Source organism: Odocoileus virginianus, chromosome 29 (genome assembly GCF_023699985.2).
Source record: "Odocoileus virginianus isolate 20LAN1187 ecotype Illinois chromosome 29, Ovbor_1.2, whole genome shotgun sequence".
NCBI lineage: Eukaryota > Metazoa > Chordata > Mammalia > Artiodactyla > Cervidae > Odocoileus > Odocoileus virginianus.
In genome coordinates, this window is record NC_069702.1 from 29,795,574 (window position 1) to 29,939,752 (window position 144,179).

At 37.6% G+C, this 144,179-nt stretch overlaps 3 protein-coding genes and 1 long non-coding RNA gene across 5 annotated transcripts; 1 reads left to right on the top strand and 3 right to left on the bottom strand.

Annotated features, from left to right (window-relative positions):
* Positions 1-2,246: 2,246 nt before the first annotated feature.
* Positions 2,247-12,931, bottom strand: LOC110124840 (mucin-2-like). Its single transcript, XM_070458013.1, has 3 exons — positions 12,896-12,931; positions 3,048-11,457; positions 2,247-2,965 (listed from the first exon to the last, which is right to left on the bottom strand). The coding sequence occupies exons 1-3, from the start codon at positions 12,929-12,931 to the stop codon at positions 2,247-2,249; spliced, it is 9,165 nt and encodes a 3,054-aa protein (XP_070314114.1).
* A 19,131-nt stretch (positions 12,932-32,062) lies between these two features.
* Positions 32,063-111,131, top strand: LOC139031996 (uncharacterized). 2 transcript variants are annotated; one of them, XR_011484531.1, is made up of 5 exons: positions 32,063-32,311; positions 61,040-61,138; positions 75,768-75,929; positions 76,049-76,131; positions 110,908-111,131. It is a non-coding gene; the product is annotated as an uncharacterized lncRNA (long non-coding RNA). The 2 variants fall into 2 exon arrangements; XR_011484530.1 differs by lacking the exon at positions 32,063-32,311 and adding an exon at positions 32,319-32,383.
* On the bottom strand, positions 39,236-45,947 carry SMR3A (submaxillary gland androgen regulated protein 3A). The gene is made up of 3 exons (XM_020873519.2): positions 45,851-45,947; positions 44,530-44,597; positions 39,236-40,194 (listed from the first exon to the last, which is right to left on the bottom strand). Exons 2-3 carry the CDS (start codon positions 44,581-44,583, stop codon positions 39,337-39,339), a joined length of 912 nt encoding a protein of 303 aa, XP_020729178.2. The 5' UTR covers positions 44,584-44,597; positions 45,851-45,947; the 3' UTR covers positions 39,236-39,336.
* On the bottom strand, positions 71,531-73,685 carry CABS1 (calcium binding protein, spermatid associated 1). The gene is made up of 2 exons (XM_020873523.2): positions 72,324-73,685; positions 71,531-71,679 (listed from the first exon to the last, which is right to left on the bottom strand). The coding sequence occupies exon 1, from the start codon at positions 73,623-73,625 to the stop codon at positions 72,444-72,446; it is 1,182 nt and encodes a 393-aa protein (XP_020729182.1). The 5' UTR covers positions 73,626-73,685; the 3' UTR covers positions 71,531-71,679; positions 72,324-72,443.
* Positions 111,132-144,179: the final 33,048 nt, after the last annotated feature.

Below are 144,179 nucleotides of genomic sequence, written 5' to 3' on the forward strand. Positions count from 1 at the left end.
ATCTTTTATTAAATGCTTTTTTCCCCTTCATAAAGTGTGTCTGTTTCTTTCTCTGAAACTCATTTTATTTGCTGTATGTAGGTAATAAAAATAGGAAAGGTGATAGTCATCAAGACAGCAATAAGTGCATATAATTGCTTGAACACTTTATTTGCTTTGGTTAGAACAAGATTGGTTCCATTGAAATAATTGAAGTTCATTTCACCTAAGATCTCAGAGCAGTTTAGAAAATAATTTTTCACATCTCCAAACAAGAAATTAAAGGAATTTATTCCCAGAGCTCTTTTTTTAAAAAAATTTTTTCAATGTTCAGTTTTTTTTTCTTCCATTTATTTTTATTAGTTGGAGGCTAATTACTTTACAATTTTGTAGTGGTTTTTGCCATACATTGACATGAATCAGCCATGGATTTACATGTATTTCCCATCCCGATTCCCCTTCCCACCTCCCTCTCCACCCGATCCCTCTGGGTCTTCCCAGTGCATCAGCCCCGAGCACTTGTCTCATGCATCCAACCTGGGCTGGTGATCTGTTTCACCCTAGATAATATACATGTTTCGATGCTGTTCTCTCGAAACATCCCACCCTCGCCTTCTCCCACAAAGTCCAAAAGTCTGTTCTGTACATCTGTGTCTCTTTTTCTGTTTTGCATATAGGGTTATTGTTACCATCTTTCTAAATTCCATATATATGTGTTAGTATACTGTATTGGTCTTTATCTTTCTGGCTTACTTCACTCTGTATAATGGGCTCCAATTTCATCCATCTCATTAGAACTGATTCAAGTGAATTCTTTTTAATGGCTGGGTAATATCCGATTGTGTATATGTACCACGGCTTCCTTATCCATTCATCTGCTGATGGACATCTAGGTTGCTTCCATGTCCTGGCTATTATAAACAGTGCTGCGATGAACATTGGGGTGCATGTGTCTCTTTCAGATCTGGTTTCCTTGGTGTGTATGCCCAGGAGTGGAGTTGCTGGGTTGTATGGCAGTTCTGTTTCCAGTTTTTTAAGGAATCTCCACACTGTTCTCCATAGTGGCTGTACTAGTTTGCATTCCCACCAACAGTGTAAGAGGGTTCCCTTTTCTCCACACCCTCTCCAGCATTTATTGTTTGTAGACCTCCAGAACTCTTTAAATTTATACAGGTGGATGTAGTTTGAGAGTTGTAAACACAGACATTTGTATTGGGCAATATGGTGGAGGGAGGGTTGATTATAATTTGAGTAGTAACTTTGGTAGGAACTGTGGAGGTAATTTCTGCTGATATTGTGTTGGTGGGCTCTTTTGCTGAAGACATGGGTACTGTTGAAGAGGTGGTGAGTTCTGTTGTGATAGTGGGTTCTGTGAAAATGCTGAAAGTGGTTGCTGTGGTAGTGGAGTTTGTCAAAATACTTGTGGTGATTGTTATTGTGATGGGTTTTGTACTAGTGTTGATAATTGCTGGAGTGGGAAATTCTGTATAAATAGTGGTAGTTGCTGAGGAGGTGGATTCTGTAGAAGCAATAGTTGCTGCTGTGGTGGAAGTGATGATGGCTGCAGTAGTGGGGAATTTTGTGGAACTTGTGGTAATTGGTATAGTAGTGGGTTCTGTGGAAATGCTGGTGGTTGCTATTGTGATGGGTTATGTGCAAAGAATGATGGTTGCAGTTGTGGTGGGTGGTTCAGCAGAAGTGGTGGGTTCTGTAGTAGTGATGATGGTTGCTGTGTCGGGGAATTTTGTGGAAGATGTGATGGTTACTGTAGAGGTGGGCTCTGTAATGACTGCTGTGATGATGGGTTCAGCAGAAATAGTGGTGGTGGTGATTGTGGCTGGTTCAGTAGAAGTGATGTTTGTTGCTGCAGTGGGGGTTTCTGTAGAAGTAGTGGTGGTTGCTATTGAAGTGGATTCTTTGGAAGTAGGATAGAGCTCAGTGGAAATAGTGGTGGTTGCTGTGGTGGTGGTGCCTTTATTAGAAGTTGTGGCAGTTGCTGTGGTTGTGGGTTCTGTGAAAGTGGTAATGGGTCCTGTTATGGTGGTCTCTTCTGTGGAAATAGTGGTGGTTCCTCTGGTGGTAGTAAGTTCGGTGGAATTGGTGGTGGTTGCTGTGGTGTTAGAGATTAGAAATAGTAGCAGAAGTGCTGCAGGGTTCAGTTAAAGCAGTCATGGTTGATATGGTGATAGATTCTGTAAAACTGATTGTTTTTCTTGTAGTGGGTTCTTTGGAGGTTGTGGAAGTTCCAGTTGTGGTGATAGGTTCAGTTAAAGTGTGGTGATTTTTTTGGTGGTGAGTTTGGTAGTAGTGATTATTGTTGCTGTGGTGTGGGATTCTGTGGAAGTGGTTGCCATAGTGGTGGGCTCTATGGAAGTAATGATGGTTGCTGTGGTAGAGTCAATGGTAGTGGTATTGGGTTCTGTGGGAGAGGTAATGGTTGCTGTTCTGGTGGTAGATTTTATGGGAGTGGTTGTTGCTGCTGTGGCAGTGAGTTGGGTTGAAGGGGTGGTGATTTCTGTTCCAGTGGTTTCTGTAGTATTGATACTGTTTGCTGTGGTGGAGGGTTCTGGTGAAGTACTGATGGCTGCAGCAGTGGGTGCTATGGAACTGATGGGTGCTGATGAGATGGTAGGCTCTGTCAAAGTGGTAGTGGCTGCTTTTGTGGTGGTAAGTTCAGTTGCAGTAATGGTGGTTGCTGTGGTGGTAGAGTCTGTAGAAGTGGCTATTGCTTCTCTTGTGGTTGATTCTGTGGAAGTTGTGGTGGTTCCTGTTGTGGGGAGAGGTTCATTTGAAGTGGTGATGGTTGCTGTGGTTATGTGTTCAGTGGGAGCAGGAGTGGTGGCTGTTGTGGTGAGTTCTGTAGTACTGATGATGGTTGCTGTGTTGGGGAATTCTGTGGAGGTAGTGATGGCTACTGTAGTGGCAGGCTCTGTGGGAATGATGGGTGCCGTTGTGGTAGTAGATTCTCTGGTAGTGGCATAGTGGTCTGTGGAAGTGGTTATAGTTGCTATTTTGGTGCTAGGTTCAGTGGGATTGGTGGTTGCTGCTCTGGTTCTGGGTTCACTTACAGTGGTTGTGGTTGACTCTAGAAGTGAAGAGATTTGCTCTGGTGGTGGGTTCTCTGGATGAGGTTGTGGTTCCTGTTGTGGTGGTAGGTTCAGTTGAAGTAGTGATTATTTCTTTGCTGGTGAGTTCTATGGTAGAGATGAGTTTTTCATTGTTGCGGGATTCTGCAGATGTAGTGGTGGTTGCTGTGGTGGTGGGCTCTATGGAATTAATGGTGTTTGCTGTGGTAGACTCAGTGGAAATGGTGCAGGGTTCTGTGGAAGTGGCGGTGGTTGCTGTTCTGGTGGTGGATTTTATGGAAGTGTTTATTGTTGCTGTGGTGGTGGGTTCAGTGGAAGCAGTGGTGATTGCTGTTCTGCTGGGTTCTGTAGTGGTGATACTGTTTGCTGTGGTGGAGAGTTCTGGTAATATACTGATGGTTGCTATAGAACTGGGTGCTGTGAAACTGATGGGTGCTGACGTGATCATGGTAGGTTCTGTCAAATTGGCAGTGGCTGCTGGTGTCGTGGTAAGTTCTGTTGGAGTAATGGTGGTTGCTATGGTGGTAGATTCTGTAGAAGTGGTTGTTTCTCTTGTGGTTGTTTCACTGGAAGTTGTGGTGGTTCCTGTTGTGGGAAGAGGTTCATCTGAAGTGGTAATTGTTGCTGTGTTTATGTGTTCAGTGGAAGCAGGAGTGGTTGCTGTTGTGGTGGATTCTGTAGTACTGATGATGGTTGCTGTGTTGGGGAATTCTGTGGAGGTAGTGATGGCTACTGTAGTGGCAGGCTCTGTGGAAGTGATGGTTGCTGTTGTGGCAATGGGTTCTCTGGAAATAGCTATGCTTGCTATTGTGGCAGGTTCTGTGTAAGTGATAGCTGCTGTGGTGGAGGTGGAATCTGTGGAAATGGGGATAGTTGCTATTGTGGTAAATTCAGTGGGATTGGTGGTTGCTGTGGTAGTGGGTTCAGTTACAGTGGTTGTGGTTGTGGTGGCAGAGGATTCTCTAGATGAAAAGATTGTTGCTCGGGTGGTGGGTTCTGTGGGGGTGGTGATGGTTCCTGCTGTGGTGGTAGGTTCAGTTGAAGTGATTTTGGTTGCTGGGGATATGAATTCAGTGGGAGCAGGGGTGGTGGCTGATGTGATGGGTACTGTAGTACTGATGAAGGTTGCTGTGTTGGGGAATTCTGTGGAAGTAGTGATGTCTACTGTAGTGGCAGGCTCTGTGGGAGTGATGGGTGCTGTTGTGGTAGTGGATTCTCTGTTAGTGGCATAGGGTTCTGTGGAAGTGGTGATAGTTGCTATTTTGGTGCTAGGTTCAGTGGGATTGGTGGTTGCTGTGGTGGTGGGTTCACTTACAGTGATTGTGTCTGATGTGGTAGAGGATTCTCTAGAAGTGAAGATATTTTCTCTGGTGGTGGGTTCTGTGGAGGTGGTGGTGGTTCCTATTGCAGTGGTAGGTTCAGTTGAAGTGGTGGTTATTCCTTTGCTGATGAGTTCTATAGTAGTGATGAGTTTTGCCCTGTTGTGGGATTCTTCAGATGTAGTGGTGGTTGCTGTGGTGGTGGGCTCTATGGAAGTAATGGTGTTTGCTGTGGTAGACTCTGTGGAAGTGATGTAGGGTTCTGTGGAAGTGGTAGTGGTTGCTGTTCTGGTGGTGGATTTTATGGAAGTGGTTATTGCTGGTGTGGTAGTAGGTTCAGTAGAGGGGGTAGTGATTGCTGGCGTGGTTGGTTCTTTAGTAGTAAATCTGGTTGGTGTGGTAGCGAATTCTGGTAAAGTAGTGAATGTTGCTGTAGCAGTGGGTGCTATGAAACTGATGGGTGCTGATGTGATGGTGGATTTTGTGAAAGTGGTGATGGTTGATGTTGTGGTGGTAGGTTCAGTTGAAGTGATTGGGGTTGCTGTGGTGGTGGGTTCTGTAGAATCAATGATGACTGCTCCTGTGGTTTGCTCTGTGGCCATTGTGGTGATTCCTGTAGTGGTGAGAGATTCAGTTGAAGTAGTGATTGCTGTGGAAGTGAGATTGGTGAAACCTGTGTTGGTTGTTGCTATGGTAGGTTCTATAGTAGTGATGGTTGTGGTGGGGGATTCTGTGGATATACTTGTGGTTGCTATAGTGGTAGGCTCTGTGGCAGTGATGGTGGGATAAATGGAAGTGTTAGTGGTTGCTATTTTGGTGGATCCTGTGGAAGTAGCATAGGCTTCCATGGAAGTGGTGAAGCTTTCTGTTGTGGTGGTTGGTTCAGATGAAGTGGTAGTTGCTGTAGTGGGCTCTGTGGAAGTAATTGTTCCCATTTTGGTGGTAAATGATGTAGAAGTCATGGTGTTTGCTATTGTGGTGGGTTCTGTAGAGGTAAATATGGTTGCTGTGGTGGATTCTATGGATGTGGAATAAGGTTCTCTGGAAGTGTTACTGGTTACCAATGTGGTGGTGGGCTCTGTGGAAGTGGTGGTGGTGGGCACAGTGGAAGCAGTGACTGCTCTTGTAGTGAGTTCTGTATTAGTATTGATAATATCTGTGGCTGGAATTTCTGTGGAAGTGCTGGTGGTTGCTATGGAGGTGGATTCTGTAGGAGTGAATATTGCTGGTGTGGTGGTGGACTCTGTGGAAGTAATCATGGAAACTGTGGTGGTGGGTTCTGGGGAAATGTTGTTCATTGCTACTGTGGTGGGTTCTGTGGAGGTAATGATGGCTTTTGTGGTTAATTCTGTGGAAGCTGTATAGGGTTCTGTAGAAGTGAAGGTTGCTGATGTGGTGGGAGGTTTATTTGAAGTGGTGCTGTTTTCAGTGGAAGCAGTGGTGCTTGTTGTTGTGGGTTCTGTAGTGGTGATGATGGCTGCTGTATTGGGCAATTCTGTGGAAGTAGTGGTAGTTACTACAGTGGTAGGTTCTGTAGAAGTGATCATTGCTGTTTTGATGATGGGTTCTGTGGAAATAATGGTGGTTGCCAATGTGGAAGTTTCTGTAGATGTGACTATTGTTGCTGTGGTGGGGGTCTCTGTGGAAGTAGTAGTGCTTTCTGTGGTGGTAGAATCTGTGGTAGTGATGGATGCTGTTGAAGGGGTGGGTCCTGTGGAATTGGTGGTGGTTGCTATCATGGTAAATTCCATGGGAGCAGTGTAGGGTCCTGTGGAAGTGATGATGTTTGCTGTTTTGTTGGTATGCTCAGTTAAAGTGGTGGCGATTGGTGTTTTGGTTGAATCTTTGGAAGTGATAGTTGTTTCTTTGGTAGTAGGTCCTATGGAAGTGGTGGTGATTTGTATTGTGGTGGCAGGTTCAGATGAAGTGGTGGATATTGCTGTAGTGTTGGGCTCTGTGGAATTAATTGTTGCCATTGTGGTGGTGGGTGATATGGAAGTTGCAGTGGTTGCTATTGTGGATTCTGTGGAAGTAAATATGGTTGCTGTGGTGGATGGTTCAGAAGTGATATAGGGTTCTATGAAAGTGGTGTTGGACTCTATAGAACTGATATTTGTTCCTATGGTGTTGGTAATATCTGTGGAAGTTGTGATTGACCCTGTTGTGGTGGCAGATTCAGTTGCAGTGGTGTTGATTGCTGTAGTGGTGGATTCTGTGGAAGTAATGATTGTTGCTGTGCTGGTGGTATCTCTAGAAGTTGTGGTTCCTGTTGTAGTAGGTTCAGTTGAAGTGATAATTCTTTCTATGGTGATTTGTTCAGTGGAAACAGTGGTGGTTTCTGTTGTGGCAGGTTCTGTAGTAGTTATGATGGTTGCTATGGTGGGAGATTCTGTGGAAGTAGCAGTGGTTACAGCAGTGGAAGGCTCTGTGGACGTGATGGTTGCTGTTGTGGTGATGGGTTCTGTGGAAATGGTGGTAGTTGCTATGGTAGTGGAATCTGTGGAAGTGATGACTGCTGTGGTGGTGGTGGTAGGTTTTTTGGAAGTGGGATAGGGTTCTGTGGTAATGGTTGCTGTTGTGGTGGTAGGTCCAGTTGAATTGGTGGTGGTTACTGTGGTGGTTGGCTCTTTAATGATGGCTGGTATAGTAGATTCTGTGGTAGTTGCATAATGTTCTGTGGAAGTGGAAATGGTAGCTGTCTTGTTGGTGGTTTCTATGGAAGTGGTAGTAGTTTCTCTGGTGTTGGGCTCAGTAGAAGTGGTGGTTCCTGTGGTGATGGATTCTTCAGAAGTGTTGATTATTGCTGTGGCTGTGGGTTGTATGGAAGTTGTAGTGGTTCCTGTTGTGGTAGTAGATTCAGTTAGAGAGGTAGGGGTTGCTGTAGTATTGAGATCAGTGGAAGTGGTGCGGGTTGCTAATGTGGTAGATTCTGTAGTAGTGATGCTGGTTGATGTGGTGGGAGATTCTTTGGACATGGTGATGGTTGCTGTAGTGGTAGGCTTTGTGATTTTGTTTGCTACTGTGGCTGATTCAGTGGAAGTAATGATGGTGGCTGCTATGGATTCTGTGGAAGTGGTATAAAGTTCATTGTTTGTGTTGATGGTGGCCATTGTGGTTGATTCAGTGGAAGTGGTTGTGGTTGGTATGTTGGTGGATTCTCTAGAAGTGAAGATTGTAGCTGTGGCACTAGGTTCAGTAGAAGTTGTAGTGGTTCTGTTTGAGGTGATAGGTACAGTCAAAGTGATGGTGGTTTTCTTGATAGTTGGTTCTGAAGTAATAATGGTTGCTGTGGTGGGGGGTTCTGTGGAAGTGATGGTTGCTGTTGTGGTTCTAGGTTTAGTTAAAGTAGCTGTGGTTGTTGGATTAGTGGGCTTGGTGGAAGTGATAGTTGATGTTATGGTGGGTTCAGTGGTGGTAGATTCCATAGACGTGATTGTTGCATGCGTAATAATGTCTGTGGAAGTTGTGGTAGTTCCTGTTGTTGTGGTAGGTTCAGCCAAAGTGATAGTGATTGCTTGGGTGGTGGGTTTTGTAGTAGTGATGATTGTTGCTGTGGTATGGGATTCTGCAGAAATATTGGTGATTGCTGTAATGGTGGGCTCTGTGGAAGTAATGGTAGTTACTGTGGTAGATTCTGTGGAAGTGGTATAGGGTTCTGTGGAAATGGTAATGGTTGGTGTTCTGATGGTTGATACTATGGAGCTGGGGATGTTTGCTGTGGTGAGGGTTTCAGTGGAAGCTGTGATGGTTGCTCTTGTGGTGGGTTTTATAATTGTCATGATGTTCGTTATGTTGGGGGATTCCAAGGAAGTAGTGGTTACTGCTGTAGTGGTGGGCTCTGTAGAAGTGATGGTTGTTGTTATGGAGGTGGGTTCTACAGAGGTGTTGATTGTTGCTTTGGTTGTAGGTTCCATGGAAGCTGTAGTGGTTGCTGTGGTGGTTGATTCTGCAGAGGTGTTGATTGTTGCTTGGGTTGTGGGACCTGTGGAAGTTATGGTTGTTGAAAATGTGGTAGGTTCTGAGGAAGTGACAATGGTTGCTGTGGTGGGTGATTCTGTGGAAGAAGTGTTTACTATGGTGGTGGGCTCTATGAAAGTGGTGGTGGTTGCTATTGTAGTGGGTTCTGTAGAAATAGTAATGGTGGCTGTGGTATATTCTGTGGAACTTGTATAAGGTTCAGTGGACATGGTGATGGTTGCTGCTGTGGTGGGAGGTTCAGTGGAAGCAGTGTTGGTTGCTGTGATGGTGGGCTCTACGTAAGTGATGGTTGCTGGTGTTGGGGTAGGTTCAGTTGAAGTTACAGTGGCTACTGTGTTGGTCAGTTCTGTAGAAGTGGTGGTGTTTGCTATGGTGGTGTGCTCTGAAGAAGTGATGTTTATTGCTGTCATGGCAGGTTCCTTGGAAGTTATAATGTTTCCTGTTGTGGTAGTTTCAGTTGAAGTGGTGGTAGTTGCTATGGTGGTTGGCACTGTGAAAATGATGGTTACAGGTTTAGCAGAAGGTTCAGTTGAAATGGTCATGGTTCCTGGGTTGGTGGACTCTGTGGAAGTAGTTGTCACTGTTGTGGTAGGTTCTGTGGAAGTAATGATAGTTGCTGTGGTGGATTCTGTGGAAATGGTAGTAGATTCTGTAGAAGTTATGGTTTTTCCTATTGAGGTGTTAGGTTGAGTTGAAGTGGTGGTAATTGCTGTTGTGGTGTGCTCTGTGGGAAGTTTGGCTGCTATTGTCTTTGTAGGTTCAGTTGAAATGGTGGTGGGCTCTGTGGAAGTGATGGTTGCTATTGTGATAGGTTCAGATGAACTGGTAGTGGTTTCTGTGGTGGGCTCTGTGGTAGGAATGGTTGGTGTTTTATCAATGGGTTCTGTGGAAGTGGTGGTTTCTATTGCAGCAGGCTCCATGGAAGTAATGTTGCTTGCTGTGGAGTATTTTGTGACAGTAGTATATGGTTCAGTGGAAGTGATGGTGGTTGCTATTGTGGTGGCTGGTTCAGTTGAACTTGTGGTTGCTGTGGTGGTTGGTTCTCTAGAAGAAATAGTGGTTGTGTGTTCTGGAGTAGTAGCAATGATGGTTGCTGTGCTGAGCAATTCTGTGGGTTGTATAGTGGTAGCTGTAATAGTGTGTTCTGTAGAAGTGATGGTGGTTGCTGTGGTGAAGGGATAAGTGGGAGTAGTGGTGGTTGCTATTTTGTTGGGTTCTGTGGAAATAATAATGGCAGCTTCGGTAGAGTCTGTGGAAGTTGTATTGTTTCCTGTTGTGGTGATAGGTTCAGCTGAAGTGGTTGCTGTGGTGGTGGGTTCAATGGAAACAGTATTGGTTACTATTGTGGTAGGTTCTGTAGTAGTGATGATGGTTGCTGTGGTGGAGGATTCTGTGGAAGTGGTGATGGTTGCTGTTATGGTGGCAGATTCATTTGAAGTGATGGTGGTTGCTCTTTTGGGCTCTGTGGTAGGGATGGTTGCTGTTTTATTGGTGAGTTTTGAGGAAGTGGTGGTAGTTTCTATTGTGATAGGCTCTGTGTAAGTAATGAAGGTTGCCATGGAGGATTCTGTGGAAGTAGTGGTGGTTGCTGTGGTTGCAGACTCTGTGGAAAGAGTGGTGGTTTCTCTTATGGTGGGCTCTGTGGATGCAGTGGTAGTTTCTGTCATGGATTCTGTAGAGGTGATGTAGGATTCAGTGGTTATGGTTGGTGTGGTGGTAGTAGATTGAGTAGTAGTGATAGTTGCTGTGGAGGCAGATTCTGTATCAGTGATTGTTGTTGCTATGGTGGTGGGTTCTGTGGAAGTGGTGGTAGTTGTGTTGGTCGGTTCAGAGGAAGTGATGGTGATTGCTATAGTGGTGGGCTCTGTAGAAGTGATGGTTGCTGTGGTGGTGGGTTCTGAGATGGTAGTGGGTTTTGTAATGTTAGTAGTAGTGGGTGTGGTTGTGGTTGTTTTAGTTGAGTGTGGAAAGTGCCCTTTTGTAACAGGAGGAAGTGGAAGGCACCCTTTTGTAACTGGAAGGGGAAGACGCCCTTTTGTGCCAGAAGGAAGAGGGGGAGGAGGAAGGCGCCTTTTTGTGCCAATTGGGGGAGGGGGAGGATGCCCTTTAGTGCCAGGAGAGGGAGGTGGGGGGAGACACACTTTAGTGCCAGGAAGGGGAGAGGGCGGGCGCCCTTTTGTGCCAGGAGGGGGAAGGCGCCCTTTTGTGCCAGGAGGGGGAAGGCGCCCTTTTGTGCCAGGAGGGGGAAGGCGCCCTTTTGTGCCAGGGGGAGGAGGGGGAAGACGGCCTCTTGTGCCAGGAGAGTGAGGGGGAAAACGCCCTTTTGTGCCTGGAGAGGGAGGGGGGAAATGCCCTTTTGCCCCAGGACGGGGAAGGCGCCCTTTTGTGCCAGGAGAGTGAGGGGGAAGACGCCCTTTTGTGCCAGAGGGAGGAGGGGGAAGACGCCTTTTAGGACCAGGAGGGGGAGGGGGAAGACGGCCTTTAGTGCCAGGAAGGGTAAGGCGCCCTCTTGTGCCAGGAGGGGAAGGGGGAAGGTGCCCTTTAGTGCCAGGGGGAGGAGGGGGAATGCGCCCTTTTTTAGCAAGAGGGGGAAGACGCCCTTTTGTGCTAGGAGAGGGAGGGGAAAGGCGCCCCTTTTTAGCAGGAGAGGGAAGGCGCCCTTTTGTCCCAGGAGCAGGAGGGGGAATGCGCCCTTTTTTAGCAGGAGGGGGCAGACGCCTTTTTGTGCCAGAAGAAGGAGGGGAAAGGCGCCCTTTTTTAGCAGGAACAGAACGGGGAAGGAGCCCTTTAGTGTCAGGTGGAGAAGATGGAAGTTGCCTTTCTGTACCAGGAGCAGGAGGAGGTGCACGGTTCCCTTTTGCGCCAGAAGGAGGACGTGGAGCCAGGCGACCCGTGGTCCCAAGAGGAGTAGGTGGTGCATCTTGCCCGTTTCTAAAAAGAGGGGGAGATAGCACAGGCCCTTGTGGCGAAATAAGTCCTAGGCCATTGGCAGGAGCGAGTGGAGGAACATCTCTGCTTGGTTTATAAGATGCAACCGATGAAAATCGCTCTCTGGATGGATACAGTCCCTTGGGGATGCTTTGACTCTCACCGAGCTGTGGGGATAAAAACCAACAAAAAGCAAAATGATTTCCAAGTCTTATCATTTAAAGTTCAAACACTGATACATGTACTTTTAAAAATAATGCAGTCATATAGTTCACTGAGAAAATAAGTTAGATAAAAGAAGTAGAGAATTTCCCCATCTCTTCTGGAAGTCTGGGCACTTGACGAAATCTAGAATAGCAATAAATGCAAAAAACAAAACAGAAATAAACTTACTCTCTCACCTACAGATTTCAGAGGAGGCCAAATCACCTTGATTGCATAATAAAAGAGACCATCTTTGGGCTTTCCTGGTGGCTCACCAGTAAAGAATCTGCCTGCCAGTGCAGGAGACCTAGGTTTGACCCCTGGGTTGGAAAGATCCCCTGGAGAAGGAAATGGCAGCCTACTCCAGTAATCTTGCCTGAGAAATTCCACGGGCAGAGGAACCTGGTGGGCTACAGTCCATGAGGTGGTGAGAGTTGGACGTAGCTTAGCGACTGAACAGCAATCTTTGAAAATAGCTTTAGTTGGAAGGAAATGCTCCAATGAAACTACCTGGAAAATTCCTGTTACTCTTCATTCCAAGGATTCAGTGAGATTCCAGTCTCTGAGCCATTAATTAATTGTGTAACTATTTGTTGAGAACTGTTTATATGCAACACACATTTTTAGGGGTTAAGGGAAAGAAATTTAAGACCTGAATCCTTTCTTACAGAAGTCTGAAATCTATAAGTTTTACAATATAAGATTTACAATATTACGATCCTAATTTACAATATGAGACAATACAATAAAAAGCCTGTGGGGAGTTGTGTAGTGTGTTGGTTAAGAAAAAGACACTGGAGTCTGATTGCTAGAGCTATTCCTTCTGTTGCATGCTAGCTGAGATGCTTATACTGTCTCTGCCTCTGCTTCTTCATTTCTAAAATGGTTCTAGGAAAAATTCGTGACTTATATACTGTTGATATAACTATATATAACCAATGGAAAGTACTTAGACATGGTGAAGTGTGGTAAGGACTCAATATTAATGTTAGCTATTATTTGTTGCCTTTTTTTTTCTTTTGAACTTTTTATTTTGTATTGAGGTATAGCTGATTAACAATGTTGTGATAGTTTCAGGATGAACAGTGAAGGGACTCAGCCATACATATACATGTATCCATTCTCCCCCAACCTCCCCTCCCATCCAGGCTGCCACATACCACTGAGCAGAGTTCCATGTGGTATACAATAGGTTCATGTTGGTTATCTGTTTTAAGTATAGCAGTGTATACATGACCTTCCCAAAGTTTCTAACTACCCCTTCCTCTATAAAACCATAAGTTCATTTTCTAAGTCTGTGAGTCTCTCTCTTTTGTAAGCTCATTAGTATCATTTCTTTTTAGATTCCACAAATAAGGGGTATCTTAAAATATTGCTCCTTCTCTGTCTGACTTCACTTACTGTGACACAAATGTCACATGTTGCTGCAAATGGCATTATCTAACTTTTTAAATGTCTAATATCCCATTGTATATCTGTACCACATCTTTATCCCTTCATCTGTTGATGGACATTTAGGTTGTTTCCATGTCTTGGCTATTGTAAACAGTGCTGCAATGAACATCGGGGTGCATGTATCCTTTTGGATATTTTTCTCCAGATACATGTCCAGGAGGGGGATTGCAGCATCATATGGTAGCTCTATTTTTAGTTTTTTAAGGAACTTCCATACTGTTTTCCATGGTGGCTGTACCAATTTACATTCCCATCAACAGTGCAGGAGGGTTCGCTTCTGTCTACACCCTCTCCAGCATTTATTATTTGTGGATTTTTTGATGATAGCCATTATGGCTGGTATGAGGTGATATCTCATTGTAGTTTTGATTTGCATTTCTCTAATAATTAGTGATATTGAACATCTTTTCATGTGCCTATTGGTCAACCATATGTCTTTTTTGGAGAAATGTCTGTTTAGGTCTTCTGCCCATTTTTTTTGTGTGTGAGTTGTTTGTTTTGATGCTGTTAATCTGTTTGTAAATTTTGGAGACTAATCCCTTATTGGTCACATCGTTTGCAAATATTTTCTCCCAATCTGTGGGTTTTAAAAAAATTTATTGTTTCCTTTGCTGTGAAAAAACTTTTGAGTTTAAGTAGGTCCCCTTTGTTAATTCTTGTTTTTACTTCCATTATTTTGAGAGATGGATCAAAAAAGATGTTGTGATTTATGTCAGAGAGAGTTCTGTCTATGTTTCCCTCTAGGAGTAACATAGTGTCCAGTCTCAATGCAAGCTATTTTGTCTTCTGTGAATACCAGCTGCAGTGATTTGTGGGCCTGATAGCAGGTCAAGAAATAGTTGATAAATAGTGCAAAAAATTCTGATGCAATAACAATTTTAAGGCAAAGTTTAATTTTGGTTAAAAAGAGAACTAAGGATTGCCTTGTAGAAAGATAACATTTAAAATGAAGCTTAAACAATAAAGTTGAAATGAGGAAGATGAATTCAAGTTAACTGAATGTTGTAAGCAAATAAACAGGGTCAGGAAATAGAAGTCCTAGTCTAGGGATAGTCAGAAGACCAGTTGGCCTGCAATAGAAGTTTCAGGAAGGTGCAGGACTCTAGTCACTCACTTGTCACTTTCAGTGACTTGCTCTTGTGTCTTTTTGCCATATTGACCTAGGAAACATCAAATACTTGGATCAACTCTGTACAAACTATTTCTATTGCCAGATGGGTGAACATTGCTGGAGAATGCCACAAATCACCAAATATTAGATTTATAGTGTCCATCCTCATCTAGCACCCCAGCAATGCTAATCCATTCTCCCCTATTTTCCCCCAAATGCTGTCTTCCAAGCATCTACACCTCTTTTCGTCTCCTCTTGCCTCTTATCCCTAAAAGAAGATGATCGTGTCTTCTGTTTCACAAAATTGATGCTATTGCATGGAGAACTTTGCTTTTCTGCCCACATGCCTATAAAATTCCCCTATCTCCAGCTGTTTCCTCTTCCTGTTTACAGTCAACTTTTTCATCTGTATCCTATAACTATCTTCTCTCCCTTCCCAGGGCTTTTTCTCTTTTAATTATCACTTTTCACTTTTCATAGAAACCTCTTTTTAATCCTTTGCCGTATTCTCCCAGTCCATAATTATCAACTTACATCTCATGTATTAAAGAATCCCATTCTCAACCAGAGTACCTCTGATTGTTAACCTCCACAGTACCTCTGTAGCTGTTATCACAAGCTTATCTTGTTTCATTCCTAGTCATATGATGAGGAAGGTTAGACTAGATTTTATGTTCCTACCTCTTAATTTCTATTTCCTATTTATCCTGATGTCTATTACTAACACACAGCTGAATCCCTTTTACACATCACTTAAAAATTCTAAGTCATTTCACAGGGAGGGGAAGGAGAGGGTGGCATGAATTGAGAGTAGCATTGAAACATATATATTACCATATGTAAAATTAGATAGCTGGTGGAAAATTGCTGTATGATGCAGGGAGCTCAATTCTGGTGCTCTGTGACAGCTTAGAGGGATGGGATGGAGGGGGTGGTTGGAGGGAGGTTCAAGAGGGAGGGACATACATATACCTATGGCTGAATCATGTTGATATATGGCAGAAACCAACACAATATTGTAAAGCAATTCTCCTCCAATTAAAAAGAAATAAACTTAAAAAATTCTGTCAAACAGTTCATCCAATCAAAACATGGGCAGATGACCAAAATATACATTTCTTCCAAAGAGGCATACAGATGACCAGTGGGCACATGAAAAGACTCTCAACATAGCTAATTATTAGAGAAATGCAAATCAAAACCTCATACTGATCAGAATGGCTATCATAAAAAAGTCTACAAACAATAAATGCTGGAGAGGGTGTGGAGAAAAGGGAACCCTCCTGCACTGTTGATGGGAATGTAGATTGGTGCACTCACTATGAAGAACAGGATGGGGGTTTATTAAAAATCTAAAAGCAGAGTTACCAGAAATGATCCAGAAATCCCACTCCTGGGCGTATATCTATAAAAGACAAAAATTCTAATTTGAAAAGACACATGCCTGTACCTCAATGTTCATAGCTGCACTGTTGATATTACCCAGGACACATAAGTAAACTAAATGTTCATTAAAAGGTGAATAAAGAAAATGTGATACACACACACACACACACACACACACACACACATGCATACATATGTATGTATATATATTATACAATGGAATATTATTTAGTCATATAAAAGAATGAAATATTGCCATTTGCAGCAACATGATAAACTTAGAGATTATCATACTGAGTAAAGTAAGTCAGACAGAGAAAGACAAGTGATATATGATATCACTCATATGTGGATCTAAAAAATAATACAAATGAATGTATTTGCAAAACAGGAACAGGCCCACAGACATACAAAACAAACTTATGGTTACCAAAAAGGAAGGCCAGGAAAGGGATAGATGAGGAGTATGGGATTAACAGGTATACACCACTACACATAAAATACACAAGCAAAAAGGATTTACTATATAGCACAGGGAGCTATATTCAATACCTCATAATAACCTCTAATGGAAAGGAATCTGAAAAAAAAATATAACTGAATCACTTTGCTGTACAGCTGAAACTAACACTATTGTAAATCAATTATGCTTCAATACAAAAAAAAATTTTAAGTCATTTCAGAAAGATCCACAGCCATGTTTTTTTTTCACATGACTGATTTTTCTCTGGCTACCTTTATTTGAATTATTTCTGGATTATAGACCAAAGATCTTCCAGAGTGCTTGCCATCCAGGATACTTTGACTTATGGTCAGATGAAGGAAAATAAACCACATTTACAAAATTCTTTCTTTCTCTGTAACTTGAAATAGAAAATACTAAAATTGCCTGATGAAACAACCCAAAACCTATGGGACACTGTAAAAGCAGTGCTAAGGGGAAGGTTCATAGCAATACAAGCTTACCTCAAGAAACAAGAAAAAAGTCAAATAAATAACCTAACTCTACACCTAAAGCAACTAGAGAAGGAAGAAATGAAGAGCTCCCGTGTTAGTAGAAGGAAAGAAGTCTTAAAAATTAGGGCAGAAATAAATGCAAAAGAAACAAAAGAGACCATAGCAAATATCAACAAAGCTAAAAGCTGGTTTTTTGAAAAGATAAACACAATTGACAAACTGTTAGCCAGACTCATTAAGAAACAAAGGGAGAAGAACCAAATCAACAAAATTAGAAATGAAAATAGAGAGATCACAACAGACAACACTGAAATACAAAGGATCATAAGAAACTACTACCAGCAGCTCTATGCCAATAAAATGGACAACTTGGAAGAAATGGACAAATTCTTAGAAACTTATAACTTTCCAAAACTGAACCAGGAAGAAATAGAGGATCTTAACAGACCCATCCCAAGCATGGAAATTGAAGATGTAATCAGAAATCTTCCAGCAAACAAAAGCCCAGGACCAGATGGCTTCACAGCTGAATTCTACCAAAAATTTAGAGAAGAGCTAACACTTATCTTACTCAAACTCTTCCAGAAAATTGCAGAAGAAGGTAAACTTCCAAACTCATTCTATGAGGCCACCACCACCCTAATTCCAAAACCAGACAAAGATGCCACAAAAAAAGAAAACTACAGGCCAATATCACTGATGAACATAGATGAAAAGATCCTTAACAAAATTCTAGCAAACAGAATCCAACAACACATTAAAAAAATCATACATCATGACCAAGTGGGCTTTATCCCAGGAATGCAAGGACTCTAATATCCGCAAATCAATCAATGTAATGCACCACATTAACAAATTAAAAGATAAAAACCATATGATTATCTCAATAGATGCAGAAAAAGCCTTTAACAAAATTCAATATCCATTTATGATAAAAAAAACTCTCCAGAAAGCAGGAATAGAAGGAACATACCTCAGCATAATAAAAGCTATATATGACAAACCCACAGCAAACATTATCCTTAATGGTGAAAAATTGAAAGCATTTCCCCTGAAATCAGGAATAAGACAAGGGTGCCCACTCTCACCAGTACTATTCAACATAGTTTTGGAAGTTTTGGCCACGCAATCAGAGCAGAAAAAGAAATAAAAGGAATCCAGATAGGAAAAGAAGTGAAACTCTGTTTGCAGATGACATGATCCTCTACATAGAAAACCCTAAAGACTCTAGCAGAAAATTACTAGAGCTAATTAATGAATATAGTAAAGTTGCAGGATATAAAATTAACACCCAGAAATCCCTTGCATTCCTATACACTAACAATGAGAAAACAGAAAGAGAAAATAAAGAAACAATACCATTCACCATTGCAACAAAAAGAATAAAATACTTAGGAGTATATACACCAAAGGAAACAAAAGACCTATACATAGAAAACTATAAAACACTGATGAAAGAGAGCAAAGATGACACAAATAGATGGAGAAATATACCCTGTTCATGGATTGGAAGAATCAATATTGTGAAAATGAGTATACTATCCAAAGCAATCTATAGATTCAATGCAATCCCTATCAAGCTACCAATGGTATTCTTCACAGAACTAGAACAAATAATTTCACAATTTGTATGGAAATACAAAAAACCTCGAATAGCCAAAGCAAGCTTGAGAAAGAAGAATGGAACTGGAGGAATCAACATGCCTAACTTCAGACTATACTACAAAGCCACAGTCATCAAGACAGTATGGTACTGGCACAAAGACAGAAATATAGATCAATGGAACAAAATAGAAAGCCCAGAGATAAATCCATGTACCTATGGACACCTTATCTTCGACAAAGGAGGCAAGAATATACAATTGAAAAAAGACAACCCCTTTAACAAGTGGTGCTGGGAAAACTGGTCAACCACCTGTAAAAGAATGAAACTAGAACACTTTCTAACACCATACACAAAAATAAACTCAAAATGGATTAAAGATCTAAATGTAAGACCAGAAACTATAAAATTCCTAGAGGAGAACATAGGCAAAACACTCTCCGACATAAATCACAGCAAGATCCTCTATGACCCACATCCCAGAATATTGGAAATAAAAGCCAAAATAAACAAATGGGACCTAATTAAACTTAAAGGCTTTTGCACAACAAAGGAAACTATAAGCAAGGTGAAAAGACAGCCTTCAGAATGGGAGAAAATAATAGCAAATGAAGAAACAGACAAAAGATTAATCTCAAAAATATACAAGCAACTCCTGCAGCTCAATTCCAGAAAAATAAATAACCCAATCAAAAAATGGGTCAAAGATCTAAACAGACATTTCTCCAAAAGAAGACATACAGATAGCTAACAAACACATGAAAAGATGCTCAACATCACACTTTATCAGAGAAATGCAAATCAAAACCACAATGAGGTACCACTGTATGCCAGTCAGAATGACTGCTATCCAAAAGTCTACAAACAATAAATGCTGGAGAGGCTGTGGAGAAAAGGGAACCCTCTCACACTGTTGGTGGGAATGCAAACTAGTACAGCCACTATGGAAAACAGTGTGAACATTTCTTAAAAAACTGGAAATAGAACTGCCATATGACCCAGCAATCCCACGTCTGGGCATACACACAAAGGCAATCAGAACTGAAAGAGACACGTGCGCCCCAATGTTCATTGCAGCACTGTTTATAATAGCCAGGACATGGAAGCAACCTAGATGCCCATCAGCAGATGAATGGATAAAAAAGCTGTGGTACATATACACAGTGGAATATTACTCAGCCCTTAAAAAGAATTCATTTGAATCAGTTCTAATGAGATGGATGAAACTGGAGCCCATTATACAGAGTGAAGTAAGCCAGAAAGATAAAGACCAATACAGTATACTAACGCATATATATGGAATTGAGAAAGATAGTAATGATAACCCTATATGCAAGACAGAAAAAGAGACAGAGGTGTATAGAACAGACTTTTGGACTCTATGGGAGAAGGTGAGGGTGGGATGATCTGAGACAACAGCATCGAAACATGTATATTATCAAGTGTGAAACAGATCTCCAGTCCAGGTTGGATGCATGAGACAAGTGCTCGGGGCTGTGCACTGGGATGACTCAGAGGGATGGGATGGGGAGGAACGTGGAAGGGGGGTTCAGGATGGGGAACACATGTAAATCCATGGCTGATTCATGTCAATGTATGGCAAAAACCACTACAATATTGTAAAGTAATTAGCCCCCAACTAATAAAAATAAATGAAAAAAAAATAAATAAAATTGCCTAATAAATGGGAACTAAAATATGAATATTGGGAGTTAAAATGAGCTAGATAAAGACTGGAGCTTTAATAAAAGTCACGTGTAAACTAAATTATGGGGACGCAGAAACTATGAGTAAAGAGAACACATCTCTCCTGAGAGAGAGAACAGTGCAAGGATAAGGAGGTATGCCATGAGATAGGGACTGTTTTTTAGGGATGCCTGAATTTGTTGTTCCAGTTCTAATTTACATTTATTTCTTGCATTGACCTATCTTTTCTTGAGTTATCCATAGTGGATCCCTGTCCTTTGCAACCTACACGATAGCCTGTTATACCATCTAAGTTCATCTCTTGTCATTCCCTTTTTCATCCTTGCTTTAACCATATAGAACTAGTGCTTGCTTTGATTGTACAGACCATATAGAACTATGAACACAAGGAGATGTTTCTTGCCCTTGTGCCTTTGTACAGGCTCTTTTTCTAGCTAAGACTTCTTTTCTCCCCCCCAAATGTCCATCCACTTGGGTGGCCATTGCCTTCCTTCAACATGTTTAAGTATCTTTATGCACCCTCAACACATTAATTTGAAAATTAAAAAATTGTTTAGCAGATATCTTTATATAATATATAATCAACCAAATTTTTACTTTTGTGAAGCCTTCACTGGAGTTCAAATTAAGCATCATTACTTTGTTCTTAGAGTGATAGAAACAATTTGGTTTGATATTTCTCTTTTAATATCATAAGCTGTTTTATTGTTGCTGAAGAAAAAGTTGGTATCTTCCTCAGTTTTGTATCTCTAGCATCTCAGTCAGAATCCAACATCTTTGAGGGAGTGAGGAGGAATTAAGTTCGGTGTCCTTGGCCTTTTTGTTGCTTTAACACTTTTATTATAATACTTGTAATCCCTTACCATTTTGCATAGTAATTGCTTGCCTGTGTGCTAAGTCACTTCAGTAATGTCTGGCTCTTTGTGACCCTATAGACTGCAGCCTGCCAAACTCCTCTGCCCATGGGATTCTCCAGGCAAGAATACTGGAGTAGGTTGCCACTTCCTCCTCCAGGGGGTCTTCCTGACCCAAGGATGGAACCCTCGTCTCTTACCTCTCCTGCATTGGCAGTTGGGTTCTTTAACACCACCTTTAGCTTCTCTCTTTTCCCCCAGTAACCCCCAAAACAATGTTTCTATTTTGTTCATCTTTCTATCTTCAGTTCCAGCACCTTTCAGATTCTCAGTAAATGTTTTTGAATGAATGAATAAAGACTCAGATAAAATTCTCAGATCTTAAGTCATGGTCCCTGTCATTAATGAAGACAAACATGCCAAGAGGGAAAGGGGTCGATTAAGTTTTAGTCATTTTGAGTTTGAAAAGGCATGAAGCTTTGTAAATGCAGATTGAAATCTCAGAGCTGAGGTTCTATAATCTTTTAAACTAGAAGGAATTTAAGTTGTGTTAGTTTCACAGTGCAGGCATCTTGAGTAAAAATTTGCCTTTAATTCATTATACTCTTCAAGATTGGTGATTTGTATTAGGTTCCTCAGAAGTTCCATATTCTCAGTGTGAAACAGATGGTTAAAGAAGGGGACCAAAGACAGCATTTTCTCTGTTATTTTCTCTGAAAAATGCTGTAGTAAACCAAGTTGTAATTAATTGTATTCGACTTCCCTAAATCATTTATCCAGGGAGCTTCCCTTATCTTCAAACTATTTACATTTCCAGGGAAATCACATTTATCACAAAGTTTGGGGAAATGTTCCAAAAAAGGGGTTTTGTTATAGCATGATAAATTTGATAGTTAATTATATCATTGACTTAAGACTTTTTCATTTTATTATGTATTGATTTCAGTTACATTTGTCTTAAAAATTCTCTTTATATACCTCATGTAACTATAACAGAATAGCTTGAGAAGTTAATTTCAGTAAAATCTATTTGCGTAATCTCAAACTTTAGCATGCATAAGAATTCCCTGGATTGCAGATGTTCAGACCTCAAAGTCAGATGTTCTTTTTTCTTCTCAGACCTGGGCCAGGGTCTGTAAATATACAGTCTTAAGAGTTGGATCAGGTGTTCCTGATACAGATAGCCCACGGAATGAAACATTTTTTCAATTTCATATTGTAGATAAGAATCTGAGCTAGGTGAAAATAAACCATTTGTCTAAGAATATTTACATAACATCATGAATATATCAAAATAATAATTCTACTTTATCTCCTTATATTATTGTTAGACACTATCAACATATATTTGCTCACTGTGTAGTATAGATTGTTTTCTATATAGTTTATCTTAGGTAAGTATAAGAAACGAGAACTTGATCCATGAGGATCTCAATTTCAAATTCAGCATCAGTGCTTTTTGTACCATCCAGCACTGGACTCAGGCCACAGTGGATTGTCAGTAATTATTAAGGAATGAAACATATTTTGAGCTTTCTTTCTTCTTTCTAACTCCCACCTCAGTACCAAAGTACACTAGCATAACTATTCTTTCTCTGGAGTTCAAATTAACCTATTGATGCTTATGGCTATGGAATTTATCACTTGTTTCTTTGCATTATATATATTTTGACTCTTCTATACAGCTTAACCAATGCTTTTCAAAAGTTTGAATTAACATAAATGTTTTTTGAGTGAATGACGTTTCTTTTTGTTTCAAGTAAAAAGTAGAACTTATTTCCTAGTCAATTAATAGAAACATTTTAGCCCTAATCAATGTGTTTTAAGACATAAGAAAATTTTTCTAATTTTAAAGTCTTTACAATGCATTTACAAATTTTAGAAAATTTATCTTTGAGACACACTTTCTGTTTTCCTATTTCCTGCAGTCTTAAAGCACTTAGTAAACTTACATTATGTATTTCTGACAATTTGATTGTAATGCTTTTGAAAAAGAAAAAAAAAGGAAGATATGCTTCTGGATAAGACAAAACTCTTCCAGATTCTCTCTGGCCTCTGTTCCTTCAAACCCTTGACCAGTGCCCAGATGAGTGATCAAATGTAAAAGAGAAAGAAAAAGAAAATAAGAACAAGTCTATAATGATTGACATTTGGACACTATCCTGTTATATGAAATAGGATGACATCATAGATATCAGAATTTTGTTTGAAGTTATAATTAGTAAGAAACATATGAAGAATAAGACTGAGGGAACTTACCATAAGATGTTTGACAAGAGCCAACAGGCTGAAGAGGAAAGTTAAGTTTTTCATTCTTTAAAGTTGCCCCTGAAAGCAGACCAATGATTGTCCATGGTTAGTCAATTGATCAGTTATTATTTTCAAAATTTAAAATAAAAATTTAGTAAGGACTCTAGTATATGTTATATGGTATAACAAAGAAATAGTGCTGCAGCCTTTCAGAGGCGTGCTTGACATTTTGGGGAAAGGAAGCAGCATGTGTGCACAGCAATATTGTTGTTTGTGATATTTTATAACAAAATGATGGGAATTGTATTTAATGAAAGGCAATTCCCAGATAGTTATTCAAATACATTTTGAAAATAAAAGTATTTTTGGAAAATCCTTGATACAGTGGTGACTACTTTTAAGAGACATAACTTATTTGGGTGTACTTTTGATAGTAGTAATAACTGATAGATTTCTGTAGATTCATGACCTGAATAATGTCAATGTGGCCAGACTGTTGTAAAAAAATAAATTCTTAGTAAAATTAGTTTTTTGAAAAACAAAAAAGTAATCCCTCTTAGTTAGATTTATCTGAAGAGAAAATATTGTGCAATGTGTATCTTCCTTTTAACAACACTACAAGATATTATTGCCATATTTTTTTCCCGCAAATGATTCCTAAAAGCCAATTATTGTCCATCAGAGCCTGAATTAGGAAAAGGAGACTTTGTCCTTAATTTGGTTACAGTTTTCAGTAATATATCACAAGTACATGGCAACTTGTGTTCTGGGAAGGCAAATTCAATCACCACCATAATGACAGATTGCCTTGGGATCAGAATGGTATCCATCATCTGTACTAGCCTTGAAAATGACCTAGGACAAGAGGTCCACAGATTCTACAGTTGTAGGTTGGTGAGGCCACCCCTTTAAAATTACCTTTCTAATATGTTCTCTTAAAAGGCAGTTTCAAAATGCATTAAAAACTCAACTCAAACAAAAACAACAGAAATGTAAATATATCTTTGAGTTTAAGACTCTTCTATTCATGGTTAACTTTAGAGACCATTAAAATATGTCAGCAGAAAAGAGTCAATAGTTTATGAAGTTCGATGTAAATTGTGCAACCAGTCAACATGAATGTTCTTCTTGACACACTCTTTCAGAAATTTTAGACTTAATGAGCTTTACCACTGACAATACTTTTTTCTTCAAATACATCTGAGTTTTTTAGGTAACATGACTATTTAAATTTTTGAGCTTTATTGAGATGTAATTGACAAATATAACATAAACTGTGTAACATTATTATTTGATATGTATACATTGTGAAAGGATTCCCCTCACTGGATTAATTAATGTGTCTATCACCTCACCTATTTATTTATTTATTTTTTAATGAGAACATTTAAGTTCTACTCATCAAATTTCAGTTATACAATATAATATTGTCAACTATAGTCACCGTGTTATACATTAGATCCTGAGACTTTATCTTACAAGTGAAAATTTGTTCCCTTTACTAACCTCTCCCCATTTCACTCTCTACCCCCTTCCCTGTTTCTATGGGTTTGGCTTAAAAATTTTTTTTACATATAAGTGATAGCATGCAGTATTTGTATTTTTCTCTTTGGTTTATTTCATGTTGTATAATACTCTAGGTACATCTGTATTGTTGCAAATGACAGTATTTCCTTCTTTTTTTTTTTAGGTTGAATACTATTCCCATATATATAATATTACTGTGTATGTATCACACCATGGAAATGATATGATTGAGAGTATGAGTAAAGGTTAGAATTCCAAAGTCAAAATCCTTACATCTATTTTCTAAGTACCTACCTTGGCAGGAGGTTCTTCTTTGGAATAAGCAAACTGTTGGTTAATAATTTTTTTGTCAGATACTCAGCTTAGATAGCCACAATTTGAAAACACAAGAAGAAAAATAACTTCCACAGAAAAATCTCTCTCCTTAAATACCTCTCTCCGGATTTCTCTTGGAGTTAAGAGAAGGCTTGAGGGAAGGTAATATTTGTTGATTTTCTTTATGTAAACAAAGCAATGACAGTTGCAGTTACCAGTTTGGCAGCTTCATCCGTAGAACTGTGATTCAGTCATCACCTAGCAAGCCTTGAGGAAGTATGCTGAATGCTCTAATACAGTAGTTTTGAAACTTGACTGCACATGAAAATTACCTGGGGAACTTTAACAGTATTCTCAATTTTCAGACCTTATCCAAGAACAATTTATCAGAATCTATGGAGTAAGAGGACACACAAAATTATTTTTAAAACTTCCTTGAAATTATTGCAAAGTGAAAACTTGTGAATCACTTCTTTAAAATGGTATGGATTCTGCAGTTTGCACATGTCTAGATTTACATGTCAGAACTAACGTGTATATAGTAAGCACTGACTTATTTGGGAAGAAGCATTTTGAAGAACAGGAAAAGAAGGCAGTTGAAATAAATGCCTTGTTTCAATTTTGGAAGTAAGAGGAAAGATCTTGTGGTGAGAAATAAAGAATTAGGAAACAGATTTTATAGTTTCTTTTCTAAAAAATTTATTTATTTATTGAAGTATAGTTGACTTACAACATTGTGTTAGTTTCAGGTGTATAGCAAAGTGATTCAGTTATATATATATATTATATATATAAATATATATAATATATATACACTCATTTATACATACATTTATATTCTTTTACAGTTACCTTAATTTTATATTTCCTCCCTAGATGTGTACTTTTATCTATAGGTATTTATTGCGTACAGGTATTTGAGCTACTTAAAATATTAAATATATGGAAATTGCTTAATATATTTTTCCTATACTAAAGAATAATTGGATTACTTAAAGAGTAAGAAAATACTCCAAAATATATTGGGTTCATATGAAATGGATATGATATACACTAGCCTAGCAAAGATGGTAGGAATGGGAAAATTACTAATCTATTTTTAATTGAATATAGTAAATCAGATAATTTTATGTTTATGATGAATCCAGGTACTGAGAGATTTATCCATATGAGATAATGTTTATAAGTTGAGAAAGAAATTATCCTATCCTGGAAGATGTTATTCTTTATTCTCTAATAGCTATGGTGTGTTGGGTTTTTGCCACTTCCTGGACTGTGTGCTAATCACTTAATGTGGATTAGATCATTTAATCCTCACAATAATCCTTTGAAATATATGTTAATACTGCTAGATTGAAGGGCCCCTGGTGGCTCAGCTGGTAAAGCGTCTGCCTGTAATTCAGGAGACCTGGGTTCGATCCCTGGGTTGGGAAGATCCCCTGGAGAAGGAAATGGCAACCCACTCCAGTACTCTTGCCTGGAGAATTCCATGGACGGAGGAGCCCGGTAGGCTACAGTCCACGTGGTCACAAAGTGTCAGACACGACTGAGTGACTTCACTTTGACTTTCACTGCCAGATTACTCACTAGGAAAGAAATCATAAGAGAAATAAAAAAGCTAGTTGAAGTTTGCATGAATATTTAAGATAGGAATTGAACTTAAATTTGACACATTTCAAAGATTGAATCTTTTCTACTGTGCTATTTTGTTTTCCAAATCCAACTGGTTTCCAGTCACCTAACTAACATACTTCAAAACAATGGCAGCACTTCTTGAAGTGTGGATGCAACCCATTATAATCTGTGATATCAATTTGTAGAACAGGAAACAATTTAAAACATGGATAGAGCAGAGTAGAGAAAAAATATCAGGTTGCATTATGTGTAAGTATATTTTCAGGAAACATTTTATGGTTATACAGGTGGATATACATTGGGTTACTTCATAAATGTGTTTGAGTTGCAGTGAGAAAAATGTGAGTCTTTTGTTATACAGCAGTTTAGAGGTGTGTGTGGGATAAAGTCAGGTAGCCTGATTGAAATCCCAGCTCCTCTCTTGTATATAGCTGTGTGTTGTATGGCCAGCGACCTAATCACTGTGTCTCACCACTGTCATCTACAAAATAAAATGGTACTAATCTGCTTTATAGAATTTGTTCTGTAGATTAAATAAAATTGGGCATATAAAAATCTGGCCCATGTGACAAATAAATGTTTGTCTTTCAATAGCAATTTCTTCTTTACTTCATTCAAATTTTAAAATCCTGGTATGATAAGGCTATAGTAATTGAAGGGTGTGTACATGCATGCTAAGTCGCTTCAGTTGTGTCCGACTCTGTGCGACCCTACGGACTGTAGCCCACCAGTCTCCTCTGTGCATGGGATTCTCCAGGCAAGAATACTGGAGTGGGTTGCCCTACCCTCCTCCAGGAGATCTTCCTGACCCAGGGATAGAACCTGCGTCTCTCCTGTCTCCTGCAATTACTGGGAAGCCCAGTAATTGAGGAATATTGTGTATTTAATTTGTAAAAGTGATTTGAAAGCTTTTAGTGGTGAAGGGGAAATTGAATTGAAGTTATCTTAAACTAGCAAGTTTTCTTTGCTTTATCTTTGCTAATGATTTCATGTACCTGACAACTAGAACTCATGCACAGTTTATTAGTTTGCTAATTATTTTTGACACAGTTCTGTTGCTATACATTTATATGAGCCAGTAAATCATCTAAGCTAATGCTGAATACTTCATGAATTGTTACCCATTGTTACCTTTTCCAGCCAGATACAAGGGCTTCCCAGACGGCTCAGTTGGTAAAGAATCCGCCTGCAACGCAGAGAGGCCGTCTTGATGCCTGGGTCAGGAAGATCCCCTGGAGGAGGAACTGGCAGGCCACTGCAGTATTCTTGTCTGGAGAATCCCATGGACAGAGGAGCCTGGCGGGCTGTACATGGGGTCCCAAAGAGTCAGGACACAACTGAGCGACTTAGCACGCCAGCTAGTCACATACTCAGTTTATGGAAAAGCTAACTTTTCTTTCTCCTTGGTGCTATAGTTTGTTTTGATGCCAAGACACATTTTCAGTTAAGTGTTTTAAATACAAGGTTTACTTTATAGTTCTAATGGAACACTGGCTGTGAAGGATTTAGGAAGAACACTATCAAAACTGAAACAATTTCTGCATGGGTTGTAGCCAACAAAGGATTCGAGTGTCTGAAGCAAGCGAAAGCACACTTTTAAAAACAAAAACTTACTCAAGCGCAATTTTAATTAAAACCTGACTTTAAAAGATTTTGACTCGCTGCTTTCTAGAACAGTACCTAAAGTAGCAATCATCTTTTGTCACAGGGAATTCAAATTGCAGGTGGAGACTGTTGGTGAATAAAGTTATTTGACAGATTAAAATTTTTTCTAAAGAGATCTGTATCTAAAATAATTAAATTCAGTGATATATGTTTGCCGCACTGTTATAAGAGCCCATTTTATCCTTTAGTTCTATCAGTTCTTGTACTGTATACCTAGAGGCTATGTCTTAAATTTAAAATGGTTAGTTTATTTGAATTCATTCTTTTGTGTTAGGAAATCTGCTTTCTTATCTCTAGTAATACTTGTCTTTAAATCTGCCTGCTATTAGTATAACTACACCAGGTTACTTTTGAATAGTGCTTTTGGCACAATATACATTTTTCCATTCCCCCTCAAACATTTGGTGTTGTCGTGTTTAAAGAGAATCTTTTGTAGTCAATATATAATTTTTAAAAATTAGGTCTATCTTTGTCTTTTAATTAGATAGTCTATTTGCTTACCTTAAATGTTAAGTACTGATATCTTTGTGTTTAAATTTATCATTTTACTGTTTGTTTTCTGTCTCTTTATATGTTATATTTTCTTTCTTTGTGTTTGAGATTTATTAGCTTTATTTTTCTTATTTCCCTTCTATTCATCTGTTAGCAATATATTCTTTTATTATTATTTCAGTTATTATCCTAGAGATTAAAGTATGCCTCCTTGGTTTATTAAAATTTATCTTAATACTTTTATTACTTCCCAGGCAGTGAGAGACTCTTACAGCAATTTAATTCAATTTACTTTCAACTTTTATGCTGTTATTTTAATGAATTCTAGTTCTGCACATACATATATTAAACTGAAAAGGACATCATTAATATTTTGAAATGGCTATTTAGATATATTCATATGATTATTCTTTATAGTTCTTATTTCTTTCTTCCTGTATTTCATATTTCCATCTGAGATCATACTCCTTTAGTTTGATTAACTGTCTTTAGAATTTCTCTATTGTGAGTCAACTGGTGACCCATTTTCTCAGATTTTTATCATCTTCAAATCTCTTTGTTTCATTTTTGAAAGATATTTTTGCAAGGTTAAGAAAAGATATTCTTACAATGTAGAATCCTAGGTTTCTAGCTACTTTTAGCACTTTAAAAATGTCAATACAAGAAAAGAATGTTATATTTATTAACATATATGCACCCAATATAGGAGCATCTAAATACATAAAACAAATACTAACAGACATAAGGAGAAATTGACTGGAATACAATAATATTAGGAGACTTTAACGTCCAACAGACATCAATGGACAGATCTTCCAGACAGAGAATCAATAAGGCAATAGAAATCCTAAATGACACAATAGAACCCTTAGACTTCATTGATACTTTGAAGACATTATAATCCAGAAAACCCAGAATAAACATTCTTTTCAAGTGCACTTGAAGCATCTTTTGTTGTTTGTTGTTGTTGTTCAGTCATTAAGTTTTGTCCAACTCCTTGTGATTCTGTGGACTGTAGCATGCCAGATTCATCCTGGGTTACTATTAACTTAATACATTCCACATCTAAATCATTCATTCAGATATCTCAGTTGGTGGGGGAGGGCCACAACCACCCTCTTTCAAGTTTTCATGCTCAACTATTCCCACTGGCATCTCACTTGGAACACCAGTCCATTGACCTTTTGGCTTCCTCGATATCCAACAACTCTTTGTCATTTCCCTTTTTATTCAGTACAGAGTTAAAGGCAAAATATTAAGGGAATATTCTTTCTGATATATTGAATCAGTATTTAAAAATTTAAATTAAGCATAGCAGTTTTTATGCATGGTACATAGAAATACATTGAACACTATGGCCCAATATGCATACGTGGGCACATATGTAATAGAACAAGGAGTTATGAAGTGCAGTGTACTCTGTTCCGGAGAAGGAAATGGCAGCCCACTCCAGCACTCTTGCCTGGAAAATCCCATGGACGGAGGAGCCTGGTAGGCTACAGTCCATGGGGTCGCAAAGAGTTGGACACGACTGAGCGACTTCACTTTCACTTTTCACTTTCATGCATTGGAGAAGGAAATGGCAACCCACTCCAGTGTTCTTTCCTGGAGAATCCAGGGACGATGGAGTCTTGTGGGCTGCCGCCTATGGGGTCACATAGGATCGGACATGACTGAAGTGACTTAGCAGCAGCAGCAGTACTCTGTTCCATTCCATTCCATTTCATCTTATTACATTTTATTCTAGACTATCTTGTGTGATTATATTTCATCATAAATACTACCTATCCAGGATGGAGAATATATTCCCTGGTATAAGATAAAAGTGAGACCTCATCATAATCTGTTGCAGTGGTCAAAGTAATATTAAAAAAATTATCATTATTATTATTATTTTTTCCATTTATTTTTATTAGTTGGAGGCTAATTACTTTACAATATTGTGGTGGTTTTTGCCATACATTGATATGAATCAGCCATGGATTTACATGTGTTCTCCATGTGAACCCCCCTCCCACCTCCCTCCCCATCCTATCCCTCTGGGTCATTCCAGTGAACCAGCTCCAAGCACTTGTCTCATGCATCCAACCTGGACTGGAGATCTGTTTCACACTTGATAATATACATGTTTCGATGCTGTTCTCTCAGATCATCCCACCCTCGCCTTCTCCCATAGAGTCCAAAAGTCTGTTCTATACATCTCTGTCTCTTTTTCTGTCATGCATATAGGGTTATCGTTACCATCTTTCTAAATTCCATATATATGCGTTAGTATACTGTATTGGTCTTTATCTTTCTGGCTTACTTCACTCTGTATAATGTGCTCCAGTTTCATCCATCTCATTAGAACTGATTCAAATGAATTCTTTTTAAGGGCTGAGTAATATTCCATGGTGTATATGTACCACAGCTTCCTTATCCATTCGTCTGCTGATGGACATCTAGGTTGCTTCCATGTCCTGGCTATTATAAACAGGGCTGCAATGAACATTGGGGTACATGTGTCTTTTTCAGATCTGGTTTCCTTGGTGTGTATGCCCAGGAATGGGATTGCTGGGTCATATGGCAGTTCTATTTCCAGTTAAAAAAAAAAATCATTATTATATATTCAGTTATGACTATCTACAAAACACCTAAGAGGATTCAGAAAATAATATAGGTATTTCAGAATCTATTTACATACCTATCTAGAAACTTTCAATTAGGATAAGATTATAAAAAAACTTCAAAATATAAGAAAAACATATTTAAAGTTCAAGTAATCTGGCACCCATATAAATGTTGTAAAGGAGGTGGGAAAGTGAAGACTAGCTTTTTTCACCCACTGCCCTAGAATTACAGGCTCAGTGGGCACATTGATGGCTTATCTCCCAAGTTATTGCAAAGGTTAGTTTTACCTTACTTTTTACTGCCTTATATGCTCTCATTCTTTTTATTCTCTTTTATGTCTTAACCATGAACCACTTGATTAGAGCCCTCTCATTCTTCTTTCTCAGTATAGTCCCCCACTTCAAAATAGGATACTGATTTCTTTGTTAGAGTAGCAAAAGGTACAAGAATATATACCAAAACCATAGTAACTTAGAACAAGGGAACTTAATTTCTTGCTTATACAATGTTTTATTGACATCATAGGTCGTCAGGGTTAAAACTGGGAAGGCTTGTTTGCAGGCAGCTATTTAGAGAACAAGAATGATGGCAGCTCTGCTATCGTCAACATGTGATTATAAAGGTTTCCCTGGGGGTCAGCATTCCAGTAGCAGGAAGGGGAAATCCTGAAGGAACACACAGGAGGAATTCATGGCTGTGTTTAGATGTGACCTTGTCCATTTCTGTTCTCACTCATTGGCTGAAATTCAGACACATTGCCATGTCTGAATGCAAGGAAGCCTGGGAAATATAATCTAGTTGAGAATTCAAAAGTGGGTAAGAAGAGGAAAATGGCTTCTTCTCTGACACTTTAGTGTTCCTGCTATAGTCTGAATTGTTTTGACAATTAAGCTTCTTTCCTTATTTTATGGATTGTCCTACAGGTTTGGCATTCCTTTGAAATGACACTTTAGAATAAATATTTTTATAAAGGACTCTTTCATTTCTATTCATGCAGGATTTTCTGGGTATTTGTGGATTTCTTAAACCCCAAATTTTAATCATATGATTCTTCAATTGGGCTCATTCTGAAGCTTCATTCATCTTGGTATTGCTACAGCCATACTGTTTGTAATTGACAGAAATGGATGACATCACAATAGAGCATTATCCATGTGGAGGGGCACCCACAGAAAGCTGGCATTATGAAGTGAACATTACACCACAGTACTGTCAATATATGAAAACAGGAGTAACTATCAGCAACCAAGGTGAGATCATTTTTCATCTTTGTGAGCAGATTCATCAAGGTCCTGTGTACTCAACTGGGATAAAAGGAATAGGTATATACTAGGTGTCTTCTTTATATTGTCATTTTATCTTAGCTTAAGGTGTAATTTTATTTTCATTGACAAGACACTTGAGATTTGAATTTGCATATTTATAAGGATGAGTGGTCTCTACTTGCTCTTAGGTTGCTCACCATGTAGGAGAGGAAGTAGATAAAATAGACTATTTACAGTAGTGGTAGGAACGTGTAGCCTATTCAGACAGCATAGACTGGTTATCTCTCTCAGCAGTGTTCATTGACCTATTAGTGGGAACAGAGAAAGTAGACAGTGGGAGTTGCTCACAACATAAAAATCAAAATAAGAATGTTAGAAATGGTAAGCATTTGTGTACAGAATATAGATGTGGATTTGGATCTGCTTGAGTTGAATCCTGTCTCTGTCAATGAGATGCTTGTTCTTAGCCAAGTTACTTTACTTCTCTGAGTCTCATCTGAATAAGGAAAATGTGAATACATTTTTTTGTAGAACTGATATGTATATAATGTATATCTATCATTCTATGTTTCTAGTGACCTAGCTGCCTATCAACTATCCAGGTATGTCAGTACCTAGATATGTACATAGATAAACCCAGTAGTGGAGATATATATATATATATATATATATATATATATATATACACACACACACACATATTCTACATCTATCTTTCTCTCTCTCTACTACCTAGGTGTAGTGGATTACTTTTCAATATCTGTAATTTGCATACTGATTTTCAAGCATTTTGTAGGTTTATAATACTCAATGTGGTTATTGTCATTAAGTGTTATAGTGAATTTATTGTTAGCTTGAAAATATTTGCTGAATAGTATGTATAACTGTATGCTATTTTTCAATATGAGAAGCCAGGCAGAAAATGTAAACAAGTGAAATTCAAATGTTCATCATATACTTAGAAGTCAGGATGACCTAAGGAACCTAGTGAAATTGCAGAGGATATTCAATAAAGGAAGAAAAAAATGCAATTTAGAATACAGAAAGTGGCTAGAGAGGAGGGTTCTAGAATACCAGCGTTGGGATGGAGGAAATTAATGAGTTATCTATATATTGGAATGGTTTTTCTGGGGATTGGCTTAAGTGATGTTGGTGGGCCAACAAAATGGGCCATGAAAAATGATGTGGTCAGAAGCTAGGAAACTAGAAATCAATTGGCATGAAACCAGGCAGACTAACATGGTGCAGAAAGCGACAGGGCAGAGCAGGAGGAAAAATGCAGCAAGCTCTAAAACTCAGAAAGATGGGTGAACAGTCTGGTGGTTGGTTTATGGCTTTTATGAGGATATGGAACTAATCCATGGCTTTCATTTTATTTATTTGACATTATTTATTTATTTGACTGTGTTGGGTTTTAGTTGGGGTATGTGGAATCTTTCTGTGGTGCATGAACTCCCTAGTTGTGGTATGCATGTTCTGGAATTCAGGATTCAGTGGTGACAATGCTTGGACTTAGTTGCTCCTCTGTATGTGAAATCTGTTTCCAAACTAGAGGTCAAACCCACATCTCCTGCATTGCAAGGTGGATTCCTAACCACTGGACCACCAGGGAAGACCCTATCCATGACTTATGAGAGAAGGAATTTTTTAATGAAGGCAGCAGTCTGCTGTGACTGAGGGCATGAAGCAAAATTTCATGGAGGCATATAGTCTATAGGGAGTGGGATAAGGAGTACTTTTTTTTATTGGAATGAATGTGTATATGCTATTGTGAGGAAAGCACCAGATATACTTCATTTACAATTAAAGAGAGAACCGAAATAGAGGGATATTTGCTAATAACAGAGCAGGGACCCTTATTAGACAGTAGAAAGGGCTGATTCAATACAATATAGACCGTGCTCTGCTTCCAGCTGACCCAGTCACCTATTCCTTGTTTCCCATTCTTCTTTTGTCCTTGCCAGGATTCTATTCAAGGAAAGAAGGCATTCTTTTAAGTAGAAAGGGGATCCATAGAGATAACTGTGTGCTTACAAAGCATTAGTAAGAGGATTGAAGAAATAGACATTAGGGGACTTCCACTGTCTCTTTGTCTTGGGGTTGGATGGTTAGAGTTGTGACTCTGAAAGTATAGAACTGCCTCACACACATGAGGCAGTAGTGATGCTTCAAGCATATCTATCTGATTTTGCTTGGTGGCAGTCAAAGCAGGAAAAAGGGCTTCTGCCCTAATTTTGCCTTCTTATTCCCCTGTCACTGTGTCCTGATGGATTGAATTCAGTCACATGCAGAAATCAAGTTGTTTCTTGGAAATAGAAATTTTAATTTTATCTCCTCTTCCATATAAGAAGTTGCATATAAATTATGAGGATTTGCAGATAAATGATAACAAAGCTTGGGCTTCCCTGGTAACTCAACTGATAAAGAATCTGCCTCCAATGCAGGGGACCCTGGTTCAATTCCTGGGTGGGGAAGATCCCCTGGAGAAGAGATAGGCCACCCACTCCAGTATTCTTGGCTTCCCTGGTGGCTCAGCTGGTAAAGAATCCACCTGCAATGCAGGAGACCTGGGTTGGGAAGATTCTCTGGAGGGAGGGTATGGCTACCCACTCCAATATTCTTGCTTGGAGAATCCCCACGGATAGAGGAACCTGGCGGGCTACAATCCTTGGGGTCACAAAGAGTCAGACATGACTGAATGACTAAGAACAAGCACACAATAAAGCATATTAAATATACTTCCCCAATCCTTTTATTTATTTATTTATTTATTTATTTTTTTGTTGTTTTTGTCTATGTTTCTGTAGTTCACTCCTGTAATCTTTCCTTGTATACTGTTATCAACCAGGTCCATGCTCAGTAACCTTAGTTAAACTTGATGGCACATTAAGAAAAAACATGCAAAACAAGTTACCTACTTTGTTTAGGCTCTGCATGCTGCTGCTACTGCAGCTAAGTCACTTCAGTCATGTCTGACTCTGTGTGACCCCGTCCCTGGGATTCTCCAGGCAAGAACACTGGAGGGGGTTGCCATTTCCTTCTCCAATGCATAAAAGGGAAAAGTGAAAGTGAAGTCACTCAGTCATGTCCGACTCTTCGCGACCCCATGGACTGCAGCCTACCAGGCTCCTCCATCCATGGGATTTTCCAGGCAAGAGTACTGGAGTGGGGTGCCATTGCCTTCTCCGAGGCTCTGCATAAAATCCCTTAAAAGGCAATATAGTGAAACTTTCAGTGTGATGCATGTTTCCCCTATTTAAAGGTTCAAAGGTCAGTTCTGGGTCCTGTGATGGGGTAGACTCTTCCATGTACCCTGGCTGCTGAGACACCCCAAGCTTGTCTGTGCCCTCAGGAGGAAGAAGGGGAAGTACCAGGCAGCCCCTCTGCTCACTCACTGGCACCACGTTTTCTTGATCTCATTTCAAACACATCATTTTCTCTGCTCATTTAGATGCTTGATAATAATATGAAGTGGAAGTGTACTTATCCAAGTCTCAGTTGTTTCTAAATCCACTTTGTAAACTTTTACTTGTCTTTGTTGTATGGCTTAGCTTACATGCAACTCTCATTCCCTGAATAGCTCCTCTTCCCTACCTAGCTTTCCCCTTCTAACTTTCTCCTGGCAAAACTGGGATCCTGGCGAAACTCAAACCTCCTACTTGAGCTGCTCCTGTGTATATATCCTGCCTACTCAGAATTTCTACCTAGAAGTTGTAGTAGGCATGTTTCTAAGCATCTGCCCTTCAAGATTTCCATTCCCTCATTATTAAATCAAGCTCTCATTGATTGTGTGACATGAAATATTACTCTGAAATGAACTATTTCTGTGAAATGAAGTATTTGCTGCTATACCAGTAACAAGCCATGACATAGCCATCTAAGCCCAGGTCAAACAATGCCAGCTATTCTGCAGCCATCAGCCACTTCCTCCCCGAGATAAGTGCTGAGGACTTGGGGGGATGTGGGAAGCACAAGAAGCAATTATCCACCACATCACCAGCTCTTATGGTTATACAAGGAATTAGGATGTGAACAATAAAAAAGCAGAATTTGGCCCCAGATAGCTGAGATGCATATGAAAGAAATGATTTCAGTAAGCCTTGTGTGTCTTCCCATACATAGAAGAGCACTAAATCTCTTATGCAAGAGACCTGGTTTTCCTTAATTAACAATAATCTTTTAATATTCAGATTACCTGCCCCCTTGCTGCAAACTTGTATATAGCCTGGCTCCTTCCCATGCCTTCTCAGAAGCAGCTCTTTCCAGGTCACCTGAGATACTGTTTACTGGGCTTGGAGTCCTCATGATTCCCGCCGAATAAACCTAACTTTCAACTTTTAGGTTGCACGTATTTTTTCAGTGGACAATGGAATAATGAGGGGAAGTAAATACAACTTTTCAAAGAGTTATGCTGTCAAAGCACTTTTCAGATATTATTATGTTATGTGTGTGTGTGTGCATGTGTATGTGTGTGTGCTCAGTTGTGTCTGGCTCTTTGCAACACCATGGACTGTAGCCTACCAGGCTTCTCTGTCCGTGGTATTTTCCAGGCAAGAATACTGGAGTGGGTTGCCATTTCCTACTCCAGGGGGATCTCCTCAACCCAGGAGGAATAGAACCTAAGTCTCTTGTGTCTCCAGCATTGGCAGGCAGATTCTTCAACCTTGTGCCACCTGGAAAACCCTTTATTATGCTATAATTCTTTCAAAAGAGAAATTATCCTCAATTTTTTTTTTTATAGGACTGCTCTAACTAATTGAGCTCTTCATAGTAGATAAATTTCTCTGGCTGGAGTCAGAGGATGTAGGAGAAGAAGAGTTAGGCAAGAGAGATGTATAGAGAGATGACTGAGCCTTGACACAGGTTCACCCCAGAGCTTCTAAAAAGGATTGCAGCCTTGATGATACTTTTATTTCAATCTTGTGAGGCTCTAAGCAGACAAACTATGTGACTCGGCTACTGTGTACACTTCTGATACATAGAACTGGGAGATAAAGCATTTTTCCTATTCCAGGATGCTAAGTCTATGGTGATATGCTGTGGCAGTAATAAAAAATAGTACAGAAGTTAGAGATCTCCAACTTAATATATCCAGTTCAGAACTTAGTATATTCCAAATCCTTAAACCCTGATTCCTCTCCAGTCTTTCCTGTCACTAAAAGACATCATTTATTCATATAATCACCTGGGTCCCAAATATCAGAGTTATTTCTAGATTTTTTTTTTCTTTGAAACCCACATCCAACATTTTTCAAATACCTTTGGGTATTTCCAGCATCTCTATATCCGATCCCTTCTCCCCTGGGAGCTTGATCCCAGCCTAGTCTAAACCATCACCTCTCTCAACAGAAGTTTTGAAATGGACTTTACTCTTTTTCTTTTTTTTCCTAAATGGAATCGTATTCACAGGAGAGTCACAGAAATGAAAATTTGAAAATGCCAATCAGATAATGTTATTCTTTTATTTAAAATTTTAGTTGCCTCCCATACATTTAGAATGAAATTCAAATCCTAGGTCCTTTATGATGTGGTCTGTCTGCCTCCTTGATATTCTCTTCTTTCTTACTAAGTTTGAATCAGATTAACATTCTATGGTTCTGATACATGCAGAATTCATTGCTACTTCAGGTCTTTCCATCTTTGATTCCTTCTGCCTTGAGTGTCCTTTTACTAGATATTATAATACTTTGCTCTTAACATTCTTCAAGTCTTTGCTTAGATATCATTTCATCAGAGATTCTGCCAAACAAGACAGCCAATCACCATAGTTTTTTATCACCTCACACTTCATCTTTCCCGGTGGCTCAGGTGGTAAAGAATCTCCCTGCAATGCAGGAGACCCAGGTTCAATCCCTGGGTTGGGAAGATCCCTTGGAGAAGGAAATGGCAACCCACTCCAGTATTCTTGCCTGGAAAATCCCATGGATGGAGGAACCTGGTAGGTTATACTCTGTAGGGTCACAAAGAGTCAGACACGACTAAGTGACTTCACTTCTTAGGAGAGTGCTTTTTCCTTCTTAAATTACATTTACATTTGCTTACTTTCTTTTCTTGTTATATTAGAGTATAAGCTCCATGAAAGCAGTGATTTTGACTGCCTTCATTATTACTGAGCTCTCATTTGCTATAACAGTCTCTGTTTCATGGAAGAGTCAATAAGTAGTTGTGGAATAAGGATGGCATTAAACACCAAAAAACAAGTTTAGGTTTACTTCAAATATCTTTGAGAAGTTTTGATTCATAAGTACTTGGTGGAAATGTGGGTAGTTAAGTAAGTGTACTGAAAGAAAATGCAGGTTTATACTTCAACAGTGAAAAAAATCTATGAGAGATAATAGCTCTCGTGATACAATGAAGCCATGATGGTCATAATACTTTTTTTCCCAAAATGGTCATAATACTTTTGATTAAAATCTTACCTAATGATAGGAAGCAATGGAAATTTGGAAATCTCAGCCATCTTCCTTTTATTATTGATGTCTGAAATGATCATTATTTATCAAGTCCTACTTTGGTGGAAAATGATTTTTTATATGACATTTCAAGATTTGTGCCTTGAAAGTACCTCATTTAGATATTTAGATTTGCTAGGAAGACATCTCTGCTCTGGAATTGACAGATCATGTAAAAAGCTGGAAGACTTAAGATTATTTAATTTTAGTATCTTTTAACATGCTATTTTATGTTTTGTAATTATATGATGGGTTGAGGTACCCAAGAAAGGATCCTGTTGCCTACTTTTCCAACTTCATCACCTTAAGCTACAAGTCTAGGTGTCTCATTGTATTTTTCTAATTCCCTCCTTGGTTTCATGGTACAAGGTCAGATTTCTGGTAGCACTAATTTTCAAATGAGTGGCATAAGTGTGGACAAATTGGTGGCTCTCCTGAAGACACTGGAGGCTTAGTATCATTGCTCAATTCTTTATTTTCACTTTGTTGTCATACTGTTTTCATAACTTGTGCTTTCTTTTACAATTTCTAAGATTATTTCTCCCCAAAACTCAGAGCTCATGGGCTATCTCTTCCATACCCCAAAAAGGAAAGAAATTTTTCTAAAAATCTCTTAATAAAGGAATTTTGGGTATTGGATGATGTAGTTGTGGGGTTGATGAATTTGGTGGTGGGTTCTGCTATGTTTGTAGTGGAGTCTGTAGTGTCTGTTAGGGGGACTGTTGTGATTATAATGGAGTCTGTTGTGTCACCATTGGAGACTGTTTTGTTAGTGCTGGGGACTGTTGTGTCGGTGCTGGGGACTGTTGTGTTGGCACTGGGGACTGTTGTGTTGGCACTGGGGGCTGTTGTGTTGGCACTGGGGACTGTTGTGTTGGCATTGGGGACTGTTGTGTTGACACTGGGGACTGTTGTGTTGACACTGGGGACTGTTGTGTTGGCGCTGGGGACTGTTGTGTTTGTGACGGAGTCTGTTGTGTTGGTAATGGAATCTGTTGTGTTGGTGCTGGGGACTGTTGTGTTGATAATGGAGTCTGTTGTGTTGGCACTGGGGACTGTTATGTTTGTAATGGGGTTTGTTGTGTTGGTAATGGAGATAGTAGGGGAGTCTGTTGTAGTTGCTGGTTTTGGGGGTAGAGGTGGAAAGAAGGGAGGATAAAATGGAGGATATGGAAGGAACTGTTGAGGTCTAGATGGATAAGGTCTTGGTGGATTTGGATAACCTGGGAAGAAAGGAGGGCGTGGTGGAATTCTGCCTGGACCAGAAGGTAGAAGAAGGTATGGTGGAATTCTTCCAGGACCAGAGGATAGAGAAGGGCGTTGAACAAATCCTGGGACAGAAGGAATGCGTGGTGGAGGAAGTCGAGCAGGTGGTCTAGGCACTTGTAGGCTGGGGCCTCTGTGACTCTCTCCAGACTATGGGGAAAAAAAAGAAGTAAACAGTTTTAAATTAGATATTTCAGTGTCAAGCATAAGAATGTGTATTTTCTGTGTTAGGTAGAATTCTTAGGTGGCTCCCAAGATTCCTATTCCCTGCTGGCCCAAGCTGGCCTGACTTTATCAGTTGAGCTCTTTTATTGTAAAATAGGTTCTACAGGTCAGAGAGAGAATTCAGAGAGACTTGAATGCCTTCTGCTGACTTTGAAGCAGAGTGCCACACACCATGTGTGGAGATGATGATTTGGGTGTGAGTGCCTTGGGTGGTAAGAGCTGGGATTGGTCTCTGGTTCTTAGCCAGAAAGCAAGTGGGGACTTCAGTCTTACTGACAAGGGCCTGAATTCTGTCAACATCCGTGCAAGTTGAAGGAGGACCTGGGCTCCAGAATGGACCATAGCCCTGGCTATACCTTTGCAAATTTCTAAAAGTATGAGCAAGAATCCAACCGAGCCAAGGCCAGAGTCTGACCAAATAGCAAGACAATAAATGCATTTTTAAAAACTACTAGTTTATGGCAACTTATTGTGCAGCAATGAAAAACTCTTACATGTGTCTAAAGTCTCTGTCAGAGAAAATGTGGAGTTTCTTTCTCTGAATGCCTAGTCTCTCAATGAAACCTGAGATAATACTGAGTGGAAAAGAGTTCAGTCAAATCATCTTGTTTTCTTATAAGTAGAACGTGTGCTTGCAGTCATTCCAAATGGGGAAAATGTCTCTTTATTCAGGGTTGTTCCAGGCTTTGAACACTAATAAAGTGTGAAAGATATTACTACTTTTTGGTCTACACTAACGTGGGAGAGGTAGAGACACACTCCTGCCTTTCGTGAGTCTACAAACCAAGTACCTACATACACAGCAGTTCAGAAATGGCCGAAAGGGAGGCAGAAAGCTAGTCTCTTGGAGTTTCATGCCCAGGTTTAAATTCTGCATCTGTTACTTAGAGATTGTGTGAATGTGGAGTCATTTTGGAGACTCTCTTTCCTCATTTGGAAAATGTCAGTCCTAAAAGTATCCACCTCCTAGGGCCATTGTGAGATCTGTGAAATGGTGCCTGTCATGTACTTGGACCATGCTTGGTTCAGGTACAGTGCTCAAGAAATGGTACCTGCTACTCTGAAAATACAGCTTTTAACAAATACTGCAGGAAACAAATGTTGATTAGGTTTCATTAGAGGAAAGATTAGTGATTGTCTCATTAGAAAGCCAGCCTTTGTAAAGAGGCTTAAATAATAGAAAATGGGGAGAGGGTGTGCAAGTGAAGGGAAAATATGGCAACGCTCTAGGGTAAGAAAGTACAAGTCTTCCTTTACTGAGGGTTTCTATGGACACACAAGCCTATTCCCTCTTGCTCTCCTCAGGCCCTCCACCTATTTGTTTGTCTGTTGTTTTCCCTTTGATAATTCCAAACTTTAGAATTGGACTTCCCAGATGGTGCGGTGGTAAAGAATCTGCCTGACAGTGCAGGAGACGCAAAAGATGTGGGTTTGATCCCTGGGTCAGGAAGATCCCTTGGAGAGGGAAATGGCAACCCACTCCAGTATTCTTGCCTATAAAATTCCACAGACAGAGAAGCCTGGCGGGCTACAGTCCTTGGGCTCGCAAAAAGTCGAGCATGACTGAGCACCCATAACTTGAGAATTACCTTAAATTGTCCTTGATTCCTTATCATGGGTTCTTGAACAGGGCTGGCAGATAATAAAAGCACTGTGCCACCACAGATTATGGTCCTTCAGTGCTGTCCTGCAAACCTCTCAAGTATTTGAAGTTTGCTTTTCACATTCCCTAGTGGTCTGTGATTTTCCCTAGTGGGTGCCGATTTTGTCAAGATTCTCTACCTCTTTCTGAGCCCCCATCCTCCCCACCAAGATGATGTTCCTCCCTCTTCTCCAAAATGATGCACACAATTGGAAATGAGTCACAGATTTGCCAGCCACACAACCATAAAGTCATCAATATCTAGATATTTCCTTTTCGTTCACAAGTAACATCTCAGAGTTCTGTCAATTGTCCCTTTTGCTTCCTGCACTTCATATATGTGCCTTTCAATTGGCTTGTTTTTCTCAGTAAACTATCCCTTATGTTCAGTTTACCTTTTTGAAAAAGGTCCACTTTCAACTCTTTCCTTTATAGCAATACTTTCAGAAAAGGTAGTCTAGGTTTGCTAACCCTACTTCTTTATTTCTATTGACTCTTCAGCCAGGCTTCTCCCCACAACATGTCAGTGAAATTCTTTTATTGGTGTGCTAATGAGGTAGTAAAATGCTAAAGCTCGTCTCTACATCACTACTCTTGTTTGCCCTCTCTAGCTAGTGATGGTTGACTGGAGTTTGGAGGATACTTGACTCAAGGGCTGACAAGCCAAAAACTAGTCACTGTGTTTTAAAAGCTTCAGATTTAATTTTTACTTTTCCAGAAAACAAATTTTTAGTGTAGGGAAAATATTTAACATCATTTTCATTGTTGACACAAAGAATTATGTAAAAGTAGCCTTGTCTCCTAAGGATATTCTGATATAGATCCAAAGGTTAGGTCTAATGAAAAATCTTCATAGTAAATGCCTTTTCTTTTCCTAATCTCTTAACCCAGACATACTGATTGGTTATTTTTCCACCTTGGGGTCAAGGTAGTGAACTTGGTAAAAATGATGACTATACTATGTCAGTAGAAGAACCTGTCCTCTCACTGGAATATAATTGGAGCTGATCCTTTGGACTTAAAGTTATTTGTATTTTAATAGAATTAATAGTAAACCATTTGTCTTTCTTTGAGGATTATAAGATAATGTCTGTAAATTATTTTAATTTATGTAAAATTATGTATAGTGGAATGAACACATAAAAGATTTCATGCCAAATATTACCACTTATCTTGCCCATATGTAAAAGATATTCTACTAATTGCATTTCTAAAATTCAACTGTTGTTAATGATCATTAGTCTCATATAATTAAGCTGAGAAATGACTTATTTCTATTTAGACTGCTTATATTATTGAACTCACATTTATTTTGCAAAAAAATCATTATTTATATAATCAAAACATGATCCTTTAACTTAAGAAAATGTTTTTTCTCATATTCTGAGGATATAAACATATTGAAAATCAGCTTTAAGATTAGGTCAGTAAGACATGATATGAACTTTTAAATATGTCTGTATGTTTAACTGGCTTATCAAAAAGTATATCAGAGGATACTTAATAATATAATATACTTAGTGATATAATGCATTAATATGTACTTAGGCCAATGTTGGACTCCCTGAGAGACCTATTGAATGACCTGGTCTTATTCAAGTTTCTGAGAGTAGATGGAAGCAGCATTGTTTGATGTTTCAAAATGATATAATTTTATGTTTCTTGTTTTGTGAAAGTCCTAATGATCTGAAAAAAGGTTTTCTTTTTCCAATTGGTATAAAAGATCTTACAGATCTTTGGCAGAAATTATTCTGGAATTAATCTCCTCATTCCTATGTTGGAATTCATCCATCCCTCCTTGGAGATTATCATTTCACTACTTAACAAAACCAAAAACGTGTGGGTTTTTATCCTTTGCAATTTAAGATATTTAGAAGCTTCTACAGTCTTTTCCATGAGATATGTTGGTACAAATGTTTATAGTTTCTCAAAAGTTAACATGCATAGATTCCCCTTAGTGCTTCACAAAATGTATGTCCCTAAATCCTCCTCTCTGGGCTCTCTTGTTTGTTCCGGGATGAAGTGCAGAATATATAGCATATTCTTAATAAATGAATCTGTTAACTCTGATGTAGACGATCCATGAACACTATGTATATGTGCTCAGTCCTGTCCGACTCTTGTGATCTCATGGACTGTAGCCTGCCAGACTCCTCTGTCCATGGGATTTTCCATGAACACTATTATGACCACAAATGTTCTTTTTTAAGTATCTCATTTTATAGATTAGGAAATAAAGCCCCCCAAACATTGAACAACAGTGTTAAATATCAATAATATTCAAATATTATTTTTCAGTATGTTGGATCAAAGACTTTCAATCAATTTGTTTCATCTACTTGTGAAATTGCTAATGTGTGGGACCCACATTTATACATGTCTGTATAAAGTAGCCTGATATTGTAGATCCAAACTTCCCCAAATAGCAGCCATGAGCAATGTGTTGCTTTTGAAATTAAATTAGCTTTTAAATTTAAGGCAAATTAAAACACTAGAACAGTGCTTCAACAATGATTGCTAACTACTAATATATAAAGTAGGATGATATCATTAACGCAAAAAGAAATCTGAAGTAATAGTTGTTAGAAAAATATACAGATGTGTGTAATGAGACTTACCGAGAAACATGTTATAAAAGCCAAAAGGCCAAAGGTCAAGCACAGTGGTTTCATCCTTATGGTTATTCCTGAAAGTGAGCACAGTGGCTGATCAGCATTCCTTTTTAATAGTACTATTTGGAAAACATCCCAACACTTGTATATGACTCATACAGGAATACTACTGCAGCATTTTAAGAATTTTGTCTAATATTATTTTGGGCTCACTATTAGTGTCAGTAGGCTGTAGTAACATTTAACTTCAGAATGATGAAATTAGTTTTAACTTTTGACTTGTGAATGGCAAAAAAGTTGTTCAGAAAGCATTTGTACGATAGAAACTTTTATAAGTAAGGTTTTGGATTTCAGAAGTTGCTATTTTGAAATGGACAACTTATTTGGATTTGGGTATCTTGGTGTTTTTAAATAGTGATTATAGGGCTTTGTAGATTTCTACACACTTTTATTTCAGATATTAATTTCTTAACTAGATCCTATGTTTTAAATTTAATTTCTTGGTGCAACTCAGAAATAAGGAAAGCAACAATATCACCCTACTAGATACAGTTTAAAGGAAAATTATCGCATACTATAAATCCCTTTCTAGTTTTAACAACATTCTCCTAAAGTGTTTCAGTCCGTGATGAGTGGTCACAAAAAACTTCAAAGAATCCTCACGTGGTATATTAAAGACCTGTGCATAGAAAAGGGAGGTGTCCAGGTATTTTACTCTCAGTTGGCTCGAAATTGACAATATATTTGAAGTACATGAGCTTGAGTTGTGGGAAAGCAACACCATGAACCTTTGTGCAGTATAGCTTTTGGATAGTTATCTCTGCCCATCAATTAATTATGTTGGCTGAACAATCTGGGTCTTAAAATGATCTATGGAAAAAGAATTCCTTGAATATATATGCATATGGTTATATTTTTAAGCATCATTTCTCCTATGACACATTCTTAAAATCTCTGGAAAGGAAAGCCAAGCAAATAATAAAAACTTTGTGCAATTATTCTCTCAGAGTACATCTGACAGTATTTTGGTCATTATGAAGGTCAAAAATCATTAAGGTACATCAGAGGGGAAGGTTGATTTATTGTGTAATTGGATGGTTTAATTGTCCCAGGGGCCCAAAATAAATGCTTTGTTTTTTGACATATGGAATTTCTCAAAATTTAATATGCTTAATGGTAACTAGATATTATGTAAGCCCCCTATTATTTTTTTTGTTGAAAATGAACATGCTAAAAAAAAAACCCCATAAAATTATGTCTTTGAAAGTCTGAGAAAAATTTAGATTTCAAATTAAAAATCCTTTAGTTTATATTTTTATGTACTTACCGTTGTATGAGAGGCTTCTCAGGGCTGATTATCCTGCTGGTCAAATTAGTCTTGCCAGGGACTTTTTGAAAGATGACAAATGAAGTAGAGAAAGAATAAAAAATCTCAGCTGTTATATAGATGCAAGGGATACATAGTGATAACAAGGAAAAACCTAGTTGAAAGATTTGGTTGATGTTCTTTAAACAAAGGTAGGAAATTGTCATTGCCAATTTGGCAATCTTTTCCTGCAAGTATTTTTTTTTTCATTTCTGAGGATGAGCTTTGATCCATCCAATATTTGGTGTTTCCTAAGGAAACATATATTATATAATGAGTCACAATGCCCTTTTGTTTCAACAAAATAGTCTGGAGCTTCAAGTGAACCACTGCTTCTTTATTTTAAAGAGAAGCAGAAAGTGTTGTATTTCAAGTAATTTTAATGAGTCATTTTTGATTATGCGTACTATCATGACCACTTTCCTGGTAGCTTGGGTGGTAAAGAATCTGTTCGCAATGCATCAAATCTGTCTGGTTTGATTCCTGGGTTGGGAAGATCCACTGGAGAAGGGATAGGCTACCCACTCCAGTATTCTTGGGCTTCCCTGCTGGCTCAGATGGTAAAGAATCCACCTGCAATGTGGGAGACCTGGGTTTCATACCTGGGTTGCGATGATTTCCCTGGCAAAGGGAATGGCTACCCACTCCAGTATTTCAGACTGTAGCAGCTTCCTAGGTGGCGCTAGTGGTAAAGGACCTGCCTGTCCAGGCAGGAGACATAGGGACGCAGGTTAGATCCTTGGGTCTAGAAAATTCCATGGAGGAGGGCATGGCTATCCACTCCAGTATTCTTGCCTGGAAAATCCCATGAACAGAAGAGCCTGGCAGGCTATAGTCCATAGGGCTGCAAAGAGTTGGACACAACTGGAAGGACTTAGCACACACATGCACACACTATCATTATGTTTACTATGTTATCTAAAATTTAAATACACTATGTGGGAAGTTAAAAAATAAAATTATTTTAAAATTAAACTTTATCTTGATCTAGAGAGAGTTTGGGGGAATGATCTAGAATTAAAATTAGAAGTCATTATTAAATAGATGTTGCTAAATAGCAAACACATTACCATGGCCAGTTAGATTCAGAGCATCTCCAATGTGTTTCTTGACTGTTGGAACTTGACTTTTGGACTATCTGATGTGTTTATGTTTCTGTTGTTTTTCAGTTGAAATTATGAAACTATAACTATTTTATCCTTGGGCGTTTCTACATGTTTAAATCTCTATATATTTTTTCTCATTTATGTAAAATTGGTTTAGTTGAATCAGTTTTTTTGAAAGATGAGAAAAGTGAATGCTTGGAATAGGATTTTGATCTAAGTTTTGGAAATAGCAAGAGAGAGAAATCTAGTGGTGGAAGAGGCCAGATTTGTGCAGTTGCTGAATTTGAACTCTATTTTAATTCTCTGTGCCTGTAACTACTTCATGATATTTATGTTATTTAAAAGACTTAAATGGATATTTTAAAGGAAGCTTCCTTTGATCCTTAAATAACTAAAATAGTTTTCTGAGAGAATGTTCTAAAAGGTCATGTGCTGCTCGCCGTTATTAAGTTGGGAAATCACAAGACGGGGTAGGGTGAATTGAGTTCTCTTATCATCTCTGTTTCACATGTAGGCACTACTGAACCAAAGTCTGCTCACTTCAAGGCCTGAATACTGAGTTAACAAGGATTTCATGTTGGTTCCTCAATCTACATAACCTTCATCAACTTCATGAAATTACGTCATCGTGTGCTGCAGAGATTAATCAAGTGAATTTACAGTTAGATACTTTTACCTCAATTCCCAACATCAGCCTTTATTTCTTGGCTTACACCAGACTAGCTATTTAACCTCATTTGCCTCGGTTTTTGCAGTTGAAGAATGTTGGTATTTATAATTTTCATGTCATGGAGTTTAGTTTTTCTTTTGTTCATTCATTCACTCATTCACCAGTTGTTGAATCCCTACTGGGTTTTTGACATAATGCTAATTGTTAAAGTCACAGAATATTGAAATATTTGTTCTTAAAAATATTTTGGAACTTGCAGGTGGTGTGGGGACAAAGAAACCCCATGTTGAGAGTTGATCTTAGTTTTAAATCACCGTACTTCATTTCATTTGCTTTGTCTTAATTGCCTTAAAAATTCTAATGACATAATGGAGTATATTATTTTGCTAGTTTTAGCCTCTAGTCAGCATTGAACAATAACATGCCCAAACAATGAAGATGGTTCTACTTCTAGGTTTACATGGAAAGTTCAATAAACCTCTTTTTTCTCTGACATTAATCTAGCTTGTCAGAAGATGAGTATCCTTTCTCTCTTGTTTAGATGCCAGTATATTTATTAGCCAAATGTTTCAAATCCAGGGGTGATCTATGTTGGAATGGATCACTGACTCTGAAGGACTTAGAATGAACACTGGCAAAACGGAAAGACAATTTCTGAGGGGCTGTGACTGACAAAGTATTAGAACAAGACAAGTCAAAAAGCACATGTCTGTTAAGAAATAGACTGTCACTCAAGTTAAACTTTAATCAATCATGGCTTGAAAAGTTCCTGAATGAATGGTCTCTAGAACAGTACCTAAGTGAGCTAATGTCTCTGGTCACAAGAAAGTCAAGGTGAAAGTAGTGTCACACTATTGTTACGGCAGAGAATTATTTGGACAGATGGAAACTATCTCCCTGATAGAATAGATTTAGCAGAATTACATTTGAAGTCTGTTGCCTTCCTGCAGAGCAGTAAGCTTTGTTTATTTGGAGTTAAGCAAACAGTATCAATCAATATGAATCAAAGATATCAGTTTCCCACTTGAGATCTCTCTTGGACATTATTTCTAGCTTCATCTTAATATCCAATATATATATTTTCTTTGTCAGAGTTTCACTTTATTAAGAAATCTGTGTACAAGTTTTCTCTGTAAACTAGACCCAATACTTACAAAAATTTAAACTATAAATGTGAGATTTGTTAGTGTATAAATAATGTTTTATTTTAAAATTTAATATGCAAAATAACTCTAGGACATTATCATGAAGAAATTAACATCTAGCTTTTATGATGAAGCAACTGAGTGGTAGTTAGTACTAAGATCTTACTAGGCATGTTCAACAATGATTTTTCCCTAAAAAAATTATTCATAGGCTGTTGATAAGGATGTTGCTTAAAAAATAAGAAGAACTAAAAAATTAAGTATATTAAAAAGTAATGACAGTTACATGTGTCATTGCCGGAAAACTAGTACAAATTCTTAAACAACTTTCAAATTAGGGCAAAAACGGTGTATTGTGTTTTGAAATTCAAAAGACCTTAGTTCCAGTATTGACTTTGCCATTTATGCATAATATTATCTTGAGATAAAGCTCTTTAACCTCTCAAAGCTTTCTTTGTAAAAAGATAAAATAAAATTGAATAAATCTCTATTATCCTAATTATAGGCAGATCTAGGTTTTCAGGAACCCAAAGTTTATACAAATTTGGGAGTTGATTCTAAGACAAAGAATGCAAAATTATATTTCCTAACTACCTGCTGCCACCCCAAGACCATCTTACAGGAGACTGTGAGGACACAACAGTCTGAAGCACAGAAAGAACATCATTAAATCATCTCAGAGATGCTGGTTCCAGCACCTTCCAGCACTCCACTGTATTGGACCAGGTCTTGGACTCAAAGGACTCTGTCTCTAAAACTCAGAGAAATCAGCACCAGCCAAGTTCTGCTTCTCCATAGCTTGGCATTTCATACTGCAGGATCCTTTCTGCAAGATTCTAAGTTTTAAATAATTTCAAACTTACCCTTTCTTCCCTTGACCCAAGGGAAGTCGCTATCTGCTTGGTACCTTGGTCTTCTCATTTTGCCTCTTCAGTTACACAGTAAGAATTCATAATGTCCAGTTAATGATACTTACATTAAATTCCATGAAAAATAACTGGTGTCTCCCGACAGGACTGAGTGACCTGACCAATGAGTGACTAAATGGCTGACACCTACTCTGCTTTACTAGCAGCAGTGGTCTTGGGTTGAGAATGATGGTTCAAACCTATAGGACAAAATATTCTTCAGCAAGTATCAAGTTGACTTAAAAACTATACAGAACAAGTAGCAACATAGCATATGGTAATATCATGGTGGGGATTTGGTGAAATTTTGGTTCTGCTTCCTATGTCCCAGTCATTTTGAACCTGGGAAATGTGTGATCATGAGAAAGAAGTCTGAATGTGAATGGAAAAACTTTTAGACAAGTCTTAAGACTATACCGATTTCAGAGGAATTTGTGAGTTAATGAGCTGTGGTGGGGTGTTCTGGTGGTTCAGAAATGTTTTTGTGGGAATACTATGGCCAGCCTAAACTATGGCAACGTGTCACTTGTAAATATGATCTCTCTTGTTATGCCCTCATAGCCAGAAGTCTGAGAATCAAGGCTAAAATTCATATTTGGAAAATATTAATCCTTTAGCTGGGAAAGACCCTGCTGCTGGGAAAGATTGAAGGCAGGAGGAGAAGGGGACGACAGAGGATAAGATGGTTGGATGGCATCACTGTTTCAACGGACATGAGTTTGAGTAAACTCCAGGAATTGGTGAGCCTGGCATGCTGTAGTCCATGGGGTCACAAAGAGGCAGACACAACTGAGCGACTGAACCGAATCCTTTAGCTTCTTATGTTTTATACCCTCATTTAAAGCTAATTCCATTCAGTTCCACACACTGACTTTGCTTTTTGTAGTCATTTCTTTTGTCAATGACACTGTCACATGGCTGAAGTTATCCTTGGTGACTTTACTCAATTTAGAGTCCTATCCATATAGTGTGTTACTGAAAATGCAAGTCTGTGTGCCTAATGCAGAATGAGACCAAACAACACTAAAACATTGGAGTTTGGAACAGAGAAAGGTTTATTGAGGGCCATGCAAGGAGATGGGCGACTCATTTCTTAAAACCCCAAAACTTCTCAAAAGCTTTCAGCAAAGCCTTTTTATAGTAAATGTGAGGGAGGCACATGGCTAGTTGTTGCAGACTTCTTGGTGTCAGATCTTTTGTTCTTGAAGTCAGGTCACGGTCAGGCAACAATGTTCTTATAAATCTCTACTAAACGAATGTTATTCTCTATCCTGACAAGAAAGGGCAACGTCCTAAGGCACAACTTTCACCCCCCAAGGTCCCAGTCATGGCTAAGAAGATGCAGATCTCAGTTGGCAGCTCCCTCAGGGCCAGGTTCCTAGACCCTGCCCAGCTGTCATCACTGAGGGAGCCAGGTGGCTAACCCAACCGGCCCTCAGGCTCCTAAGGCCACCCAAATGGGATAGGGAGAAAACCAAGTCCCACCGACTGCAGCCAGGCCACCTGCTACTGCTATTAGGCTTCAGAGATGGGGATGGGACAGAGGTTCAGCGCTGCCTCAAGGCCTGCTGCCAAGCTGAGTGTATGGCCCTGATGAGGGCTCTAGAGTCTTGGAGTCCATAGCCCAGTCTGTTCTCTAAGCCCTCTAGCTCACCCACTGGCCCAAGGCTGGGTGAGCTGGAGAGTCTCTGGGAGAAGGCCTGAATCTGCCTCTTACCTCACTCTCCACCTGATGTCCACACACTGCCCACCATTGGCTGAATCACTTGTCTAATGATCCCTCATTGACAGTTCATTGCTTGTGGGTGGAGCCAACTGAGATGCCAACCAATGGCTGAGCAATACCTGTTTCCTGGCAACAGGAATGGGAGTAATGATGCACAGCAATTGCAGCCTGGTAAGGGCTGTGCTCAGGGCATTCTGTTATAGTCTCTTCTTATCTCTCTGTCTTATCTCTCATTTCCAATTACCTTCCTCTTGTCTACTTCAAGTGTCACATTTAGGATTGCTATTAACCTGATGTATTCTGCTTCTAAGTCATCCATTCAGATGTCCTACTTGGCAGCGATGAACCACAAACACCCTCTTTTAACCTTTTCTACCCAAGTATTCCCACTTGTATCTCAGTTGGAATACAAGTTCAGTGAGCTTTTGTCTTTTTTGAAATCTATCAACTCTGTCCCTTCTCTTGGAAGTCAGTATAGAGTTAATGGCAGAACATAAAAGTAGTATTCTTTCAGATATGCTGTTATTGTTTTGAAAATTTATGATGGTGCATAACAGTAAGAAATACACTATTGGCCCAGTACAATATGTCCCAGTATGTACCTACACATACATATGTAACAGAATAAGGAGTTACAAAATGCAATGTTCTCAGTGTCCTATCCAGTCTATCCCATTCCATTTTATCCTAGACTATCTCATACTGTAATATATATTTTATCAAAATCCTTCTCTTTGGGATGGAGAATATATTCCCTGATGTAAAATAAAAGGTGAGAACCCTTCAGAATCTGCTGTAGTGTGAAGAAAACAATACAATAAATTGTTGATATATATAGTTCTGATTGTTTACCAAATATGAAGGGAAATTCAGAAAATAATATATATGTACATTTTAGAATTTATTTACTTACCTCCCTCCCTCCCTACATTTGTACCTGTCTAGGAACTTGAAATTTAGCAAAGTTTATAAAAACTCACAAAATACAAGAAAAATATACTTAAAGAATAAATGATCTGACACTCATTTAACTGATGCAAAGGAGTTGAGAAAGGAAGCACTAGCTTTTTTCATCCACTACCTTAGAGTTATAGGCTCAGTGGGCACATGGAAGGTTTGTCTTCCAAGTTATTGCAAATGTGTTTTACCTAATTTTTCACTGCCTCATATGCTCTCATTCTTTTTATTCTCACCTTACCAATGTTTAGTAAATCATTGCTTACCTCCTCCTCACTCTCCTTTGTTAGTGTATTACCCAAATTCAAAATAGGATACAAATTTGTTAGAATAGGCAAGGCTGAAGGAATATACCAAAACCATCATAGCTCAGAACAACAGAAGTTAATTTTTGCTTATATAATGTTTTATTGACATCATAGGTCGTCAGGGTTAAAACTGGGGAGACTTGTTTGCAGGAAGCCATTTAGAGAACAAGGATGATGTCAGCTCTGTTATCCTCAACTCGTGATTAATATAAAGGTTTGCCTGGGGATCAGTATTCTAGAACCAGGAAGGAAAATCCTGAAGGAACACACAGGAAGAATTTATGACTGTGTTTAGATATGACCTTGTCCATTTCTGTTCTCACTCATTGGCTGAAATTCAGGTACATGGCCAAATCTAAATGCAGGGAAGGCTGGGAAATGTAATCTAGTTGAGAATTCAAAAGAGGGAAAGAAGAGGGAAATGGCTTCTTCTCTGGTACCTTAGAGTTCCTACTATCATCTGAATTCTTTTCACAAATTAAACTTTTCTCTTCCCTTTATGGATTATCCTAAAGGTTGTACATTCCTTTGAAATGACACTTTAAATATTTTTGTAAAGGACTCTTTTATCTCTGTTCATGCAGAATTTTCTGGATATTTGTGAATTTCTTAAACCACAAATTTTAATCATATGATTCTTCAATGACACCTTCAGTTCATTCTGAAGCTTCGTCCGTTTTGATATTTCTATAACCATATTGTTTGTGATTGACAGTGATGGATGGCATCACAGTAGAGCATAACCCATGTGGAGGGGCACACTTAGAAGGCTGCTATTTATGAAGTGAACATTACACCACAGTATGACATCTGGTTCTATCACTTCATGGCAAATAGATGGAGAAACAATGGAAACAGTGAGAGACATTATTTTTTTTTTTGGCTCCAAAATCACTGCAGATGGTGACTGCAGCCATGAAATTAAAAGATGCTTGCTCTTGGAAGAAAAGCTATGACCAACCTAGACAGCATATTAAAAAGCAGAGACATTACTTTGCCAACAAATGTCCGTCTAGTCAAAGCTATGGTTTTTCCAGTAGTCATGTATGGATGTGAGAGTTGGACTATAAAGAAAGCTGAGCGCCAAAGAATTGATGCCTTTGAACTGCAGTGCTGGAGAAGACTCTTGAGACTCTCTTGAACTGCAAGGCAATCAAACCAGTCCATTCTAAAGGAAATCAGTCCTGAATATTCATTGGAAGGACTGATGTTGAAGCTGAAACGCCATTATTTTGGTCACCTGATGTGAAGAACTGACGCACTGGAAAAGACCCTGATTCGGGGAAAGAGTGAGAGCAGGAGAAGGGGACAATAGAGGATGAGATGGTTGGATGGCATCACCAACTTGATGTACATGAGTTTGAGCAAACTCTGGGAGCTGGTGCTGGACAGGGAGGCCTGGCATGCTACAGTCCATGAGGTCACAAAGAGTCAGATATGACTGAGTGACTGAACTGAATCATTCAATATTTGGTATTTCCTGAGGAGACATATACCTTGAGTTCAGTGTCCTTTCACTTTGGTAAATTAATCTGGAGCTTGGAGTGCACCATCATCTGTCTATTTTAAAGAAAAAATTATTTAATTTTAAATAATTAAAATGATTTCAAATAATTTTAATGAGTCATCTTTTGCTATGTGTTGCTATCATCATCATATTTCTTATTTTATCTAAAATTTAAATAAGTTATGTGGGAAATTAAAAAGTCAAATTATTTAAAATTCAAACTCTGGCCTAATCTAGACAGGATTTTGGAGAGTGATCTAGAATTAAAATTGGAAGTAATTATTAAATGCATGTGCATTTGTGTTAAGTTGCTTCAATCATGTCTGACTCTTTGCAACAACATGGACTGTAGCCTGCCAGGTTCCTCTCTCCATGGGATTCTCCAGGTAAGAATACTGGAGTGGGTAGCCTTTTCTGACTCCAGAGGACCTTCCCGACCTAGGAATTGAACCTGCATCTCTTATGTCTCCTGAATTGGCACATGGGATTTGCTCCCACCTGGTATTGAACCCCATGCTCCCTGCAGTGGAAGTGGGGAGACTTAACTGCTGCACCACCGTGGAAGCCCTTAGCCACTCTAGGCCTCATCTGTGATTTTTTAGGATCATTGAGAAATGCTACCATCCATCAGACTAGAAAGACTTGAAAGATCTCATCCATGGGTGGATGAGAGATCTAATGGAGGTTCCTGAACTTGGGTCTCTTGACAATGGCATATAATTGCCAAGATGGAAAGGACTATGCCAATGATGGTCTCAGAATGAATGGAGTGTGCAAGGAAGAAGAAAGAGGGTTTCCTGCCTGGAAAAAAAAACCCAGACCACATTTCTTCTGTGATTCACCCCAGTCAGGATCACGGGTAGAATTCAAAGGACAGCTTCCCTCATTTGGGCCCCCAACTTAGAAAATGCTCATCTCTACCAAAGACAAGCAGTAACGGCTTGGGGTGGCAGACTAACTCTCTCTTCTCATGATCTCCACATAGGCAATTAATCACCTTTTTAGAATTAAACATTCAATATCTCATTTCAACTGGATATTACTCTTGATTCACCTTTCATAATACCAAATTATGCTACTGATTGCATCATTCAAGCCATAGCCTGTCTCTTTTTGGACTTTTTAATTTAAAATCTCTTTTTTTGTTTACTAACTTTTCACCCCTGAACTATTTTATTTTTTATTATTTGAACCGTGGTGAGACTCTTATTTCCAAAATTTTGTTTGTGTGTTCCTTGTATTTCTCATATTTTTCCTTCTTTTTTCTTCTCAGAAGTGTTTAAAGCTTTCTTAAACCTTTTCCTCCCCTTGGCTTTCATGAAATGTTTCATAGTTCTCTCACCTCTGATTGCTCTCTATCTGCTTTCCTTGTTTCTCTTTCTTCTGGTCTAAGTATGGGCTTCCCTTGTGATCCTCTCCTAATCTTCCCTCCTCCTCCTCCTGCTTTTCTCTCTCAAGTCTAACCCCATAGCACCCCTCCCACCTTTGTTATTCTTCTCTCTTCACCTTTCTTACTCTTTTCTTTAAAAAAAAAAAAAAACAGTAAGGTAATAAATATACAGGAAAATTTGTTTTGAAAATGTGCTCTGAGTTATTGCTGATGATAAGGACAATATGAACTACACTGATGTGGAGTTTGTGGACTCCAGGTTGAAAGAAACTTTATCTTATAAAACTCCAGGATAAGCAGAACACAAAGAAACTTGCCCATCGCAATAGATTTTAAAGTTGTTTCTCCATGAGAGTGTGCTAGGCACTTCCAGTGGGAGAAGTGAAAGTCATGGGCTGTGTTAGCCAAGCTAGTGCCTGCTCGTTATTCACCTACCACCTTTCCTTGATTAACCCCTGTGTGCCTCTGTTTCCCCGTCTCTGTCATTAGTCTCTTAAGTCACGTTTGACTCTGTGCGACCCTCACAGACTGTAGCATGACAGGCTCCTCTGTCCTTGGGATTCTCCAGGCAAGAATACTAGAGTGGGCTGACATTTCTTTCTCCAGGTGATCTTCCTGACCCAGGGATCGAACCTGTATCTCCTGTGTCTCTTGCATTGATACTTGGGTTCTTTACCATTGAGACACCTGGGAAGCCTTCCCTGTCTCTAGAGTGTCAATAATAATGGGAATTATTTTATAAGATTATGGTGAGTATTAAGTAGTTTTACATCAAGTTCTTAGAACAGAGTTTGGCTTGTGTAAGAAATCAAATCGTTTCATTATTCATAAGGTGTATTTTCTGCAATAATCTTCTGCAGTAAAACCTTCATTGATTTTTTTCCCCTTTTCTATAGAACTAAACAAATTAATAATCCTGGTCCTTGATAATATGATTATAACTTCCTCTTCTGATATCCATTTTTCTAAGTATATCTTATGTTCATGGCTGACTTCCGGCTTGACAGTGTGGTATGCTTTTACTCCTCACAGTCCTGGGATGTTGTGTACACGTAATAAATATCTGGAGGACATGAACGTAAGTGTCATTTTCTCTCTTAAAAAAAATTTTTTTTTTAATGTGGACCATTTTTTAAAAAGTCTTTTTGACTTTGTTACAGTATTACTTTTGCTTTATGTTTTGTTTTTTTGGCCAGGAGGCGTGTGGGAGCTTAGCTCCCCAACCAGGAATCAGACCCTCACCTCTTGCATTGGAAGTCAAAGTCTCAACCACTGGACCACCAAGAAAGTCCCCCTTTTGCTCTCTTAACTCCATGAGCTTGTTGTGTTTTTATCCAGCTGTGATCCTCCTGCCTATTTTCTCCCTGTTAAAATTATTCCTTTCCTTTTCATGTCTGTCAGGAAACTTTTTTTTCTTTCATCTTCTTAGTGAAACTCTGTACTACATTCTGTGGATTACTTTTTGTGGCCTTATCATAGGGCCAAAGTTAGTTAGCTGAACTTTTCTTCCTACTGCTTCAGGAGTAGGTTGTGTCTCCATAGCTACTGAAGTCACTTTCAATCCTTTGATACCAAGATTTTTTGATAATCTGTGTTTCCTGTAATTGTTTTTCCACAAATGTTTGTGCTCCTTAAAGGGGAATAAATATCTCTTCCCCTGTTTGCTCATTACTGTTTGTGCCTTTACATACAGTATTTACTACAGATTCCTTAGGTAGTTATTTAGTTATTTGCCACTTGAATCTTTGAGGAATAGTGATTGAGTTACTTATATTTGTATTTTTATTCTTCTGTTCTCTGACTTAGATCTAGGTAAATTTTTACTAAATCAGTTGAATGATTTATCAACTAGGAATTGATTTAATATGTTATCAGATGAAATGATTCACAGAATGGTACAAAGTTTCTGTTGAACAGTCTCTGGAGAAACTGCCCCTTTGGAAGAAGTAATAATATTGGAGATTTCAGAAAAAGAATACCTGTACAGCTGGAGAAATTTAACTTGTTTATTCTTTCTATGCTTTTTGAAAATATATCCTACTGGACCATGATCTCTTAGAGGGCAGGGCTATATTTACAACTCTTCTTTGTACTTTTTATCATGGTTGTAATTTTATGTATACATATATATGTATGTATAGAATTATATTTTATGTGAATTATATATATGTAATTGGTCATGGCTAAATACACTGGTATTTTATATCAAAAGTAATTTCTCAACTTTATAATATTTTAACATAGTGTTATATGGGGTGACTTCAAATTTTTTTTTTTCTGGGCACATACTTTGGTGTTATAGAACCAACTGAAAGAGTAAAGGTGCTAGTAATACTGGTGGCGTTCTACAGAGAAGTAAAGAAGAGACCAATACACATGTGATCAAATGCATAAATCAAGTTATCTTTGATAGTTTTTATAGTATAGTAAAACTAAAGAAAAACAATAAGAACCCATATCCATATATTTTGGTATATTTTTCTATATTTTTGTTAAAGCTAAAATAGTGAGAGATGATGATGATCATAAATACAGCAGTATTCTGTTTTTCAGGATCTGTAAAAACAAAGCAATACAAAATACCACAAGCCATTAATTAAAAGCACACAAGTTCTTCAATCCTCAAGTGTTTTAAAATAGCCCATTGCTGGGTGGGACATTTGAAGCTGGGATCAGGAAGTTAAATGGATGTAATTTTGAAAACTGGTCCACCATTTATACTTGTGATCTTTGGAAAGTCACATAAATTCTCATAGCCTCAATTTCCTCAGCTTTAAAAAGGAGACAATGATAATCTTCCTTTATAGGGAGACTCTGATTATTAAATGAAATTCAGTACAAGGAGTATTTGAAGCAGTAATAGTGTCAGAATTTTTCTAAGTGTTCTACAATTGGCATTTGTCTTTGTGATTTTTATACTATATAATTGGGATAATTCTCCTTATTTATATTCAAAATTGGGAGTTCCAATATACAGAAATAGAAGTTATATATGATATTCTCTTACTTCTTTAATATTCTTTCTTAAGAATCATGTTATATCATGATGTGTGTTTCAGTTAATATTTATAGCAAGAGAGGTCTTCTATGGGTTGTGGTTTAGTTTATATTTCATCCTAAAGTTAATCACAATATTTACTAAAATATTTCATCCTTTTTGTTATTAAAGCCAGGAGGTCCTGAAAGAGTGAGAGGAGCACTCCTCTATATCAAATGCACACTTGTGGGATTTTGTAAACTTGAAAGTATACACTAACTTTTATTTACTAAGGCCCTAGTTAAAAGTGATTTTTTTTTTCCTGGAAAATAAAACATTTTAGCAATGGGGGAAGATGGTCCAAATACATACACATTTGATGAAACTTTAGTTCTTTTATTTTATAGGAATCTGCTAGCATTGGGTTATAGTTCTAACCTATCCATTCAAGGAGACCAGATTTAATTTCTGAAATAAAGAGAAATAAGAGTTTCTAATACTATGGCAGATTTTGGAATCAGATCCTTTATCCATTATGCTACATGGCTGGCTGATGCATATGGAAGATTTTGAAACTATTTATCTTTCTCTTTCATGTGGCAAACACACACACACACACACCATGCACACATGCACACAAACCTGAATCACTTATTTGGTTAGAAAATATTTTGGAAAATGTGGTTTACCTTAATTTGCCTTTGTCTTCTTGTGATTGGTACATTTGTCATCTTAGTTCTAGAATTTATGGAATCTGTTTTTGCTGGTTGTCAGCATCAGGGGGAAGGGCAGCGCCGGCATCAGGGGCAGGGGCAGTGCTAGCATCAGGGGGGGGCAGTGCCGGCATCAGGGGGAGGGGCAGAGCTGGCATCAGGGGCGGGGGCAGTGCCGGCATCAGGGGGAGGGGCAGTGCCGGCATCAGGGGCAGGGGCAGAGCCGGCATCAGGGATGGGGGCAGAGCCGGCATCAGGGGCGGGGGGCAGAGCCAGCATCAGGGACGGGGGCAGTGCCGGCATCAGGGGGAGGGGCAGTGCCGGCATCAGGGGCAGGGGCAGTGCCGGCATCAGGGGCAGGGGCAGTGCCGGCATCAGGGGCAGGGGCAGTGCCGGCATCAGGGGGAGGGGCAGTGCCGGCATCAGGGGCAGGGGCAGTGCTGGCATCAGGGGCAGGGGCAGTGCCGGCATCAGGGGCAGGGGCAGTGCCAGCTGCTGCAGCATATGTGGTGGCGTTGGGTTGGAGGGTGCTGGGAGCTGTGGTGCTGGATGCAAAGCCTGTAATTTTGCTGGTAGAGGCGGCGGAAGCCTTGGTGTTCGCTGTTGGGGGAGCAGTAGAAGTGGCTAGTGGAACTTGAGAACTGGGGTTGATAACATTCTTAGATGTTGGAGCACGTCTGGGTGATGGACCATGTGGGCGGTGAGGGAAGAGAAGATTGTGGAGGTATCTTGGGGATCCATGATGACGATGGTTACCGTGTGGATTTGCAGAAGCTTGTCCAAATTTTGCAAACTGCTTTCTTGTCTTATGAAGGTGTGTTTGTTTAGATGGTTTAAGATGCTCTTTGGAACTTTCACTAAACTTAAGAGAACACAAAACAATTATTTTTGTGGAAATGACATGCATTAACTAACTTGTAATCAAGTTTTAATATGTATCCATGTTATTACACAAATTTGTGTAAATATTCTGACTTTATTTCATAAGTAATTTGATGCGTGTACCCACCAAGAAGAGCAAATTATGAACTTTGGTGAAATGTAAACTGGATTTCTGCTATTCTCAACACCTAATAATTTTATTACAAATTTTCCCCAAATGTGTTCCACGGTAAACACTGTATTAAAAAGATTTTGGTAGTCAAATAACTATGGAACAGTAAAATACTTTTCTTTAATACAAGACTTGTTGGAATTGTTAATGTAATATGTCAATGGCTATTTAGCATATCCAAGGGATATGCCATATTTCCGAAATTTATTTCACCACGGAAATGTTGTGTGTGTGAGTATGTGTAGCATTTCTTCATTCTAGTGTTTTAGGGTTTCACGGAGAACATTTTGGGATATGCTCTTCTAATTTCCATCCTGGAAAACAGCATAGCGTATTTTACTGCTCTGAATAAAGAGAATAAAGGGAAATTATAGGAGCTTTGTGTTACTCCTATTGTAGATCCTAATATGAGATTGACAGAGCATTCCATGAATCCATATGGCTGGTATTTGCACAGAATCATAGACAGTAAAAGCTAGAAATGTCTTAGATTAGTCACTGTATATCTTCCCAGTGAAAACCTTCATTGCAGCAATGCTATGGGCAATTTTACTGGCTTTAGTTACATGGATTTTTATATGGCATTCCTTAGGATTTCAGTTTAGGCCCTTGTCTCTTATTTCATCTTCAGTGGTGGAAGTTAATCATTGATATTCTAAATATGACACTCCTCTTGCCTCTTCATGCAGGATTCATTCTTAAAGTGAATAAATTCAGAGAAATAGTCAAATACTGGACTTCAAGATGAAGAAGGAATACATTGCCCAAAATTGTCATAAACTTTCAAGGTGAGCTTGAGATTTTTTTTTCTAAATATCAGCACAGTTTGGATCACTAAACTTAGACAACATCTATCCCATAGCATTGGGAGCAGGATAACTTTTTTGTTTTAAAGGATTCATTTAGAATTCTTGTCTTCGAATGGGGAAAAGGGAGCAGGAGGATGAAATAGGATGATGTGACAAGTACTTTCAGGTAATATGCCCTATTGGGCAACCCACCTCCATTCTCATCTGGAGCAGAGATTGTGAGAATTACAAATGGCAGATCAAAACACATGGAAATAGGCAAGTTAGAGTTGCTGTGGCATAACAGGGACAGGTGGATAGACTTCCTCACTTTCCCTCTGGGTTTCTCTTCTGCTCACACAGTTTAAAGATGCTCTTTGTTAAACACTTATCAGATTACATTAAAAAAGAAATGGCAGAGAGTAAAGACAGAAATTTGTCATTTGGAAAAGTCTTTCCTTATGTTTTTGAATTTCCTTTCTTTTCCCATTGAAAATCATTGATTTTGAGAAAAGAAACTAGTTTTTGCTTTCTTTGTGGGATCATAGGAAAAAGCCATCAGTATTTATAAGGAGAAAGGCATTTACACTGACCAAACAAATGTAAATAGTTTTTGGTCCTGAAGGTTGGATAAACTTTGCTTTTCATGGGCTAAGTAGTCCTACTCTCATAGTAGATGAATACGTACCTACATGATCAGCAACTGAAAGCTAGGTTTTGCTGTTCACAGAACTACTCCCATTGGATTTCTAAATTTGGTAACTGGGTGACTCTCTCTCTCTTACTATTTTCTTGGGTTGAGAATAAAAGAAAACATGTGTACCTTATCAACTCCTCAGGCATAAGTAAACTTTTGACTATGAGTGAAAATGTAAAATGATAAACAGAAACATAAATAAAACTTACTTCTTTGCAGAGTTTTTTCTTTTGTGTACCAGCTGACTAAAATGAGATAGAGATGTAAATATAGTAAAAATTAATGAGACCTAGAGCATATATAACATTTTTAAGAATACTGATTATAATTTTTTCATGAGGGTAAAATGTGGTTGAGTTAGGGCGAATAAAATGGAATGCAATTTTAGAATTTTGGGTGCCATCATTAAACATGAGGGGCCTTCTGGAAGTTCAGAGAGTACATAGTTCATGGGAAAAGGATGATCAATTTTTTTAGAGGTCTTTAAGCAAAAGAATTCCAAAAGAATTCCTCTCATCTCATATTCTCATAATGGTGTTGCCAAACAGTCTTCAGTGTTCAGGTAGTGCTAGGTTTGGCTTTTTTTTTTTTTTTTAATCAAAAGACTATCATTAACTCAAGTGCTGAAACTGGAGACCGTTATGGAGCCAATGTCTTCATGAATTTAAAAGTGAAAGTGAAAGTCACTCACTCAGTCGTGTCCAACTCTTTGAGACCCCATGGATTCTACAGTCCATGGAATTCTCAAGGCCAGAATACTGGAGTGGGTAGCTGTTCCCTTCTCCAGGGGATCTTCCCAACCCAGGGATTGAACCCCAGTCTCCCCAATTGCAGGTGGATTCTTTACCGGCCACCAGGGAAGCCTGGGAATCCCTCATGAATTTGATGTAAAGATAAATCAGCATTTTAGCATGGGACAAGGAGGGAAGAGGCAGTTCCCATAGTTAGGAGTGCCCATAAGACCTTGATTGTTTATGATATGATACTGAATTATGTTTGTTGCAATAAGCCTAAGACAAACGGCGCATCACCTTTTAGATAATGTAACTTCGGTGCAAGCATTAGGTAAACATCTAAAAATATAAGAGGATACTAATCACATACTCTTGATGGGAATTTATATATCATGTATAGAACATCTTAATTTAGTTGATTCATGTGAAATCTCTTATACGGTTGCAGATTTATAGTTTTCCTTATAATCAGTTCTCTTCTTCACACATCTTTCTTTTTGAGGAGACAGCAAAGATTAAATGTTATCCAGGAATGATACTACAGAGGTAAATTCATAGTCAATAATTTCAAATCATGATACTACAAGGTCCTATATACACATATTGGGAATTCTAAAGACCACCAAAACATAAATGAAAAATATTGATTGTATTTCAAGGTCAACAAGAGATCACAGAGGAAAGTTAAATTAAGGTCTCAGGCAAAAATAAAATTAAAACAAGGTATGTGTAGTATAAAGTTATGTTGACATTAAACAATGAAGTGAACATATACTTTATGATTAAAAACTAAATAAGAAAATTATATGTGAAGATATTTGATATTTACCGAGAAGCAAGCAGTGAAAGTCAAGAGGATGGCAATCAAAATCAGAGCTTTCATCTTGTCCTAGGGTCTTCTAGAAGTAGGTAGCAAGAGATGCTTCATTGGTGGAAGGAAAACAAAACAAATACTGATTGTTTTTGCTAAATTTTAACAAAGAAAAAGCATTTGTGCATATTATGGTACATCCATGGCATATATTGTATTTATGGCATAAAAAGAACTTGTCAAATTTATAAGAAAAATATCGAATCCAATGGATACATGCAAAGATTAAGGGTAATGAATTCCAATAACAATGTGAGTAGTAGATAAAATTGTGGACAGAAGTCCTTGTTTTGTTGTCAAGAAAACATATAGAACTTTCTCTTTGACCTACTATTTTACAATTACTAGGGAGTTATTTTAAAAGGTTAAATCAAAATATGGTCAAGGTTGAGGTAAGGTTGACATCCTTGAATGCAGTCATTGATTCTATTACTTGAGATAAACTTTTTGAAAGCAGAATGGCAATATAAAAAAAGAAACATGAAAATGTCTATACCTTTAACTTAAAGAATCTCAGTCTTGAGGATTTTTATTGATAAATTAACCAACAGAAAAAAGTTTGAATGTTCATTCCAGCACTACTTATCATTTAAAAATATGAATACTGATATTGATGACTATAGAAATTTGAAAGATGCTTATGTTATCATGATAAGTGAAAAGTTTAAATACCATACTTCAAGTAAATTATCCAAGTAGATAAGAACTGGAAAATGTAAGCAAGAATTAAATAAAGGTGGTATGATGGTTTAATTTATATGCAGATTTTCTGTTATTAAAAACTGTGTTTTGTTGATTTTATAATTTAAACACACAAAAGAATTTAAGAAATTGCCATTAAAATGGTCTTCTGCTCTGGTTTTGACCTTTACATATTTAAGACATTAGGCAGAAAAGTTTAAATATTTACTTACTACTTAAAAATATCATTAGAAATATGAAATATTTATATTAATCTTGTCATAAGTATTATTTTATCATACATAAATAACTTTTAGAAACTTGACTTTTCTGTTAAACTTTTTCTTTCTTTTGATGTGCTTATTATTGCTAGATCCATCAAAAAAAATCAAAGAAATAAAAATCTGAATTTCTCGAATTGCAGTCCTTTGAGGTCTATTATAAAATTATCCTTTTCATAATTCTGCATTCATATACTATACTTCAGTAATGAATCAATTTGGGGGGATTCTCTATTCACTTAGCTAACTCCTCTCCCAAAGAAAAGTAGCCATGTATAGGAATTAAAGGCTAATTACTTATACTTACAAAATCTCAATGTCAAATGTGGCTTCTTTTCTCATTTTTAGGTTGCAACATTAAAAACATGATAACTACAACTTTACTGATGGAGAATTATTATCTTTTAACAATGACTTTATTCATTAGGGCATCTCCTTGTGATTTTAACAGAAAGACCACTGGATCGATAATCACAGGAGCTGAATTTCAGTTATCAAATTATGGTCACATAACTTAGCCTATCTAAGGCTTATTCTTATAATTTTAAAGTAAAATGATTAATCTATTTGATAAAATTGTCACAGCCCAATACTCCAGGTATAGAAAGCCAAAATAAAAAGTATATCTCCATCATGTAAAAAAGTCACAATCTCAAGCAAAATATAACACATTTATATATATATATATATATATATATATATATATATATCTTTTCATTTGTAATAAAAGAAATAATGAACAGAATGGAAACATTCAATTAATTTAAAAAACCAGGCCCATTGATTCCTTGTGTAATTTAGCAAAACAGCTATTTCTGCACCTGAAAACATTTTCATTTTCATAGGTGCAAAACTAAAAAAAAATTATTGGAGTATAGTTGAGTTACAATGTTGTGTTAGTTTTTTCTATACAGAAAAGTGATTCAGTTATACATATACATGTATCCATTCTTTTTTCGATTCTTTTCCCATACAGGTCATTCAATTTATGCCTAAAAAGGGCTACTTTAAAGCTATTTGGGATTCCAGAGGAAGCTATTTTCTTAATTATTATCAGGTTTACAGAAAGTATTAACATTTCACTAACAAAAGTACATAGAACTTATACATTGATAAATTTGTTAAAGCATTTCCATTTTTTGTATTTATGTTTTCTTTCAAATGCATTATCCATTTGAACTCTTTGAAAATAAGAATTTGGAATCTCATAATAATTACACTAGTTAGAAGCAGTATAAAGTCAAAGTCTAAAGAAAATTGTTTTAAGTTTTTGAAATTTAAAAAATCATACCGTAATAAAGGATTCTCTCTCTGGTCATCCAGTAATGTCAGCCTTGCCTTAGCTTCTGAGGCCTGGAAGCTCAGAGAAAGAGTATAGGTGATTCATGCCTTATAAAGGATTCTTTTTCCTTAAAGGAAAACAGAATCCTTTCTATATTGTTCCTATTGCTAAGTAAAATTTTCTTGTAATTATTATGTTAGCATTTGCTTCTAGGCTAATCCAAACTATTTCTTAAAGCAACAAAAAAAAGTGTTATAATCTTTAAACGTTAACACCTGTCCTTTTCATTTTTCCTGAGAAAACATCATGGTTAATTATCTATGGATTAGAAAAAGTGAAGGCTTATTCTTTATAATTTAAAAATAATATTGTAAGTTGATTTCTTCCCTTTATTGTGGATGGTTTGTTAAGCAACTTGACTTTTTACCAATAAGCAATAATTATTGAAACTTGACTGCAAACCCTAGGTCTAATGCACATTTTCATAACTAAAGATTGCTATTTACGATATTCACCTTGCTACTATGTGCTAATGTTGTGGAATTTGAGGTGGCAGAAAGTATTAGAAGATGATCGCTTTTTTGTTCATCTTTAACTTTTTAAGATAAAGTAACTGAAACTCCAATACTTTGGCCACCGGATGCGAAGAGCTGACTCATTTGAAAAGACTTTGATGCGGGAAAAAATTGAGGGCAGGAGGAGCAGGGGATGACAGAAGATGAGATGGTTGGATGGCATCACCGACTCAATGGACATGAGTTTGGGTGGACTCTGGGAATTGGTGATGGACAGGGAGGCCTGGCATGCTGCGGTCCATGGGGTCAGAAAGAGTCAGACATGACTGAACTAATCATCATAGCACATCCTGGCATTCATTCCCCAGTGATGACTTGAAGATCAGATGAGGACTTCCAGACTTTTAGTGCTCAAGGTCAATTTGAGGTCACTGGATGCAATTTCTCCTCAGATATTGTTTTCATTGTTGTTCATGTCTTAAATTTTTTAGGATAACTTATTGCAGTGATAACAATCTAAAATCAAGATCAAGGTGCAGCCTTAGATCTCTGTGCATTTACATAGAAAGTAACTTTGTACACGAAGAGACTCAAACTTTACAAAAGAACTAGCTCACAGATTCACATCCTAGTATTTTAACCCAGATCTGTTTATCTCTATGGGCTTCCCTGATGGCTCAGATGGCCAAGAATCTGCCTGCAATACAGGAGACCTGGGTTCAATCCCTGGGTTGGGAAAATCCCCTGGAGAAGGGAATGGAAACCCACTCCAGTATCCTTACCTGGAAAATCCTATGGACAGAGGAACCTGGCAGGCTACAGTCCATGGGGTTAGAAAGAGTTGGATAATACTGAGTGACTTCACTTCATTTTGCACCATTTTGCACCTTCCTTTGCACCAAAATATTTTTGCGTGCATGCTAAGTCACTTCAGTCCTTTCCAACTCTTTGTGACCCTATGAGAGTTGGACTGTAAGGAAAGCTGAATGCAGAAGAATTGATGCTTTTGAACTGTGGTGTTGGAGAAGACTCTTGAGAGTCCCTTGGACTGCAAGGAGATCCAACCAGTCCATCCTAAAGGAAATCAGTCCTGGGTGTTCATTGGAAGGACTGATGTTGAAGCTGAAACTCCAATAATTTGACCACCTGATGCGAAGAGCTGACTCATTGGAAAAGACCCTGATGCTGGGAAAGATTGAGGGCAGGAGGAGAAGGGGACAACAGAGGATGAGATGGTTGGATGGCATCATCAACTCGATGGACATGGGCTTGGGTGGACTCCGGGAGTTGGTGATGGACAGGGAGGCCTGGCGTGCTGCAGTTCATGGGGTCGCGAAGAGGCAAAGATGACTGAGTGACTGAACTGAACTGAGCTGAACCATAGCCTGCCAGGCTCCTCCGTCCCTGGGATTCTTCAGGCAAGAATACTGGAGTGGGTTGCCATCTCCTTCTCCAGGGGATCTTCTCGATCCAGGGATCCAACCTGAGTCTCCTGCATCTCCTGCATTGGCTGGTGGGTTCATTACCACTAGTGCCAGCTTTAAGTATGTCTAATTCCTGTTAAGAAAATTTTTTATTAATTCTTACAGTGAACAAATTGTAGTTAGACTCAGTCTCAGGCATTTTTGTGACTATCAACTAATTGATTTCCTGGAATAAATTTAGGTGATAAAGAATGCTTTTACCACATTGGTGGCTTCCCTGGTGACTCAGTTGGTAAAGAGCCCGCATGTAATGCAGTATACCGGGGCTCAATTGATGGGTCAGGAAGATCCTCTGGAGAAGGAAAGGGCAACCCACTCTAGTATTATTGCCTGGAAATTCTGTTGGACTGAGGATCCTGGTGAGTTACAGTCAATGGGGTTGCAACGGTCAGACATGACTTAGCGACTAAACCACCACCATCACACCACATTAATATATATGAATTCCCTTTTCTTTTCTGACTTTGTTGTAAGTTATATCTAATCTAAAACTCTATAGAATTAGAGAAAATGTGAGGATTCCAACTCACAAGATTTATTCGCATTATAGAGAAGCAGCCAACTTGGCTAGAACAACAAATGCCTGGGGCTGATACTGGGATGTTCAGATGTTTACATAAAATTTTCATGTCACATAGGCTATCTAGTTAAGCTTCTGCTTCTTACTAATTTAGTAGGGTAAATGGAATATACTGATAAATATTGGAATGTACTGAGTATTGGCGTATATATTCTTATTGGTCTCTGCTATAGTTTGTCTCTCTGCCTCTTGCTTCCTCTATCATTCCCAAATCTAACTTTAACTGTTTCATCAAAATAGTCTTTTGAAAACACAATTAACATATTAATCCCTTTCTTAGAACTTTAGACACCTTTCATTTTCACATCAGCATTTCTCAAAATATTACACAGAGCATTAGTTACTAGTGTAATTTACTGGGACTCTATGAAAAATATGCCTCCCTGAACCCTTCATATATTGGGGGCTTCCCAGATGGCACAATGGAAAGGAATCCACCTGCCAATGCAGGAGACGCGTGAGATGTGGGTGCAGTCCCTGGGTTAAGAAGATCCCCTAGAGGAGGAAATGGCAACCCACTCCAGTATTTTTTCCTGGAAAATCCCGCCGACAGAGGAACCTGGCAGGCTATAGTTAAGGGTGGCAAAGAATTGGACACGACTGAGCAACTGAGCATGCATGCACACATGAGCACTTCATATACCTACTCTCATTTGAAGACATATGACCCAACACTGTTAGTGCATTTTACCATGAAAAATTTTTTAGCTCCTGTGAAGAACCCTATTAATTTTGGTGACACTAACTCAGAAAATAAAAGCTGTTAGTTATATGAAATTTTAACCCTAAATAGCTATACACATAGTGTGATGCTTAATGTTATCTGTTAATTTGGTTAGATTGTGGTGCCTTGTTGTTTAGTCAAACACTAGTCTAGATGTTACTGTGAAGGTGTTTGATAGATGTGATTAACAGTAAGTTAACTTTAGATAAAACATATTTTCATAATGTGAATTAGCCTCATCTAATCAATTGAAAGCAAAGACTGAAATTTCTTAAAAAATAAGAAAATTTGCCTTAAAACTGAAACATAGAAACTGTCTTGAGTTTCTAGCCTGGGGACTTGCCCTGTGGGTTTTGGATTCAAAATGGCAATATCAACTCTTAATTTTCAGACTATTCAACCTATGCCATAGATTTCAAACTTGTCAGTCTCTACAATAATAATAATCCAATTTCTTAAAATTCTCTATCATCTATCATCATCGGTTCTGTTTCTTTGGGGAACTCTGACATATTAATGATCTGACAGTTTGATTATTTTTCCCTTTAAAAGGCTATGTCAGTCATTTGATACATCTGTTCCATTCTCTCTCAGATCCACTGTGCTTTAACTTTTCTTCAATGGTATAGAGCACACTAAGTATTTTTATGCTTCTGGATCTTTGTTCTTGCCTTTCCCTCAGTGATACCCTTTCAGTACCAGTAAACTCATATTCATCCATAAGGATCCATTTTATACCATCCTTCCTCTGAGAGCATTCATCACCTAATACATCATCATTCACTATTTAATTTAATTCATTCATTTAACAGATGTTTATTGAGGTTCTACTGTGTTCACAACTCTCAGAATTGGGCAATGGACAAGGGGGATATGATCTCTTCCCTTAGGGTGGGGCGATTAGCTCTGTTTACTTAGGAAACTCTAGTTTATGGCCCTGGTTTTGGAGTCATCATTAATAATGCCTTCTTTCAGTCTCAAAAGTGTTCTGGTATTGATGATGTATTATGTGATCATCTTAATTACCCAACGTATAAACTGGTAGGGAAGATAACATTATATCACAGGGGTTACATGTTGGATTGTGTCTTCCCTCCCACTCCCAAGTATGATGGAGTTCTAACTTCCAGAACCTGTGAATGTGACCTTATTCAGACTTGAGATCTTTGCGGATGTAACCATGATGAGGTCACGCAAGATTGAGGGGCTTAATCCAATGACCTGTGTCCATACGGGAAGGGGAAATCCAGACACGGAGACACACAAAGAAAGCATTGTGTGGTGAAGGGGTAGAGATTATAGTGACTGTCTATCAGCCAAAGAATGTAAACGATTGCTAGCAACCAACTAGGAAGGAGCAAGGAAAGACCCTCCTTCCTAAGCAAAGTTCCTGGAAGAAACTGTAGTTGGATTTTGAAAATAATGCTTTTCAGCTTGCTTCCTAGTTCAGTACTAAGGTTGATATGAGGATAAAGTGATTAAAACCTTTAATGGCTCTCAAATATATTCTGGATAAAATCCAGAATGTTCAACAAATACCATATAATTTTTCTCCTGTCTACTTTCTCATTTCAATTTGTGTCATTTTCCAACCAGTGACATGTTTCAACCACATGCTCTGTTTATTTTCTTGAATAATTTGAGGTATTTCTTGCCTCAGGGCTTTGGACAGGTTATATCCCCAATTCTCTACATTTTTCAATCTTTAGTTTAAATCTCACTTTTTCAGACACAACTTCCCTGGACCTGAATTTGTGTGATGTTGAAGCTGTAGTCTCTTATTATATTTGCTTATATATCAACACAATCTGTAGTTAGGCATTAACATTATTCTGGGCTTCCCTGGTGGCTCAGAGGTTAAAGTGTCTGCCTGCAATGCAGGAGACCCAGGTTTGATCCCTGGGTTGGGAAGATCCCCTGGAGAAGGAAATGGCAACCCACTCCAGTATTCTTGCCTGGAGAATCCCTTGGAGGGACAAGTCTGGTAGGCTACAGTCCACGGGGTCGCAAAAAGTCGGACACGACTGAGCTACTTCACTTCACTAACATTATTCTAGTCTATAGTCTGGGCTTTCTTGGTGACTCAGCCGTAAGGAATCCTCCTGTCAGTGCAGGAGACATGGGTTTGATCCCTGGGTCGGGAAGATTCCCTGGAGAAGGAACTGGCAACCCACTCTAGTATTGTTGTCTAGAAAGTCCCATGGACAGAGGAGCCTGATAGGCTACCTACAGTCCATGGGGTCACAAAAGAGATATGACTTAGCAACTAAACAACAAAGTCTATAGTCTATCTAGTGGTGTAAATTCCTATCCCTCTTCACCCACTTCCCATATAGGTACCTTTAACTTTCAACTAGTGCTTTGTTTGGCTTTGTTTTTCTTTATAAAATATAATAAAATTATAAGTCCTTATAGGATAATTCTACTTGATATCTAGAGCTAAGTTATTCTTTAAACAATGAATTTTCATTTTTTTTTCACTCATATCTCTCCTAATTTGAGAATTCTGGTCTAGCATATCAATCACACTTACACACAGTAAATCAGTTGCTGTCAAAAAGATTTATTGAAGAGAATTCAGCAAAATGAAAACAAGCCCATTTTAACAGTTGGTGTCAAAAAAGAATGAAGATGTATGTCCTTGAATTGCTAATCCAAAGCATAAGAAGAGTGCAGTATCAATGCTTAAGACCTGAAAAAAATTAAGAAAAATTCAAGAAAGAGATTTTAAAGAAAAAAATTAGATTGATTCATATGTTTACATACAATATTGTTTTTGACAGACATTTATAAAATATGTTACACATTTGTAAAATATCATTTTGCCTTAGTTTCCATCCAGCATGAGCCAGGAACCCTGTAATATTTTTTATATTTCGTACATGTGCTAAAAATTACTAAATAGCCTTATTTTTTCTATGAGTGTGGGTTTCAAATATATTTTTCAGTACCAAATCATTGGTTGCATACTAATATGATATCTGTTTAGAATAGTCATTTAAGGTCTTTTAATACTACAGTTGTTTTTGAGATATGTTGTTAATTTGATTCTCTTTGTCTCTAACTCACATTAAAATATGCTATTGAGGATTAACTAAAATGATGTATATGATTAGACACAGTGGGGAGTGAGCTTGCTTTACTGCTCTCTCTTAATATCCCTGAAGGCTGGGATTAAAGATCTTATATTAAAATAAGTAATTATTGAATAACTCAATTAAACTTTGTGATAGTAGGGGAGCTCTTGTATTGCTGACCTTTTAAAGTTTCCCAAAATATATTCTGCTGCATGACCACTATTCTTAAACCCGTGCATTTTCTAAGTTTTGTACTTGCCTTAAATGCTCACATTCTTTCATTTATTAAGATTTATTGCTTGCTGGACAAACTCCTTAGATGTTAAAACTAGCTGCCTAGGCTACTGCACAAGACTTTGTGGCATTTCTGTTGTTGCTTTCAAATCAGGAACTCATCTGGTTCTTCTTTCAGTAGTTTAAAGACACCCGTTTCAGTTGTGAAATTGTCTTCTTTATGGTTGAATGTATCTAGATCAGGAGTAGTTCCTAACAACTCGTCAGTATTCTTAGTTACAGATTCCATTCTATTATTTGCAGGCAAATCTTCTTCTGTAAGCGAACCTTCCATGAGGTTCATAGCTACTGATGCAGGGATGACGAAGTCATATCTGGATTCTACAGCAGTAAGCAAAACAGAATGGCTCTCTTCTTCATTTGCCATATCCCTCTCCATCCAAACACTGACTCCATCTGTAGACTCTTCATCAGTTAGCAGAGTATCTTCTGGGTTATCTTTGTCTGTTTCAGCAGTGGTAGTGAGTTCAAACACGGTGATAAACTTTTCCTCATCAGAATCAGTTAGTTTAGGCACAACATTGGGGTCATTTTCTGGAAGAATTAAGTCAATTTCTGTTATTTTCTCTTCTGTAAGGTCACTTATGTCTGGAATAGTGGTGAGGTTTTTTTCAGTAGCTGGAGTGATTTCAGCCTCAGGGACAGAGGACTCAGTAATATGGGCATTCCCATCAGCAGCGACTTTGAACTTAGCTGAGGAACTATAATTGCTTACATCAGATTTACCCATTGTAGTTGGAAGGATTGGGGTGTCAGCAATGCCAGCTGTGCTTTCCTTTGGTGTGCCAGAGACTTCAGAAGTTAGTGACACATCTTCATCCCCTGAGTCAATGGTATCCAAGAGAATATCTTCTTTTGCTATGTCAGTGGAAAAATCTATTAGGGAAACGGCATCTGTTGATGAGATATTAACAATTTTCACTGGCAAGAAGTTTTCAGTGATAGACTCATTAGCCACTGGGTTTTTAGTGTCCATCAGAGTGGCAAATTCTTTCTGCAGGTGGGATTCAACATCATCTTCTGATTTCAGTCTTTCCTTGGGTGGTATAAGCTTGTTGCCTGTCGTTGTTGAAAAATCAGTTTCTAGCATATAGTCGTTTACTGAAGTAATGTGGTCTCCTTCTGATGTGATAGTTGTTTCTGATTTAGGAATAGTGTTGTCAGCCCCAAAGAAGACGGTTGCCTCAGTTGCTGTCTTGGTGCTTTCTGCTGGAGGATGAGAATAAATTTTTGGCAAACCATCTTCAGCCATGGGACAAAGTGGCATCCACTCAAAGGTCTTTCCCTGGGTGCAGTGGCATCCCTAGGCAGGAGAGTGATGTTCATTATAGTGACTGAAGCATTTGTCATCATGGTGATTGTTGCATCAACCACAGGGCCAGTGGCCCTGGCTCTCCTTGGAGGCTGTTTCTGTGCTCTGATTGGGCACTGAGTTATGAGTACTGACATTAAACGAAAGAACTTCCCAGGTGGACCTAGTGGTAAGGAATCTGCCTGCCAGTGCAGCAGACAAAAGAGACCCGGGTTCGATACTTGGGTTGGGAAGATCCCTGGAGAAGGAAATGGCAACCCACTCCAGTATTCTAGCCTGGAAAAATCCCATATGGACAGAGGAGCCTGGCAGGCTGCAGTCCATGTGGTTGCAGAGTTGGACATGATTGAACACTTGTCAGCAGCACTAAATGAAGAGATAATACAGCCCTCTCTCTTTATGAAATCAGCATTAACAGCCAAATAATATAATTGCAGGGAACTTTAGATTTACCATGTCTCTTTATAAGTGCTATACCTTCCAACATGTGTCTTGTGTCACTTGAAACAGATATAGCAGAGTCTGCCATTTACTTAATCAGTTTAGTGTCAATGAGGGAAATTCCAGGAGCTATGGATTATCAGCATCAGCTTCAGGTTACCTGTTTCTCAAGCAAGTAACAGTGTCTTTGGGAAATAAAGCATCGTCTCTTCAAATTCATAGTATTTAAATGTCTAAAACAAATTAGTGACATTTTGGGCAGTGAATGTAGCTGCAGAAGGTAATTAATTAGGTAGTAGAGATTTCAGTTAATTCTGAACAGTAAAAAAAAAAAAACAGTAAAAATAAGTTACTGGTCTGTTAGGGTCTTGCTAGTTTTCTTCTTCATTGTAGTTGATTTTATTGAATTAACTTGAATAATAGTGAGATTGTCAGATCTTGTAGGTCAAATTATTTAGGAATGTTCTTCTGTAGACAGTGTTATTTCAACCCCAAACAAGACGTTATACATCAAAATTCACCCAGAAACAAGATCAGGGTGTGAATAACTTTTCAGACTTAATGATTATATCCTCAATTTCAGAGGGAGTATCTTTTTTTTTTTTTTTTTTTTAATGATGTTAGTCATCATTACTTTGTATCATCCTTAAGCTTTAGCTAGTTAGGTGAAAAGGGATTGTAGTCTAATGTTAATTTTTTCTTAATGTTGTTAAAAGAAGCAGAACTTTCAGACTCAGGCAGAACTCAATCTGAAAAAAAGGTAGTGGCATCAGCCAGCCCAGTAGTTTCCATCTCAAAGACAAATGCTTATTCTTCATTAAATATGGACTCAACCTCAAAGTTTGGGCTTCCCTGGTGGCTCAATGGTAAAGAATCTGCCTGTAATGCAGGAGATGCAGTTTTGATCCCTGATCAGGAAGATCCCCCGGAGAAGGGAATGGATACCCACTCCAGTATTCTTGCCTGGGAAATCCCATGGAAAGAGATGCCTAGCAGGCTATAGTCCATCGGGTCACAGAGTTGGGCATGACTCAGTGACTAAACATGCATCACTCAGCCTCAAAGTTTACAGTGTTTTCTCTTAGTTAATTGGTCCAGGACAAATATATTGCTACTTTCTGTTGGAAATATCAGATAGGTTTTAAGATGGACAATTTTCACTTCAAATATATAGGCAGCTTCCAGAAATGTTTTTGCTTCAGGGTGATACCATTACTATTGAGGGCTCCAATGTCTTTACTGACATAGGAAATGCTGTCAGCATCAAGGACAAAGAAGGAAGTCTTGGGTTAGTTATAGGCACATTAAAAAAAAAAAATTCTAAATAAAAATAATATAAGTGTTAGGTCTATAACTGCTAGAAATGTCATCTTAGAGTATTTGGTATTTGTTATGTTGAATAGAGTAAAAAATAAGGCACAAAATATTCATTCTTATGAGCATTTATTCCCCGGTTAGAAAGGTCAGGTAAAATGATAACAGCTTCACAAATAATAATAGTCAAATAGTCTTTCATTTGAGAGATTACTTCCATGATCACATCTACTCTTCCAGCATGAGGTGGAATCACATTGATTTTAGCATAAAAATGCTTTTCTCTCTATGGAGAATAATTTTATTGTTATATGTGTATTTTATATTGTTGATCTCAAAAAGGACACTTTGGATTGAGAGTGTGTGTCATCCATCAAAAACTAGGAAGCATATGGAGAAAGTCCTGGTGGAACTGTTGGAATGTTAGCAATCTTGAGAATGGAACTGGATTCATCTGCTACAAGAAACATAATTTATTTGACCAATGGAGCATTCCTACCAAAGGTATTATCTGACATAAGAACAGAGGATCAGACTCTGTAAGTTTCATTTTATCTGAATAGTAGGTTCTTCCATTGTTTTGACATATATCACACTAATGAGAGCATTTTGTCTTTTTCCAGTAAAATTTCAAATTTATATCTACTCACATGTCTCCTGGGGTATATATCTTCCTTATTTGGGCAGCTGCAGCAAGTTTGCTTGGGTAACATTTTTTTATGTTTCATTTGTTCATAGTGTTTGGCTTGGTGATTACGTATCCTTTAAGATAGCATTTTTTTTGAAGCCTATTTCTCTTTTTTAGTGAAAAAATAGGAACTGCTAACCAAAGGGATAGATTTTGCAGTAAATCTCCAGGAAGGTCATTTTCCACCCTTATGATTTTCAGGAATACATAACTAGGAAGAATCCTCAGGTATAGACTTTGAAAAGGCTGATGCCATAGTGATGCCCACCATTGAGACTTTCTTTGTATCAAGAATATCTTGCTATTTATCAGAAGAAATGTCATGTGAAATTTTAAAAGAATCAACTGAGGCAGAATTCTCATTTTAGAAAAAGTCTATATATCTTTAGATTTTACAAATTTACTGGAAAAAATAGAGTTCTTAACCTTAACTGACAGGATTATAATCAGAATGTAGCTACTATGGTCATAAAATCTTCATTAACAAAAGAATTCCCACCTTCAGAAACAGTGAAGGAACTGAGAGGAGCAGTTACATTTTGAGATTTGATTGTATCAGGGTCCACTTTTTTCTCTTTCCTTCAGTGATCGGAATGTTGGGTACTTGAGTAGGGAAATTGTAACTGAAGGATGTGTTGGCCTGTGGGATCACTGTTTCTCTGTCTCCTGAGAAGATGGTATGTACAGCAGGGGCAGTCATGACCCTCATATCTCCTTTGTTGCTTGTGGGTTTTTCATGGATATACATTGGGTTAATAGTTTCTATCTGTGACTGAAGAATGCCAGTCTTAAAGTATCTATTTTAGCCTCCTTGTTAGATTGTGGTAAGTAGAAATTCTTCCAAATTTAGGTAATATTTTTTTTCTATCTCAACAATAGATCCATGTGTAGTATTTCATCTTCCTTAAGTTTGAAATTTAATATCTGTTGCCTTGAGATTGGCTACATTAAATTCCAAGTGAGAATTTCCTTTTACCATGGAAATTATATATCCATGTTAAATGAAGATTCTTCATCATTAGGAATAGTGATAATTACTTCTGTGGGTAGATATGAGTTCTCATCCATGAAATGGGTTTCCTGAGGAACAGATCCATCTAGAAGTGAATCTTTGGGTATGTGAAAGCTTGAGTAAGCTGCTCCAGGGGCACTATAATAATCCTTATTGACTAGTTTATTATCAGTGATGACATTTTTATTCACAAGATAATGCCTCAGATATGCATCTTTTAGAAAGTTTGCTCCCACCTGAATAGCTGGATTATTTCCTCTTTTATTTGCATCTGTAAGGTGATTTTCATCTAATTCAGTAGCTACATCTTTTACTGCAGAAGCTTTAGTTATCTCCCTCATGGAATAGGAATTTGGTTTACTGTATTTGTTAGGCAAAAGAGTAGAAAACTTGATGGCCATTTCCTTGCGTTCTGAATTTTGATCACCAGAAGCATCAATAGCAAAAATTTTGTTCTTAGTGACGATAGTAGCAGATGTCTTTGGCTTGACATCTACCATATTGTCTGAAGAACCAGTGGCATCAGCTGGGAGAACAGCATAGAATATGTGTACAGCCTTTGGGATCCTTTGACCTTTAATACTTCGCCCTTCTGAGACAATGCCTTCATTAAAGTAAGTGGCGTCTGTAGACACAGGCTTCAATGTCTCTGATGTTAGCACTGTTGGGTGATACGAGTTTGCATCTTTTGTACGTCTGGGGGCTGAAGTTTCTTTAGTAGAAGCATTAGAAGTTAGGATGAGAGTTTCAGGTAATCCCATAGATGAAAGTCTTAGAGACATGGTACTATCTGATGATGGAAGACTATAATGGCCAACAGTGTTTTTGTTTTCAGTAGAGGTAGGGACATTTGGCATATTGGTGGAAAGCTTTTTCAAAAGATAAAAGAAATTAAGAGCTGTGTTAATTGTACTTTCTGTGTCTTCATCCACATTGGAGATGTCTCTACTAGAATTCTGAGCTAAAGGAAAATTATTAAACCTTGAATCAGGCACTGCAGCTGTACCTGTTCTACTTTCAGTAAAATCAAGTTTCCTGGATGTGGTGGTGTCTCCTCTCCTAGGTGTAGCTACCTTATAAATGGTAGGTGATAAGTTTTTCCTGAGGAAATCATCACTGTTTTTTAAAGCAGGGTTAGTATCAGTTGTGAATGTTCTGCTGTCAGTTATGGGTTTTGTGTCTAGAAGAGGGTAATCAATTATTTTATTTCCCAAGTCAGAGCCTTCAGAGAGAATTACAGGGCCATCAATACCATTTATGGTGCTTTTTTGCACAGATGATTTGTCAGAAAAACTAGAAGGAAAAGTTCTACTTGAATCAGTTAGGAAATGAGTTATGGGCTTGTTGGTATTGACATTGGCATTAGAATCTTTGAGAACAATGGGATCAAAGTTCTTGTTTTCCTGTCTAGGAATTGTAGCTTGATAATTTTCTCCAGCTTTGAACTCTGAAGATGTTGCCTTAGATAGACTGTCTAAAGCAGCAACTATGGGGTGTGGTACATGAGGCACATGTGTCTTTGGAGCATACATGGCTAAACTTGTTTTTATAAGAGAATTATTTGCTCTGTCCTCTAATTCAAAGCCATAGTTATCTGAGACATATTCAGAACCACTGTCATCAGATACAATAGTTACATAGTTCTCATTTGCTGGAGTGATTTTGCCTGCAGAAAAAATGTCCTCAATCCTTTCTGGAATGTCTTCTGTAAAATAGATGTTTTCTGTTTCAGCAGTTGTTTCTCCCTCTATAAAATCTTTGGGGTCAAATATATTCCCTTTAAAGGTACTTGCCATATCCTTTTCAGAGGTAATGGTATTAGGGAAAATGATAACTTCTTCGGATGGGATAATTATCTCATCAAATGGAATGTTATAATCAGTCTTTTTGTTGGTATATTCTCCCACAGTAGTAACAGGAACAAGTTCAGAATATTTGGAAGTTTCCAAGAATGTTGTGAAATAAGGAGGAAAAGTTGACCTATATCGTAGGCCATCTATTTCAAGTGGAGAGCTTGTGATGGCTCCTCCAGTGTCAGTGAATTTATCAGGAGAGGCAGGCCTAGATGCTTCTGGAAGAGTTAGTGTAGAATCAGCTAAAAATATCTTTTTAAAATTAGACTGTGTTTGAGGTCTGAAGGATGTAGCATCAAATTTAACAGTGAAAAGATCTTCCCTATTCTTGTTGCTCTTGGAGAGAGGATTGGCCTTGATTCCAGATGGAAGGATTTCCCCCACAGCTGGGATGAGAACTGTTGTATTTCTAAAGTGACTTAATTCAGATTTAGCAGCTGGATTTTCTTGATCAAAGAGATTAGTTATTTTCCTTCTCTCATGGACACTATTTTGAGAGTCTTCTCTGGGGGAAAAGGCTTTCATCATAGTTCTTTGAGACTTGGAATATAGTGTGTCTGTCTTAGTCTTATAATTGTCAGGAGTATCTCTATCCAGAGAGAAAAATGAATCAATTTCACCATTAGTGGGAATATCTGAAAAAATAGATGATTCAGTTAGAAGAACATTTGAGGCCAATGGATGGGAATGAATGTCCGCTTTCATGATTATGGCCTGCCCCTCTGGAACATCACTTTCATTAATGGTGTCACCATATTCAGTTGATCTCTTTAACATTTCCAACCCAGGTAGTAAAGATTCAGACAAGGAGTTATCTGTCATTAGGCCAGAACTTTCAGGATTTTCAGCTAAGGAAGTAGGAATGAATATGGCAGATGTCAATAGAGATGAGAGTCCTCTAGAATCAACTTTATCTTCTCCAGTTAATGTGGAATCATCTCCTTCATAACTATCTTCAGTGGAAAGAACAATGTAGTCAGCCACAGTGCTGGATGCCTTATTCAGAGACGAGGAAAAGGTTGAGGCTTTGTTTGCATCCTCAGTATTTTTGCTGATGAAGGGAAGGTCATCATCAGGAGTGACACTGAACTCAGCTAAAGGAACAATGTTGTTCTGTGAATGGGGCATATCTTCCAAGTTTGAGTTATGTCTATTTGCATCAAATCTGACTGATATAGAGGGTTTTGCACCATCTGGGGCAACATTATTATGCAAAACAGATGAGACGCCTTTCCTATTGAATTGGTCTGTATATTCTACAGGCTTGCTGATCACAGCAGGATCTTTGGAGTCAGCTGTGATTATTCTGTCCTTTTCCATTCTTGTCATGAGTTCTGTGTCTGAAATAAATGGGTATTCCATTATTTTGCCTTTAGAGAGAGTGATAATTGTGTAATCTCTAGTTGGAGAACTATATTCTATAACTGTTTCAACTGGAAACTTGGGTGAGGAGGTCCAATTTGAGTCAGCTGGAGAATGAATCATGGACCTGGGAGACTTTGTATTAAAATGGACAATAGAACTTTTGAGAGCAGTAAGATCATTGTCAGAATTACGAATGTCCTCTCTGGGGACCAAGTTTTGCTGTTTCCTGTCAGTTTTGATATCAACTGGATATCCTTGGGTTAAATATTCAGAGATTGCTACACTGGCAGAGGGTGCATAAGACTCAGATACACTGAAGTCATTAGTATATGTGCCCTTTCCTATAAGGGGACCGTTTCCTTCCTTCACTAGTTCAGGGATGTAGTTATTTGTAGCATATTCAAGAGCATTGTCAACAGGTATAATAGTTACTATATCATTACTATTTAGAAGATTTTGACCTGCCAAAAAGATATCATGTGTCTCTTCTGAAATGTCTTCTGTAAAAGAAGCTTCTTCCACGAAGCCTGTGTCTTTCTCCATAAAAGTCTTTTCTCCAAATTTATTGTTATCAATCATGTTTTTAGTGCCTTTTGTTGAAATAATGGTAGTGGGGGAAATATTGGCTTTAACAGAGGGGGTATTGCTTTCTCTAGATGGAATATTATTATTAGCCTTTGTTATGATGCCTTTTTTCATTTTGACAACTGGAGCAGCTTTGTAATACTTAGAAGAACTACTGAATATTGTGAGATCAGAAGGACGAGGAGTTGGTTTCCATGATGATAACCTGTATATTCCAGTGGGAGAGTTTACAATGGTCCCTTCTTCAATAGCAAATTTAGTAGAAGAACTTGGATCATTAGACCTAGATTCTTCTGGAAGAGTTAATGTGGAGCCAACTGAGGAGATTCCTTTTACATTGGAGTGTGCTTGAGGGTTAGTAGAAGAAACATCAGATTTAACAGTGAAAGAATTCTCTTTCACTGTATTTGCATCTCTTAGAAGAAAATTGCCCATTTCAGAAATACTGACTTCCTCTTCCATATTGTTGTCACTATTGGGCAGAGAATTAGACCCAGTTACTGAGGAAAGGATTTTCTCTCCAGTTGGACTGAGAACAATTGCATTTGTAATGTGACCTGCATTAAATTTAGTAGCTGGATCTTCTTGATCAGGAAAATTAGCTATTTTTCCTTCTTCATAGACTCTATTTTGAGAGACTTTTATAGGATAAGTGGCTTTTATGATTGTTCTATGAGGTTCTGAATACATTTCATCTGTTTTAATTTTAGAAATGTCAATAGTTCCTCTGTTTACTGAGGGAAGTGAATCAGAGTCCTTATATGTAAGATTGTCCACAAAAGCAGTGGAACCAATGGGAAAATTAGTGGAGGTCAAAGAGTAGGGCTTCAAATCAGTTTTATTAGTAATGGGATCATCACCATCATTAGCAGAATTAGGGTATTCCACCATTGTCTCAAACATATTTGACCATGCAGTTGAAGTAGCCAAATGGTTATTTATCACTGGGTCAAAGGTTTCAAGATTTTTAGTTGGGGCATTAGAAATGGATATGGGCTTTTCTGGAATTTGTAGAGCTAGGAATTCTTTAGACCTAATATTTTCCTCTGGAGACATGGAATCACCTCTGTCAATATTTTCAATGGAGAGAGTAGTGGTATCATCCACAGTGTAGCCTGTATTTGTAGGTGAGGAAGAGATTGATGCCTCACTGTTTAAAATTTTGATCTCTTCATTGATAAAAGAAAGTTTGCCATCAGTGATGACACTGAAATCAGCTGAAGGAATAATACTGTCCCATGAGTGTGGCATCTCTGCCATATTAGTTTTTTCTTTAATATTGGGTAGTAAAATATTTTCTGCTTTACCTTGGGAATCAGTGTTATAAGTAGCAGATGGAATGACTTTACTGTAGAATTGATTCTTATTTTCTAATGGAGAGTTGATCACCAAGGAATCAATGGGTCCATCTAGGAACTTCCTTCCATTCACCATATTGACTGTTATGTCTGGATTTGAAGCAAGGGTATAGTCCATTCTTTTGTCTTCAGGGAAGATAATGCTGGTGTCATCTTCTTTTAAAGTGACTCCTTTTAGAGGTATTTTACCTAGAAAGTTGTGAAGATTCTCACTTGTGTGAGTTGGTGGGTAAGTCATTGATCTGGGAACTTTATAATTCAAATTGTCAGTGGAGTTGAGAATATTATCAAGGACAGAACTGAAGTGTTCCTCTCTCGATATCAAATTTTGCAGCATTTTCTTAGTTTTTGATTCTGTTGGGGCTCCTTGAAATAAATGTTTGTATACATCAGCATTGGAGCAGAGTGGAAGAGACCCAACTACTTTGGGATCATAAACGAGAGCAGGTTCTTTAGTAACTGGATTGTTATTCTCCTCCTGTGGTTCAAGGACACATTTCTTTATAACATCCTCAAAAACTGTGTCATCAAACACAGTACTTATTACATCCTCATCATTTGGAAACTTTTCACCATCTGAAGTAATGTTTGAGATATTTTCTGTAATAAAAACTACTTCATTTTCAGTGTTTCTATCTTTCCCTACAAAATTTCTTTGCACAGATATGTTAGTAAAAATAATGTGTAACATGTCTTCTGTTGAAGTATTAATACTAGGGGAAATGATGTCTTTGTTAGACGGCGAATTTCTTTGCTGAAATGGAGTATTATTATTAGTCTTTGTTGTAGTATCTTGTTTCACTTTGAAAGCTGGATCAAGCTCAGAATATCTTGATGAACTCACAGCATTTGTAAAATCAAAAGGAAAAAGAGTTGATTTCCACAGTTGCTCATAGGATCCAGCAGGAGCATTATGAAGCAAACCTATAGGATCTGCACCTTCATCAGACAGAGCAGAACTTTTCTCCTTAGGCTTTAAAGTCTTTTCATGAGACAGGGTGGAATCAGCTGAAAGTATTCTTTTTAAACTGGGAGGAGCTTGAGGTCTAGCAGAAATATTAAATCTACCAATGAAAGTGTTCTTTCTCAATGTTCTTGAATCTCCTAAGATGAAACTGCCTGCTTTGGAAACAACGAGTTCCTCCTCCTTGTTACTATTGCTCTTGGAGAGAGTACTGGGCTCGGGGGCTGAGAGGAGTGTTTTCTCCAAAGTTGGAGTGAGAACTGTTGCATTTGTAATGTGACTTAAATCAAATTTAGCGTTGGTGTCTTCCTCAACAGAGAGTCTGGCCATTTTCCTTATTTCAGAAGGGAAAAAACTTATTTGTGTAGGTGAAAGGACTTCCATTGTTGTATCCAAAGGTCGAATATCTGTTTTAATTTTAGAAATGTTAACAGTCTTTCTCTCCACAGTGGATGGCAAATCAGGTCCATCATCTATGGAACTCCTGGTAAAAGTTACTGAATTAGCAGAGGGAATAACTGAGTCCAAGGAATGGGGCTGAAGGTCTGTTTGGGTTTTAATGATCTGATTTTCTGAAATATCAGTTCCATGAATAAGATCAAGGTATTTAGTCACTCTCTCTGGTACTAATGATACTATCTTTGAAGAGTCAGTCAAAGACCCATCACTTATTAGAGCAGAATCCTCAGTTAGGGCTTGAGGCATGAGAATGATACTTTCTCTTGTCTGTAGAGTTGGGAATTTAGATCTAACGTTATTTTCATTAGGTTGTGTAGACTTGCCTCCTTCATAACTGTTCTCAAGGGAAACAGCAGTGGTATCAGCCATAGTGTGAGGTGTCTTCATAGGTGAAAAATAAGGTGAAACCCTGTTTTTTTTATTCTCAGAATCTTCAACAACAAAGGAAAGTTCAGTATCAGGGTTGACACTAACTGAAGGAGCAGTGCTATCCTGTGAGTGGTGACTCTCTGCCTTGAAACCTGTGTCTTGATTATATTTCAACTTGAGCGACATACTGGGTACCCTCTGGTCATACAGTGCCGTGTGAGGGACTGTGTGGGTCTTGTGAAGCCAGTCTTTGCTCATTGTTGGATTTGTGCTCCTGGTGGGATCAGTGACTCCATCTGAGAAGGCCCTGCTTTCTTCCACAATTTCCACTGATTCTGTGTCTGGAGTAATGATAGGCTCAATCCATTTGTCTTCTGGAAGATTGATAATGATGTCATTTTCACTCTGGATGCCTCTTTCCAGAGATAAATCATCTGGAGATTCTGGAGAAAAAATTTTCTCTTCATCTGTTAGGAAGTAAGTCATGGTTCTGGGTAACTTATTTTTGAAATTGATAGTATAATCTTTGAGAAAGGGGCCAACTTTGTCAGAATCAGGGTTTCCTTTTCTGGGGGTCAACAGTTGATATTTTTTAGTTTTGAGTTCTACAGAATTTTCATTTGAAAGACTCTCAGTGACATGTGTGGGGAAAGGAGCATGAGATCCAAATTTATAGAGCCTTTGGGTGAGGGCAGGTATTTTTGTTGTGGGACTGTTTTCTTCTCCGATATAAAAGGAATTTTCCTCTGATAAGTACTCATGATCATTGTCATCAAGCCTCATGGTCATTAGATTCTTATTGTCTAGATGATCTTCTTCTGCCGGAAAAACCACATCTGACTCTGTTGAAAAGTCCTTTCTAATAGGAATTACTTCATATTGAGTTGCACTATCTTTTTCCTCAGAATTTAAATATCTTTGCCCATTTTTAATGTTCCTATTGTCATAAGTAAAGATAATGTTGTCAGGTGAAATGACTTTTTTGTCAGTTAGGACAATTCTATCATTAGATGTAATAGACTCATCAGTTATTTTTAGGTTACTCCCTCTGATAATGGGTGCAGGATCAAGTTCAGAATTATTGATTTTGATAAAATCAGCAACAAAAGCAGTAAGAGGAATAGTTGGTTTCTGGGGTAGATGATGTAACTGGCTATAAGAGGTTGTGATAGCCCTCTCTAAGTTATCATTTTCAAGAGAAGTTGAGCCCCTAGCCCTGGCCTTTGCCAGCTGTATTGTTCTTATTGTGGAAACAGGGTTAGTTTCTTTGAAAATTCCAGGCACTTTCTGTTTAGCAGAAGCGACATCCAGCTTAAGAAGGAATGGATTAACATTTGCTGAATTTACCTTTCTTAAATTCACTGGAATTTTGGCTTCAGAAATAAAGGGCTCATCCTCTACAATAGCATTATCTTTACTGAAAGATGCATTAGCCTCTGTTCCCGAAGTGGTAGTTTCTTTTTCCATGGTATCAGTTTTATCATTAAGGACCCCATTTTCAGTGCTAAGTATGTCAGTGACAACATTGATAGAATTCTCTGAAAAAGCAGTGGGATCTTTGAGAGGAGCAGAGGAGAGCATGGAGAGGGGATGAAATGCACTTTGTACCTTGGTAATCTTCCAGTTCGGGTTCTTGATAAGAAAGTGTTCACCCAATGGCTCTGATAACTCTACTGTCACAGGTTTATTTGAAAAAGAATCATCATTTTTATTAAGGGCAACTGTAGTTATAGGTCTTTTCCAGTTGGGGATTAATAGTGAATTTAATTTTATGGATAGAACACCATCTACCTCAGGCTTGATGGAGTCACCATTTTCATTGCTTTCCTTAGAGTCAAAGGTAGAGACGTTAGGTGAAATGGTGGTAGCATTTGTTGGCATTTTGGTGACATTAATGTGATTAATAGAAGCTATTGAGGCAGTTTTGATTGTGTTCTTGCTGATTTCACCACCAGAGATGTTCTCAGACTTGGAGGCAGTACCTTTAACCAAGGGATTACTGTGATCCTCTGAAGGCTTCACTTCAGCTAAGTCCATTTTATTTTCACTGATTTTAGAGTTTCCTGATGTGCGTGTGTCTTCCAACTCTGGAGCAGCTATGTTACTAACATTGGATGAAATGCCTTTCCTGTAGAAATGACTTTGACTTTTTATGGACGTGATGACTGCAGCATGATCAACGGGGAGAGTGTCAAATGTTCTTTTCTCTCCCATAGTAGCAGTTGTTTCTGTGGGTAGTAGAAAGAAATCTTTGCTTTCTGTATTTCCCAAACCAGAAACTTGAGGGAGAATGATGACATCATCATCTTCAGGCCAAGTGCCCTTTTCTGCAGATGATCTTTTTAGAGACTCAGGGGAAAAAGTCTTGCCTGCCTCAATTAGGAAGGGCACCATGGTTTTCAGATGCTGAGTGTTAAAATCTTGGGTGTAATCTTTGAAAGAAGTGGCAGCAGAATCAAAGTCAGTATTTCCTTCTTTGAGAAAAGTGACTTGGTATTTGTCTTTAGCGTCAAACTCAGGGTAAATTATTCTATATAGAAGACTCTTTGAAACCTCACCTTTAGAGGATGGTGTTTGAGATACAAATCCATTTGATCCACGTGTGTATTCACTAGGTTTGGTACTAAGGTGATTTTCTCCCTTCTCTAGTTCAGAGGCATGCTTATTTGAAATATATTCTGAATCACTTTTATCAGATTCAGTGATGATCAAGTCCATAGGATTTAGATCATTTTCCTTTGCCGCAGTAGTCCCATGCCAAAGAATAATGAACTCATCATCTCTCAATGTATTTGGATATTCCAGTGATAGGGGAGTTCCTATTCCAGACACTTGATAATAATTCCCCACATTCATATTTTTAGAGGGGACAGTAGTGGAGAAGGTCATAGGTACAATGCCTGTATGAGAATTGGTTATGCTACCTATAGCAGTTTGGTCTTTTTCTGTTCCTGAATCAGTTTGCTCATCAGTATAGGGTGTAAAATGTTTTCTAGAAGTTCCTTTTCTTAATAAGACACTGCCTTCCGGAGCAGGGGCTATATTATCTTTCATTGGAATCCTAAAACTTGGTGTTGTAACTGTAGATCTTCTTTCAGGGGGAAAAGTATATCCTTTTGGGACATTTTCTTTCAACACTAGATAACGAATATCACCACCAAAGAATTCACCATTGTCATCTCCACTATTACTATTTGCTACAATCACTTTTCCTTGAGACTCAGAAGTAAATTCTTCAAGGAGAGGTTTTGAGACTTCAGTCATATAGGTTGATGCAGGGTTCTCAAATTCAAGTTGGTCAGCTGTGGTTTGGGTTTTTCCTTTGAATCTGATGGAGCTATACACATCAGAATTAGAATAATGTTTATCTGCCAGGTCGTTGCCTGCAGGAACATTATCATCTGAAATAGGGATAACATAAATATGATCCTTCACATTATCTTCTTTCTGTGTGTTTTCTTCCTCTACTGCAATGTGTATGCCATCTGGAGGATCTGCTTCATAGTTCAGTGTTATATCTTCCTTGAAAGAGTTTTCAGGTTCATATCTTGAGATATAAAACTTGGTGTCAACACTTCCTTCGGCAGCAGTCAAAGCTGCTGAAGTAAAGTTATGAAAAGTTTTAGGTATTATAATATCTCCCAAAGAGGTCTTTTTTGAAGGGTTTGTTGCTTGAGGATGATTGAAGTGTGCAACAGACTTCATAACAGTAGAGGGATCAGCTATTAACAGAATGACATCATCTCCAGACACATTGGGATCTACTCTGGAAATGGTTAAGTCATCTCCCAGTTTAATAGGCTTATTATTAAGAGTGTTAACTTCACTCATGGTAAGAATGCCTTTCTTTATTGGTGAAGCGGCAGCTATTGAAGCCAAGTCTGTTATAACTTCAGTGTTTTTATTCACATAGGAAATATCATCAGATATGGTACTAATGCCAAGAGGAATATTAGTTGTTTGAGCCCCTGCCATTTTGCCTTTATTGGCAAGTCTCTTGGCATTGCTTGAAGTGATGGCAGCAGGGGCTTGATAGCCATCAATGTAATCAACAGTGTCTGCATTATCCAATGTGGAGAGTGGTAGTTCATGTTTCATGATGCTCTGAACAACATTTGGGTTCTCTTTGATGATAATAAGTGGATTATCACTGAGTACATCATAGTATGAATTATGGAGTATGGGTTTATCCATTCTTCCAATTTGGTGGATAGAATTGCTAGGTAGAAGGAATTCAGTGCCATCTGCTGCTTCCACATTCTGTTTCACAACTGCACTTTTACCCAGATCATTAGCTATTGTTTTGGTGGCCAGTGTCTGAAAATGCATTCTGTCATTTTCAGGTTTTATGGCATATAGAACATAATTTTCTCCTCTAGGAGGAGTAAAGTCTCTGTCACTTATTGCTACTTCAGTAGTAGGCATACTACTACTTAATGGGGAAAGAGATTTTGTGGTATCCACAGACACAAATCCATTCCTTTCAAAGCCCCTGTCTCCTGATTCAAAGTACTTTGAATTATGTGCAGGTGGAAGACTTTCTATCTGAAAACCAGAATCTTCTTCCACTACAGACTCTACTTCCACATTGGGAGTTGATTCTTCTTCATTAGCTATTTCCTCATCTATCAAACGTCCAAATCTTGTTCGTGGTGTAAGAACAGCTGTCTTTGCAGGCAGGGAGGTCGTGGCTACCGTGGGCCTTCCTTCTGGTGTGGTGGCCTTATTAATCATCAGTTCAGATCTGTTAATCACATTTGTGGCCCCTTTACTTGAATGAGCAGTGACATTGTATGCATTGTTTGGAGAACTGAAATCAACTTCCAGTGGAATGTTCAAAGGATCTATTGATAATTTATTGATTTGCCATTTTTGTGTCATGGTATCATTAGTGAGATGAGGATTTTCAGCCACAGAATCTGATATCCAAGGACTAGTCAAAAGATCATCATAAATTAGCAGGGAGTTCTGAGCTTGATTATTTTGGGCATTGGGTATTGGAGTAGATGACTCAGCTACTGACAGAAGAGTATATCTTTTGTGCACAGGAAAGTCTGTTTCAAGGTTGGGAACTGCAGCACCACCAGCTTGGTTGTAATTAGTAGGGAGATGAATGCTTTCATCCACAGAGTCAATAGATTGATCTGAAAGAGTGATGTTGACCTTTGAATCTGAGGTCATGTCAGCTACACTGTTTTCACTAAAATAAGCAGATCCAACAGTGCCAAGATGAGTGGCAGAGACCACAGGATGGATATTGCTCTGGAAATTGGCTGTTTTAACAGTAGATCTTTCAATATCTGTCTTGGCTTTGGCGTCATTTGCAGTAATTGTGATGGGAGTTCTTGGGTTAACTCTGTTGATGGGGTTTGTGCTGTCCACTGTAAAAGGCTTTATTTTATATTTGACAAGGGGGTTGACCATATCAGTGATGCCAGAAGGGAGGATGATTTTGTTTCCTGCTGTTTGGGTATAATCTATATCAGGGTTGAAAGAGTAACCTTTTCTTCTAATATATGTTGTGGAAGTGTCTGGATGAAAGAAGATGACTTCCTTTATACCTCCATCATCTTGGTCCAGATTTTCAATTCCTTGGAGCATAATAATAACATTCTCAATTCCATCAGTGCTCACAGACTTAAAATTATTTCTATCAGTTTGGAGATTTACATTGGCAAGAATATTAGAATGATACTTAATTCTTGAATTGTCTACATTAGATTCAATTGTTTTAGCAATATTATTATTGATGGGTGTTGTGATATTTTCCATCTGAACAGGTTGGTTGCCTTCTATCATACCTTCCTTTAAAGGCCAAGTTATTTTAAAGTTCATGTTGGTGTTGGTCTTTGGTTCCATTGGGATATCATTAGCATAATGCTTTGTAGAAGTGATATCATTTGTGTTGGAGGCAATTAAGTCCCCCCCAAAATGCATAGTATTTTTAGCTTCATCTAACATTGTTTTGGTATCATTCAAATTACTAATAACATTATTGATTTTCTTATATATTCTATAATTAAGAAAAGAATTTTTAGTATTAATGGGATTGATATTGGAAATGGTTTCATCAATGTCTGTGTCAGTTGTGATGGATTTGGTATCAGCATTGTCGTACTTACTCAGAATTGAAATAGATTCAAAGTCATTGCCATCATTTGCAGACAAAATGCTAGGTGTTTGAGCATTAACTGTAGATGTACCCTGATTCTTCATGTCTGTGGCATCAATTACAATAAAATCATCTTTCTGTGTAATTTTAGGATAGTTGTTCATAGTTTTGTCATATCTTTCCAGGTAGATAGCATCAATTATATTTTTGTCCTTCATGTCAGGAACATCAAGCAAAGGTATGTAATCTCCTAAAATGTCTGCAGCATAAATATTTGCTGTATTGCCTTCTTTCATAAGGGTTGTGGTACCAACAATGTATGTACTGTCTGGTCTTGCTTCTTCCAGGTGGAAGTTGTTGGCATTTGACACGACAGTGGTATTCGCATCTGCAGAGGCACTGAACTCATTCTTAGCATTTTGGATGTAGGCAGCAGGATTAGGGGCAAAGAACAGTTTCGACCTTCCAGTGGATGGGAAGAAAGGCTCAAGGCTCTGATTCATTTTGGCATCTGTCTGAAAGTAGGGAGCAACAGTGGAACTGGACTTATACTGGGGAGTGGTCATGGATACAGATACTGGGATGCTATTTTCTTCAGAAACAGTCATCCTGTTGTGTGTTATTCTGGAGTCGGATGAAAGTCTGGAAAGTGTGGTCTTGATAGCAGAAGTGTCCTGCATGGCAGCAGGTGAAGGTGAAGCAATGTTCTCTGGGGCCTTTGCCAGAGTAGAGTTGTCTACGGTATCCTCGACATGAGCAGAGTTACTTGGTGAGTCATTCCCAAATAAGGAAAGGTTATATACACTAGTTTGAAGAGTCTCTGAGTGGTTTCTCTTTGAAAGAGATCCAGAGAGCCTTGTTCCGCTATTAGTAGACTTAGAGTAGCTATTTGAATTGTATGTAGGTGGAGAATTTTCTTTTGTTCTTAGAATGGATGAGAATTGACTCGCTGAGTGATTGTCTGATGAGCACAAAGGCAGACTGGTGTACAGGTGATGATTTTTCTGATTGTTTATTTCCTGACTCCCATTATACTATAGAGAAAGAAGTACAATATTCTTGTGAGGTTTCTCTTGCAGATTATATTTTACTGAAAACCTGAAATCAATTGTCATGGCACTAAATTGTTCAAATAAAGCAACATTCTCAAGGTCTCTTCTCTTCATTCATTTAATCAATTTAGAAATATACAATGTCAATGTGAAAAGGAACAGCTAATATGCTAAGGTTATGTACCTTCTGTAAATATTAATCCAGGAATTCTAAGGCAAACTTTCAGCAACTAATCTCTTATAGTATTAAAAAGTACAGAGAAGGTCTTCAAAATCCCATGCAATCATGCATTATAACTTCTATTATCTTTGCTTCATTGTATATATGATTAATTTTAAAAGAAGAAAATTTATAAATAGAAAATAGAATACTAAAAATACAATGATGATTTGTTTAGCAAGATATTCTTTCTTGCATTAAACATATGCTGAAAATCTAAATCCATTTTTTACCACCATATAATTTTTAGTTCCATAAAAATACTGTTATCCAAAATACTGAAACTTACCAGGAAGCAGGCCACAACATTCAAGATGGTTAGTGTTGGGACTAGAATCTTCATTTTGTCTTGTTATTCTGGGCTGCTAAGGTAAAAGATTGTTCTATGTTATGTTAATTCGTTGACAATTTAAATAACAATTAAAAATAGAAATCATCATTATTATGCTTTCTAAAATGCTGACTTAATTAATAAGATGAAGACAGTGCCCAAGTTATTCTAGTGCATTATTAGAAATGATAATAGTAAGACAGACTACTCTATTTGCTAAGATCAATAGCATTTTAACTAAGTAATGACAATAGGAAGAGTTTTAGCTCTTTTCTAAAGCTTATAGAGAATCAAGGAGTAAACACTTGAATTAGTACTTACATTTGGACAGAGTACTTCAGTGAGGACTTCATCATAAAAATTCATTCTTAGTCTCTTGTTAATTGTGTATATACAATCAATTTATTACAGTTTTTGAGGACCTTTTAGACAAAAGCTAGCTTACTGAATCTATATTCAGCCAGAGTTTAAAGTATATCTTACCTTGCTAAGGAATCTTCCTTTTAGCTGCCTTCTAGTTTTAACTCTTGACCAAATGAGCCTGGTTCAGCAATGCATAAGTATGAAATCCATGTTGAAAAAGTCTAAATCTAGGAGATAATTGCAAGTTCCTCGTTCTTCCTCCTTTATTTAAGTGGGGGAGAGAAAAAGCTTCATATATAAGGGATTGCTTCTGAGCTAATCCCCAAACAAAAGAAAGGAGAAGAAATGTCTGTTGGCTTTTGTGCATGCATCTATCAGGCACAGAGTGACCTATTAGCTTATCTTCAAATTGAAAGGGGCAAGATTCCTATTTTAAATATTATGAAATCTTTAAAAATTAACTCTCTAGCTTCTTGTGCCATTCTTGTTTCCCTGCTTTCTTGTTTTTTCTTAATTGTTCCTTTCTCTTCTTACACAGCAGAATTTTGATTCACTATAACAGCATTTAATAACTTACATTGGAATTCACCTTAAAGACTGTGGTTTTCGTAAGGACAGAATTGTGTTTGGTTTTAAGTATCTGAAAATATGATTATAATATGGAAGAAAGAATTAAAAAAATCACATGTCTATGACAGTCTTTTTTCCTTTTTTTGCATGATTTACATAGATATTACGTTGATCTTTCAGACACACACTTCCTTCAGTAAACAATACTGGCTAATATTGCTGTTCAGTTTCTGAACTAATTGTCTACTTGCCTGGAATCCAGCAAAGTACATTATCCCTGTTATGTCACCTGCTGAGGTGATTCTTTGGTATATAATCTGAAACCACCATAAAAATTCTAAAATTACGTTGTTACTTTCATTTTATACTATGCAAGGCATGGTATTAGTGATACTTTTATTGAATGGTATAGACACTCAGTCTACACTTAATTCGCTTGCTTTCTCTTCTCATTTTAAGACACCTAAAATTTTGCTTAATGGTAACAATTTTTTTTTTATCCTGCATACTTCTTTCATGTCATATAACCCAGAAAATCAATAATGATTGTGACATATGTTTCTAACTAGATGGAAAGACAAAGTCAAATCTCTCGTCATTTTTTTTCCCATCAGGATTGTCAATTTTCCCTATCATCTGGCTTAATGCTTTTCTGTAGCTGATATTGTTTTATTATGTATTGGAGCAAATATTGAGTCCCCAAAGTTATGTCCAAGGCTGTCATTAGATTGTTTTTTTCAATCAGGCAGAGCGCTGATGCATTAAGCATCTACATACATAGTAATTACCTTCAGATCAAAAGCAATGTGTCATGAGTTGAACAACTATAATCTTATCACTTCAGTAGCTTGGAAATATCATTCCCAAGATACTAAACATTGCTCTTTGAGTTAAAGTAAGTGTTGGAAAGCTAGTGCAGTAATACATACTTGAAGATGAAATGTTCATTCAGTTAGAGATTATATTTGCAGGTCTTTTCGTTTCATGTAAGCTGCCAGACTCAGAATGCTTTGCTGGCACTAATTCAACTTTATAAGACCTAAGATTTTCACCTAGTGGTTTCCAAAGTTGAACCTGAGACATAAAATAAAATCTTTGTCTGTTAAGAAATGTCATCTTTGAAATTTTTTTTCCTTTGTAGTCTAAGAAGTCCTAGTCCATTGCCACCTTTCATCAAGGTGAAAAGTTCATTTATTTTTCCACATGCTTTTCAGTTTATGATCTACTTAATATTTCTGGAAGCTGTCCTCTGTAGTGTGAAAGTGGGCCAACATCAATGCTTTTTTATATGCTAAAATAATAATATTGAAGGAGGAGCTACATATTGAAAAATGGATTATTGGTGTCCACATTCTTACATGACAAAAGTGAAACCTACTGACATGGCCCTAATTGATTTTCACAGCATGCTTGTTTTGTTTTACTGAATCTTCAAGCATATTAGTACCACATATTTAATAACTGAGAATACCAACACCTACTTACTGGGTGTCCATGAAAGCTACTGGTGGAAAAAGAGAAGTAGAAGATATAATACATTCAGGAGTCTAAATAATTTATAATCCATTCTAGGAGGAAAGGAATATACATGACAACCATGTTTATTGCCATTTATTTATTCATTTATTTATTCAAGTATTGACTGAGTACCTGAAAACTTTAAGCTCCAGCTCCAGGCCCAGAGTGACACAATGGGGAAGAGATAGGTAAAACCTGCCCAATGAGTCACACAGTCAAAGGACTATCATTTGGGGGTTCAGCAGAGGAGAAATGTCTTTGGAAAGTTTCTTGGCTTTGAAGTTTAGGTAAGTTTTGAGACTGAAGTTGGGTTAGCAGAGATTTGTTAGGTGTGGGAAAAGGAATGAACAATGGCACAGAAATGAGAATTCTCAGGGTTGATTGGGTTAAGAAGAGAAAATGTCTGATCTCATACTTCTTGCATCCATAGCCTGGGACAAGAGGAGATCAGTGGAGATCTAGAGGAGCCTGAGAACTCTGAAGTGAGTAAATTCCCTTCTTTTCATGTCACTATACTCCCTGGAGTCAGGGTGGACTCTCATATACCTGTAGTAAGATTGACCCTTTTTGGATCTTCAAATTTCAATATATAGGAATGAATCCAAGGCTCCAAGACATTTAAACCCCTTTCTAGTCTGAAACTCAACACCATGAAGAAAACTAATCTTATTATGCCCTTTATTTCTCAAGATATGCAAAACATCTAAAACCTAGTTCTTCTAACCTGAAGACGTACCTGTACTGCTATAAGAAGATTTAGAAAATGAATGTATTAGAGAACTTTATTATGATTGCCATTCAGCATTAACAGGCACCTAGAAGTTGTAATCAAGTGTGGTTTTTCTCTAGGTGCAAGAACAAAGTGGATGAAGGATTATATATTTACTCCAAATTGATGTTTTTCCAAAGCAAGTACAATAGAGCAAGTGCAGGATAAGGGAGTTAATGGTGTCTAAAAGGGAGGGATGATAGTAATTGTTTATGGACTGCTAGTTGGATAAGAGGATAGTAAGGACTGAGAGAGAGGAAGGAAGAGTTAAAAGTTGATGGGATCTGTAGGTATTTTTGAGGTTAAAGAATTGTTAAAATCAGGGTAGCAGTTGGGGAGTTGGTTGTAATATTAGTATTGGTATTTTTAGTTACAGTCATGGGAATGAGTGGTTAAAACAGAGTACAAGATAAATATATAGGTAAATGGAGTCAAGGAACTGAGAGAACAAAACATTGAAGAAGTTTTCTTTATGGACACTGAAATCACCAAAATTGAAAATGGAGTGATATGAAATAAGCTATAGTGAACCAGGAGATAAAATCTGTGATGGTTAATTTTATGTGTCAGTTTGTCTGGGCCAAGGATTGCAGATTAAATAATATTTCTGGGTGTGTCCATGAGGCTTCTTTTGGATGAGATTAGCATTTAAATTCGTGAAGTCAGTAAAGCAACATCCAATCCTTTGGGAATCTGAATAGAAGAAAAAAGGTAGAGAAAGGAGGAATTTGCCCCCATTTCCTTTCTACATGCTTGAGCTTGCATATCAATTTTCTCCTGCTTTTGGACAATATACAACCTTAGCAACCCTTGTTCACAGGCCTTGAACTAGACTTTATCTGGAATTACACCACCAGTTGTCCTGGGTCCCCAGATTACAGATGTCCTATCATGAGACTTCTCAGTCTCCATAATCATGTAAACCATTTCATCATGAGAAATCTCTCCATTCATGTATATATTTATATATATATCTTTTTTTTATTAGTTGGAGACTAATTACTTTACAATATTGTAGTGGGTTTTGTCATACATTGACATGAATCAGCCATGGATTTACATGTGTTCCCCATCCCGAGCCCCCCTCCCATATATATATCTTTTTATAATAGCTTCTTCCCCTTCAAAATTATAATATCTCCTGCTCATCCTCACTCTTAGTAAGTGGCCCTATTCCTTATTTCATTAAAACAAAATGAAATCAAAAGAGGACATTCACAAGCTGGACCACCGTATTTCTTTATCCCCTATGATTTGAGTCCATACATTCTGTCTTCCCTTGCAATTACTATGGATCAGTTTTCCAAAGCTAAGCTTAAGGCCAACTCCTCCATTTTAGACTAGATCTTACCCCTCTTGCCTAGCCAAAGATTTTATTAAATTAATCCTCTCTCTCCTATATTATTATTTTCTCCCTTTGTTTGCTCATTATCAATATACAATATGTTTGTTGGCTCATTATCATCAATATACAATATACAAAGACATGATGTTTTTTATCTAAAAAAATAGTTTCCAAAAAAATTTCCTCAAGCATGCAAGGTTTTATTATAAGTAAATCCTTGCCTTTAGTGTATAGCAGAAATAACAGATTTATAGAATGAATCTTTAAATAATGTAGGACAAGTTACCCAGTGAGCTACCTTATATATGCATGCTGCTCCAGGGGATCTTCCCAAGCCAGGGATCAAACCCAGGTCTTCTGCATGGCTAGTGAGTATAGCACATTGTTTCTCACTTCCTCTTACTAGTGGTCAAAATGGTTTGAATCCACTTGAAGGATGTGGCTTTCTGATTCATGTGAAGAGACTTGGTTGGAATTATTTGTCTGGAATGGGCTCAATGTCTATTCCTTTGTCCTCATCTGGGTTTTAAAATTCAAGCTCCTAGATTAACAAGAAGAACCACATCCTTCAGGGCTGCCTCAGAGTTCAGGCACATCTTTTCCTCCCTGGATTCATTTCCATTTTGTTTTTCTATTGGGAGATTTCCCTTCGTACTGGGCTTCCCTGGTGCCTCAGATGGCAAAGAATCTGCCTGAAATGCAGGAGAAGTGGGTTTGATCCCTGAGTCAGGAAGATCACCTGGAGAAGGGAATGGCTACCTATTCTAATGTTCTTGCCTGGATAGAGACAATTTCAGGATAAAGGAGCCTGGCAGGCTACAGTCCATGGGGTTTCAGAGTTGGACACGACTGAGTGACTAACATGTTCCCTTACTGTTATTTTGTTCCAAAGTCAGCTATACATTTAGAAGCATATTTATTACATTTAATTCAGAATTTCTGTCTCAAAATGTTAATATATATTGAATATTTTCCATGGTCTTAAAAATAGGCAAAATGGCAAGGACATGTTATATTATGTTAGTGAGCATGACCCTCTGTTTTTCGCCCCTTTGATGTCTTCTTATAGAGCTTGGCTTATGGGAGTTTTAACCCACACATTATTCGTTTGTATTTCCTGTAGTCCACATATTTACCTTGAGAAAGCAAAAATTGCAGGACAAAGTTAAACAGGCAAGGGAGACTTCATTCAAGACTACTGAATAGTTGATTCTACTGAACAGAAGGTGAGAGGTTTGTAAGCACCAGGTTGAGCTAGTACTGCAGGGTGTTATGACATGCTGACCAATGGGATGTGTCAAGCACATTGTATGATTCTTGAGTCTGCAAATGTCTTCCACTGTGATTAGGCCATCTGTTTTTGCTAATTGGGGCTTGATCAAGTTAGGCTGTTACCCTCCCACAGAGACTAAGAGATAGAGGCACTGTATCCTTTGGCTTCTAGTTTCTTAAGAAGAACTTTCCTCAGTTGTAAACTTGGAGAGAGGCTTAAAAAAGATTGATATCTCAAAGGGACAGGAAAAGAATTAAAATTGAATTTTTTCTGAGGAAATGCTCTAAGACTCCAGGGATCTAGCGTCAGGAAAAAACCTGTCTAAAGTTCAGTCAAACTGAGGGTAACGTTAAGATCTCAGTCAAAGTGAAAGTGTTAGTTGCTCGGTCGTGTCCGACTCTGAGATCCCATGGACAGTAGCCCACCAGGCTCCTCTGTTCATGAAATTCTCTAGGCAAAAATACTGGCGTAGGTAGCCATTCCCTTCTCCAGAGGATCTTCCCAACCCAAGGACTGAACCTGGGTCTCCTGCATTTTGGGCAGATTCTTTGCCATCTGAGCCACCAGAAGCCCAGTCAACCTTCTATTTAAGTATTGCTCATTATTTGGAGCTTTTTAGTGAGACAAGCTGTTAGGTTTTTAATTCATATCCAGACATGTGAGAGTGATGCAAATAAAACAGGGACAAATGGTTTTCAAAATGATTTATTGAATAAAAGCTGAAGAAGTGAAAATGAATGCATTCAAGAGGAGAGAGTGTGAAAGAAGCAGAATTTCTAGAATGGTCTCATGTCTGAAGTATGATGACAATCAATTCTTGAGCCAGTATTGGTGAAAGTTAAGGTGAGAAATTTAATATTCAGGTAGAATAGGACCTAAAAAATGTTGAGAAATATAAAATTAATTCCTACTGTCCTACAAATAACATCTTGCTGTTTTGAAATTGCTATTTTCTATTTCTTATGTGAAATTAATTCCATTTAAATGACCTACCTAACCTGCCCCCAGTATCACTCTCTTATTTTCCTATCATCTCATAATTAAACCTCAGAGTAAAATATATCTAATTAGATGTTCTAAGTTTACAGTAAAGTATAGCTAGCTAGCTGCTGTGTTTAAGGCCTAATCCATCATTACTGCTACCTAGAATGTCTCAGCCACCTTAAAAAAGCCCTTATATAAATTTTAATAAATCATTATGTTCCAACCATCTTTTCTCTGAAATTATCCTAGATGTGCTTCTTCTAAAAAAAGATACAGATGCTTATTTACAAAACAGAAATATACTCACAGACATAGAAAACAAACTTGTGGTTACTTTTCTGTATACCTGAAAATAATGCAACATTGTAAATCAACTATACTTCTATTAAAAAAAAGTCTTTGGACTAATACTGAATCAAGAAAAGAAAGTTTTATATCATGGTTCTACAATCTAGATGAGTTTTTTGGTGTATTATATCTTCATGAATATAATTTTTTCTAGATTTATTTTCTCCAAGGATTTTCTTTTTTAATTATGGCATCATACCTTCATTACTAAGAACTTAATTGAGGTTTCACTCTTCCTGATTTTGGTCAAGCACAACTGCTTACAGTTTCCTGGTTGTGATACTCATTCTCATGTTTGAACATTTATACCTGCCAATTTCCCTTTCTGAAATACTGTCTGGGTGTTTTCATACCCATAACCTTATCAGACTTTATCAGAATAAAGTCCCCAAAGATTTTATTATATATATAGATAGTATTTAGAGACTTCCAGTGGTTCAGATGATAAAGGATCTGCCTGCAATGCAGGAGACCCAGGTTTGATCCCTGGGTTGGGAAGATCCCTGGAGAAGGGAATGGCAGCCCACTCCAGTATTCTTGCTTGCCTGGAGAATTCCATGGACAGAGGAGCCTGACAGGCCTACAGTCCATGGGATCAAGAAGAATTGGACACAACTGAGGGACTAACATAGTATCTATAATGGCAGAACTTAGAAATCTTTAGTTTGAAAAGATGCTAAGTGATTGTGATTCAGCTGTCTACTGAATGTGAGATCACCATTTTAGAATTCTAAGTTTTCTGACTGTTGGCTTAAATATTAAGACATTTGGATTCTAGCCTTGGCTTTACCATTGTGTGGTCTGAATGTGTCCAAATCCCAAAACTCTGTATCCTATATGTAAAATGGGAGAAGATCTACTCTTTTTCATAGGATTGCAAAAAATTGGGGCAGATCAGGTGTAACTAGCCATAATGTAAGTTATTTGGAACTACATAGAACTCTACTGAATTTCCTCATTTCATTCTTTGCATGCATTATTTACCTGTTGCTGACATGCTTGATATGTGCTGCTGCATTGCCTTTATGTTGGGGAAGAAGGGTTACTGCTGGTTATAGCTGTGTTTGCTGTGGTTGGAGTAACAGGTCGTGATTGTATGCCACTATCCACAGCGGAGGTGGTTCCAGTGGTGGCTGTATTGGCGGTGACTATAGATGTGGGACTGGAGGTTACCCCAGGGGTAGTGGAAGTTGCGCCTGGGGTAGTAGTGATGGGATTAGCTTCAGGTGTGTTGGTTGTTGCTGTGGTTGTGATGGTTGTAGGAGGTGTAGAGGTAATTATGTCGGTGGACTCTGAAGAACCCGTGGCAGGAGTGACCTCATCATCAGCGGCAGTTGTTTCCATTTCTTCGTTGGTAGAGTAGTCCAATTCAGTGGTTGTATCTTCAGATACAGCGGTAATGATGGAAATTGATGTGGTGGCAGCTTCAGCGGTAGTGTCCTCTATAGGTTCAGTAGTTTCCTTATTCTCTGGAATTGTATTCGTAGCTTCAGGGGTTGGAAAATATGTTTCTGCAGTAGAGGCAGAAGTAAGTGGGGTGGGATTCACGGTACCTAGTATACTTGTACTGGCAACAGTTGTGGCACCTGAGGCTGAGGCTGAGGGTGTGGTTGCGACACTTGTGGAGGCTGCTACTGTTGCCGTGGTGTCTGTTACGGGGACTGTGGTTGCAGCTGAAGCAGCTTTTCCTGTTGTAGCCACAGACGTGGTGCTTGCTCCTAAAGTTGTGGAGTCAGATGAAGGGGTTGTGGCCTCGGGGGGTGTAGTCGTGGCATCTTCAGTTGGACTTGTGGCATTGAGGGTTGAGTTTGTGGTTCCACTGTTGATGGTCAAGGTACTAGATTCAATAGCAGAGGTACAAATACCTTGTGTGATGATGGCAGCACTTAGCGAGGTTGTGGTGGCCTCAAGACATGTGGTGCCAGTGACTGAAGGTACAGTGCCAACACTTGGGGTGGCACCGACCCCTGGAGTTGTAGAGGCTGCTGTAGTGACAGTGGCAGGTCCTCTAGCGACTGTGGTTGTAGCTGAAACTGTTGTACTTACAGCTGGAGATGTGGCATCTACTACTGAGGATGTAGGGTTTTTAGCCGTGGGGGTTGTGGCATCTGCAGGTACTGTTGTAGCTTCAGTGGTTATGTCATCTGCTGATGGAGTGATAACTTCTTTCTCTGGAGCTGGAGCTACAGAAGCCTGGACAGTGGTTTTACCCACACTGGTCAACACACTGGGTTTAGCAGTAGAGGCTGAAGTCACAGGGGTTGAAGCGGTAGCACTTTCTACAGTTGTGCCAGCAAAAGCAGCAGTCATGCCGATGGCTGAGGTTGTGACGACACCAATGGTGGCTGTATTTACCTGTAGGTTTGAGGAGGCTGTTGCTGTTGTGATTGTTCCCACAGGTCCTGGGGTTGAGGATCCGGCTGTCGTAGCAACCGTGGATGTGAAGTCTGTTTCCAAGGTTGTGGAATCTGTTGCACCAGTTGCGACCTCATCGAGTGAAGTTGTGGCAGCTGCAGTGGTTGTGACTTTGTTATGTGGACATTTTTTCCCTGGAGCTTGAACTGATTTAGATCCTTTTGGTTTAGACGGTTTGAATCTTTTTTTGACAACTGTAGATTTCCCTTTTTTAGACTGTTTTACAGTTTCGCTGGCTAAGGGAGGTTGTCTTTTTATTCCTTGAGGGAATGTAAGCTGATTTGAAACTTTCTTAAGAGGTTTAGATGGTCTCTTTTCGGACTCCCTTGGCCTTTTCTTTGCTGTTAGAGTTGTGGGCTGTCTTTGTTTAGATGGTTTTATAGATTTACTCTTTGCAAGAACTGTTTTTGCAGTCTTTTTACCTGCTGTGGGCTGTTGCTTTGTAGTTTTTTTTTGAATTTTTTTCTTAGCTAGAGATGTTTTTGGTCCTACTTGAGCAGATTCAGACAGTTTTTGGGCAGTAAGGTTTGATTTTTTTAGATTTTTCTTCTCAGCCAGAGTTTGTTTGAGAGCTGGAGATATGCTTTCCTTTGCTTGAGTTGAATGCTTCCTGGTGGTTTTAGACAAGGAGCTTTTAGATGTATTTGGTCTTTTCTTTGAGGCTGATTGTGTTTTTAGTGCCAATTTAAGTGCTTTAGGCTGATTCACTTGTTTCTTGGCAGGCGAGGTACAGGGTTTTTCGGCTATAGAGGTTTTCCTTTTTGTTGCAACTTCTTTTGGTTGATTGAGCTTTTTCTTGGCAGATGTAGATGCTGCCTTTTTTAATTTAGTCAGATTTTTCTTTTTGGTTTCAGAAGCTGCTCTTATTCCTGTTGTCTTAGTTGGTCTTTTTTTGACCAGAGTTGACAGTTTGGTATCTTGTTTCTTTAGAGTTTTCTTTTTGGCTACACTTTTTGGGGGAGTGGTTTTAATTGCTTTTGCTTGCTTCTGGTTTTTTTTGGTGCGTGAAGACAGAGCTCTGTGAGATTTAGCTGGTGTGTTCTGGGGAGTTGATGAAGTTTTGGGGGAAGATTTTATTGCTGTGGAGTTAGATGATTGTTTTTTGGATAATATAGACAAGGCTTTAGATTTCTTCTTAAGTAGAGATGTTTTTGGAGCTGTACCTATTGTGGTTTTTTTAAACTGTCTCTTAGCAGGTGTAGACTGGATTTTCTTGGACTTTTGTGAACTCTTTTTAGCTGAAGTTCTTTCTGAAGCTGCTTTAGCCACTCTTGGCAAATTCAACAGCTTCTTGCTAGAGGAGGTCAGGGGCTTTTTGGATACATTTAGATTGTTCTTTATAGTCAAAGATGATTTTGGTGCTGCTGAAGTCCTTTTTGACTGTTTCTTGCCAGTGGTCTTTTGACCTTTTTTAGGCTGTTCCAGAGTTTTGCTTGACCTCAGTAGAATATTTTGTTCTGTTAGACCAGAGTAGTAGGTAGTCAGCCCTTTCTTGGCAGAGGCCAACGTGCTTTTTTTAGGCTTGCTCTGGTTTTGTCTTTGTGATGGCTTTTTCTTTGTACTTAGTGTCTTCAGATTTGAAGATGATTGACTGGCTGCTTTGTTAATCAGTGGAGGTAGGACAGAGGCACGAGAAGGCGCTTGAGGTTTCCTAACGACCTGGGTGGATGAAGGTCTGCTCCTGGATGACCTGGGGAAACTTTGCCCGGGTTGACTGTTGTCTGTCTTTCCTGTTGCCTGGTGCCGTGGTTGCTGACTCTCACTGAACTACGTGGGGAGACAATAGAAGACATCTCCAAATGAAACAGTCAGTTAATTGTTGCTTTATATCCTCCCTTCCATTTTAGAAACTGGTCTGCTGTTTCAGTTAGGAGGTACTTTGATTTTGCGTGTCAGACAAATTTAGAATAAATTGTATTATAACCTTAAAATGCATGCACACTCTGACTCTGCAACTCAATGGACTGTAACCTGCCAGGCTTCTCTGTCCTTGATTCTCCAGGCAAGAATACTGGAATGGGTTGCCATTTCCTTCTCCAGGGGATCTTTCCCACCCAGGGTTTGAACATGAGTCTCCTGCATTGCAGGTGAATTTTGTACCACTGAGCCACCAGGGAAACCCTGTAACTTTAAAATACCAAGGCACATTATGTAGATGATTAGAGAAAGCACCTGGGTATTACTTTCAGTGCTAGTGTATTTACTTGGAAAATTGAACAAAATAGAGAAATGTAATTTGGAGGAAATCCAATTAGTTGGTTTTGTAAAATACTACCACTAAATCTATGAAAATTTGTCTTTCCCTTAAAAACTGCTGAGTAAAAATCATCATCATGTCCTTTAGGAATGAATGAAAGAACCACATAGGCAGCTATGTTACATGAATCTCAATGAAAGTATTACAGCTAAATTCCAGTTTTGAAATTATATAAGGTATTTGATGTTGAACTAAAAGAATTGGATATTAAAAAATGCAGTAAAAACCTGTTTTTCTTGCCTGCCAAAGCTTTGTCTAAGGCACTGAATGTTGTGGGAAGAATTTTACATGGAAATAATAATGATAACAGAAAAGGAAAGACTCCCTGGAATGAAGTGTGGTTGGTTAAATAAAATTGGACATTGAAGATCACATGCAATTCTAAAAATAGTGGATTCTTCCCTGGTGGCTCAGAGGTTAAAGCGTCTGCCTGCAGTGCAGGAGACCTGGGTTCGATCCCTGAGTTGGGAAGATCCCCTGGAGAAGGAAATGGCAATCCACTCCAGTATTCTTGCCTGGAGAATCCCATGGAGGGAGGAGCCTGGTAGGCTACAGTCCAAATTTGCAAATAGTCGGACACCACTGAGCGACTTCACTTCACTTCACTTCACTTCATACTCTCTGATCAAAGAGAGATATGAGAAACTAGTGAACAACATGTAATTGAACCAGAAGAGCAGAAGTTTGCTTTTTTTCCCTCTCTCTCTGCAAGAGATATAAAAGGGAAAATCTAAAGCCATACAGTTCAAGAGAACCAGGCTCTTATAAATAAGAAATACATTTGCACAGTCATGGATAATACAAGTCAAATATGTGAAATTTACTTGTTTATTTTAGATGTCAGTAGGAGACCATCTTACCCTCTTCTTTTTCACTGTAGTTATTTCTTAAATGGAGGAACATTTTACAACTTTTGATCATGAGAATATAATAATAGACCCAGAGAATTACTGAAGAACAAACTTGAGAGATGGGAAACTCCTTAAAAGGGAAGTGGTGGGTGGATGTAGACACTAAAGACAAGTGGGAGTCTTGCTGATTTATTTGCCAGTCGAGTTCTATTCCTTCAAATTTATTTGGAGATTTTCTCATCCTTCACCCTCTTCAACAAATAGCCATTCCTTCCTCTGCTCTTTCCCCCTCTTTTTCTCTATTTCCTTTCTACTTTTCCTTCTGTTTTGCTCCTTCTCCTCAGATTCCAAGTGATTTTGAATTGATCTATTTCCAAAGATGTTAGAAGTAGAAGGTAATTTCCTGTTTCTTTCCATCTCATGTGACCCTGTTCTGTTTTTAAAAATACTCTCACTCTGACCCCCATCTTAGTATTATATAACTTTCAATTTTAGGTGGTTATTTTAGTTTTCAAGTATATAAAATCTTACCGGGAAACAAACGGCAAAGACCAGGATGAGTCCAGTCAGGGTTAAAGTCTTCATCTTTTCCTTTTAACCCCTGTAAGTAGAGAAATAAGAGAAAAGATTTGTTATGTGCTTGAAAATGAAGAAATGATTACTAAACTGCTCAGCAATAAAAAATTAAAGTTTTATTAGTAGCAATTTTAAGAATAAAAAATTCCTTTCCTAAAATTAAACTTAAAATGTGAATATAAATTTAAAATATGTATGTATATATATACACATATATATTGAAGACACTCATTATTTTGTTTTTTTTTTTCTTTTTTTCCATTTATTTTTATTAGTTGGAGGCTAATTACTTTACATCATTGCAGTGGTTTTTGTCATACATTGAAATGAATTAGCCATGGATTTACATGTATTCCCCATCCCGGTCCCCCCTCCCACCTCCTTCTCCACCCGATTCCTCTGGGTCTTCCCAGTGCACCAGGCCCGAGCACTTGTCTCATGCACCCAACCTGGGCTGGTGATCCGTCCCACCCTAGATATACATGTTTTGATGCTGTTCTCTTGAAACATTCCTACCCTCGCCTTCTCCCAGAGTCCACAAGTCTGTTCTATACATCTGAGTCTCTTTTTCTGTTTTGCATATAGGGTTATCGTTACCATCTTTCTAAATTCCATATATATGTGTTAGTATACTGTAGTGGTCTTTATCTTTCTGGCTTACTTTGCTCTGTATAATGGGCTCCAGTTTCATCCATCTCATTAGAACTGATTCAAATGAATTCTTTTTAATGGCTGAGTAATATTCCATGGTGTATATGTACCACAGCTTCCTCATCCATTCGTCTGCTGATGGGCATCTAGGCTGCTTCCATGTCCTGGCTATTATAAACAGTGCTGTGATGAAGATTGGGGTGCACATGTCTCTTTCAGATCTGGTTTCCTCGGTGTGTATTGCCAGAAGTGGGATTGCTGGGTCATATGGCAGTTCTATTTCCAGCTTTTTAAGAAATCTCCACACTGTTTTCCATAGTGGCTGTACTAATTTGCATTCCCACCAACGACACTCATTATTTTGAAACCACTGAGAAACTAGTTTTTTTCTACTTGATTTGCCAATGAGACTGCTATTTTAAAAATTCGCACTTATAAGAGGAGCTTCATTTTCTATCAAGAATTATACAAAATAAATTCTTCACCTACTCATTTTTCAGTCACTGTGTGTGCACTCACATATGAGCATGCATGCACACACACACAAAAGCATCCTACTTCCCCTACCTTCCTAATTCCCATAATCATTTAGGAAAATTATGTGAGCTGTGGCATAAAAAGAGTTCTAGGAAAGTACATGGAGAGCTATTAAGTTGAGAGATAAACATTATGGAACTCAGTTTCTGTACATCTGATGGGTGATGTGGTGCTCTATGCATACTGTGTTTCAAGGACAGGTTCCAGGAAATCCTGAGAGTCTATAAAGCTATTTGACTTTTGTTCTCCTCTCTCTGATACACGTGTGTGTGTATATATATATATGTATATATATATATTTAGTCTACAGAGTTTTATACCTGTTCTGAAATTATTTTGTAAAATGTTATATACTTTCCCTGTTAATAAATGATTTTCAGATGAGGTACACTTGACAGTTAAAGTTATTGAATAATGAAATCCAGTTCTGACCTACATTACTCTAACTGTAAAGGATATTATGTTGTTCTTCCTAATATAGACAGTTGTGTGGTTAGAGCGTGTACCATGTGTCCACTATTCTAGATTATTAAGATGAATATACAGAAAAACAGACTTCTGATAGCAGAATTTTGTGAAAGGAAATGGAAAAGACAGCCTGTACATATCTTAGGCATTACCTTAGGGAAACTCAGTATAAATGAACCAGTCTAGTAGCATGTGGTCTTTGAGAATGATAGTGGGCTTCTCAGCTTTATTAGCCATTAAGCCAACAGATCAACTTCTAGAATTACCTTCAAATTCTGAAACCATTTGGTGTTTCAGTCTGAGTCTGAACTGAATCAGTTGGAATCATTGTCTTTCCCAGTGGAACAGTCTCATCCAATTGTTCACCATTTCAGTAAATTATGCGTTATCACCCAGAAGTTAATATAAGCCAGAAGCCTGAGTTAGTTTGAACTTGCCCTCTCATTCTCTCATGCCCATCAGTCACTAAATTCTCTCTATATTTCACTTCATAGACAATGTTTTGAATAAGCTCACCTCTCTTCATCTTCACCAACAGCATCCTATCCAAGTTAGCATCACATCTTACTTGGGCCTCACCTTGACTCAGCACAGGGTTACTGACTTCTCATTTGGTAGTATGCACTGTTCTAGGAGATGGAGACATAGGGAAGAGCAGTACAATGTTTCCTGACCTGTTGGAATTTTCATGATCTCCAAGACAGTCTGTTAACTAGCCCATTGCCCTGCTTTTAGTTAAGTACAGTTATCATAATATTTTTTGTAAAATACAGGTCTAATCACCCTAGTTCCCTGGTTAAAACTTTTCACTGGGTTCTCATTGCTCTTTATCCTAAAGACAAAAAAAAAAAAAAAATCTTCAAGTGGCTTACAAGGTCCTTTGCAACCCCACCTGTTACTGTTCTTCAGTCACATCTCTGTGAGTCTCACTCATATTGTGTGTGTGTGTGTATTATGATATTCCTTTCTTCCTCAAAGGCCTTTATATATTCTTTAACACAATCCACTGCAGTCAGTCTTTTTATTCTATCTAGAAATTGGAACACTGCCAGTCAAGTTAGTTAATGATGTGTTCATTTCAGTGTAATTCTTATCTTACAAGATGGAATTCTATCTAATGTTTGACATGAGTCTTTCCTTCTTCTCTTGGTTTTTATGAAACCACCCTACCCTGGCTTTCTTCATACCTCTCTGAAGTTCTTTTTAAGAGGTTTGTTCATGGATCTTCTTTCTTCTCTACCCAAATATGGGTTCTGGCATCAATCTTATTTTTTCCTTGCTTGATAGCAATGGCCCTGTAGGAGTTCCTGCAGGTACTTGGAAATAGCATCTGTTAATATCTGTAGACTGACTTCTAAGTTTGTTGAGAGAACCTTGTGCGTACAACTCCTTCATGAACATCTCCATTTGGTAGTACCACTGCGCCTTTAACACAGCCTGCCCAAAACTGAACTAACCCATCAGTGCCCCCAGCCTCTTTCTGATTAAGAAACTAGGCTTTAGTTAATGCAGAAGAGAAGACTCTGGAGAAGAGTACCCTGGGAGCATTGGTATTATCCACACAGTTACCTTGAGAGGGGTGTCTCTTTTGGATCTTGGTCAGAATTTGCTTCTTATTGATCCAGTCAATGCTTCCAAGACTTGAAACCTTCAGATGTTAAAAGAACTAATTGAATGGTTCTTCCATCTAATAAGGTAACCATTCTTTCCCTTTGTACCTCCTACTTTTTGCCTATTGGCTGTGGTAGAGTGGGGGCTAGGAAAAAATTTGCATACGTGGTATCATTTCAGTTTAATCTTGAAACACTTGCCCTTTGGAATTTTTGTCCTAGGAACAATGAGAACTCTATTTTATCTTTTTCTTGGAAGGGGTAACAATAAAATCTGATATTTGACAAAATTTACAAATTAACACTATGGCTTTTATGTATATCACTCATTCTAAGAAAACTATGCTTCAGTTTCTTACTTGAAATTATAAAATTATTTGTATATTGCCAGTGTTCCCAAATTTTTGGAAGTTGATAAACTTCATTTTTGCAATTTGCTTTAATATTTAAACTTTAATAGACATGAAGAGATAATGTCTGAAAGCCTATAATGAGAGGATATAAATAACCTTTATTCCATTGAGTTAGAACATATTTATGCACACAAGCTCAAAGGGCCCACATTAGGGAGATTTGTGAAATACCTCCCCCACATTGCACCTCCACTTCATTCCTTTGAAACCTCTGTGACTTAGAATCCCTCAGTTTTTAAGAGAGCACATTAAATTAGATAGTAATCTGATTTCTGAATACTTTTTCAATTGCTGTGATCATGCAGTGAGAAATGTAGATAATTGTCATTTAGCATGCTAATAAAAATTAATTTTATACTGATTAATTTACCATTTTTATGTATCAGCCACATACCATAAAGTCAAATAAACTGCTTCAAAACAAATATAGCTATGAGAAATCACCAGTGTATTTGAGAAAAAGTATGCAAAAATCTTCTAAAGGCAATTCTACAGTAGTAGAGAACACTGAACCTGAAATCAAAAAGGCTAGATTTAATACCTAGTTACTATTTGACCTTGATAAACTTATTTGTAAATGCCATTTTCTCATCTATTAGATGAGAATCATCCCTGGTTTATTCACTTGAATGAGTAGATATTAGAATTAAATTAGAATATTCATTTACTTTGTGAACTCTATAGTACTATATGACAATATTGTTTATAATTCAACTTATTTGTGTATTGAATTTTTTATAACATTAACTATAGATATAGTTGATATAACTAAATCTCAGCATTACTGAGTATGAAATGACAATTTTGATTTAATTGATTTAACTCAACATATATTTATTGGACATTATTATTGGATGTGATAGGAGCAAGATAGTCTCACTCAGTTCCTGTCTTGAAGGGCCAAGGATTTATTGGAAAGGTTGTAACACAAACAGAAAAAAGTGGCTTTGATCCACTAGCATCAGTTTAACAGAGCAATTGTGATTCCATTCAGCTGTTTCCTTTGGATAAACTTTCTCCATTCACCTTTTCATCCAAAAACCTCGTGAAGATCAGGGGTCAGGGTTTGGCCATACTTGAATGACTGGGTACCTGCATGAAAATCAGTATCATAATAAGGACTGTGCAATAAAAACACACAGTATTGTCTTTTCTAAGACTTGAAATCATCACTTTAAATTTAATAAAAAAGTATATACATTGATTTGACTCATAATAAGGTTTATCTCCTCTTTTATGTTTGTCCTTTGGAACACTAATCAAAACACTCTTGTTTATAAGATTAATATTATTTTAGGCATTACTTTTATGGTTTTCATTTTTGTTGAATATTGGAAAGGACTTTGGAAGCTAATGACTTTGATCTGTATATCCCCTAAATTTGAGTTTATACTTAATTTTGTAAGTAAAGTTCTTATACAGAAATTTTATTATATAACATTATAAGCTCTATGATTATGTAAAAATTAATCATGCCTTCTCTAATGAGAACTAAAGAGTATTTAGGAAGTTTTAGAAAAATAGACCAAGCTCTTTGTGATTATCAGTATGATGCATTACACTGTTATTAATATGTTATTGATATAAAGGAAAAAGATTACAAATCCTTTAACATTTAAACACTAGTCAAAATTAAATAAAATAATAAATACCTGGCCAAATTCCTGTCAAATTATTGGGTGTTAACATGGCCTCAGACATATTTCTATTAGGTAGTTTTGAAAAAAGTGGGAGAATAATTGCTGACATGTATGTCTTTCACATTCAATAATTAGAGAAGGGAGTTTCAGATCAGTTTGGGCATCTGTCCTCATATATAATGTATAGAAGATCAAGGCATTGTAAATGATTGCTTGGTAGAAGATTTGAAAGAAAAGGAAATACATCATATATTTTTGAAGAAAGGATAAGAATGGTTGGATAAATATTAATAGAGACTGTCATCTTAGATTAACTTCAAGTATTGCAAAGCAATGCAGAAACAGGAGAGAATTTGTAGTTATAGTGTCATCTGAGGAATAATGAAATGTATGAAGATGAAGATATATCTTCATTCTGATATATATGTGCACATACAAATTACAGAAAAATATAATTTTATTTCAGTTAATTTCTATGTAATTTTTTTGTATCTTTTGGATTTGTAATTCTCTTTTCTTTACTCAGAACTTCAACACAATATTATCACCAAGATCAAACTCAAAATTATGAATGGCTTGTTCAAGACAGTTGATCAAACATGATTTCCTCCAAGTTTGTAAGTTAAGTAAGTAAATGTTGAATGAGTAAATAAGTCAAAATTCAAACATGTACAATTTAACTCTCAGTATGATCTTTTTCTGAAATACTAAAACATTATATTTCCAGTCACATATGTTTTGGAACTATTTGTGCTTTTACTTCAACAGTGTTGAGGTAAATTTACTTAAGGTAAAATTTGCTTGTAGAAAAATTAAAAAACCCACTATTTCCCCCAAAATCTCTATTATCTTATAATGTGGCCAATGAAAAGAATAGTATAGAGATATCTTTAAGACCTCCTTTAAGAAATCTTTGGAGTGCATTTTTTGGTGTTAATTCCTGTATGGTCGTATTTCTCTTGACAGAAGAGTTGTATAGCTTCCACTGGTTCTATATTAATGTGTTTTTTCAACTAATAGTCTTTTCTTACCTGCCCTCTAAAGCTAGGTATTCAACCAAACATCTATTCTTATTTCAACCTGAAACTGGTGAGATAATCAGGGAGTGAGTGTCTTTCCATTGCATACTAGTGCTTACTCATTAGCTGAATCAATAAGAAATATAAAGGCAAGGAACAAAGAGAGTCACTTTACACAAGTGAGCCTCCTGGGGCAGAAAATAGACTGGAGAAGATAGAGAGTGGATCTGGAGGGCAAGAAGAGGTTAGGCACAATGATAAAATCAGGTGTGGGCTTTGCAATTTCCAGGTTATTTTTTAAAAATTATGAAAGTATTGTAACACATTTACAGGAGACTTAGGAAATACAGAACAAGGTTACATATAGTTCCACTACATATTGCAATTATTTTTTAAGTAGATGAATTAAGACTTTTAGTTGGAATTTCAATATCAAACTCTCAAAAATTAATAGAATGAATGTACAGACTATATACTTTAAGAAGAATATACTTAAATATCCTGGCTTAAAGCTCAACATTCAAAAAACTAAGTATATTTAAGGATATATATATATATATATTATATAACTATTAAAAATATTAGATATATCCTTAATTATACTTAGTTTTTTTATATTAAAACTCAACATTAAAAAAAACTAAGATTATGGCATCTGGTTCCATCATTTCATGGCAAATAGATGGGGCAACAAGGGAAATAGTAACAGACTTTATTTTCTTGGGGTCCAAAATCAATACAGATGGTGACTTCAGCCATGAAATCAAAAAGATCCTTGCTCCTTGGAAGACAAACTAACCTAGACAGCATATTAAAAAGAAGAGACATTACTTTGGCAACAAAGGTCCATCTAGTCAAAGCTATGGTTTTTCCAGTAGTCATGTATGGATGTGAGAGTTGGGCCATAAAGAAAGCTGAGCATTGAAGAACTGATGATTTTGAACTGTGGTGTTGGAGAAGACTCTTGAGAGTCCCTTGGACTGCAAGAAGATCCAACCAGTCAATCCTAAAGGAAGTCAGTCTTGAATATTCATTGGAAGGACTGATGTTGAAGCTGAAAGTCTACTACTTTGGCCACCTGATGCGAGGAACTGACTCATTTGAAAAGACTCCGATGCTAGGAAAGATTGAAGGCAGGAGGAGAAAGGGATGACAGAAAAAGAGATGGTTGATGGGTATGAATTTGAGCAAGATCCAGGAGTTGGTGATGGACAGGGAAGCCTGGCATGCTACAGTCCATGGGGTTGCAAAGAGTTGGATATGACTGACTAAATTGAACTGAGAAGGATATAGGAGATCTGAAAAGCACTATGAGCCAATTCAACATAATTAAGATTTGCACTATTTTCACACAACAGCGGGATACAAATTCTACTCAAGTTCCCATAGACTGTAAACTAGAACACATTGGAACATATCCAGGGATATAAAATAAGGCGCAAAATTTTCATGGCCTGAAAGTATTTAAATCATTCAGAGTCTGTTCTCTTATCATTGTGGAATTATGTTAGAAATCATTATCAGAAGATATTTGAAAATAACCCACATATTTTCAAGTGCAATGTGATGTTTACCAAGAGAGATCTTCAACTTAGCCATTAAAATGCAATTTTGAATGCAGGTTATTTTGATGTACATCCAATTCCATGACACAGAATGATTATTCCCAGGCTTTTATTTGAATGAAGATAAGTTTACCAAGAACAAAAAAGCCTCTGGACCCCTTGTGGCCCTTCCTCCTCAATGCTAGTCTAGAGAACCCAAAAACGAGATTACTCTTCTCAGTTCCAGCAATCAGCCAATGTACAACTTGGGCAGACAAGAGAACACTTTGGATTTTAAAATAGGAGGAAGCTGAGATCTGGACAAAGTTGAATTAGAAAACAGACCTACAGGTTTTGGACATCACTGAGAAAATGTAGTCTTGCTGTTCCCTAAAATTGGCCCAGGCAAATTTTGTAAAGAGTAATAGTCTTTAAAAAGAGTGCTGTTTTCTCGAGATGCTCCCCCTTTTTTTTTTTAAGAATAATTAAGAGGAAGGGTGGTTAGTTTAACTAAAATTTCAGAATTACTTAAGCAGATCTTTCTATCCTATCCTAGACCTTATAACGTGAGTTTCTCATTCATTCATCTCACTGTGACTAATAACTTAAAATTTGACTGCTATTAGTATTACTGTTTAAAGCAGTTGCTGGCAGTTCATTCGCCATTTACACCTGAACAATTGCTTTGAGAATAGAATGGGAGTCTAATTCAAGCTGATGGTGTTCTGCTGTGTAGTGTGTTAGTCATTCAGTCAAGTCTGACTCTTTGTGACTGCCTGGACTATAGCCCACTAGGCTCCTCTATCCAAGGAATTCTCCAGGCAAGAATACTGGAGTGGGTTGCCATTCCTTTCTCTAGGAGATCTTCCTGACCCAGGGATCAAACCTGGGTCTCCTGAGTTGCAGGCAGATTCTTTACCCACTGAACCATCAGGGAAGCCCAAATGGTAGTGTAGTAGTGTATTTGCTGATATAAGTCTCTCAAAAACTTTATAAGTCACTTGTCAATCTCATTAGGATTCACTCTTTTAGATAAAAGCATACTCACATCTCTTTAAGGTTGCCTTCAATCTTTTTTGATTTCCTGCTGAGATCACTGAGGAACCACACCCTTACGCTTCCTAGAGGGCTTACTACCTGATTGAGAAGATCTGTGAGGCACAGGCTTAATCTTTTAAAGGGTGACTACAGCAGTGGCCACAGGACCGGAAAAGGTCAGTTTTCATTCCAATCCCAAAGAAGGGCAATGCCAAAGAATGTTCAAACTACAGCACAATTCCACTCATTTCACATGCTAGCAAGGTAATGCTCAAAATCCTCCAAGCTAGGCTTCAACAGTATATGAACTGAGAACTTCCAGATGTTCAAGTTGGATTTAGAAAAGGCAGAGGAACCAGAAATCAAATTGTCAACATCCACTGAATCATAGAAAAAGCAAGAGAATTTCAGAAAAAACATCTACTTCTGCTTCATTGACTATGCTAAAGTCTTTGACTGTGTGGATCACTACAAACTGTGGAAAATTTCTTAAAGAGGTGGCAATACCAGACCACCTGACCTGCCTCCTGCAAAACCTGTATGCAGGTCAAGAAGCAACAGTTAGAACCGGACATGGAACAAGGACTGGTTCCAAATTGGGAAAGGAGTACATCAAGGCTATATATTGTCACCCTGCTTATTTAACTTATATGCAGAGTGAAAAAAGAAAGTTAATGACTCAGCTGTGTCTGAATTTTTGCGATCCCATGGACTGTAGCCTGCCAGGCTTCTCTGTCTTATGGAATTCTCCAGGCAAGAGTACTGGAATGGGTTGCCATTTCCTTATCCAGGGGATCTTCTTGACCCAAGAATTGAACCCCGGTCTCCTGCATTGCAGGCAGAGTCTTTACCCTTTGAGTCAGCAGAGAAGCCCTGTATATGCAGCTTACATCATGTGGAATGCCAGACTGGATGAAGCTGAAGCTGAATTCAAGATTGTGGGGAGAAATATCAATAACTTCAGATATGCAGATAACACCACCCTTATGGTAGTAAGTGAAGAGGAACTAAAGAGCCTCTTGATGAAGGTGAAAAAGGAGAGTGAAAAAGCTGGCTTAAAACTCAACATTTAAAATTCTAAGATCATGGCATCCGGTCCCATCAATTCATGACAGATGGATAAGGAAGCAATGGACACAGTGACAGATTTTGTTTTTTTGGTGCTCCAAAACCACTGCAGATGGTGACTGCAGACATGAAATTAAAAGATGCTTACTCCTAGGAAGAGAAGATATGACAAATCTAGGCAGAGTATTAAAAAGCAGAGACATCACTTTGCCAACAAAAGTCTGTAGAGTCAAAGCTATGGTTTTTCCAGTAGTCATGTACAGAATTGAGAGCTGTACAATAAAAACAGCTGAGCATCAGAGAATTGATGCCTTCAATCTCTGGTGCTGGAGAAGACTCTTGAGAGTCCCTTGGACTGCAAGGAGATTCAACCAGTCCATCCTAAAGGAAATCAACCCTGAATATTCATTGGAAGGACTGATGCTGAAGCTGAAACTCCAAGACTTTAACTGACTCATTGGGAAAGACCCTGATGCTAGGAAAGATTGAAGGCAGGAGGAGAAAGGGGATGAGAGAGGATGAGATGGTTGGGTGACATTACTGACCCAATGGACATGAGTTTGAGGAAACTCTGGGAAATAGTGAAAGACAGGGAAGCCTGGTGTGTATAGTTCATGGGGTCTCAAAGAGCTGGACACAACTGAGCAGCTGCACAACAACTGTGTGAATTAACAGTACCTTGCAGTAGTTTTGTGCTTCCTGAGGTCTTAACAAAAAGTTGCATCCTTGGCTTTTTAATCTCAACTATATCTTTTGACAGTTCCTTGGATTTGAACTTTGTTTGGAAGTCATTTTGTAAGTTTGGAGTATCTTGCTGGAGAATTTGAGAGTTCTTGCAAAACAATCAAATCCTTTTCGCAGTCTGTCCTCACTTGATGATTTATTTCTTCTTCCTCGTGTATTATCATAAACAGGGAGAGAAAGCCAGGTATACCTTCCAGAATTTGGGGGGAAATCTTCTGAGCCAAATCATCCAGTTCACTATGCTCATTTTTTGTTTTGCCAACAACTTCAGGAGAAAAAGATACCTCTCTTTATTCTCCAGTAATTTGCTCCTTACTTCCTTCTGTCTCATCACCAGCAGTGTCCTTAAGTGTTTATTTCTGCTAAGAGTCTGTTCAACTGTTTTAGGATTTTTTAAACATACTTCTTATTATGCTTCTAGCCCTGTCCATGGCCCTGTTCCAAAGTTACTACCACATTTTTAGGCACTGGCTACAGCAATAGCTTCATTCTCAGGTACCCAAATCTGTCATATTTATTTATTGCTGCATAGAAATAGAGGCCTGATCATTATTTCTACACAGTATAATACTGAAGGTCCTTGCTAGAGCAGTAAAGAATGAAAAAAAAGACTGGAGAGAAAATAATGAAACTCATCATTTGAAGACAACTTGTTTGCACAGGGGGCTCAGCTGGTAAAGAATCCACCTACAATTTGGGAGACCTGGGTTTGATCCCTGGGTTGGGAAGAGCCCCTGGAAAGGGAAAGGCTACCCATTGTAGTATTCTGACCTGGAGAATTCCATGGAACTGTACAGTCCATAAAAGAGTCAGACATGACTGAGTGACTTTCACTTCATTCTTTGCACAGGTGAAAAATTCAGACACATGTAAAGGAAAATGATCAGAATTACTAAGTTAATATAGCAATGTCACTATATAAAAGATTAGTGTACAAAATCAGTTGTATTTTTTATGTATCAGCAACAAAGGGAATATAAAACTGAAGAATTGTCACTTATAATAATAGAAAAACCCCAAATGCTTACCTAATCTAATGAAATATGTTTAAGCTTAACCCTGAAAACTATAAAACTTTATTGTATTAGTTTTCCATTCTGCCATAACAAATTATTGTAAATTTAGCAGCTTAATAATACCTATTTATTATATTACATTTCTTAAAAATGTCTGATGGGTCTCACCAGATTAATACTAAGGAGTCCTTTGTCTGCATTCTGTTTTGAAGGCTTTAGGGGAAAATCTGTTTCTTGTTCATTTCGTTTGTTGACAGAATTCCATTCCTTGTTGTAGGGCTGAGGGGCGTATTTTTATTTGACTATAAACTGAGAGCTGTTTTATTTATTGACTTTTTAAAATAGTTATTTACTTGTTTTTTGGCTGTGCTGGGTCTTCGTTGCTGCGTGTGGGCTCTGTCTAGTTTCTCGAGCTGAAGCGGCTCTTATTTTCGGTCTTCTCCTCGTGGTGGCATCTCTTGTCGTGGAGCATGGGCTCTCGGGTGCTCAGGCTTCAGTGGTTGCAATCTGCGGGCTCAGTAGTTCTGGCGCTCTGGGCCTAGCCGCTCCTCAGCATGTGGGCTCTTCCCTGACTGGGGATTGAACCCGTGTCCCATGCACTGGCAGGCAGATTCCTCTCCTCCGTGCCAGCAGGGAAGCCCTGTTGCTCGCTTTTAGAGACTGATACCTTACTTAACTCATGGCCTCCTTCCTCCGTCTTCAAAGCCATACAGTCCCTTTGGAGTCACATCTCCCTGACTCCCTCTTCTACTTTCTCTTCTACTCTTAAAAGTTTATATGATTAAACTGAGCTCACCCGGATAATCTATGATACTCACCGCTTTAAGGTCTTTAATTTTAATTACATATGCAAAGTCCCTTTTGCCACGGAGTGTAACATTCAGAGCTTCCAGCGATTAGGTCACAGACATATTTGGGGTGGGTATTACTCTGCCTATCACAATCATTAGGCAGAATTAAAGATGACCTAATAAAATAGAGGGATCTACTATGTTCCTTAATTAGAAAACAGTAGCATACAAATGTGAATTTATTTTTATTGTGAGTCAAAGCCTTGTATGAGGCCAAATTGTTGTAAAAGTCATTCTCTAAGAAATGACAGGAAAAGAAGAAAAAATTCAGATAAGTGGAGTTATTTAAATAAATTTGCACAGATGGTCAAATAGGAATCTATAAAGAATGTGAAAACTGTGTCATCTTATGTAAAATTTTGTGAAACCAGGGAATAATGTATAATTAAAGTGGAAAAACAGAAGACAATTATTTGATAAATCTTTCAATTGGTATTAAAGGAAGAACAGCATTTTAAAACTAAAAGGTCATTCTTAGAGAAACAAATAATGATATGGTTATATAATCTATCTTTCTGAATAGTCCAGTTTGTGAAACAACTGTGTACTTGATATTTGAGTGGGAAAGTGTTTATGCTCTTGTTTTTAAAGACAGAATCATTGACTCAGTTAGCTGAGAACCATCAAGTCTGAGATGTAAATGCCCTCCTTACATAGACCTCAGAACACACCACCCCGCAAACATGCATGGAGATGGGCGGACGTGGACATATAAGGGAAGCACCGGCTTTGTTAATCTCCCAGAAATTTAATTCCTTCTAATCCATTTAGAGAACTTCTCAAATGTTCTCAATGTTTTCTGTCCTGCTTTTCCTTTGAATCCTTTGTTTAACTTACCCTCAACCTCCTCTTTGTTTTACTTTTCTCTTCTAATTCAAAGAGACAGTAAGTAGAGATACTGTTATGGCTGTTGAATGAAGAAAAGAATTGTTAACTTTTTCAGACTTCTTTGTGGTCTAGTGGTTAAGACCCTGCGCTGCCACTGCAGGTCTCCCTTCAGTGAAAACACAGGTTAGATCCAAGGCCTGCGCGGCCAACACAACAAAACAATTATTACTTTTTTGTCATTTCCACGTGTTTTTTCCACAAGGTCATTGCTGAAGGATATGACAGTGTAATGAACTGTATTTATTTTTTGCTCAAACCCACTATGCTCCTCAATTAACATCTTAACTTTTGCGTGCCTCTTTTCCCTGCCTGAGGAATTGATAGAGAAATTAATGAAGAGATTTGAAACAGGAGTGCCCCAGAGCATTCTTAGGGTTATTCAACTAGATTTTTTAGGAGGAGTGCTTTCCCTGGGTTCTGGTGAAAATTTGTTCCTTTTTGAACCTGAAAAATATCCCCCAATGTCCTGTTGCCTTCAGTAATTATAGGGGACTGATTGAATGAGTCTTCATTTGATACAGTAATTCAGTTTTTCTGTTTCTCTTTTTCTGGGGTTTGGGGATGAAAATGTTGAGGGTGGAGGAAAACATTTCATGTAGATGAGATTGCTCCAGGTTAAGTTGAAACAAAAGCAACCAAACAGATATTTCTGGCAAAGGAGGATTTTCTCTTTGCATACTCTCTCAAGACCATAAGAATCCTTACATTTGTTCAGTATGAAATGTGATGGTTAATGATTATTCTTAATAATTTATCCTGTGATTTCTAGGCTATCATTCTTTCATGAAAAATTTTAACAAGTAAAAACATCTAGTAATTTAATATTAATTGTTATTAGTTAATAAGTAATTAACAATACAATATATTGTCCTATAATCCTACAGTTTTACAACTTTAACTATTTTTTGCATAATTTACTCCCATGGCATTTAGGTAGAATTGAAATAATCAGTGTATGAAAGCATTCAATGAGAAGATGTAAATCAAAATTCTTCCAATTGCTTAAAATGTTAAAATATTTTCTTAAATAATTTTATTCAGAAAAATATAAGGAATATCTTTCTCATTAACCTGTTAGAAAGTGAACATCAAAACCACTTTATTTGCAACTACTTTAGAACTTTCTGAGTGTATTCTTAATTATATGGAGTTTGTTTTGCCTAGACATTTGTTATTTTATTCTTAATCATGTACCATTTTTCACGTGTAAATACATATTAAATCACAAGCCAAGGCAGATGGTAAAAATTCTGTTGCTGAGGAAATGCGGGTGTGAGGTAAAATTCACTGAATTACTTCAATGAATATACATTTACTTTGCTTAATGATAGTTCTTGTACGGTAAAGAGAATTTGATCTCTGTTTAAATTCAGGCTATCATTTAGCAATTTTTCTGTAGACAGATCATTTAACCTCCTCTGTAGAAGAAGGATAATGTTTTCCTAATACACATTGTAAGATCTTCTTGGATTTAAATGGTAGAATTTATAAATGAATAAAATATGGTATAAAATTGTTTGTAAATCTGATTATAACAAGTTAAAATCTAACCACTTGTATACTGAGTTAATAGCATTTTATTTTACTTGATTTGTATGTAAAAATATTGATTATAACTTTAAATCTCATATTTAGAGCATTTGTTATAATGTGTGTGCATGCTCAGTCATGCCCGATTCTTTGCCACCCCATTGACTGCAGCCCACTAGACTCCTCTGTCCATGGACTTTTCCAGGCAAGAATACTGGATTTTTTTTCTACTCCAGGGGATCTTCCCAGCCCAGGGATCAAGCCCCCATTTCTTGTATCTCTTGTATCTTGTGTCAAGCCCCCATTTCTTATATCTCCCCATCAGTGTATCTGTGTATTGGCAGGCAGATTCTTTACCACTCAGCCATCTAGGGAACCCTGTCTGTTACAATAAATCCACTTATTCATTTACTCAGAAATGTTAAAAAAATATATTTTTAGGTTCTGTAGCTGGTACTGAGAATACATCAATTAATAATAATAATAATGGCACTAATGAAAGAGCAAGCTGGCTTAAAACTCAACCTTCAAAAAGCAAAGATCATGGTATCTGGTCCCATCACTTCATGGAAAATAGATGAGGAAAAAGTGGGAACAGTGTCAGACTTATTTTCTTGGGCTCCAAAATCACTGCAGATGGTGACTACAGCCATGAAATTAAAAGGTGCTTGTTCCTTGGAAGAAAAGCTATGGCCAACCTAGACAGCATATCTAAAAGCAGAGACATTAATTTACTGAAAAAGGTCTTATATTCAAGGTTATGGTTTTTCCAGTAGTCAGGTATGGATGTGAGAGTTGGACCATAAAGAAGGCTGAACACCAAAGAATTGATGCTTTTGAACTGTGTTGTTGGAGAAGACTCTTGAGAGTCCCTTGGACTGCAAGGAGATCCAACCAGTCAGTCCTAAAGGAAGTCAGTCCTGCACACTCATTGGAAGGACTGATGCTGAAGCTCCAACACTTTGGCCACCTGATGCGAAGAACTGACTCATTGGAAAAGACCCTGATATTGGGAAAGACTGAAGGCAGGAGAAAGGGATGACAGAGGATGAGATGGTTGAATGGCATCACCGACTCAACAGACATGAGTTTGAGTAAGCTCTGGTGATGGACAGGGAAACCTGGAATGCTGCAAAGAGTGGGACATGACTGAGTGACTGAACTGAACTGAGCTGAATGAGAGCAAATGCAAATGAATGCTTTCTTCTTCAAAGAACCACTTTTAGTAGATCCAGCATATTCCATTTGGGTAATTCCTTTACTATTAGAGGAACATGACTTCTAATTCACCCTTACTTCAAAGAGTCTCTTGAGTTGAATTCTTGCTGGATAATCAACAATATAGTAAATGTGCCAGTAGAAGAACAATACATAATGCTGTCTTTTCATGAGATGTGAAGTCATCAATTTCAAACCAGAAAGGCCACGTACACTTAAGACTGTTAAGCTGATTTGACTCATAATGTGATTTACTTTGGAGAAGGAAATGGCAACCCACTCCAGTATTCTTGTCTAGAGAATCCTGTGGACAGAGGAGCCTGGTGGGCTGCTGTCCATAGGGTTGTATAAGGTCAGACACGATTGAAGCGTCTTAGCAGCAGCAGCAGCAGTGATTTACTTTCTTTTGCATTTAAAATTTCCATTTGCTTCAGAATATTAATCATTATATATGTCTTCATGAAGTTCAAAAATGCAGTTTGTTAACCAGATATTTGTACATCTCCAAGAGGTTTTCTTTGGGGGGTGGTGGTGAAGAGATTCTTGTCTTCAGTTGACAGAAGCTATAAGTTATCTATTTAACAACTTTCTAAGAAACCATCATGATCCTTCATCTCACTGTGCCCTCTGTGCTGAAGTTCTGCTTAGCCTGGAGTCCACTTGGCCAATGATATTTGTGGGGGTGGGTGAAATATTTCATATTAACATTTTATTTATGTTTGTTTAATTTTTAAATTGTTTTTCCTAACGATAACACAAAGAGATTCAGAAATTTAATCAAAGAGAACATACTCCATTTTGTGATTAATAAAAATTATTAGAACTTCTGATTTTATAGTAGAAACTCTTCAGTGTTGAGGTGCCCCAGGATTTGGCATTTGATCCTCTTTTCTTTTCTTTACAGTCACTTCTTTGGTGCCCTCATCTGGCCTCATTGTTCTAAATGCCACCGCCACAGCATCTACTCTTAAATATAAAACCAAAGTTGCTGGTCCTGACCACTGTCTTATACTTCAGACTTGAATATCCAACCGTTTACCTGCTATTGCCAGTTCAGTTCAGTTCAGGCACTCAGTCGTGTCTGACTTTTTTCGACCCCATGGACTGCAGCACGCCAGGCTTCCATTACCAACTCCCAGAGCTTGCTCAAACTCATGTCTGTTGAGTCGGTGATGCCATTCAACCATCTCATCCTCTGTCATCCCCTTCTCCTCCTGCCTTCAATCTTCCCCAGCATCTGGGTCTTTTTTAATGAATCAGTTCTTCACATCATGTATCCAAAGTATTGGAGCTTCAGCTTCAGCATCAGTCTTTCTAACGAATATTCAGGACTGATTTCCTTTAGGAGCTATTGCAAATTAGATCACTAATAAACATTTCAAACTTGATGTTTTCGAAGTGGAACTCCTGATATTCCTTACAGGACAACCAACTACCATATTTTTATAGCTTTCACTGTTTTTCAGACCCAAACTTTGGAGTCATTGTGACTCCCTCTTTCACCCCTCACATCTTGTCCATGAGGAATCTTTAAGTAATGTCCAGGATCCTACCTCTTTTTATCTCCCTCATCACTATCATCTCTCATCTGGCTTTCATCTACTTTTAATAATACCTGGTCTCTGACACACCAAAGCCCTATCCAAGGATGTGATGGTTTTATGTTAAATCAAAGCAAAGGTATGTTTTATACATTACCTTTTTATGACTTTCCTAAAAATAAGCAGTGAAATATAAAATGTTTTATAAAATATTTATAGAAAAATGTCCATGTAAATAACATTCTGCTTCTGTGTTGAGTCATTCTATGTCTAAGGACAGATGTATATGTCTACATTCATAGTCAGTCTATGTCTATGTATTTATTTCATAGAAATAATCGTAGATGCCAGCATGTGTATCACAGAGTTGTTTGTAAAAAAAAAAGTGAGGGAAATATATCTGAACCCCAAATAAGAACTGGTTATATAAATTGTGATTTAATAATAACATAAAGAGTTATATGTGATATATGCTTGAAGTTGTAGAATCTCCTCAAGTGATTCATCTATCAAGTTTTTAAAAATGAGGTTGAAATCATTGTTTTGTACTACAGTAGAAAATTATAGTAAATTATTTTGCATAGCTTTAAATCAATTGTTGTTGTTCAGTAGCTAGGTCATGTCTGACTCTTTGTGACCCCATGTGACCCCATGACCACATGACCCCATGTGACCCCTAGTGCAGCACACTAGACTTCCCTGTCCTTCACTATCTCCTGCAGTTTGATCAAATTTATCTTCATTGAGTCGGTGATGTCATCTAACCATCTCATCCTCTGCCACCCTCTTCTCCTTTTGCCTTCAATCTTTCCCAGCATCAGGGTCTTTTTCAATGAGTAGAATCTTTGCACCAGGTGGCAGAGAGCTTAAAATGAAAGCTTATTTCTTCAATTCTACAATGCTACACATTTAGTTCTCTAGCTTGATCCTTGGCACATACTCTTGCAAACCTTGTTTTCAAATTATGATTACAGAATTATTCAGTGCATGGTGATGATGCATGTGCATGTGCTCTGTCCTGTCTGACTCTTTGTGGCCCCATGGATTGTACCCTGCCAGTTCCTCTGTCCATAGAATTTTTCAGGCAAGAATCCTGGAGTGGGTTGCCATTTCCTCCTCCAGGGGATCTTCCTGACCCAGGGATTGAATCCTAGTCTCCTACATTGACAGGCAGATTCTTTACACTGCTCCACCTGGGACATTATATTGGACTAAACTGCAATTATCATTGGTATTGTTGCCATTTGGAAAAGTAGCAATTGTTCCTTTTTCAAAAATGATTTCAGTTTTGAGATCAATGTTAAAATCAATATGATCATCATTATTATTTTTTGTTATTCAGTCACTCAGTCATGTCTGACTCTCTGCGACCCCATGGACTGCAGCACATCAGGTTTCCCTGTCTTTCACCATCTCCCAGAATTTACTCAAACTCAAGTCCATTGAGTTGATGATGCCATCCAACCATCTCATTCTCTGTCACCCCCTTCTTCTCATGCCCTCAAACTTTCCTAGCATCAGTGTCTTTCCCAGTGTGTCGACTCTTTGCATCAGGTGGCCAAAGTATTGGAGCTTCAGTTAATCACATTAGTGATTATTAAGTGTTTAGAGCTTATTAAGTCAGGGAAATCCCAAGTTTGCTAGATTTCTCAGTATTCAAAGAAATCTTAGGTCAACATTTTTTTCCAGTGCTCATTTTGTTTGTAGATCCATTTGTGCTAGATTTAGTCTCAATTTTGTTGTATGGTGCAGATGTTCTGGTGACTCATGTGCCAGAATGAGTTGTGGGTAACTTTGGGAACCTATCAGTGATAATTTGGTCCTTATAAAAACTATAGGTTTAGGGGAAAGGGAATATTTGCTATAACATTTGCTGTAATTTGAATATATCTTGTATTTTGAGTACCTCAAATTTTACCTTTTTTAGTGAAAGAGATCATGATTTTCAATTTTTATTTCCTTCCCTTCAATATACATGCATTCATACACACACAATGTGCTCTGTGATGATTGTAGGGTTGGTTGACCTGGGCTTAGTGGTATTGATAATAGCAATGTTTTGCTTACTGTTAGGAGTAAGATTTTGAATAGGCATGGTAACAGCAGGAGTTTGCTTAGAATAAGCAGTTGAAAGTGTTTTTAAGAATATATTGTAACTAAGAATTTCAACATGGTAGGTTTCTAAGACATGTGGTTGATTGAAACCAGCCATGCTGGTTCTTATTAAATTGCTCCTTTTCTTCCAAGGGGCAAGCATCTTTTAATTTTATGGCTTGCAATCACTGTCTGCAATGATTTTGGAGCCCAAGAAAATAAAATCTGCCACTGTTTCTACTTTTCTCCATCTCTTTGCCATGAAGTGATAGGACCGGATGCCATAATCTTAGTTTTTAGTTGTTGAGTTTTAAGCCAGCTTTTTCCACTCTCCTCTTTCACACTCATCAAGAGGCTCTTTGGTTCCTCTTCACTTTCTGCCATTAGAAAGGTATCATCTGCATATCTGAGGCTGTTGATATTTCTCCCAGCAATCTTGATTCCAGCTTGTGCTTCACCCAGCCCAGCATTTCAAATGATGTACTCTGTCTATAAGTTAAATAAGCAGGGTGATAATATACAGCCTTGACGTACTCCTTTCTCTATTTGAACCAGTCTGTTGTTCAATGTCCAGTTCTAACTGTTGCCTAGTGACCTGCATACAGGTTTCTCAGGAGGTAGGTAGGAGGTAGGTAGACGGTCTGGTATTCTCTTCTCTTTAAGAATTTTCCACAGTTTGTTGTGATCCACACAGTCAAAGGATTTAACATAGTCAATGAAGCAGATGTTTTTCTGGAATCCCCTTGCTTTTTCTATGATCCAACAGATGTTGGCAATTTGAGTCCTGCTCTGCTTTCTTGTCTCTGAAGCCTAACAAGACTACCTCCATTTTAACTTGCCTACCACTGCAGCATCCCCCTTTCCTCTATTGGTCATTTTTACTCAAAATTTCCCTTCTTAAATCTTTTGAATCAAGGCTTCATGAATTAGTGTGTGATCAGTGACTCAGAGATCAGTGCCATTAAAATGTCATGAGGTTCATATTCAAATACTGAGCAAAAGAAATACTTTCTTAGCTTATTTTTCTTCATCCATAGTCTCAACCTCAATTAAAAAAAACAGAAGAATAAGATTGTCTTTCACTTCAGTTTCTAATTATGTTTTGAGGATATGAAAATAAAAAGTCAAATTCCTGAGCCTTCCCTTCTCAATTGATATCCTTTCTGTAGCCATATATTTAGATGCTTTCATATTTATGTTTGACAGGAGTGATTTTGAACTTGGAGTACTACCCACAGTGTCATTCCTAGAATTATTTTGAATGAGCTGGTTTATTTTAGATTTCTAGATTTTCTAGAGAGAAAATCATTGGGAAGATTTTTTTTAAAATTGGACCTGGGATTCCAAATTTATTTTAAAGATTCCCTTTTAAATTCTAAAAGGCTAACCAAATTATTAACTACAAACTTTTAAATGTTTATAACAAAATTAATGTGAAGTCAAATATTGATTCAATAATTGTATATTTTTTGTGCTTTATATTTCTGTGTTCTGCAGTTAGACTCTGTATACTCATTGTGTTTAACCATCTTATTTTATATTTTTAAAACTATAATTTCAAAAAATTCTGATAAAGAATAAGGCACAAACCTGTCTATATAAGCTGGAAATGTTAGTGGAGGAACATTGGAAGATTTTACCAAAGGAAACATCCCATTCTCAGTTTCCAGAGAATGTATAAACAATATTTGATGACAGTAGTCAAAGGACTTTCCTGGTGGCTCACTGTAAAGAATCTGCCTGCCAATGCAAGAAACGCGGATTTGATCTTTGGATCAGGAAGAACCCCTGCAGAAGGGCATGGCAGCCCACTCTAGTATTCTTGCCGGGAAAATCCCATAGACAGAGGAGCCTGGCAAGCTACAGTTCATGGGGCCATAAAAGAGTCAGACACGACTTATAGACTAAACAACAGCCAAACTACTAAAGTGGTGCCTGTTTAGGCTGACACCTTTGTGAGTTGCTGATTTATTGCCAAATGTAAAATATGACTTACTGTTTCTAGATAGTATCATTTTTCCCCCTTTCTTTTTTCCTTCTTATCACAATTCTCATTTTTCCTTTGTTCACTCAAAACAGTCTCCCTCATTTGCATGCAAATAATTAAATGTCTCAAAGTTGTTCTTCGACTTCATAGTAATTTTTAGAGCTGTATATTTATTCTGGCTTTGGATTTTGGTTATATGAATTTATTGGTGCTAAAACTATGAATTCCAGTTTAATTTTTCCTTTGGGAAATATAGTTTCTGTTATGATCATCAGCTTCACCATGTGGTTTCAGAGAACACTCTTGCTGACAGTTAAAATAATTGATGAGTCAACATGGCTCAAATGACCTCTTTAGTCTACAAATTTCATAAAATAATTTCTCATTTATTTATTTTTAAATTAATTTTTACTTGGATATAGTTGATTTACAATGTTGTGTTAGCTTCTGCTGTATAGCAAAGTGAATCAGTTATAGAAATACATCTTTTTTAGATTCTATTTCCATATAGGTCATTACAGAGTTTTGAGTATACTTCTCTGTGCTATATATTAGGTTCTTATTAGTTGCCTATTTTGTATATAGCAATGTGGATGTCAATTATAAACATAATTTTAATGACTTATGATTATACCATATGGATATTCCACAGGTTCTTATCCATGCTTTAGTCAATAGATTACTTTCAGTTTATTATTATTAATAATAATTTGAGATGATAATATTATTCATGAAGCTTTTTCCTTGTTTTCCTTACTTCTTTTACTTTTATTTAGTATTAATTATATTTTTCATTTATTGATATTCCATTTTTTAAGTCTACCTTTGTTTTGATTATTTATTAGTTTATAATGCTATTATATAATTTTCTCTAGTTCTTTTGAAATGAAGTAATTCATGTTGAAATAACTGTGCATAAGAATAAATGAATTGTCTCCATCCAAAAATCTGAAACCTTTTATTTAAATAAATATTTAAATAAACCCTGTTTATTTCATCTAACATCACCTACAGAGGGAGCTCTGAGTCTGGTGATTTTCTCATGACTCTTCCGAGAAAGCAAAGAAAAGCATATTCAAAATGAGAATTTGAAAGCTAGCATTTCTGACCTCTAGCAGTGAGGATATACAATTTCTGAGAGGCTAGATAAGAGCAAGTGAATCCACTTGTTTGAATTCTAAGGCAAAGATGACAAAGTTGGATAAAATTTTGCTTCAAATATCTTAGTTATTCATCCCTGCTATTTAAAAAATACACTTCATTTATTTACAAATTATGCACATTTTTTATTTTCAACATATTACATACACTAAAAATGTGGCAAAATGGGGAAATTTAAAAGATGTCATAGAAAGAGATCACCGATATGGTATTATATGCCTGGAATCTATTATAAAGGAACATTTCTGAAGACTGGTGTTTCCTGCAGAGTTAATGTGTTGGGGATCTCCTAAGTCCTAGGAATGAGTCAGTGATTCTTGAATTTATTGAGAAGCTATTATAGATTAATCTTAATCTAATGAGAATATCAATAATATGTTCTCTCCTTCTTTCTTTTATTCTACCAGGAGAGAGGAGAGAAATTAACAATTAGGTGATTACTTGTGTATTAATTCTAAACAATTCTTGACACTTATTTGATAAGCACTTACTTTTTATATGTAATTTTCCTAATGATGAGCATATCTTTACCTTGGAGCTGGAAGAATTGACAATAGAATGTGATATATTGTAGGGCCAAGTAAGTACTTTACACAGCCTACATTCTTCAGCTATTTTAAATTAAAAAAATTAACTCTTTTTATTCTGTTAGAAATTCCATTTCTTTATGTTTTAACCATTTAGTTCTTTTAGAGGTTAATTTGACAGCCATCTCATAAATTTTGAAATTTGATTTTATGATTCAATTTGAACTATTATTCATTTTTAAATAAAGCATTTTTAAATAAAAGTTTAGTTCAAAGATATATTTTGCATTTCATGTATTTTTTAGAGGCACAAATCTTTTAGTCTCTATGTATGCTCTATATAAGAACTCAAGCTTTCAAAATGTGTATTCAAAATGTGTGTTGACTATGTCATCTATTGTTCACATACAAACATGCTTAAAAGGGCAAGATGTGTTTTTTGTAATAATTCTACTGCATAAAAGAGATAGCTAGTTAAAAAGCAATAAACAACTTTTACACTATATATTTATGTGTTATTGTCATGATATTAACCATTATTTTCCAGGTGAGTTTATACAACTATAAAGAATTTTTCAAGGTATATTGCTATTAATTAGTAATGGTGCTTTCATCCATTTCCCTAAGAATAACTGTTTATATGTATTTTACCTGTGTGAACCCTGGTGGCTAAGAGGTTAAAGTGTCTGCCTGCAATGCAGGAGACCTGGGTTTGATCCCTGGGTTGGGAAGATCCCCTGGAGAAGGAAATGGAAACCCACTCCAGTATTCTTGCCTGGAGAATCCCATGGATGGAGGAGTCTGGTGGGCTACAGTCCATGGGGTCGCAAAGAGTCGGACAGGACTGAGCGACTTCACTTTCACTTTAACTTTCAAGAAAAGTAATACATTGTTTCAGAAAACAATTTGACAGTACTGCAAAAATCCATTTTTCTTAATTATATACTTATAGGGTTTTCCCTTTTCTTTATGGTAACAGGGAAAAAGAGCAGTCATTTTCAAACTAAGATTTTAGTCTTTTAAATCTATTTCAAATTAATTTTTGTGAATATTGTAAAACAAGATGTTAGTCATTCTTTTTCATGTGCATATCCAGTTTTCCCAACACCATTTATTAAAGAGACTATTTTTTTTCCTTGTTTTGTTTTCTTGGCAATTTGTCAAATATTAGTTGCCAAGTGAAGTAAGCCAGACAAAGACAAATACTATATGGTATCATTTATATATTAAATCTAGAAAAAGAATAATTCAAACTCATAGAAATAGTGAGTAGAATGGTGATTGGCAGATGCTGGGGGTGGGGAGAAATGGAGAGATAATGGTCAAAATACATAAAGTTTAAGTTATAAGATGAATATGTTCTGAGGATCTAAAGTACAGTATACTACTAGGGCTAATTATACTTTATTGAGTACTAGAAATTCTCTGAAAGAGTAAATCTTGAGTGTTCTCACCAAAAAGAAAAAGTAACAGATGTTGGATGTATTAATTGACTTGATGTAATCATGTTGCAATGTGTTTCAAACTGTCACATTGAGCACTTTAAATATACATAGCTTTCTCAATTATACTTCAATAAAGCTGGAAAAAAGATCTTAGTCTTTTTATATTCCTCTACCCTATTTGCAATTCTTTTGTTAATTTCTGGGTTGTATAACTTTTTGATAAATCTGCTATAATCTTAACATGATACTAACACAGCATTTTACCTCTTAATTTAACTTTGCTTTCACTCCATTAGCTTGCAAAATAGTCTGATTTTTATTTTAAAATCTTTATTAATATTGTTTATTTATAGTTTTATTCTTTTGAAAAAGTAATTGGTCATTTATTGTTAGATTTTATAATTAATTTTGTTTGTTGCAGTCTAGCAAGAGAGATTCCCAGCTGTAGAATCTCCATGTTTTTAACATTTGAGGTTGTATTTGTGGCCTAATCTATGATCTATTTTAGTGAACATGCAATGGGCACTTGAAATTATAACATGCTCTTAGGTTTTAGGACCCCAAAGTGTATGATTTGTCTCAAAGAGTGGGGGAGGGGGGATGTGTATTGTTGCTGTTGTTTAGTTCGTTAAGTTGTGTCCAACTCTTTGCAACCCCAAGGACTGCAGCATGTCAGGCTCCCCTGTCCTCCACTATCTCCCAGAGTTTGCTTGAAATTCATGGCCATTGAGTCAGTGATGATATCTAACAATCTCATGGTCTTCCACCTCCTTCTCTTCCTCCCAGCATCAGTGTCTTTCCAATGAGTCAGTTCTTTGCATCAGGTGGCCAACATATTGGAGCCTCAGCTTTAGCACCAGTTGTTTGAATGAATATTCAGAGTTCATTTCCTTTAGGATTGAGTAGTTTGATCTCCTTGCAGTCCAAGAGACTCTCAAGAGTCTTCTCCAGCACCACAATTCGAAAGCATCAATTCCTCAGCTCTCAACTTTCTTTATGGTCCAACTCTCACAACCATTCAGGTGTGTGAGCATGAAAGTCACTCAGTCGTGTCCAACTCTTTGCGAACCCATGTACTATACAGTCCATGGAATTCTCTAGGCCAGAATACTGGAGTGGGTAGCTTTTCCCTTCTCCAGGGGATCTTCCCAACCCAGGGATAGAGCCCAGGTCTCCTGCATTGCAGGTGGATTCTTTACCAGTTGAGCCATAAGGAAAGCCCAAGAATACTGGAGTGGGTAGCTTATCCCTTCTCCAGAGAATCTTCCTGATTCAGGAATTGATCTGGGGTCTCCTGCATCGCAGGTAGACTCTTTACCAACTGAGCTATCAGGGAATTCATTCATGGCTACTGGAAAAACCATAGCTTTGACTGTATTGACCATTGTCAGCAAAGTGATGTCTCTGCTTTTTAATACATTGTCTAGGTTTGTAATTTATCTCAAAGTACATTCTTCTTTCCTGCACTCTGACTTTTAATCCTGCTTTGAGATATTGCTGTCCCATCAGTTATCCAAGCCAGAAAATAGCAAGCTACTTCTTCATCACTGCTCCACCCTGTATAAATGACCAAGTGTTACTGGTATTGATTCCTTAATATCTCTCAAAATTGTTCCCTCAGTTTCACAATTAGGCTTTCACTAGCTCTCACCCTAATTCTAAACCATAGCTAAAGGAATTTCACTCTCCTTTTCAAAAACCTTAAATAATTTCATTGCGAATAGTGAGGATTACAAGTTTAGATGGCTAGAGAACCTAGATAACAGTGGGTATGTGAAGTCGGCCTGGTGGAGGCTGGCGGAATGAGGGGGGCATGCTTCATTTATGAGGACAAAGAGCAGCAGTTTCTTAGCACAGTTCACCACTCAAATACTGGTGGAGATTAGATGAAGAGGGTATACCAGAATCCAGTGTTTTTGTCATAAAGAAAGTTTTGCTACTACATGAATGGATGAAAAAAGGATAAATCAATAAACACAAAGGAAGCTGAAAGTGTGCATACTGACCCTGATGTATGCTCTTCACTCTGACTTGAACTGTATCCACAGCAGCTAGCTTGCTGACCACACTTCAAGTTGGTGTTGCTTAGTCACTAAGACATGTATGACTCTTTTTCAACCCTAAGGACTGTAGCCCACCAGGCTACACTGTCAGTGGGATTTCCCAGGCAAGAATACTGGAGTGGTTGCCATTTCCTTCTCCAGGGGTCTTCCTGAGCCAAGGATCAAACTCGTGTCTTGTGCATTGGCAGGCAAATTCTTTACCTCTGTGCCATCTGGGAAGCTACACTTCAAGTAGCACTCCTGTCGATGACAGGTGTCACTCCACACTGTGTACCCAAGCCACCAGACCTTTCATATTTTGGAAAACAATCTGGACTTTTATATTTCTCCCATTTAAAATGTGTTTTACACACTGGCAAGCTAATTTATTTAAAGTGCTGTTCAAGTCTGAAAATTTGAGAAAGTTATCTAAAAAGTCCAGTTCAAATAACACTTTTTAAATTAACACTTTTTCTTTTCTTCCCATGATCACTACTCTGGTCTCTCTGTTTATAAGAAATCTCCTCTTTTATTTTAGACTGTGCTATCACTAGTGACATATGTGGGCATTTCCCCCTCTTTACTGTGAACTCTCTTTGACCACAATCATTGGGTCTTTTTGTATTTTCTCATATCAAACAAATAATCTTTTTTTTTTTTTCTTTTTTGATTTTTCACTCTTGTTATATCTATGCTATTGACTCCATATTGTAGGAGGAAAGAAAGAATTTGTGAAGTGAAATGGAATGAATAAATATGAGTGTGGCCTTACAGGTGAGTTATTGACTAGAAAGTATTAGATTGACAAGTTAGTCTCTTTATTTCTCTTATACTTGCTGTAACATACACACACAGAGACATACAGGGCCTATAAAGTTAGATCAGACTCATGTTTTTTTTTTTCTCAGAGGTTTTAAGGAACTGTGATGGTCACGGAGAGAGGGAACGGGGCAGGATTTCTCATGTATCTCCCCTTGAGTCTCAGTCTGTTGCATGGGTTACAGTGATGGGGAGGGAGTCAGTCCCAAAGATACCTGTGACGTTGTCCACACAAGACAGGGACTTGCTGGATTTAGGAAGCACATTTTTTGCTCTTCCAGTGATTCATAACTCAGGAATAATTTAAATTGTCTTTTTCACATAAAACATGTTTACAGGCCTCTGGAACCCTCCTGACATTGCTGTTGTTCAGTTGCTAAGTCGTGTCTGACTTATTGTGACCCCATGGACTGCAGCACGCCAGGCCTGACATTTACTAGGGCCAAATATTCATTCAAGGGAAGAAGGCATGTTCAGTTCCCAGATTCTGTGAATGACATCTCTGCTTCTAGTTTTCACAGTTTTCCAGAAATCTTATATCTTATATAAGATATTCTTATCATTCCATAGGTAAACACCTTCCAGTGTTTATTCCCTCTCATAAGAATAAAATACACTAAAAAATGTATCCTTTTATCCTTTTAATTATCCTTCAATACTTAAGGAATTAAGAGGATTTCAGGAATCTTACTCTTAGGACATTAAGGACTTTTTAGAGTGAAGTGAGAAGGACAAATTCCATTTCTACTTCAAGTGAATTTTGTCATAATAAAACGCGGTGACAATTTTTCTTATGGTGTTTCAAATATGTGACCTGTTGTGTTGGTGATAGATAAAGAAGAAAGACTAAAAACAATACAGTATGCTTAAAGAATTGCTATATTTTCATGGCTAAGATTTGCAGTATTTTATCACATAATTTTGATTATTGGTTGGGGTATTTGATCAATATTCAAGGGCTATGTGTGGTAGCTATTACCTCAAATTTCTGAGTAGTGTTATCAATTATAGGTTCAGGAGGGGGTGGCCCCTGGAGTTGAAGGAGTTACAGGGCCTGTGGCATTAGTTTCTGGAATTGCAGTGGAATCTTGAGCAGACTCTGAGCCATATGCATAGTCAGAGGCTTCAATCTCATCTTCAATGTAATAAAAATACTCTTCAGGAGTGGTGACATCCTTTTCAGGCAAAGTTGTACTGGTGGTGGTGATGGCATTGGGGAGGGCAGAAGTGAGAATGGTAACAGGCAGAGTAGTGCCTAGGGTAGCAGTGTCCGCTCCTGGAGCAGCTGTTGTGGTTTTAAGGACCTCTGTAGAGGTGGCAGGGTTGGTCACAGCGTGAGTTTCACTCTTGGTGCTCACTATAGTGACTGTGGGGCCAGCCACAGTTACTGCAGTTTCTTGAATAGTTGTGCCAGTTTTAACAGTAGCGGTTTCAATGACAGAAATGGTTTCATCAATGGCAGCAGCGGTAGTATCAGTTACAGCCATCGTTACATCACCTTCAAGGGTGGTTGTCTGTTGCCCTGTGCTGGGGGGAGCAGCAGACAGGGTGGTGACGTGAGATGTGGGGTTAGTGATGGTAGGTGGGAGAGTGGTGGTAAGGGCTTTTGCAGTAGGTGTAATCTGAGCCGTGCTAGTAGAAACATCAGCTCCTCTAGTGGCTGTCTTGGCGATGTTTGCAAAGGCAGTAGCCGGTGCTGTGTGTGATGCAGTAGTTGCTTCTATGGAAATCTCTGATGGCTGTTTTTTTGGTTGATGTGGACAAGGCTTATGAGGTTTAGATGTCTGAGGCCGAAGTCGAGAGGAATGAGATTTTATTGGACGAGATGGTGGTGGATGAGGTTTTCGCACACGATGCTTACGTGTAAGTGGTAATGCTGGATACCCTGAAGACCGGTTAACAGAGCACAAAGGTCTCATCTTCCTTTGTTTGTTTTTGGAAGGTAGATTCTGGTTTCCATCATAATTGCATCTTTGAGACTTTTTGTCTGTGGACTTAGTAATTCTTGTAGTAGACCTGGAGCCTGTTAAGTTGTTTGATGGAGACCGCTTAGAAGCAACTCGCCTTGTGTTACTCTCAGGAACTTTAGAGTTTGCTCTGTTAGACTTAGGCACGTGATGGCTCCTTATTGCACCTTGGGAAGCTGACGTCTGTCTAAGTACAGGTTTGGCAGTGGGAGTCTTTCGTTTTGTTGTCTTTATAGTTGATTTCTGTGTAGCATTGGCAACTGAAGACCTTTTCCCTGTATTGGGTGAAGATGATGTCTGTTTGGGTGTAGACTTGGTAACTTTTGACTGTTTTGGTTTAGGCTTATCAATTTCCTTTCTTTTTATACCAGTCTCGGTGAGAGATGACTGTTTGGACTTAGACTTGTCTCCTAAGGTCAGTTTGGGTGCAGACTTGTGGATTAAATTTTGTTTTTCTGAAGTTGATTTTGATTGAGGCTGCTTTAGTGCGGTGTTGTTAGCTAGAAAATGCTTTTTGGTAGAGGTGGACGTCTTTAGTGTATCTTGAAAAGGTAATGAGCACTTGGATGTAGACTGGGAAGTCAGAGATTTTTTAAATGCAGATGCCAGACATGAGTTTGATAAAACAGATGGAGATGCTCTTGGTCGAATTCCAGTAAGTGAAACCTGGTCTGATGGCTGCTTTAGTGTCTGGGCTTGGGCTTGTTTTAATGCAGCTTGCACATGAGGGGGTTTTGTTTTTCTGGTTTGGGCAGGTGAATTAAGCCTTGATAGCTTTTGTTTTGACTGGTCATGAGTTTTAAGACTCTCACTTGACTGCAAATAAAAAATATACAAGTAAAGAATTAAATATGTGGCATCAGGTCACATTGAGTGTATTTAAAAATATTCACTAGTAAAAGTTTTAAAACAGTCATTAATTTTTTTTCAGATTTGATTTACATTTTTTGAAAAGATTACTTTATGGAGCAGTTTTAGATTGATGGCAAAATTGAGAGGAAGGTACAGAGTTCTCATAAACTCCTGCCTAGATATGTATGGTCTCTCCACTATTGTCAGGAATGGAACTACATTGACATATATTACTCAAAGTCTGTAGTTTACATTATACTTCACTTTTATACGTTCCATGGATTTAGACAAACATATAATTACATTTATTTACCATGCATTCACCATCTTATAGAATTCTAGGCTTCACTACCCTAAAAATCCTGTTTTCTCCTTATTCATCTCTCCTAATCCCTGGCAACCATTGATATTTTTTCTGGCTTTATAGTTTTGTTTTTTTTCTAGAATGTGATATAATTGGAATCAAACAATATATAGCCTTTTCAGATTAGTTCCTTTTATTTAGTAGTATGAATTTAAGATTCCATTTTTTTTTCATGATTTAGTAACTCTCTTTCTTATTTTTTTATGTGCAGAAAAATATTCCACTACATGAATATACCAGTTTATTTATTCAGTCACCACAAAAGGACAATTTGGTTGCTTCCAGATTTTGGCAATTATGGAATAGTATGTCTGGGTACATAAAAATCCATAAAAACATCTGGGTACACACTTGTGTGTGAACATAAATTTCTGATTGATATATATGTGTATGTGTAATATATATACATCATCATTGTATGAATATATAGAAAGAAATATAATAAAGTTCATGGTACATTTTTTAAAGGCAACACAATATGAATTATCCTGGCTGCAAGCACATTGATGTCTCACTCTGAGATGTTTTCATGGCATATAATTGCTATGAACATCTTTATCTTTTTCTAAATGAAAAGAAAATTACCTGTTGACCAGTATTGAAAACTTACCAAGAAGAATGTAGTAAGGTTCAAGATAATCATAGATAAGATAAGAGCATTCATGTTTTCTTTATGGACCCTAGCAAGAAATAATAATAAAGACAATCAATACATAATTGTGTAGTTGTAACAGATTATTCACATCCATATTTATTTTGGTAAATTATGATATTAAGACCTCTCAGAGAGCAATACTTCACTAAATAACTTACTAGCTACTCAGGACCCTTCTGCATTATTTATATGTAATAATATGAGCATAATTATGTACACGTGACTAACACACACATATATATAAATAAATACACACATAAATTATGCACAATATGTATAATATATATTCTATTCTATTCTATTCTATTCTATTCTATTCTATTCTATTCTATTCTATTATACACCAGGGCTTTATATTATATACCAGGGCTTCCTTGGTGGCTCAGATGATAGTCTGCCTGCAAAGCAGAAGACCTGGGTTCAATTCCTGGGTCAGGAAGATCCCCTGGAGAAGGCAATGGCAATCCACTCCAATATTCTTGCCTGGAGAATTCCATGGACAGAGGAGCCTGGCCAGCTACAGTCCATGGGGTCTCAAAGAGTGGGACATGACTGAGTGACTCACACGTACAGACACATGAGCATAATTTAGAATCACTGGGGCTAACAGCTTAATACTTTTACTATAAGAAGAAACTCATTATTAAAGCAGAAACTATTTTTTAAAAAGTTTTTAGGTTAAAAAATTTCACAATTTTAGGATGTTAAAGCCAATGCTTCCATAAAAGCCTGAAGGGTCAAGGCTAGTGGTGAAGTCTGCATCCCTTTATCACCAGGAAGTGTCCTAGGTGGATTGAGGCATTCTTAATATAGTATTTTATTACTCAACAAAGACAAGTTTGCCTTGTGATTTTTTTTTTTTTTTGCTTAAGTTGCATTTTATCAAAAGCTGCTATTCAGCCATAGAACTTGAGTAATTCATAGAACTAAGCTTTGATTAAACTATAGACAATGAAAGTGAGTGGAATTCACCCACTTTCAGTGGGTATAATCAGTCACTAACAGCAATTAGATTAATTGTCTTAGAAATTCTCAATATCAATCTAAGAAAATCTCAATCTAAGTCAGGAGATAATTTCAATGATTAGTTTATCTATTATGTTTATGTCCAAACTATGGAAAACTTGGAGCCAGAAAAGGAAAATCTATGTCCCAATCTTATCTGCACAGATACCTTAGAAGGAGTTTCTCCTCTGGTTTCCGGTCAGTTTTTAATCTTCTCTTAACCTCACGGATTCTTCTCTGGTAGTCATCTCCAAAGTAAAACTAGTGAGAACCTTTTGAATAAATAAACCTCTCGTCCCTGAATGTCCCTCCTGCTTATTTTCTTTTGAGGATAGACTGAGAAAGCTTTAATAAGATTCCTTTTGGCAAGGGTTAATACTGATTAAAAGAAAGTCAAGCCTGTTGACAAAATCAGTTGCTTGTGTGTATTCTTCCATGGAAATATTACATTTTAGTTACATCTTTTTTTAGGAAAAAGAAAGTAATTTTATTCCTTATAAAATTTTTATCATTTGTACTATGACTTGAAATGATTAGATAAAAATTTATTGTTTCTGTAACATGAAGTACATCAAAGTTTTATTCTTTAGGGTTCTTGTCTTAACCATCCCAACAATGGTTATAGGTGTTTTGTAATTAATTAATCAAAAGAATAACTTTTAAATATAGAAACTATATTGGTGCCAAATATTAATTTTATAGGGGTGTTTAGGACTTTATTTTTAATTTATTAATTAATCAATTATTTAACTTATTTTTGTCTGCACAGGGTTATTTTTAGGACTTTAATCTTGCCTTCAAGAGTTTCTGGATTTCTTAATATACTCTAATAAAATATACACATAAAAAGAGTGCACTTGATCTGTTTTTGTTCATCAGTCTAGATTATTAGGTTTATGGCCTTTATTCCAGTAATATTGGCATCTGGTCACCATTCAGTTTATCACATTAGGAAGATTAGGGAAAGAATATGCCATCATTTCCTTTTTCTAAATAGTGTACTAGGGTTAAGATAATACATAATATTGATACAACAATTTGGTTAGCATTCTGATGACATTCAGCTTTCTTTCCTTGAAAATTGAGATTAAATTATAAAAACATTCTCTCTTTACCCTTTTATATTGCTTTGATTTTTATTATGATTTTCAGTAATTTCCTTTTGAGTTCAAAATTGGTCTTTGGTAGTTTGGTTTATGATCAATAATAAACTGCTAAGGTTAAAATTTTCCCTCCTGGATTTTGGTAAAGAAAATTCTAGATTATTTAATTCTATTAAATGGGTATTTTAATTTCAGTTATTAACAACTGTTTTATTTCTTTACTTACTCATTTGTTTAGCAAATGTCTTGTTGTTCATTACTCAGTCATGTCCAACTCTTTGAAACCTCATGAACTGCAGCACACCAGGCTTCCCTGTCCTTCACTATATCCTGAAGTTTGCTCAAACTCATGTCCATTGAGTCTATGATGCCATCCAACCATCTCATCCTCTGTCACCCCCTTCTCCTCCTGCTCTCAATCTTTGCCAGCATCAGGGTCTTTTTCAATGAGTCAACTCTTTGTATCAGGTGGCCAAAGTATTGGAGCTTCACCTTTAGCATCAGACCTTCCAATGAGTAGTCAAGGTTGATTTCTTCTAGGTATTCACTGGTTTAATCTCCTTTCTGTCCAAGGGACTCTTAAGAGTTTTCTATAGCACCACAATTTGAAAGCATCAATTCTTTGGCACTCAGCCTTCTTTGTGGTCCAACTCTCTATTTGTGAATGACTACTGGAAAAAATTTGACTCTATGGGCCTTTGTCAGCTAAGTAATGTCTCTGCTTTTTAATATGCTTTCTAGGTTTGTTGTAGTTTTTAAAGAAATTTATTTATTTTTTAAAAGAAGGATAATTACTATACAATTGTGTTGTTTTCTGCCAAAAATCAACATGGATCAGTCATAGGTGTACAAGGAGCAAGCGTGTTTTAATTTCATGGCTGCAGTCACTGTCTGCAGTGATTTTGGAGCCCAAAAATAAAATCTGTCACTGCTTCTACTTTTTCTCCATCTATTTTCCATGAGGTGATGGGCCCCAGATGCCATGATCTTAGTTTTTTGAATTTTGAGTTTTAAGCCAGTTTTTCCACTCTCCTCTTTCACTTTCTTCAAGAGTTCTTTAATTGCTCTTCATTTTTTGCTGTTAGTGTGCATATCTGAGGTTGCTAATATTTCTCTAGGCAATCTTAATTCCAGTTTGTGAGCCTTCTAGCCCAGCATTTTTCATGATGTACTCTGCATATAAGTTAAATAAGTGGGGCAATAATAGACAGCCTTGACGTACTCCTTTCCCAATTTTGAACCAGTTCATTGTTCCATGTCCGACTCTTAACTATTGCTTCTAGCCCTGAGTATGTGTTTCTCAGGAGTTGGGTAAGGAGGTCTGATATTCCCATCTCTTTTAGAATTTTCCAGAGTTTGTTGTGATCCACACAGTTAAAGGCTTTAATGTACTCAGTGACTTTATTTAGCTTCTATTATACATTGTGGCTCAGCAGTAAAGAATCTGCCTGTAATGCAGGAGCCACAGGTTTGATCCCTGGGTCAGGAAGATCTCCTGGAGGAGGGCATGGCAACCCACTACAGTATTCTTGCCTGGAGAATCCCATGGACAGAGGAGCCTGGAGGGTTACAGTCCATGGGGTCACAAAGAGTGAAATGACTAAGCTCAGCACAGCACATACAATGTATTGGGGTTTCCCTGGTGGCTCAGATAGTATAGAATCCGCCTGCAATGCAGGAGACTTGGGTCCTATCCCTAGGTTGAGAAGATTACTGGAGAAGGTAATGGATACCTGCTCCAGTATTTTTGTCTGGAGAATTCCATGGACAGGAGGTCTGGTGGATTATAGTCCATGGGCTTGCAAGAGTCAGACATGACCGAGCGACTGACACTTTCACTTCAAACAGTGTACTGGGTCTTACTTTAGAGAGACGGTGGTGAGAGAACATAGTTACTCTGCTCATAGGGCTTACCTCCCAGCAGAAGACCTGGACAGGCAGGTGTAACAGGGGAACTGGTATGGAAACGGTGCTGTGGTAGCACGTGTGAAGTGCTTGGTATTAGAAGTTGGAGAAAGTTTTTCTTAAAGATGTGATATCTAAACCAAGGAGACCAATTTTGATAATGTGTCATGAATTACCCAAAGGATTTCAGCAGCTTCAAGCAAGTGCTGGTGTTGATGATAACGCAGCTAAAGCCATCAAGGTTTATTTCTGAGTCATTGGACTGAATGGTATGAGGATCTAATAGGGCTAGAGGAAGTAGGAAGGTAGTAATAGTAAGATCATGAAATTTAACTTTACCTTGTGAATGTTCTTTATGGATAAGGGATTAAAATTTATTGAATGCCCAGTTAATGGAGGGTATTATCATGAATGTCTCAGACTCCAGGTTGTGTGTCCTAGTAGTCAGATAACAAAGTCTGATAGATTGAATTGCTAGAGTTCAAAACAAAACTGTACCATTTAGTGGATTTTTGTTCTTGGGCAAATTATTAATACCTAATCTCTCTGGGCCTCAGTTTCTTCCTTTATATGTGAACATAATAATAGAGACTCTTTAAGAGAGTTCTGTGTGAAATACAGTAAAACCTGTAAAATCTTTTATAGAGAGCCTGACACATGTATCAGTAAATCAAAAAATGTTACTTTCCACATTATTTATTACCCAGAGTCACACAGTTAAGCAAGCAATTTTGAGCAAAACTTTAATTCAGTTCTATCCAAATCTAAAGCCTATAAATTTTCACTGTACATTTAACTAAAGTGTGGCTCAGATGATAAAGAAGCCACCTGCAATGCAGGAGATGCAGGAGACTCAGGTTCAATCACTGGATTGATAAGGTCCCCTGGAGAAGGCTGTGACAACCCACTCCAGTATTTTTGCCTGGAGAAACTCATGGACAGAGGAGTTTGGAGGGCTAGAGTCCATAGGGTCACAAAGAGTCCGACAGGACTAAGCGACTAACACTTCACTTTTCAACACTTTCATACAAAATGAGGATCAATAAGAAGCTGTTTCAAGAGGTTAGCAGTGAAGATTAAGAGTTTTATGTGTGTGAAAACTTTTTATACATTTTAAAAAGTGGTAAATAAATTATTATTATATAACTTATAACTGTGTTTTGGAAGACCTGAGAACTTTCAGATAAGGCTGTTCTGCAAGACTGGATAATGAGATGCTTTTCTATTTCTCACTAGACCACGAGGTCCTAGAGGTAGGGAGGAAACATGCTGCATTCACATAGTGGGCATTTGGCAAATAACTGATAAATGAATGACTATGTGTGACCCTCCAGATCTCATTTATTTTCCATGCTAAAGACATAATTTCTCATATAAACTACCTTTGCAGAAATGGACTTTACCTCTGAAAGTAATTTATCCAAATCCAAAATAACCAACTCACCAATGTATTTTCTTAAAATGGAAATTGTAGTTGAAGGATTTACTATGTCACAGGGAAGCCCCTATTAGTGTTAATTAAAAAAAAAATCAGAATCTGAAAGTAGAGAGTTATTTTATTTGGTGGGAATGTCAAGGACTTTGAGCCTGGGAATTTGCCCTTGGGAATGATCTAGACTAAAATTGGCATTACTTTTGGGCACTTAATGCTAACTCTAGAGTTCTCGTTCTCTCTCTCTTGGCTGCTCAAGAATCACTTCGTGGTCTTCTAGAGTTGAATACTATAGCTTAGTTCTCCTCTGACCCCAATGACTTAGCCATAAATTTAGATTTTCCCATATTATCCTGCAGAAGATGGTCTTAATGAGTGGATCACTTTGAGAATCAGATGAAATTATGAGCTTTGCCTTCAATTAAATGTGTATTTCCAAATTCACACTAAATTTACCTTGGAATTTCAAAGTTTCAAATACCCCTGAGGTGTATTCACAGACTCTTTTCAAGTTAAGAGATCCATTGCATTCGATTGGCTTTATTATGCAGGAATCAAAAAACTAAATGCGACATAAATGTAAAATGTAAGAGGAGATGAGAAAGGAGCTGAATCTGTGAAAATCATATTCTTTCTTCACTGAAGGTAGACAACTGGCCAAAGGAAAGTTTGAAGTAGTCATTTGGTTTCAGCTAGACCTATAAAAATGACAATTTAGAGATTTAGTTCACAATGTGCTAACAGTTCTCGTGATATGTATTTTATTTAGCTTCCATGATTTGCTTCATGTCTCTATGTAAGGAGTTTATCTAACTAAATATATAAATTTAGATATTTAAATTCACCACATAATGAACTGATATAATTGTCTTCACCTAATATCCACAGAAAGACACAGTCCTATGTATTCTTTTTTTATAAGCGATCTTACACCATGTGGTTTTAACTTAGGAATCTAGGTTCTTGAGTTTTGAACAAATGTTAACTATTGAGATAATGATTATTTTATTAAAAACAATCATATAATAATGTATTTCATATCAATAAAATAGATAGTTGCATACTCAATTAATTGTTTTCATTTTGTGTCCATTAATTTTTTCATTTTCTTTTTGAAATTTGAATGAGTCAAAGATTTATCAGCTTATTATCTTCTCTTTCCTACCAGATGTCCTATTAAACAAACTCAGTAATAAAATTTACACATATGCTGATCTTGGAAAATTAGAGTATATTTTCTGTTTTTATTTTTTGTTATAACAAATTAGCCCATATGGAAATAGCAGATGTACTAATTAAGCCTTACTATCTGAAATCAAGCAGGTTTGATTTGGTTTCCAGTTTTGAAATTTCAGCTGTAGCAATTTGATCCATAGCTTTTTTTTTTTTTTTTCATTTGTGGATTCAAGATGGTAATATAATCCATTCCATATGGCTGCTACAGGATTAAACTGAGATTGTTATGTAGTTTTGATAATTTAGTAAGGACTTGATATTTTAGTTGAAAGTAAATTTTAATATTTACTAATTTTGCTTCATCTTTTCTAGAGCATTATATTTCACAGATTGATCACTTTTCACAACTCATTCACAATATGCTTTCTCATTTGAATCTCATAGCAACCAAAATTATGAGAAAAAGAAAGAATGATGACTCTTCAGAGAGAGTAATGACTTGCTTAAAGTCACACAACAGAAGAAGCAGCCTTCTCTGATCTAATGCTATTACCATTGTATCATGCTGACTTCATTTTAAACCAAAAATCATGTAGACAGTGTGATGAAAGTATTTGTTGCCTAGACCCTCAAAATTTTGTCACTCTCTTCCTAAATTATTTCACAATCTTTAGTTATTTTCTATCTTATTGATCTTTCTGTTTAACTTCTTCATATGTCTTAAATTATTTTGGATTCGGCCATTATCCATTGATTCAAATAATAAATAGACATATTTTACATTATATTTAAAGTTCTGAAAGTTTC

What these genes read in the sequence shown, in the direction of transcription:
- CABS1 (XM_020873523.2), bottom strand. Translation starts at nt 73,625, where the DNA reads ATGCCACTTTGTCCCATGGCTGAAGATGGTTTGCCAAAAATTTATTCT.
- SMR3A (XM_020873519.2), bottom strand. Translation starts at nt 44,583, where the DNA reads ATGAAACCACTGTGCTTGACCTTTGGCCTTTTGGCTTTTATAACATGT. An exon ending in CTTTTATAACATGTTTCTCG is followed by an intron (nt 40,195 to 44,529) that starts GTAAGTCTCATT and finishes TTTTCCCCATAG; the next exon opens with TCTGGAGAGAGTCACAGAGG.
- LOC110124840 (XM_070458013.1), bottom strand. Translation starts at nt 12,931, where the DNA reads ATGCCATTTGCAGCAACATGTGACATTTGTGTCACA. An exon ending in CATGTGACATTTGTGTCACA is followed by an intron (nt 11,458 to 12,895) that starts GTAAGTGAAGTC and finishes TTATCCCCACAG; the next exon opens with CTCGGTGAGAGTCAAAGCAT. An exon ending in TAGAGTCAACCACAACCACT is followed by an intron (nt 2,966 to 3,047) that starts GTAAGTGAACCC and finishes CCACTTCCACAG; the next exon opens with ACCACTATGCCACTACCAGA.